The 119,930-nt window shown below is 37.8% G+C and overlaps 3 protein-coding genes across 4 annotated transcripts; 1 reads left to right on the plus strand and 2 right to left on the minus strand.

Moving 5' to 3' along the window:
- Window positions 1-11,941: 11,941 nt before the first annotated feature.
- LOC132108372 (somatostatin-2-like) lies at window positions 11,942-13,387 on the minus strand. The gene is made up of 2 exons (XM_059515076.1): window positions 13,164-13,387; window positions 11,942-12,296 (listed from the first exon to the last, which is right to left on the minus strand). Exons 1-2 carry the CDS (start codon window positions 13,314-13,316, stop codon window positions 12,087-12,089), a joined length of 363 nt encoding a protein of 120 aa, XP_059371059.1. The 5' UTR covers window positions 13,317-13,387; the 3' UTR covers window positions 11,942-12,086.
- Window positions 13,388-18,078: 4,691 nt separating this feature from the next.
- col4a3 (collagen, type IV, alpha 3) lies at window positions 18,079-60,030 on the minus strand. Its single transcript, XM_059514003.1, has 52 exons — window positions 59,912-60,030; window positions 47,935-47,991; window positions 43,846-43,935; window positions 43,523-43,567; window positions 43,389-43,433; window positions 42,788-42,850; window positions 42,639-42,692; window positions 42,195-42,221; window positions 42,005-42,079; window positions 41,796-41,858; window positions 41,675-41,710; window positions 41,550-41,597; window positions 41,312-41,386; window positions 41,134-41,178; window positions 40,967-41,029; window positions 40,473-40,517; window positions 40,258-40,311; window positions 38,610-38,651; window positions 38,325-38,406; window positions 37,625-37,660; window positions 37,361-37,525; window positions 37,014-37,103; window positions 36,634-36,729; window positions 36,076-36,146; window positions 35,731-35,919; window positions 35,440-35,608; window positions 35,195-35,287; window positions 35,001-35,105; window positions 34,756-34,850; window positions 33,245-33,395; window positions 32,962-33,075; window positions 32,603-32,770; window positions 32,360-32,449; window positions 32,119-32,253; window positions 31,848-31,946; window positions 31,690-31,779; window positions 31,454-31,593; window positions 31,201-31,327; window positions 31,013-31,093; window positions 30,774-30,875; window positions 30,643-30,690; window positions 30,372-30,557; window positions 29,947-30,077; window positions 29,294-29,366; window positions 21,650-21,721; window positions 21,214-21,339; window positions 21,031-21,129; window positions 20,506-20,700; window positions 20,212-20,389; window positions 19,958-20,072; window positions 18,828-19,000; window positions 18,079-18,599 (listed from the first exon to the last, which is right to left on the minus strand). The coding sequence occupies exons 1-52, from the start codon at window positions 59,990-59,992 to the stop codon at window positions 18,533-18,535; spliced, it is 4,959 nt and encodes a 1,652-aa protein (XP_059369986.1). The 5' UTR covers window positions 59,993-60,030; the 3' UTR covers window positions 18,079-18,532.
- Window positions 60,031-60,284: 254 nt separating this feature from the next.
- On the plus strand, window positions 60,285-118,537 carry col4a4 (collagen, type IV, alpha 4). Of its 2 annotated transcripts, none has more exons than XM_059514001.1 (48): window positions 60,285-60,420; window positions 63,306-63,464; window positions 71,801-71,846; window positions 82,077-82,148; window positions 98,667-98,801; window positions 98,888-98,932; window positions 99,654-99,770; window positions 99,909-99,977; window positions 100,204-100,239; window positions 100,371-100,433; window positions 100,662-100,697; window positions 100,946-100,987; window positions 101,068-101,148; window positions 101,247-101,291; window positions 101,426-101,488; window positions 101,817-101,861; window positions 101,985-102,038; window positions 102,152-102,212; window positions 102,404-102,508; window positions 103,337-103,429; window positions 104,489-104,551; window positions 105,228-105,317; window positions 106,731-106,891; window positions 106,989-107,061; window positions 107,325-107,431; window positions 108,703-108,886; window positions 109,060-109,128; window positions 109,700-109,807; window positions 110,013-110,231; window positions 110,381-110,542; window positions 110,616-110,783; window positions 111,448-111,591; window positions 111,715-111,822; window positions 111,913-112,094; window positions 112,268-112,331; window positions 112,953-113,027; window positions 113,147-113,254; window positions 113,346-113,453; window positions 113,551-113,622; window positions 113,717-113,845; window positions 114,276-114,383; window positions 114,533-114,688; window positions 114,800-114,907; window positions 115,009-115,146; window positions 115,507-115,623; window positions 115,814-115,993; window positions 116,704-116,990; window positions 117,704-118,537. In XM_059514001.1, exons 2-48 carry the CDS (start codon window positions 63,421-63,423, stop codon window positions 117,962-117,964), a joined length of 5,001 nt encoding a protein of 1,666 aa, XP_059369984.1. In that variant the 5' UTR covers window positions 60,285-60,420; window positions 63,306-63,420; the 3' UTR covers window positions 117,965-118,537. The 2 variants fall into 2 exon arrangements, with proteins under 2 accessions (XP_059369984.1, XP_059369985.1); XM_059514002.1 differs by having other exon boundaries at window positions 71,804-71,846.
- Window positions 118,538-119,930: the final 1,393 nt, after the last annotated feature.

The following is a 119,930-nucleotide window of genomic DNA, read 5'->3' on the forward strand; positions in this document are numbered from 1 at the left end:
TGCAAGAAAAGGCCTTTCTGATTAACCACACAAACCAAAGAATTTTTAATTTGTAGTTTAATAAAACTAATCGCTAATCAGAATTGGTCTTCAAACAGCAGCCAACTGGTTCCCCAGTCACTTTTCTGTTTGATTGTGAGTCATACTTCAGGTTTGGGAATGTTAATTAAAGGTGCTTGCTAAGGGTATTGCTCATATTAGACAACAGTTGGAACACTTAATGCATGTTTTTAACCCCTAACATCAATTATTAAACTTTGGAGTGTAATTTGTCCAGAGACATGAATGAGAACACAAATTAAAAGCATTACTTTCTCTATGTAATAAACCTCGCGACTTTTACCTGCCTGCTGTTGCAACCTGCACTATGGTCATTCTAGGAATAGTTCACCCAAAAATGAAAATTCACTGGAAATGTATTCACCCTCAGGTCAATCATGATATAAATGAGTTTGTTTCTTTGTCAGAACAGATTTGGGGATCACTTCCTCACCAACAAGTCCTTTGCAGTGAATGGGTGCCATCAGAATGAGAGTCCAAACAGCTGAAAAAACATCCCAATAATCCACAAGTAATCCACACCACTCCAGTCCATCAATTAACGTCCTGTGAAGCAAAAAGCTGCATGTTTGTAAGAAACAAATCCATCTTTAAGACGTTTTTAACTTCAAACTATTGTTTTCAGCTGATTCAAGTCATCTATCCATAATATTGCTTTCTCTGTTGAAGTTGTCTTGTCTGAATCTAGAGAGAAATATGCATGGACCAAATACTGTTTACAAGAAAAACCAGTTCTAAATAAATATGTCGGTGGATTTAGATGTTAGAAGACAACAGGAGATGTTCTTTTTCACTAGAGGACACATTATTATGGAATATGGACTTATAGTTTGGCTAGAAGAAACAGTATGAAATTAAAATGCTTTAAATGATGGATTTGTTTCAAACATGCATATTGTTGTTTTTATCAGCTGTTTGGACTCTCATTCTGATGGCACCCATTCACAGCAGTGGATCCCTTGGTGAGCAACTGAAATAATAATAAATCTCTCCACATTTTTTTCTAATGAAGCAAGAAACTCATCTACATCTTGGATGGCCTGAGGGTGAGAAAATTTAAATTTTTGTGTGAACGTTTCCTTTCAAGCAGGTTAAATGAGAGAGAAAATGAGCTGCATGGAGAAAAATGTGCAACAAAACAACTATTGAAAATGTTGTTGTGGAGCCCAGTGGTTAAGCAAGTATTCAACAATGATAAAACAGGTGTAAAATTAGTATCTGAGCCATATCTACTGGCCAAAATACCTTTGAGAGTTAGGGGTCATTTCTTTTCACTTGAGCTATAGTGAGCAACCAGTGACTTTTAATATAATGGTTAAGCTATATATTCACATTCCCAATCATCTCAATTGCAGTCGCTTGGCTAGGAGATCTAGCCAAACATCTTTGCTAATGGGTGCTCCAGAAATAAACAAATAAAAAAAATCTCCAGTAAATACCACATGTCTGATTACAATGAAACCATAAAAAGGCGACATGTTAAAGACTACTTAAAACAACATAGCAAATGCATAGCAACCCAAGCATAATGGTGTTCAATTAAATTGTTTGTAAATTTAATTGGAATTTATGGAGTGCAACTTTCCAGGAACCAGAGAAGTTTGACTGATGAGGTGCTACTAAGGCTCATCTGTTTTACTGGCAAAGTCATTAACCTCTGTCAAACACACACACACACACACAAATACAAAATGAAGTCAGGTGCTTAGTGTCACTCCAAGTGGCCATAGCAATCTGGACACATCTGTCCATCATCTCGAAGAGGCAAACTGGCCAGTCCACAATTACCTTCCCATTCATTTGTCCAGCAGTGGTTGTTAAAATCACATTTTAAAACAAAGTCATGTCGCCTATACATATACCACAAACCCACTGTGCAACACACACATTCTCACATGCTGGAGGTGATGATGAAGTCTTTCATGGCCACCTGGCTTAGGATGATGTGTGTGTGTGAAGAGGAGGAAATGGGATGTGTCAAGGTGGATGTGTGGGGTTTGGGGGTTGGCGGATTGCATGCTCCATTAATTTCAAGTTTAATCACATCTACTTTCCACTCATTTTACCTCCCTCCCTTAACCTTTTTCTTCTTCAATGCCATCCTGTCACCTCCCGTAACTGCTTCTCCACCTTCTTCATTCCTTCCATAAATAAATTTACTCCAGTGTATCATTCATCATATTAATTTATTTGTGGACTAATTTGTTATCATAACGAGAAACTGAAGTAAAAGACAGATACTTAGAAAGAGATCACACATAATGAAATAAATGTATTTATTATATACATGTTTAAATGAATCTCATTAATGATTTATTGTAACTTCATAGCTTAATATATACACACAAAGAGTAAACTATAAAATATAAAACAAAATGTAAAATCTATGTGTGTGTGTATATACATATATATATATATATATATATATATACATATATATATATATATATATGTATATATATATATATATATATATATATATATATATATGAAATCATTGATTAAATAGATTTATTTTAATTATATATATTGAAAATAATTGTAATATTTTTGATTACTCTCTTTCTCACACACACACACACACACATTTTATTACATAAACACATTACAATAGGATTTAGATAAGGATTTTAGATACAGAGAAGGGAAGGTGGAGATAGAGAAGGAGATGCCAACACAGATGCAGATCAGATGAATAAATGCTTTGTTTTGAATTGCATGCTCTAAAAATTTATCCGTCAGGTTTCGGGCTCGTCAGAGACTTGGAGGAATTATTCACCCTGCCCTTTGTCCACCTCGCAGGCTCGTCCTCCTCCGCCGGCATTTTCTCTTTCCTCACTTCCACACACACACATATAAAGCGTGGAAATTTGTGTATGAAAGTGTGAAATGACTTGCAGCCACACGCATACACACACACACATATAAGCTCACAGCAGAATAAGTGAACACAGAACCTGTCATTCTCACAACAAACACATGGAAATTTACCACAAACACACATAAATGCAATTCATTCATCCCTGCAATTAGACTAACAGGTTTTATTATTTTTATTATTTCAAAGAAATTGTGAATGATTATTTCCTGTGCAAAAACTGTTGCGATTCTACAGTGTTGCTATGCAGTATTTAGGCCTATAATAAATAAATCCATTGCTCAAATTTCTAACACTTGGTCTTTATGACTTGGTTCACCCACTCAATATCCGTGCAGTGTTTTCTCTGTTTAATCACACAAGGGGTGAAAATTGATTGTCTATATGTATGTTTATGATAGAAGCAAATCCAAAAGCTTCAATAAAAGTAATGTATACAGAACAGCAAACTAAGCTGATGAAAATAAGCTTCTGGTGTTTACTGAAATGAAATTAAGGCCAGTCTGTTCCACTCCGTTGGTGTGTTCTGTTTGCGCTTGCTATTGGTTGATAAAATCATAAAATTGTTCTTTTTGATTTCTTACTATCCATTCTTATCATCTCTTTCCCCATCGAAAGATTTTTAATAAACTGCCAGCTAATTTTAAGAAATTACCCAAAGATGAGCAAAGTTTAAATGAATCAAGCCTGAGACATGTGAGTTGTTGATTCATTTTTCAAACTGGAAACAATCCCATAAGTCTTTTAATTATGTTAAAGGTCAACTTGCAATTTTAGGCCTTTATCTCCCTCGTTTTTTTCTCACAATTATGCTTGAATAGACTATGAAATGCCCAATAGCAGCATCAACATAATGCAATCCTCCTTATCAACTATACATACAAAATCATGAATACTTACAAATCTGTTGAAATCCTTTAAAAACTGTAACCTTTGTGAGGGTAACTTCACAGGTGAGTTGGTTCGGTGCTCAGACACCCCAGAGCAAAACATTCATTTATTAGTAAATGATAGAAAATCTATATCTGAGAATGAGCTTTTTAATGGCAGTTTTATTAATAAATGAAATCCAGAGAGCCTAACACGAGTAAAATCAATTGCACTCTGTTTAGATTGAGTTAACTCAAATCAATGCTCATTAAGTATGAAATATGAGAAAATCTATGACATGCAGAATCAGAACAGAATGCAAAATTAGGTAAATGCTTGTTAACATAATTGCATTAAACGTTTAACTAATGTCATTTATAACATATCCATTAAAATCCACCTTTGAATTCTATTTGTAAAAACATTAAAGTCTACATACTGTATGTAAAAAGGTTTTCATTTTGGAAACATATATTGTAGATTCCAGTGTCTATGCATAAAAAATGTACGTGCTATAAACCCACACTTTATGTGGGTGAATTTTTAAACTAGGGGAACTTTTGTCTCTCACAGAAATGATATTAAATATAAATGCTTTAAAAATAAAGGAAAGCTTGTTTTTAATGACTATTTAAGAGTGTTGACGTGTTCACAAGCAGATTTAAATAATTTTATAGCAATAGTAAATGTATATATTTTTTTTAAATCAAGAAATATATATATAATATGTGCATAGATATGTGTGTGTGTGTGTGTGTGTGTGTGTGTGTGTGTATACGCACAAACTTTGAAGAATACTTCCTTTGCATGAAATGCTATGCAGACACATTGCATTCTGTCTTTCATTGATAAAGTTAATGCTTTCTGTATAATGTTCTGCATCCAGTATGTAGAGAACATGATTCAACATTCTGGCAGTTCTGTGCATTGTGAGCTTCAAACATCTCCCTATGATACAACATTACTCACTGTATTTGTTATCAGGCTCAAGCAAACATACTCACACAGTCGCAAACAAATGGTACTGCTGTGAAGCGTTCCACCCTGTGTGAGTGTGTAATAGCAGAATAAATGGTATTTAGTGATGGAGCAGTCGGGCAGAGACGAGAGAAAAGAGCACCTGGCAGCGGAATCATTCAGCATTGATATTTAAACACATCCTCGCCGAACCCCGTCTACCCACTCTCACACTGCTAATCAGCTCTTCAACTCAGACGGAGAGAACATACTGTGTGTGTGTGTGTGTGTGTTTGTCAATGTCTTTGAGCAGGTCAAAATGATCTCCTGAGCATCTCGAAATAAATTGCTTTCAAACTTTTCATCTCCATTTCTGTGCATCTTCTTTTATGCAGCTTAAATAACACCAAATCTCTTTCTCCTGTGTCAGGAATACAAAAATGTTACCAGTTTCGGGTGCTTTTCATGCATATGCAGAATTCATGCTAATCAGCAGATATCTCCAAACTACTTTGCTGGTTTAACGAACTGAGCAATTATCCGTTTTTCGTCACATGCACTTCTTAATTGCTTAATTTATTTAGTTCCTTTTGAAGCTGTCGCTACAATCAGACACAGTTTGCCATGATGTCACTTCCTACGGTCACCTCTGTGATTTACATATTTATTTGAATGTGAGTCATACTTGCTTACATATTCCATTCTAAGGGTTCTAGAGTGCTGCAAAGGCATGAAATCTCGCTATGACATCATTCTACGTTCCATTCTATTTTCCTCTTGCAGCCACTAATTTTATCCTTAAAAATTTATTGTTGATAATCGAAATGACATATAATATTTTTTTCTGTGAAAATAATTTCTTCATGCCTTACAATGGGTTGAATTTTAAATCTTCATCCTTAGTATAGACTTGGGCGTCAGAAAAACAAGAGTGCAGCCATCTTTAGAACTTCATCTTTTGCGGTTAATCTACAGTACAGCAGTAGGGCCCAATCCTGCTCCTGGAGGGCCAATGTCCTGCAGACTGTAGCTGCAACACACTTGCCTTGAGTCTGAAAACACTTGAGTCTGAAAACCTTGATGAGTTGGTTCAAGTGTGTTTATTTAGGATTAGAACTAAACTTTGCAGGAAAGTGGCCTTCTAGGAACAGGTTTGGACAGCTCTGATCTATAGAATCACTGTTGAAGAGTAATTAGCTGGTGAAATGGATTTACTTTTTAAAAGTTAAGTTACCATGAGAATTGTAATGTTTAAAGCAGATGTCATAACAAATGTCAGTTAGACTGGGAATATTTTAAAACCAGTGGTTCATTTATAAAATTCGTATGACCCTACCTTCACTTTGTGGAATACAAACGGAAGACAAGGAGTGTGGAAAAGGGGCGGGGATACATTAGGCCTATACTATGAATATGCAAATGTGTTACTGCATCCACCAATCATGCCAACTTTGACTACCTGCTACACTTTCACTTAACTTATGTAGTAAATGCTACCCAATGGCAAATGACAATATTGGATTAATTCAACCATATACCTGTATGCATGTTTCAAGCATTAAGTGACTCTGAAGAAGAAGAGCGAATTACACAGTGTCATTTACAAGTCAATGTATCAGAATGATAATGCATTTTGTGTAGCACTCTCTACAACTTTGCACCCATAATTAACATAATTAGCCTTTGGTCTGTTATGAAGCAGCTATAATAGTGTGTTGCTTACACAAACCATGCTCATGTTCACCATCTTAGACAGCTACCTTCTCAAAATCAACACAGAAATGCTTTGCTAATGATAAAGCCTCAGCCACAGGATTATTTACAGGTTTATGACAGTAGGAAACAGAAACTGGTTCAAACCGCATTTGTTTGTATACTGCGGAGCAAATGCTCAACAATGGTGTTGACTGATGAATTTCCACATGGTTCGCCTTTAAGCATATCAAAAACACCCGACAGACATGTAAACAACATTAAAAACTCATTTTACACCACTGTGGGTATTTAACAGGCATGTCAAAGAAGTTTACTTATATCCAGGGGTTCCATTCCCAAACACTTTTCAAAACAGCATGACCACCATAGATACAGGGAATCAATTCTATATCTCAATACATTCAAATCTTAGCCTTTCTTTGGCTCTCAGTACAGCCACCAGCTGTCCTATCAGTCTGCATCTGTCTGCCTGTAGTATACACACGTCTGACCTTTAAGGAAATTATTCAGACTGTATTTGCAATGGTTTGCAGGCATATCACAGAAAATACAGTATCTGCTGAATGAAGGTCGGGTGATCTGCCTTCTTTACTCACTCTTCCTATATCTCCCTTTCTAAAACAGCCAAATTAGCCATAGGACAGCATGATGATTTAACAACAGAATATTTAAGCAGGGATCATAAAGTCTGCTTCAAGCATCTGTGATTTAATGAGTTTAATTTGTTGGTGTGAAGATGACGAAAAGATCCCAGACACATTATCCCACAGCCTCAGAGCACCAACATAAAATCATACTACATATGACAAATAATATAGCCTTTACTGAGATACTTAAAATTGAAAAGATTACACAAAGCAGTATTAAATGCATAGTTCACACAAACAAACACACAGACAATAGCTGAATATTTACTCACCCTCAGGCCACCCAAGACATATTAATTTGTTTCTTCATCAGAATAGATTTGGAGAAATTTACCATCGCATCACTTGCTTATCAATAAATTGTTTGCAGTAAATGGGTACAGTCAGAATGAAAGTCCAAACAGCTAATAAAAACATCACAATAATCCATAAGAGATCAACATGATACCAATCCATTTATTAACATATTGTTAGTGGAAAAAGTGGAAAAGCTGCATATCTGCAAGAAACAAATCCATCATTAAGGTGTTTTAATTTTTTCTGGCCAAATTACGAGTCCAATAATCCATAACAGTGAAGAAACAAACTCATCATTCCATCTAGAATGGCCTCAGGGTGAGTACATTTTTTCCAAATTTTCATTTTATAGTGAACTATTCCTGAAAATATAGATATCTGCATGTAAAATAGTTCAGTTTTATGTATCAAAAATAACTGTATCAAAAATATGTTATTCTATTTCCATTATGACGCATCATTAATAAGGTACTGGTGGCTCAAAAACAAAGCATTCATTCATAATGTTAGCCTCATCTTTATAAATGTGCCCATTAGCATGATAATATTTCAAAAAAAAAAAAAAAAAAACTTCAGAAAAGTATCAAGATCAGTGTGCGAGAAAACAACAGTTGTCATCACTTAAACATGAGCTCATCACTTGACTATACAGGAGAGCAGCAAAGTAGCTGAGAAAGACATATGACAAAAACATTTGCAAGTACAAAAATAAACTACAACACATCACATCTGGTTAATTTCTTTCTTTGTCAAAAAATATCTCACTGACCCTCAAATTAGCCATTTTTATATACAGAAACACCGCAACACAATAAAGGAGTCCTCCAAAGTGTTTTAATGATGGAGGAAAACATATTGCCGTACAGATGAAGCAGTTAAGTACAGTCCGGCTTGGTTTACCCTATGAGTCACTGAGGAGGTAGAACTTTAAGTGAGTTTAAATGGGGATTTGGAGGCAGAAGTGGACATATTTGTGCTGGCTCATTTCTCTAATGTTCTTTCCCTGCTGATGGTGCAGTGTGCTGGTAATGAAGTTAATTTAATGTCGGTGTAAAATGATTAGGAGGCGACGCTTTTTACTGCCTCATGCTGAACACTTTCTTACTAGAGACAAGACCTCATTAGAACTTTGCTGCGGTAGGAAACTTTCAAATAAGATGCATAATTGAAGTTCTTTCCGGTAATGCCGATAAAACACGCAACAATTAGCTATGATAAAAGGCACGTACCAGTATTTCCTGTTCCGACCGTAGCGTAACTGTACCCTGGCCCTGCCCTTTAAAGAATCTTCAGTGTCATGCCAATAAACTATATTTTATCTGAGTTGAGAATGTGAGTTCGCAGTCTAAGTTGAATGTTATGTCATAAAAGACCGCGTATCGAGCTAGATGTCCCGTGGACTGCAATGCTACACACATATACAGTAAACAAAACATGACTAGAGTTGTTTGATTCTCAAGCATATGACTCTAATGAGCCGGTTCTTTTTAGTGAATCAAAAACATACAACGCAACTTGTGTAGTCCTATTTACGAAATTACTCTTATGAGACTTTAGCTTCTTTTTAGCGAAAGAAAACCATACAGTGCGACCAGTGTAAACTGATTCACAAACAAACCACTTTTTAAATTATTATTATATGTAAAAATTGTAAAAAAAAATAAATAAAACAAAAATGTATAGACAATGCACTTTGGATAAAAGTGTCTGCTAAATGCATAAGTCTGAATCAAGACATATTTTAATATAGCCTCCATATATCTATGGAGCCATCAATAAATACATATGCTATTTATTTATTCAAATTGATTAATTTTAAATCATTCACCTTAAACTATTGATAAAATTGTTGGTCTTTTGAACTATCCCTTCAAATGTTTTGACCTGAGAGAATCAATGCATGAGTTCAGTCATGTATTCCCAGTATTAGTTGCCAGGGTGTGATGTAATAGACCTCTGACCAAGCCACTGTCTGTCATCAGTTCAGTCAGCGTCCATCAGCATCAGAGCACATGAAACCATACACAACGCACACACATGCTAGAGAGATCGTGATAGGTGGCCTAGCAGTGGGAAGAATGTTAAATGAAGTTTAATGGGATGAATGGTATTGAGTGTTTAAGGCCTCAAAGGCTAATGGACCAGCTCAGTGTGTGCAGACAGCATGCTGGTCTTCTCAAAGCACACATAAACACTCAACGCACAGAAGCCGTGCTGTGTGTCTCTCTCTCTCTCTCAAATAGATGAGTGATTTTGATTTGTGTTGTTTGAATAATTCTTTGATGATTGCAGACTAATGATTCTGTTGAGACCCCTCACATGTATGTAATCACACTTACTCACACACATTTATCAAAATATTTATCTAAATAAGAACGTAACAAACTTATATATTTATAACATTTGTTATTATTATTATGAATATCTGTTATTACAACTATCTATCTATTTATCTATCCATCCATCCATCTTACCTATTGACTTAATCAAATTAATCATATTGAAAAATTATATTCTAATCATAAAATATAGTGATTAATAATAATAACGATGATAATAATAATATTATTATTATTAACATCAAATATAATAAAAACATGTTGTAGCATAAAGAATTTCTTTAACTGTCTCTGAAAAGCCGGTATTATTTAAATTGCTTTTGACTTTTGCATCAGCTTAACAGCAGTGCAGCATAACATTGCAACATTTGCAAATATTTGTACTAAACATAAACATAATTAAATATGTCTCCATAAGAAACAACAGTTGGTTGTGGGCAGGCAGTGAGAGCCAATAAAGAGATATGGACCAGCTGACATGATGACTCATTACATTCAATGTGGCATGTCTAATTGGTTTGATTGACAGCTGCAGATACAGTGGCCAGTATATCTCCATCTGACCAGACTCAAATAAAAATAGTTAAGTAACAAAATACCATATATAAGCTGCACTGCAATGAATTGAAATATCTTTGGCTCTGTGCCAGTTTTCCTTCACTTATTTTTGCATGCTGAGGGGATTGTGAAAGACAGTAATGAGTCTTTTGTTCAGAGAGCGTGACACGTCACTGGCTTTGCTAGAGCTGTGTGGACAGAGAAGATACACTCAATTCATGCTTTGGGCCTATTGTCGTCCACATAACAGAGGGATTGTGGGATATTTGTGTTTTGTTTTAGCTGGATGATGGGAATTATGGGGGAATAACATGGAAAATCTTTGTGCGTTTCTATCTGTGCATGAGAGAGATAGGGCTATTATTCCTAATCTTTCCATCCTATCTAGACGAAAATATAATTACCCTTTTATAGCTCTTATAGCTCTTTTAAAAATATATAATTAGAAACTATATACTAATATATATATATATATATATATATATATATATATATATTTTTTTTTTTAAGTGCATTACATCAATAATAATAAATAAGAGGCAGATAAGTTGATCATGGAAATATTAGAGCATATTTGATTTGATGACAAATCATCTGAGCATTGTTAAGATTTCTGGGGTCATTTTCTTTTGCTCTCCATTTAATCAAATTTTTACTAGGAGAAATTAAAGATTTTAGAGAATTATTTTAGATTTTTCTTAAAATAATAATTTAAAAAATCCTTCTGCACTCATGGTTTACAATGGCTCAAACAATAAACTTTAGACAATGTCACACACACATATACACACACACACATATATATATACATATACATATATATATATATATATATATATATGTCTACCCACATACCAAATGGTTATTCTGATGCAAGCTTGTCAGGTAATAAGAATGTAAGAATGATGTGTAGCCTAAACCTCTACACACACACACACATACACAGTGAAAATGTGTGTAGCCTACTTGGTAAACAAAGCAGCAGAGAGCCATTCATAATGCCTGACGAAGTCTCGCTAATCAAACAGTCCAGATGTGCTGAAATATTTGCTGTGCTTTCAGGATCATAATTAAATAACAATTACAACTGACTAACAGCCTTTTCCACCCTGTCTGCGCGGTCGTGCGTGAGCCTCAAGGGATGGAGCTGGAGTCATGGAGCAATGTCTGTTTTCACACCTAATAACACGCTAACGAAGAACACATCAGACTGGAGTGTGTGCATGAGAGAGAGTGCAAATGATGCGTGTGGGTAATTTGTTCTCTTCATAAATGTTCCGTCAGTCATGCGTGCTCTTCTGAAGATGAGGACACGTGGCTTTTAATGGCGGAAAGGTGGACGGGGCATCTACAAACATTCAGAACAGAATCTTTTTTCGTTGCTCTCTCTCCTTTGTCATTCTAAATCATATGGATGTGTCGTGGCTCTCACAATGTTTAAGAGAATGGAATGATCCCTAATGCTTGTTAATTGCCACTAATCACCATTGTGACATCACATAAACAAACACACACATATCAATAATGCTAATGTTTCCTCACAAATGTAGTCCAAAGAATAGATAGCATTCTAAATGTAGGCTATATTATACCATAATATCATTCACAACAAAAAGCTCTTTTATTTTTATTCTTTATTTAGAATTTTATTAACTTACAATCAATCGATTGACTGACATAACCAATTAACTTGTGGTTTGATCACAGCAGTTAGCTTAGCAAGAGATTCAAGAAGGTGTTAATTGGTATTTTCAAGTGAGGGCCTTAGCAGGAAGTGAAGCCTTTCCAGTAGAAGTTTTTGCATCCCGCTTTGCGTTCCCGAGCGGGCAGGTGGTTTGAGCTTTCCACCGACCGTTCTAGCTCCACGCGCAGGTCCTCGTTTTCACCTGCCGTTGAAACGTCAGCCTCGCGCATCTCCATTTCAGGCATAGAAAGCAGGGAAAGGAACTCCTCTACATCTTTCTTAGTCCAGTCCTGAGAGAAATGTTAAGACATAAAAAATGGGATCAATATTTCAGTTAATTCCCCCCCTTTCATTTGGAGAATAATGGTGCACATTCTTTTAGATCAAGGTATACATGAGGTAACCGAGGCTAAGGGAGAAAAAACATTTTGTATTTATAGGATAATGTGTGTTTTGATTAGAACTAAATGCATTCAGTTAATTCAGAGTTCCTGTATAGTAAAAGATAATGCATTTACTTGCCAAGACGTAAATGAGAAAAACAGAGGGTCATTTAGAAATGTGTCTGGGCTACGCGAGTGAGAGAGAGAGAGATGGACTGGAAGTAATGATGTGTTCCTATAGAATTAGATGGGGATTGTAGTAATTTCCCATTTAAATATCTATTAAATGCAAAATGAACTAGAGCATTAAACAAACTTAGCATTTCTGCAACTTGAAACTGAAATATATAGGTTCGGTTGCTTTGTTTAAAGGGAAACTCCACCCAAAAATGTAGTGAAATTCTCATTATTTACTCACCTTTATATCATCCTATTAAATCCTATTGACATAACTACATCTGTAGAACACAAAAATAGAATTTTTTGTCCATACAATTTAAGTCAATGGTGCCCAATGTTTTGGACTCCATTGACTTTGAATTTACGGAAAAAAAACAGTAGAAATATTTATTTTGTGTTCTGCAGAAAAAAAGTCAGTCAGTACCTGTTTGGAGTGATATGAGGGTGAGTAAATGACAAACTATTTATTATTCATTATAGCTGAATGGGAGTTTGCAATGCATGGCAGCCTTGAACATGCAGACAATGGAAAACCAGATGCTAGCTGATAAATACAGGCCCCAGATATCGTGTTAATGTTCGTTTGAGACTCACCTGTGTAGCCTCTCCAATCGCTCTTGCTCTCTGCATAAGTCTGCGATGGCGGAAGTCCAGGTCCGGCTCTAGCTGAGAATTTGCCCTGCGGCCACATAGCATAAGGGACAGACCCAACAGGGCCAAATAACACTGCAGCTCACACAGTCTCATCTCAAACCTCTGTCTTCCGTTCACCGAGTGTCTGGTCGTAGCTGTGGTTCTGGTTCTGATCCCTCGGAAATCCCAAGCGCTCTTTTTAAACTCTCCTTCCACTAGTACGGTTGACTGACAGCTGCCCAGGTTGCTGGGTGAAAGCGGATTGTGATGTCATAAAGCATTTAGATTCTTCTGGGCCCACACTAATGGGAAACACTCTCATTTAGATAACGCAAATGAACGAATTGCGACTTGACAATGGGGGCTACAATAAAAGCATTAGCCTGAATGGATTCGGGTTTATTCAGCTAATCTAAAACAAATACAACAGAGAAATGCCTGGGTGTGCGTCTCCGTCGCTCTGAAGCACACATGCCGTGGCAGAAGCGAAGAATAAAAGCCTTTATAAACTTAATTGATTCTGAATGAAGAGTTTAATGTGTGTTTCTTGAAGTGTTAACTCAAGAAGTACAAGCGTTTGTGCTGTTGGGAACATCTTCCATTCGCACTGTAAGAGATAAATGAATGAATTTAATTATAAGTGAATTCTGAATTACCTTTAAAAGCATTGATGAAAGATATAGTGGCAGCTGTGATATGGATTAGAAAACAAAGCCCAAACATAATAAATCTTTACAGTAGAAGACATTATTATACTAAGACAAGTATCACTTTTGCTCATATGGACCTTAAACCCCTCAAACCATATTTTGAGACCAGAATATAATTTATAGGAATTGGGCTCTTTTAATACCAGCTAGCAAGCAATATGCAGTCTTAAATCTAAAGATTACAAAAGGTTTTCATAGCAATGCCATAGAAGAACTATTAGAAGAATAGAAGAATATGATGGTGGTAGGCCTTTTGGACTTTGGCTAGTGAGTAACCACTTAGCAACCAACCAGAATACCCTAGCAACAGTATGACATTGCCTTGCCAACCATCCCAAAAAAAATAACAATTTTTGGTTTCCCAACATTCTTAAAAATAGGCGCTTCACGATGCCACAGAAGAACCTTTTTGGTCTAAATGATTCCATAAAGAACCTTTAACATCTACAGAACCTTTCTGTTTCACAAAAGGTTCTTTGTGGTGAAAGAAGGTTATTAAGATTATAAAAAAGTAAGAGAGAGATGGTTCTTTTAAGAACCTTTGACTGAATGGTTCTTTGTGGAACCAAAAATGGCATTGCTGTGAAGAACCTTTTAAGCACCTTTATTTCTAAGAGTGAAATATCTTTTCAGTAAACAGTTCTTAAAATAACTTTTTATTTTAGTATGAAGAACATTAAATAATCTAAGGAATCTTTTTTCCACTGTTAATGACCTTTTGTGCAATTGAAAGGTTTTATGGATGTTCTTTATGGAATCAGAGATGCTAATAGAATAACCTTAATTTTTACAGACAGCCTTCCAAAATTGTTAATTTATTTATATTTCTGACTATTTTAAGTGTCTGGTTGTAGCATTTAGTTAAAAAAAGTGCAACTTGGGCTTTTAATTGTGCTGTCACTTTCCTGTAATGTCACATTCAATTTAAGCTTTAAATGATTTAGGTCACCACGTCATAATAATAATAATAATAATAAATTATAAACTAATGTTGTTTATTGAGAATTTTCAAAGCCAAACTTAAAATCACATGACAAACATTTTTGCATTAAGGTATTCAAAGGAGACTCTGGCCTGACATCTTGTGGTCAGCCTTAAGCAGTCATGACTTAGGAAAGGCAAACAAATGATTTAACACCAGATTACATCATTAATATTTATATTTAAAAATATATACAGTGCACATATATATAACTAAACATGGGTATATATTCATTTCATCCAAAAGATTATTTATTCAATTAGTACAATGTTACTACAAATCCAAACACAATATTCTTTATTTATGGCCTGATGGAGTATTTAAGTATAAATTCTCTTCGGTGTAGAAGAGAACTTATAGAAGAGAAGTTAATGGGATCTTATAGCATACATAGACATTTTCAAAAACAATTTTTTTTAAATATACAGATTGTTATTCATATTTATTATTATTATTATTCTGACAAAAACAATTAAAGGGTTTTTCTAATATACAGTTCTTGAGCGATTAAACATTGTAGTCAAAAAAGAGAGCATTTACTTCTATACTAAACATGTGCAACCCTGATTTTAGTTGCAATTATGAAACACATTATTTGTGAGTCATATGGACACATGAATCACATTTTTAGCCAAATCAGCTTTCTGTGATTTATTTCAGAAAAAGACAAGAAATATACACCTGACTGAGTGCAATAAAGCTGTGATAAAGCAGTTTATACAATGATGACAGTTTTCATATTTTCTAGAAGAAGTGTTGTCAAGACTACACTCCTGATTTCTCAATTGATTTAGCATTGACACATTTTTATATGTAATAATTCCTAAGCATTCCTGTTTACAGGTGAAAGCTCCTTAATGCAAGTCTATAATAAGTGTCTGGTAAATTCACATTATTCACATAATGACTAAACATAAACACACGTTGTCTCTCTCTCAACATTTCTCAAGTTTCTTTTCCTTTTTCATAATCTAACAAATAGCACCATTAACTCTGAGTCATTCAGAGTTAAATATGAACAAGCTTAAATATGTTTAGCAAAACCTTAGCACCGAGAAACAGCTTTGTACAAGCAGTTTTGTACACTAAGAAACAAAACTTTGATTCGTTCTTGAATAAAGTCCTAATAGCAAGTAGATCTATAGTAAAGTATTTGCATACTAAAGCGGAAAATACTAGTCTAAATGATAAGCACACCTTGCTTACACTGACAATTGCACACACATCCAAAATACATAATCAGGGAATTACTGAATTTTAATTTATGATATTTAGGGAATTACTTACTTGTTACTCTGAAGACACTATGCTTTTTATCACTATTTGATTATTAAATTAGCAACATTAGCATATCTGTTTATAGAGTGTTACTAAGGAAGACATTAATGTCAAGCGTGTTAGTTAACAATTAATAATGACAAAAATAAACAAAATATTTAAACTTTAATTAATAAACTGTTTTTCAGTAGCATTACTAGAGTGCAGATTAACTATTTTGTTTCTGTTTTAAATACCAAATTAATAATACACAGTTTATGTTTGATATGAGCAATCTAAAATCGAATTACACTCAACAAAATAATAAATGCAAGACTTGTTTTTGGCCCCATTTTTCATGAGCTGAACTCAAAGATCTAAGACTTTTTCTATGTACACAAAAGGCCTATTTCTCTCAAATATTGTTCACAAATCTGTCTAAATCTGTGTTGGTGAGCACTTCTACTTTGCCGAGATAATCCATCCACCTAACAGGTGTGGCATATCAAGATGCTGATTAGACAGCAGGATTATTGCACAGGTGTGCCTTAGGCTGGCCACAATAAAAGGCCACTCTAAAATTCAGCTCATGAAAAATGGGGGCAAAAACAAAAGTGCTGAGTTTATAATTTTGTTCAGTGTATTATTCACCAAGCCTGTTTCTCGATGCTCACTTGAATCTAGCCAGGATTTTCTAATGGCCTACTACTGCTATTCCCACACACAAAAGTCATTCATTATTAACTACAAATGAAAAACAGTTTAGTGATGAGAAGTAGCTCAAATGAAGTCACCCCAAATTCTGTTACGAGTAATTTTGAGAGAAAAACACATTTATAAGTGCTGGAAAAGAAAAGAATGCTGAAGAATCCTTTGAAGTGTAAAACACTGGACTGGTGCCTTGGATTTAGAAAATCCAAAATAAAGAACTTCTGTTAAATGGAATCTATTGTATTATTCTGTTTGCTAAACTACATTTGTCCAAAAGTCTTAAATGCCTGAAAAGTGTTTAAAAAACAAACAAACTGCTTCACCAATAACTGTATCATTGCACTCTTTAAAGGAATAGTTCATCCCAAAATGAAATCTAAAAAAAAAAAAAAATGTACTCACCTTCCACATTCAGGATGTAGATGAGTTTTCTTTTTTATCTGCAGTGAATGGGTGTCGTGAGAATGAGAGTCCAAACTGCTGATAAAAACATCTCAAACTACAAGTAATCCACACAACTCCAGTCCATCAATTAACATTTTGTGTATCTAAAAGATGCGTGTTTATTCTAAACATAAATCATTAAGATGCTTTTAACCTCAAACCATTGTTTCAGCTGAAATATGAGTCCTATATTCATAATATAGCTTTCTACAGTGAAAAATTGGTCTCATCTGAATCAGTATAGAAATATGCACAGATCAAGAACCATTTACAAGCAAAAACATTCCAAAACAGATCTAAACAAATATGTGAGAAGTCAACAGGAGATGGATCCTTTCACTGAAGGAAGTGTTATTGTGGATTATGGGCTTGTATCTTGGCTTTAAAACACATTAATGATGGATATCTCACAAACATGCAGCTTATCATTTCACAAGACATTACTTAATGGACTGGAGTCATGTGGATTATTGTGATGTTTTTATCAGCTGTTTGGACTCTTATTCTGACGGCACCCATTCACTGCAGAGGATCCATTGGTGAGCTAGTGATGTAATGATCAATTACTCCAAATAATTTATAATTAAGACGTATCTTAAGAAGACTCATTGTCTTCTTGCATGTGGATTATCTGAGTTTGTTTTATTAAAGACCATTTTCTTTCTGAATACCAATTTGAACCTTTTTCTTCTTCATCATCTTCTGAACTGGATTGTGACACTTATAGACTAATGGAATCATGTACGGTCCGTGTAACACTGACGAACAAAATGCCGTGAAGCTCAATACGTGTCCTTCTTCTATGTGAAATAATCATAAATACGTTCATACTGTTTGATTATGGCCTCGAAGGTCGTAGTTGGAAACTGTTATCCCCGGCTGGCTCATTTAGCCCTTGCGTCCACTAGACTTCAGACTTGCATATACTGAACAAATAAAACAGGTGGGGCCAATGGGCTGCAGCCCAGTCCAGCCCAATGGTAAGTCCAGCCATGCTTGAGGGTGAGTACATTTTTAGCAGATTTTCATTTGTGAGTGAACTGTTCCTGGACTGGACCACAGCAAACATAATGACAATCCCTCATGGGGGAGAACTATACATCCAGTTGTTTCGGGTGAAGCACTTGAGGGCTGACTTCACAGATCCCACTGACATTACATAAGTCATGAAAAAATGACGAATGGAAGTTCATAGTCTTTTACCAAGGTCACCACTGACTTAAAAACTACTGCTTCATACAGACCCGACAGCGGCTGATGTCTTCCTGTTTTACTGCCTGGGGGGTTGGAGTACTGAGGAATGAGAATAAAAAAAAGATAAAGGTTCCTAATGTTGTTTATTTAATATAAAAGTTATTTTAAATTCAATTCTAGTTTATGAGTAAGTAGTGAATCGTGAAGAATGACTGGAAGAGGAAAAAATCTGATTTTTTGGAAAACGTTTTAGGCTACTTCTATTTTATCTAGACTAAATTGGCAAATTGGATTAAAATACATTTTCAATTTTCAAAATTCTTGTACCTGAACATTCTGCTACCATCAAGTGCTGCAAGCCAGAAGCTGAAGGAATCAGGATAGAAGTTACAGGTGCCACGGCCATGACACTCTATGAATGGAATCTCCCGGAATTCTTCCAGACAGGATCCAGGAGAAATCAGCGGCTGTCCGGAACCTTCTGCACCAGCACCTGTTTGCTAAAGAAAAAAATCAGAAAAAGCACAATTATATACTGTGGTAAGTCCAGCCATGCTGTTCATGCTGTTGTGGGGAAGTAGTGGCCTAATGGTAAGAGAGTTTGACTCCTAAATCTTAGGTTGTGAGTTTGAGTCTTGGGCCGGCAATACCACGACTTAGCTGCCCTTGAGCAAGGCACCGAACCCCCAACTGCTCCCCGGGTGCAGCAGCATAAATGGCAGCCCACTGCTCTGGGTGTGTGTTCATGGTGTGTGTGTGTGGGTGCACATTTAATGGGTTAAATGCAGAGCACGAATTCTGAGTATGGGTCACCATACTTTGCTGTATCTCATGTCACTATGAATGTGAATACATTCTGCGAATTTATACATATGTTACCATTTACATGCTCAGCAAGGCTGCATTTATTTGGTCAAAAATACAATAAAAACAGCAATATTGTGAGATAATATTTACTGTTTTCTATTTATTGTATTTTTATATATAATTTAATCATGTGATGTCATTTCTCCAGACTTCAGTGTTACATGATGCTTCAGAAATTATATTGATATGCCAATTTGCTGTTCATGAAACATTTCTAATTATAATCAAAACTGAAAACAGCTGTGCTGCTTAATATTTTTTTTTTTTTTTTTTTTTTTGTGGAAACGGATTATTTTTATTCTGACCTTGCTGAATAAAAAACAAACAAAATAAAAACAGACCCCAAACCATTTCTGGCGCAATATTACAAAATAAAATGTGATAAAATTTTTGTTAAGAACAAGCTTTCATTTTCATTTTATTACTGAACTTCACCCAACAGCTATACTGCATAGATCATAAGAACTCATAGTGCTAAATTAAAAATAAATAAAAACATGTACTTTCAACAATACACTAATCTATAGATGCCTTTCAAGCTATCAAGATGTCTATATTGACATAGTTTGAAAATAATAGCTGCCTCTTACCATTACAAAGGAATAACCTTTCCATAGTGAAAGCCATCCTCTAGGGCACTCTGGGATTTCTGTAGTCTGGCTGTGAACTGCTATTACATTAGTTGGTGCCTCACATACTGAACACCTTTGAGGAATTGAGAAAAGACTGTTGAACTTTTATTATCTATCCACGGATGTCTTACAGTTTAATACAAACTGACTTGCACCCCCTCCTTAACAAAATTATATAAACACTACTAAGGAGACACATGCTCCACATTTACCTGCTGATATAATCAGCCAACAAACCACCAGATATCAATTCCATGTTGGCAGACTTCGGTGTGTCTGTAGACAGCCAATAGGAGTAATCATTTCGAAAGGCATAGTGACATGTGTTGTTGGGATTGCACACCAGGAAAGGCATGGTAGAGAATACTTGCAAACAGCTTCCCACGGTTCCTACAAACACACAAATACACAGACTGTGAAAATCTGCGCTCATCTAGGTCTATTTACATTATGTGCATCGGTATGGACATGAGTTGTCGCTTGAATGTTCTGTCTGTGTTTCATACCTAGGTCTTGTCCATGTCCGCGTTTATTTCCATTGATGAAGAGAAGCGAATATCCAGGGTACAAAAGCGTTGACCCAGGAGGACAGTCTGGCATAGATGTTTTCTGACTATGCTTGGTAAAAAGGAAACCGTCTTTCATCCCAGGTGGACCTTGTGAACCCTTGGGACCCACTTCGCCTGACAAACCAGGAAAACCTTAGGAGACAAACAAGGTTTGTTTTTCACAAAAAATTTAACTCTTAAAAGATCATTAATGGAGCAAATATGTACGGATATATAATACCTCGGAGTCATTAAACAAATGCATCAAGGTTTCAGAAAAATAGTAAGCAGCACAGCTGTTTTCAACTGTGCTAATAATAAGAAATGTTTTTTGAGCATCAATACAGCAAATAACAGCATAAGAGCATAACAGACTTCTTTACATATCCAAAACCTTTTTATTTTTAATGTTATGGTAGTGTATTATTAGCTATATTTCACATGAAACCTTCTACTGTAGGTGTTTTAAGTTTTAAGACATACCTTTTATTCCTTTTGGGCCAGTGTCTCCCTTTAGTCCAGGTGTCCCATTTTGTCCAACAACTCCATCTGCACCTCTGCTTCCGATTTGACCTTTTTTTCCTAAAAGGTGGGTAATGATGCAAATTTAAGATGAAATCATAAAACTTCAGAGAAAGTTAGAGCATTGTGTTTGTGGAATTGTACCTTTTGGACCTTGTAGCCCTTTAGGTCCTCGTTCTCCTGGTTCTCCTTTTCCCCCGACTTGTCCAGGGAAACCAGGGTCTCCTAGGAGAGTCATGACCTGAGCCACAACATCACACCCTTTAGGCCCTAAATATTCACAAAGAGTAGGAAAATGTTCATATTTGCTCATAAACCAATACGATTAGACACTGGAGGAGGCCATGTTGTGACTACAATGTTTGTCATTTCTCAGTAAAGCTGTGGGTTTTTTTAACCTTTTTTTCACAATATTACTGTATTACTGTTGCTTACACACCTACACTTTTTGGACTTTTTCAGGCCTGTAAGGTTTTGTGATTTCCTCATAAAATAATATACAAGATATGACTGTAACATTTTTAATTGTTATTAAAATCATGATAAAAATGTTATTTAGCCACTGTATATAAAAGCTCACCTTTAGTTCCGTACATTCCTTTACAACCTTTTAGTCCAGGAGGCCCAATTGGACCACATTTTCCTTTTTGGCCTATAATACAAATATAGTAAAACAAATTAAAAATTTGTATTCATCAATAGTCGATCTGTTTCATTAATTGAAGATTTCTTTATTTGTATCAAATTAAAATTTAAAGGAGTATGATACTGCTAAAAAGAACATTATTTGGTGTAATGCAAAGTGTTTATGCGGTTTAAGTTTCAAAAAACACATTATTCCCATATAATGCACATTATTGTTTCTCCTCTATGTCCCACCTTCTGAAACGGTTCGACCGGTTCACTAAAAAGATCTGGTTAAATAGAAAGATTTGTTTACGATCTGGACATCAGACAAGACAAAACCAATAAAACCCATTGCAAACTAGGCATTTGTTGAATCCAGTGGGGAAATAATTACTGATTATAATGATTTATACTTTTTTATGCGTTGTGTTGAGTATCGAGCTGCGTAAACATAAAACGTACTCGGTTACTAAACGTAACCTCGGTTCTCTCTAGAAGAGCGAACGAGTACTGCGTCTTAGCTAAGACGCTACGGGAAAAGTCTCTTTTCACGAAATACTGAAGCAAAAAATTATCCTTAATTTTGTATTTTTGTAAAGCGCATTTGCAGCAGTACACAGCCATAGGCGAGACGGCTCGTTCGCTCATTGGCTTGTTCTGCGGCAACTGCACAGCCTATCGAGCGCGGGCTGATGCAACATCAGACCAATCATTGCCACTTCCCGCCGAAACGGGTGTGGCCCAACCTATAAAAGGAGCTCGAAAAGGCTGACTCACCTGATTTATTTCATCGCCGAAGCGAACCAGAGTGAATCGTGCGCACGGCAGAGAACGCAGTACTCGTTCGCTCTTCTAGAGAGAACCGAGGTTACGTTTAGTAAACGAGTACGTTCTCTTACGAGAGCTCTCTCGTACTGCGTCTTAGCTAAGACGCTACGGGAACCCAATGTAAAACGCCGTGCGCGCAGGGATCACACACCAATAAACCTGAAGCAACGCCCAGGATTTACAGTGCACAGTCACCTGAGGGACTCACAGAGAGTCCAGGACAGAAAAGGGAAAAAGCCCTCCGTCCCATATCTAGCAGCATCCGTAGATGCGGCAATATGACATCACACAGCCGAGGCAAGGCCTGACCAATGTGGCAATGCGGGTCTTACGCAATACTGCCCATATAACAGTCGGCAGCGCATAGCGCTCGTGAACTCAGAATTCCCCTCAGGGCCCTGATTCGCCTATACCGACAGCAGCCTTGCTTGCAAGGCGGGAACCTCCAGGTTATAGAACCTGATAAATGTAGACGGCGAGGCCCAACCTGCCGCCATACATATATCCTGCAAGGAGATCCCAGTAGACCACGCCCACGACGAGGCGATGCCTCTTGTGGAGTGTGCTCTGACGCCCAACGGGCACTGAAGGCCCCCGGAAGCGTAAGCTAACGCTATGGCGTCAACTATCCATCTGGATAGAGTCTGTCTCGAAACAGCCATTCCCTTGGAACGCCCACCGAACGAAACAAATAGCTGCTCCGTCTGCCGAAAGGCAGCAGAGCGAGACACATAAGCTCTTAAAACCCTGACAGGGCAAAGAAGACTCGAGTCTCCATCCTCCCCTGACACCGGCAGGGCAGACAGGGCAATAACCTGAGCCCGAAACGGTGTGTTGAGGGATTTCGGCACATAACCGTGCCTAGGTTTGAGTATGACTCTTGAGTCATTGGGCCCAAACTCCAAGCACGACTGGCTCACCGAGAGCGCGTGCAAATCACCCACACGCTTCCCAGAAGCGAGAGCCAACAAGAATACTGTTTTGAACGACAGATGCTGAAGGCTAATCGATTGGATAGGCTTGAAAAGGGGACCTTTCAAGGCCTCCAAAACCGCCGCGAGGTCCCACATAGGGACTGACGGAGGTCTGGGAGGATTCAGCCTCCTAGCTCCTCTGAGGAACCGGATGACTAAATCATTCCTTCCTATTGACTGACCGGACGCCGTTTCAGAAAACGCCGCGATGGCAGCCACATAAACTTTGAGCGTGGATGGGGCTCTGCCCTTATCCAACAGCTCCTGAAGGAAGGAGAGGACCTCCGTCACCTCACAACTAAGGGGTGAATAACCTCGAGCTGTGCACCAGCTGGAGAACACCGACCACTTCGAGGCATACAGACGTCGTGTCGACGGAGCTCTAGCCTGAGTGATGGTATTTAGCACTCCCACTGCGAGATCAGCGGGTAACCATTGAGTGCCCATACATAGAGGGACCACAACTCCGGTTGAGGGTGCCAAATCGAGCCCCTGGCCTGCGAGAGGAGGTCTCTCGTCAACGGTACCGGCCACGGGGCGACATCTGCTAACTGCATCAAATCTGGGAACCATGGTTGGTTCTTCCAAAGAGGTGCTACAAGCAGTATTGAACATCTCGTTTCTCTCACCCGTTCTATCACCTGCGGAAGGAGGGAGACGGGAGGGAACGCATAAAGCGGGCAGCACGGCCATCTCCGTGACAGCGCGCTTTCGTTCTTGGAAAAGAACGCGGGGCAGTGAGCGTTTTCATGGGACGCAAAGAGGTCCACCTCCGCCATGCCAAATCTCTCCCACAACAGCCGGACTGTTTGCGGGTGTAGAGACCATTCGCCCGTAGGAACATTGCCTCTGGACAGCCTGTCTGGACCCAGATTCTGCAGTCCAGGCACATGCACTGCTCTCAGCGAGCGCACGTTGCGCTGAGCCCAAATCAGGAGGCGTTCCGTCAGCCTGCACAGGTTTCGGGACCCGAGACCGACCTGGCGATTTATGTAGGACACCACGGACATGTTGTCCGAACGGACTATGACGTGGTGATCCTTGATATGGGGACAAAAGCGCGTCAGCGCGTTCTCCACTGCCAGCATTTCCAGGCAGTTGATATGATGGAGCTTTTCCCGTTCTGACCATAGGCCAAAGGACGGTCTGCCTTCGAGCAGCGCTCCCCAACCCGAAGTGGAGGCGTCCGTCGACACCATTTTCACACTCGGGGAAGTCCCCAGGCTTACACCTGATCGGTACCAGCCATTCGCTGTCCAAGGTGCTAGAGCCGCAACACAGCTCTGATCGACCTTGAAATGCAGCCGGCCAGACGCCCACGCTCTGCGCGGCACCCAAGCCTTCAGCCAGAACTGCAGGGGGCGCATGCGGAGCAGGCCCAGCCGCAGAACCGGAGATGCTGAGGCCATGAAACCCAGCATCTTTTGACAGTGTTTGAGCAACACAGTCGCGCCACAGCGGAAAGAACTCGCTGCACACTGAATGCCCATCGCGCGCTGTGGTGACAGCCGCGCCGTCATGGAACACGAGTTCAGAACTATACCCAGAAACAGGATCGTCTGACTGGGGTTCAGCGAACTCTTCACCCAATTGACACTGAGGCCGAGCTTCTCGAGGTGATCGAGTAAAACGGCTCTGTGGTCCATGAGCTCCGCTCATGATCGGGCCAGAACCAGCCAGTCGTCCAAATAATTCAGCACTCGTGTGCTCGAGTCTAAGAGGAGCGAGCGCTGCATCCATGCACCTCGTAAACGTACGAGGAGCTACGGACAAGCCGAATGGCAGGACTGCAAACTGGTATGCCTGGCCCTCGAAGGCGAATCTCAAATATCGCCTGTGGTTTGACGCTATCTGTATTTGAAAATACGCGTCCTTCAGATCTATTGACATGAACCAGTCCCCTCTGCGAATCTGCGCGAGGAGCTTCCTGGTCGTGAACATTTTGAAACTGCGTTTCATCAATGCCTGTTCAGCTGTCTTAGATCCAGTATGGGCCGGAGACCCCCGTCTCTCTTGGGCACCAGAAAGTATCTGCTGTACAGCCCCCCCTCGCTTTGAGACACAGGCTCTACAGCCCCTTTGCTCAACAGTTTTGATATTTCGGCCCGAAGTATGTGTGCTACTTCTGTTTTGACCGTAGTTTCGACGCGCGCTGAAAAGCACGGTGGGCGTCGAGAAAACTGTAGCGAGTAGCCTCTCTTTATAATGCCTAGCACCCAATCCGAAACCCCTGGAAGCACTGACCATGCATCTGCATGAATGGCTAAGGGCTGGATGCGAAACGCGCTCTGTTGACTGGGCAACGGCGGCGCTCGAGTGTGCTGCGCATCTGAGGCGGGGAGCGCGCTGATCACAGCGGGCAGATCGCTCTTCCTCGACCCCGTTCCGGCGCTTAACCGACTGGAGGGAGGCTGAGCGGGTCCCGTGGGACTCGATATATCTGCGAGTAACCGTGGGCTGCATGTGTGCACTTTTACCACTTTCAACTCGCTGTCTGCCTGTGCAGAATGTACGTGCACGGGCCTCGTTTTTACAGAAGCCCCGCGCCGTATGTGACATAGTGTATGTGGGCACTGGGAAGTGGGCACGTTTACTATGCGGCGCGCTCGACCGATCTGTGTCGATCTTATGTGCGCTAGCCCTGTGTACAGGGCTGTGCTTACATGTGGAGATGGGCACTGGGTAGTGGGCATCGTCACTGCATTTATAGCACCATCGGCCGTGGCCGGACGAGCATGCACGGGTTTCGTTTTTACAGAAACCACATGACGCGTGTGACATAGTAATTGTGGGCACTGAGGGGTGGGCACGTTTACTATGCAGTGTGCGCGACCGACTTGAGTCGACATTATGGGCGCAGGCCCTGTGTGCAGGGCTGTGCTTACATGTGGAGATGGGCACTGAGGAGTGGGCATCGTCACTACATTTATAGCACCATCGGCCGTGGCCGGACGAACGTGCACGGGTTTCGTTTTTACAGAAACCACATGACGCGTGTGACATAGTGATTGTGGGCACTGAGGAGTGGGCACGTCTACTATGTAGTGCGCGTGATCGACTTGAGTCGCTTTTATAGGCGCGAGCCCTGTGTGAAGGGCTGTGCTTATATGCGGAGATGGGCACTGAGCAGTGGGCATCGTCACTACATTTATAGCACCATCGGCCGTGGCCGGGACACCAGAAATTACACCTTTTTCGGGAAATATCTGGGTAGCCGTGATAATGGTTTTCGTGTGCAGGCAAGCGGGCAACCGTACAGGCTTGCGCATTGCAAACAACGCTGAAACAGTCACAATCTCTGGAAACTGAAACAGCGGCGCGCTTAGGTGAGAGCCCGGCCGCAGCGGAACTCGTACACCGGCGCTTCGATGAAGCAGCCATCGTGTGTAGTGCCGACGCAGCGTCATGCAGCATGCGTAGATGGCTTTCCCAGGATGGCTTCGGGGCTCCCGGCCTCACCGTAATCCTCTGCCGCGGTCCCCGCGGCGTGGGGCGACGGCCAGTAGAGCGAGAACGGGGGTCTCGAGCTGCGTTGCTGAAGCTGTTGTGATAACGGCTTTTGTGTGCAGGCAAGCGGGCAACTGTGCAGGCTTGCGCATTGCAGAAAACGCTGAGACAGTCACAATTCCTGGAACTGAAACAGCGGCGTGCTTGGGTGAGAGCTCGGCCACAGCGGAACTCGTACACCTGCGCTTCGATGAAGCAGCCATCGTTAGTAGTGCCGACGCAGCGTCACACAGGAGGCTTTAGATGGCAACACCGCTTTTGCCGCCGTCCAGCAGAGGGCGGACAAAGGTGCGTCGCTATCGCCTGTTCCACCGGCGGAAGTGAGTGGTAGTTCCTGTTTTTAGCATCATCAGTGTGGAGAATGCTAGTGAGACAGACGAACGAGTTCGTGCTGAATATGGAGCGTTCCAAGCCTTCGCCACCTCTTCGTGAAGCTCAGGAAGAAATGAGGCGGGCTTTGAGAAGTACGCTCATCCGAAAGGGAAATACCATCCAGCCGGGAACGAGAGGGGGGGGCGCTGGTGCAAACCACTCGCGGCTGAGACTCATCGCGGCCAACACGAGCATTCGCCCCGGCTCCTTCTCGATGTCAGCTCGTCTGCTGGGCTTCTGAGCAGAAGGCGCGAGATCCTCGGAGCTCGCCCAGCCCTCACTGCCCGAAGCTAGCAGAGAGCGTGTGTCCTCTTCCCCCGACGTGGCCCTGAGATCGACTTCCTCGGACGACGCGCCGGCAAACAGCGGGCGCTGCCCACCGGGAAGCGATGCAGGGGGGGCGGTGAAGCAGGGCGAACCGGCGAGCTCGGTTGAGCTGAAGACGGTTCCGGAATCCGCTGGAAGCGATGCTTTTACGGCGCCTCAGCGCAGCGGAGAATGCAGGCTCAGAGAAAAAGGCCAGGCGAGTCCTCATAGTCACCATGGCAACAGCTCGCAGTGGGGGCATCCGCCGTCAGCGAGCGAGCGCTGCATGATCTTTACCCAGGCAGGAGACACAGATGACGTACCGGTCTCCCTCGCTGAGTGGGGCTCTGACGAGCCGCAGGAAGGCATCTTAAAAAAGACGCGAGCTCTTTTACGAGTGTGTGTCGCAGGGCGAACACACACACACACATAAAGAACAGCTTGTATATAACAGGATTGAAAGGATATAGGCGCCGGATAGCGCAGCAGGAACGGCAATGGAAGGCGGCGATGCCAGCAGCTTCAGAATGGCTCGTCCTGCTGATGTGCTTTCTCAGACGGCGCTTGCTTCCTCCGTGATCCAGCGATGCGTGAGCTTCGCTGAAGAGATGAAAAATCAGGTGAGTCAGCCTTTTCGAGCTCCTTTTATAGGTTGGGCCACACCCGTTTCGGCGGGAAGTGGCAAGAAGGGCGCGAAGCGCCCTTATTGGTCTGATGTTGCATCAGCCCGCGCTCGATAGGCTGTGCAGTTGCCGCAGAACAAGCCAATGAGCGAACGAGCCGTCTCGCCTATGGCTGTGTACTGCTGCAAATGCGCTTTACAAAAATACAAAATTAAGGATAATTTTTTGCTTCAGTATTTCGTGAAAAGAGACTTTTCCCGTAGCGTCTTAGCTAAGACGCAGTACGAGAGAGCTCTCGTAAGAGAACCATGTCTGCATTTGTGATCTGAGAAACAACAAACAAGCCTACTCCACACTGCTCAAAACTTGTGTTTGAATCATAACTGGCAAATTATTTAAATATAAATAATGTATTTATAGGTTGTGAGTCAGATGTGCCAGACTGTCTTTGCAACGTTTGAACTGCCCAACTTTATAGAACAGCCTTTGTGCCACAGACGCACTGCAGGCTACTGTTTCAGGAAACAGTCCTCATCCTTCACAGCACACACCTGAATATTTGGGTTGGATTGTTCTGGAACAGTGTTGAAATTCAACTCAAGTGATTTCTAGCCATGTCCTCTTTTGGAAGGCCTTTTAAAAGGAAACACACAACAACTCCAAGACATGGCAGCAGCAGCAACAGCGAGAATATAAGTTATGCCTTCTTTCTTTGCGTGAACATTTGGCCTGCGTTATGCAAATCTTCCCACATAGTGACGTAGACATGTGGGGGGAGGGGGTGTTAGAACGAGCCATTTTAGGTAGATGTGGTTGACATTTTTTATTCTTTATTCTTTTATAAAGAATATCTCTTTGGATTTGAGACTTTAGTCTTTGCAACTTTACAGATCTTCTTTATGCACCAAGAGATTGTAACACTCCAAAGAGAAAGAAAAAATTGTAATCGTATCATATGACCCCTTTAATTTAATTTAGGTATCTTACCAACTGGCCCAGCATTACCCAATGGCCCCATGTCTCCTTTTGGACCCTTGAAACCAGGATCTCCATTCTTACCCTGGAAACAATACAGTTCTCATGACTGGATCTACCAAGCAAAATCCACATTAAAAAAAAAAAAAAAAATCTGTGTGAATCAGTCTTTTTATTCTTAAATTGAACTATTTGAACTATTTTAAATTACTATAATTTTTTTGGAGTAATTTAAAATAAAATTTAAATATTATATGAAAGGCTTTTGAATTTTTTTTTTTTTTTTTTTTTTAAGTAGAAGTACTAAAATTAATAAAACAAAAAAATAACACATAAAGCAACAAATTAAAATTACTACAAATTACTAAATTATCTAAATATAAGAAAATTGCAAAAGCAAATAATTTCTAAGACTTAAATTAAAATGAAACAAAAAACAATAAATAAAATATATAAAATAATAACACTTATTCAAATTTTAAAATCTTGTATCTTATAATAACTATAAATGCTTTTTAGTTTAAAATGATGGTTCCTCAGCAATCATTGTTACAGAATATCTCTTCTTGGTTCTGCAAACTTATCTAAAAACATAAAACTTTGTAAAAGTTTACAGTACAATCTCCAAGTTGAGTGTGCATGTATCTCCTTTTGTGTCCACTTACATGCAACCCTGGAACTCCCCGGTCACCAACACAACCAGGTGATCCCACAAGCCCCTGGGGCCCGATGTTGCCTTTATCTCCCTTTACGCCTGGACCTGGGTCGCCAGCAGGCCCACGTGGTCCTCTGAGTCCTGTGCTCAAAAATACACATAGAAACAGATCAGAAGACATGTGATCAGTAATTAATAGCTGGTTGCTAGATCCCTAATGAAAAGAACAAGTCTGTATGTTTTTTTTCTACATTTCTTTATCGGACAATTTAGAAAAGTAATGGAACACCCCTCCTCAACAAGCTTCCGAATTTGAGGTATCATTCATGTCTGTAGCAAGTATAAAAGGGTAAGGTTTTTTTTTTAAAATGCTGACAAAAAGTGTGAGCAATAGTAATCAGCAAGCACCACTAACAGTAAAAGACAGCTAATCACCTTGTAGGCCAGGTAATCCATTAGGTCCTTGCTCCCCTTTTGGGCCGCTGATACAGGCACCGGGTGGACCTGGAAACCCTGGTGGCCCCATTTTCCCAAGTTGGCCTGGAGGACCAATATCTCCGGCTGGACCACAGGGAGCTGGTGGTCCACATGGCCCTGGGGGCCCAGAACAGCCTTTAGAACCTGAAATTAAACATACACATATACTGTAACAACAGCTAAGTAATTAAGATTTGTGTATTAGAAAGATGGCCTTTCTTGGACATACCTTTCGAACCCTTGATGCCAGGAGGGCCAGGAACTCCAACTGCTGGGCCTAAAAAACAAAATCAAGATTGTTTATTAAGAATAAGAACATCCCTTCATGTGAGCATATGTGTGCTGTGTGTGACATCTTACACCCTCTGTCTCCTTTATCCCCCGCTGGTCCTGGAAAGCCATCCTTGCCTTGGTCTCCACGAAGTCCTGGAGGCCCAGGATCTCCAGCTGTACCAGGAACACCTTAAGAAACAACAGAGAATATCACTGGAAAAACAATGCACTACTGGAGTGAATTCTTATTTATTTACATTATTTACATTTACAACTCTAGAATGGGATTGTTACAGTACATTTATAATTCAAGAATGGGATTGTACCTGGTGGACCACAGGGCCCTTCACATCCACGTGGACCCGAAAACCCATTTAAACCTTCATCACCTGGAGCTCCAGGGAGTCCTGACAATATGACATTGGATAAAAGAATCATGCTTTCATGTACCTGTGAGAAAGTGATGGGATGAAGATAATTTTTTGAGCACTGAATTAATTTCTAAATGAAATACCTGGAACTCCTGGTACTCCAGGTTCACCTCTTTCACCAGAAGCCCCTGATAAACCTGGGGCCCCATTCGTCCCACATATACCCCTGTCACCTCTTTCCCCTCTACGCCCTGGACAGCCTGGCTCACCCTGTTGGAATAAGAGAAATAAAGCAAGAGAGTGGAAGAGTGGCTTAAGGAAAGCAACACACTAGGTTTGAGACGGAGTGATAGTGTCATTTTTTCACCAATAAGAACTGAATTATGGAAATTATACCTTTTGACCAGGTTGTCCTGGAGGCCCTAGCACAGGTGGGCTGGGTTCACCTTTGATCCCCTTTGGTCCAATTGGTCCTTGGACACCAGGAGTCCCAGTCTCCCCACGAACACCAGGTAAACCTTTGAGGCCTTTCACTCCTGCAAAAGGAAGACATCTGCACGTGTGAAATGACTGAAATCTGAAGGATCATGGTGTTGAAACAAGGATAGATTCGTGGGTGTGTATGAACTTGCCTGGAAACCCCATAACTCCTGGATCCCCAAAGCTTCCATCTTGACCTCGAATTCCAGGAAGTCCATTCTGGCCAGCTTCACCAGGAGGGCCTGAAAAAGAGGATGTTTGTAATATGTTCTAATGTGGACAGCAAACCTTTGGATTTCAGAATCTGTACCTGGTGGACCAGGTCTGCCTGGAACTCCATTTTTCCCACATTGTCCATAATTGCCTGGGAGTCCTAATTCCCCTTTAGCGCCAGGTAGACCAAGAAGACCTACAACACATAAAAGATGTTGCATATAATGTCCGCAAAGTTTAGCAGTTCCATCAACTGGGTTGAGATTACAGAAAAGGTATTGAGGAACAGGCAAACTAAGTATATGGACATAACAGCTGACATATTCATGTTGAATATTCAGGTGGAAACCAGGTGTTGAAAGGGTCACCTGGTAGGCCACAGTCACCAGGATCCCCTGGACACATAACTCTTGATTCAAGTCCCCTGGGACCACAATCCCCACGGTCTCCTGGATTCCCGGGTGTTCCTACGTCACCTTCCGCTCCATTCCTACCCATTAAACCTGATGAGAGATAACCATCATCATCATAATATGACCGATTATACCAATATAAAAAATCACCTTAAACAAAAATCATTGCTGGATTTGTATGTGTGTATGTTTGAACCTTTGGGTCCTTGGAATCCCGGTGGTCCAGGATTTCCATCTTCTCCAGGTAGACCAGTCAATCCAGGAATTCCCTCATCTCCCCGCATACCTGAAGGAAAACAAAGGGAACAATAAGCCTTTTTGGAGGAAACCAGCTTAAATTGGTTTCTGTGTTCTACAAAATAGTATCTCAGTTCATTAACTGTTTGACCAGACTGCATGTAAAAATATATATATATATATATATATATATGTCAAGTACCTGGAAAGCCTGGTGAGCCATCCCGACCTTGGAAACCTTTTGATCCCCGGATACCGACCAAACCAGCATCTCCGATTATTCCAGGTATTCCAGTCTCACCTCTTATACCAGGCACACCCTGTCCAGGTGGTCCAGGTTCACCTTGTGGCCCCTTCAGCCCTGGCAGCCCTAAAGCCAACATATGTCACAGTGAACATCATTATGGGTATCTGAATTAATTCTTAGCCCTAAGTAATTAATTTAGCATATAACTCATCCTGCTATGAGCTGACAACCACTCAAAACACCTTAGCAACCACATACCAGCACCATGTTATATTTTTGGTAGCTTTTGCCTAATATATGTGGAATTTACTTACCACTGGGTCCATCTAGCCCTTTAATGCCGAAGGGCCCTTCATCGCCTTTGGCTCCTGGGGTACAGCATCCAGAAACACCAGCCACTCCAGGCAAACCATCAGGACCCCGCACACCTGTGTGTACATTTCTCAGTTGAAAGATGGACTAATAAATAGATGCACAGAGAGAGAAAGGAATAAAAAAGAAACCTATTGTATTTATACTTTTGTTGTGTATATTGCATATTCTATAGGAAAGAATTGTGCTAAAGAAATTAAGTGCATTGGCATGGAATTCACCAACCATTTTCTCCTGGTGGTCCATCCCTTCCTCTTTGACCCTGACATCCTGGTAATCCAGGGGGACCAGAAATTCCTGGTTGCCCAAGGCAGCCTTCATCTCCTGGAAAGCCCCGTCGACCCTTGGGCCCTGGGGAGCCAAATGATATTTCACCCTGCAGGTGGAATTTAAATGTACTTTTAATGAAGCATAACTGTACTCATGCAGCTGTAATATTATTAATTTATGCTAATTTCACTTCTGAAACCATGATTAATAATACTTTGTTGCTAAGCTTCTAATACTTTTTATTTTCCTAAAAAGACCATTTAAAATGCTCTAGATCCACCCCTGCCTAGGTGTGCTATTTGATAGCAAAATTACCTTCGAAAGCCACTTTTCTAGCATTTGTAAAACTACATTTTTCCATCTCAAGAATATATATACATTACATCCTATGCATTGTGTTCATGACCTCAAGGTTAGATTATTGTAATGCTTATTGGACGGTTGCTCTGCGCACTTGATAAACAAACTCCAGTTGGTTTACAATGCAGCAGCTAGAGTTCTTACTAAAACCAAGAAGTATGACCATCTTAGCCCGGTTCTGTCAACACTGCACTGGCTCCTTATTAAACATTGTATAGATTTTAAATCTTGCTAATTACCTATAAATCTTTGAATGGTTTAGCACCTCAGTATTTGAACAAGCTCTTACTGCATTATAGTCCTTCACTTCTGCTACGATCTCAAAACTCTGGAATAATCTACCTAACACTCTTCGTGAGGCAAATACACTCTGTAAAATCCCATCTCTTTAACCTGGTTTACACATAACTCACTAACACATTTCTATTTTTCAAATCCATTAAAGGATTGATAATAGGCTGCATTAAGTAGGTTTTAAAAGAATGGCATCTATGCTAATATTAGTTTGTTTCTTTCTTATTCCGAGGTCACAGTAGCCACCAGATCCAGTCTGTATCCAGATCAGCTGGTCACTGCAGTCACCCGGATCCAGTCCATATCCAGACCAGATGGTGGATCTGCACCTAGAGATGACCTTGATAGGTAAGAGTAGTAAATCAGTAGAGATCAGGACAACTAGATGAGCCCCAGAGACAAATCCCCCCAAAGACCTCATCATCTAGATTGCCACCAGGACAAGGCCATGGGAATCAGATGAGTCCTCTGCTCAATCTGACTATGTTGCAACCTAGAATTAAACTGCTGGCTTCGTCTCGGGGAAGTTAATTTGTACTTTTATTTCCTTTATAATTAGGTCATTTATATCTTTCCTTTATTCTCTTCATTTTTTTTTAATTATTTTGTCCTTGGACCTCTCCAAAGCTAGGGCTCCTTACATTCATTTCACTTTTCTTACAGTAAATATTTTAAAACTGATATTTGCCTTTGGCGATCTGCTGGCTGAGGTCGGAATCCCATCACCACCACTCGTTTGCCACACATCCTATTAAAATGGGCCGTAACAGCTATATAAATAAGTGACTTGACTTGAATATCACCACCCTGACCTTTGGACCTGGATTTCCTGGTGGTCCTGGGGGTCCAGGACGGCCTACACTTCCAATACAAGATGGACCTTGTTTCCCTTTCACACCCTTATCACCTGCAACAGTAAAATAATTTGAAATCATAGGAGTCACCAATCCACGACATTAACATCTAATTTGAAACCAATGAATGCATATTCTGGATTTATCAGAAATAACCTTTTTTTATGAAGGCTTATTGCATTGGTTTACTGTACATTACCCACCTTTGGGACCAGTAAATCCAGGAGCTCCTGGCATTGGTGGTCCGTTCTCTCCTTTTAACCCACTGAATCCTGGTAATCCTTGAGTTCCTGGACAACCATCATTACCTAAAACACATTAAATCAATTGTTATCTATTTTACATCCTGTTCTCAATCCACTTATCATCTGTCAAGACTTTTATCCCCTCTGCCTACCTGGAAGTCCTTGTTGACCAGGTGGACCAGGCAGTCCAGGCTCACCCCGGTTTCCTGGTGTCATGTGTACAGGACCTGGAGAACCTTTCTCACCTGTGGGATGCAACTGTGATATCTGAGCCTGTAATTTCTTCTCCAGTTAGATGAAGTTTAGATTAAGCTTGCTTCCAGCTTTAGACTCAACACTCTATACTTAGTTCCTGGGGTTAAACTATGGTGTAACATCTCATATTTTTCATTCATACCTGGTTCTCCGGGATTTCCTTGCCGGCCAACTGGTCCCATACATCCTTTCTCTCCAGGTGCCCCTGATCGCCCAATACCCATTGACCCTTGGCTGCCCATTGGACCTGGGCACCCAGGTTCCCCACAAATCCCTGGATCTCCTTGGTTGCCCTTAGGGCCTGCAGGACTCTGGAAAATAAGTCAGTTTCAAGTATGTCAGCATCTAAACTTGTGTCTTTAAAGTAGTTTACACAAATGTAAGGTTTTTGAAGTTTTCTTAAAGGTAATGGTTACAAGTTCTAGGTACGAACTGGATATCCTTTTGCTCCTGGTGGTCCTTTGAAGCCAGGGGTGCCCGGCCTGCCATCTTGCCCATTTATCCCCAGTGGTCCTTCTGCACCGCAGTTTCCTTTCTGGCCTTTATCCCCAAGCACATTCCTTATATCTAGGTCTCCTTTGGGCCCTGGAGCCCCTGGAGGCCCTGGAGGACCTAAGTAACCCTGTGCAAACATTTTAATTCTCATCATATTCAACTTTTCTTAAAAATATAAATGAATTTTTTATACCAACTGCATAATTGGTGTGGACAAATTATAGTTTTGGCTGAGTAATGAGGAAGATGAATTGGTAAAGTGGCAGTATTCTGGTAAACTGACCGGAGGACCAGGTGGACCATCTGGACCTTTGAATCCTTGGAATCCTTTATTGCCTGGATATCCTCCAACTCCTGCACAATGAATTTGAATTTGTTGATGTCTGCTATTGAAAATCTAGATCTAGAATGTGTTATAATTAATTATCTAATATGCAATATCAACTTCTACAATAAATTAATAATTTGGGCTGATAACATTAGCATACTATAGGCCCTGAATAATGGTATGTTCCTAATTGTAAAATTCACTGGATGTGTCAAAATAGATCTATAATCTTCTAATGAGTTTTGGAAAATCTGAAAGCAAATTTTATGTTGGTTCTGAAAATAATATCAATATCAATATCGAACTGATATTAGAACACATTGTTTTCATTCGTCACATCTCCTAGCAACAAGGCACATGTTTCTGTGTTAGTTTGTTGTTATCGGAACAACTTTAAAGTCTGGATAATGTGATCCTCTGTGACTGTTTACAAAGTCAGCAAGTGTATGATGCCTAGCATTTTAAAATCTGTTCAGTTGCCAGGTGTCCTGGCCAACCTAATGATGACTTCACCTGGCTCTCCGGGGTCGCCTGAATCTCCATGTTGTCCTGGAGGTCCAGGGTCAGCAACAGAAGCAGCACAAAGACTGCAAACCTCTCCTTGGTCGCCTATATTAAAATGTCGGACAACAGCATTATGTGTGTGTATAGCATGTTTTTTGGTTGTCTGCATCTAGGTAATTTTGACTTTATTTAGGAGGATGACCTGGATTCAGCTATATGGAAACATTTGCGGCATGCTGCCGATTATATTAGAAAATAATTTCTATAGGAAAGGAAATTATAAAAGATGAATCAAAATATTTTTATGGTAATAAATAAAGCTTAACTTGAGCTTAATTTAACCATTAAACCTTGGAGATAGCATATGCCATGACATAGGTGAAACTTACCTGGTTTCCCAGCAACTCCACGCAGACCCTGAGGGCCTGTTATGCCTCCGTAACCCTTGAACCCTTTTTCTCCCAGGCGGGTGTTAACTTCTGTGGATGCAGGAGAGGAGCACAAACAGTCATATCATCCACATAGCTGCTATACTAAGGTGATTTTCTGTGCATTTTCTTATGCTTATCCTACTTGTTTACTGAAATATGCAAAAAAGTTGCTTTTTTTCTAATATCTAGCGAGCTGCCTGACATCATGTGCATCCTTTGCAGATAAGGTATTCCCATAATCCACTCCAACAAGCTTGGTTAATAAAATAAATTAAAGATGGCGGACTTTAACAAAGGAGAGTTACTTGGAATTCCTGGAGGTCCTGGGTCACCAGGGGGTCCTTGTTCCCCTGGTAGGCCATCTTGTCCTTTGAGTCCTATGCTGTTAGGAGCAGGATCTCCTCTTTCCCCTTTCACACCTCTGAATCCTGGGGGACCTGGTTTTCCATTAGGTCCTGGTATGCCTTGCCCTAACATATTTGAGTGAAGAGGGAGTATTTGTTTTTCTCTGTATGTATTTGTGTGCGTGTGCAAAAAAAAAAAGGAATAAACGCAGATACATAATTTACCTGGAGGACCTGTATATCCAGGAATTCCAATGAAACCTTTAGAAAAGAGATATTTTTGGTCATTTACTTTGGTTCAATAAAACAAAAATAATAACTTATTACATACACTACCATTCAAAAAAATAGAATCAGTAAGATTTTAAAACTGGTCTGAAAGAAGTGCTTAACAAGGCTGCATTTATTTGATAAAAATACAGTAAAACAGTAATATTCTGAAAAAATTATTACAATTTAAAGTACCAGTTTTCTATTGTAATATATTTAAAAAATATAATTTATTCCTGTGATGGCAAAGCTGAATTTTCAGCAGCCATTAATCCAGGCTTCAGTGTCACATGATCCTTCAGAAATCATTCTAATATGCAGTTGTGCTGCTTTACATTTTTGTAGAAACATACATTTGTTCAGGATACTTCAATGAATAGAAAGTTCAAAAGAACAGCTTTTACTTGCAATAGTAATCTTTTGTAACATTCTTTTTGTAACATACATGTCTTTCCTCTCCCTATTGATCACATAAATGCATTCTTGCTAAATGCTAGTGTACAACAACTATGTCAACAAAGGCATGGTTTGTGTGTGAATACTGTGTTTACAGCAAAGAGTTTTGTGGCCCTTAACAGAAGAAAGAAAATCATGTTAGCTGTGTTTGTTGGTTGTTCTTTGTGCATGAAAATAGTTCATTAATTTGTTTACTAACCTTCACTGCCTGGTAGACCAGGAAGTCCTGGAGGTCCAGGAAACCCTTTCTGACCTTTGATCGCATTATCTATTACAATGAACTAAAATAAACATTTAATAACACTTCATTAATAATTTACAAAAATATAAATTCCCCATTAAAGCATATATAACCATATTTTTTTATTACTTCAGTGGCTAATGAAATAGAAAAAAAAAGTGTAGCCTTTGGCAACATGATGTGATTGATGTGAGATTAAACATTAGAAGATTGTATGACTTCCATAACTGAATGTATCACTACCTCTCCGGGGACACCAGGGGCACCGGGGTCACCCTTTAGACCCTGAAGACAGCACAAATGAAACAGAGCAATTAATTAAAGAATGATGTATTGAAAGCAATATTAAGAATACGTTTGAAAAAAGCATCCACAAGAGGGTGCTATTCATATGCACTTAAAATAGGTGTGACGAGTGGGGCGGGGCCGAGGGACATGGGAGCGAGGCCGGTGGAGTGATTGGAGATGAGCTACACCTGTTCGACCCACCGGTCTCGAGGCCCACGGAGGAGATGGAAGGATATAAAACTGGAGCGACGACAGTGAAGGACGAGAGAGGACCAGGCCTGGGCTTTTAGTTGTGTTTTGGTTTTTATTTGCGCGCACCAGTCGTCCGTGAGGGGCTGGTGCGCTGTTTTGTGTTTATTTTGCTTTATTAAAATGTTGTTTGATTGTCCGCCGGTTCCCGCCTCCTTCTTCCAGATGATTAGCAAGGTTTAATACATTACAGTGGTGCCGAAGCCCGGGAGAAGGAGGGACGCGCTGCTGAAGATCCCTCGCCGCTGTGGTGAATCCGCGGTGCCAACGAGCTGGCGAGGAGTGTGCCGCCATGGACGCTCGAGGCGGAGGGCTGGAGCAAGTTGCTGGGGACGGGCGAGCTCGCTGCCGACCGCCCGCTATCTGGAGGGGCGGCTGCCGTCCGTGAGGGAGCGGAGGAGTCGGCGCCGTTCGCCAGGTGGCCGGAGCCTGCTGCCATCCGCCGGAACGGGGAGGAGCAGGGAACGGGGGACTCCTGCCGGCTGCCCAAAACCGGAGGAGCCGTCGCCGTCCACCGGGCGGCGGAGGAGTGTCGTGCCATCCGCCGAGGGCCGTCCAGTGCCACCGCCAGGCACCGCGGAGGAGATCACCCAGCTGGTGGAGGGCCGAGCAGCGGTGCGTCTGGGAACCGGATTTTTTTTTTTTTTTTTTCTCCTCTCTCCCCTCTCTCGTCTCTGTCGCTCCTCCTTCCATCTCCTTTTCTCTCGCCTCGCCTGTCCTACCCCCAGGTTCCCGCAGGTCCCCGTGAGGGACCCCCTGAGGCCGGGGGGTACTCCCGAGACTGGGGGAGTACCCCCCGGCCTGCGAGGGGCGATGGGGGTATGTGATGAGTGGGGCGGGGCCGAGGGACATGGGAGCGAGGCCCGTGGAGTGATTGGAGATGAGCTACACCTGTTCGACCCACCGGTCTCGAGGCCCACGGAGGAGATGGAAGGATATAAAACTGGAGCGACGACAGTGAAGGACGAGAGAGGACCAGGCTTGGGATTTTAGTTGTGTTTTGGTTTCATTTTATGCACACCAGTCGTCCGTGAGGGGCTGACGTGCTGTTTTGTGTTTATTTTGTATTAAAATGTTGTTTTGATTGTCCGCCGGTTCCCGCCTCCTTCTTCCCGATTGACTAGGAAGTCTTTTATCATTACAATAGGCAACTATCTTTTTTATGTAAGTTTGGCACTTTGAGGCAAAGTGAGACAGCACTGTACACAGGGCCATTCTTAGTGGGGTGCAGCCCATGCTTGAGGGGGCCCCGCTGCGAATGGACCGAGGGGGGACCCCGCAACTGGCCCCACGCCAGCTCTGACTGTACATAGTATGTAGCACAGGACTGAACAGCAAACAGACAGAGGATTACCTTTCCCCCGGCTATTCCTGTAACTCCTGGATATCCTCTGTCTCCAGGGATTCCCTGAGAGGACAAAACACAGACCGCATTGTCATAACACCTGCAATCCATCTAAATAACCTTTCCCTTTACCTTCATTATTGAACTTAAAGAAAATGATGGTTTAACAACCAAAAACTGGTGTGGTGACCTGTAGGCTTTTTTTTAGTGGGTTTTGTGCTCACCTTAGGGCCTGTCTCTCCTGTCAGCCCATCCTTTCCGGGTTTTCCCTGAAAATCAGTCATGCATTAAAAAAATAAGATAATAATAATATTAAATATAATAATTGTATATAATAGAAATTCACAAACACACACACACACACACACACACACACACACACACACACACGCACACACACATTATATATTCAACACATACATTATATTTATATATAATTATATTACACATATTTTTAGTTTTATATAAAATATTTGTAGGCAATCCTTCCAATAAAGATTCAAGATTAAAAATGAATGAATGAATGAATGAATGGCATCCAAAAAAATGTAACTGTAACCAATGAAAAAATCGCCAAGTTAATAAAATATTTTTAAAATCTTTTTTTATGCCAAACATTTGAACTTAGTGTGAATAGAGTCAAGTTCAAATTGGGAGAACTTGAGTTGCTCTCTCTCTCTCTCTCTCTCTCTCTCTCTCTCTTAATTTAGTTATTTACCGGACCCCCTGGCTGCCCAATTTCCCCTTTCTTCCCCTTAGGACCAGAACGACCACAAGGACCCTGCAGGATACAGCAGTTGGACTTTTGTGAGTGATTGCACATCATTTAAAGCAAATAAACAATTTAAACAAAAAAAACTTTAAAAACTGGGTTTGTCTACTCACAGCTGGGCCAGGACATCCAATGTCTCCAGGATCCCCAGTGTCACCCTGAAACCAAAAATAAGGTGACTTTTCAGAAAACTAATTCATTTGGATTAAGTATACAACAGTATATATTGGGCAAAAACACGTAAAAATGACATATGAAAAATGGATGACTTTTAAGTGAGGGGCATGTTACCTTAGGCTCTTTTGGTCCTGATACAAATAACTTTACGCCTTTTTGTCCTGGTACACCAGGTGGTCCCCTCTCCCCCTACAGCAGAGCCCAGTAATACATTTAAGAGTTCATAAAATCAGATTAAAGAGACCATTATTAAAAACTAAAATGAAATGGATTACCTTGCACATTAATTTTTTGTAGGTCACATACAGGTTTTTTAAGAAAAAGCAAAAGGTCAAATGTTGATAATACTGACCTTTTGACCTTGGGGTCCAGGTATTACCATGCTTCGACCCTCTAGACCCTATATGTTACAAACATTTTTTTAGATTAACACATTACACTGATCTGACATGTTACCATTAGCTAACCAGAACAAACCTTCTCTCCTTGTGGTCCAGGAATGCCGTCTATTCCCTAAAAGCATTAAACAGTTAATTCAAAATGGCAACAACATAATTGAAATGTTAATCATTAATAAAACATAAAAACACTGACATACTGGAAAACCTCTAGGCCCCTCTGGTCCAGGTGGTCCTGGCATCCCTGGCAATCCCGGGTACCCCTGCAGATCCACAACCAATTAGAAAGCTCAGTCAAAAAACGGGCTCAGAATATAACAAAATATGTAATATAAGCCGTAAAGTGCTTGTCCAAATGTTCATTTCAAATTAGCATTTTTTACTTTATTATCATAATTAATTCTCTTACTTTATCTCCATCTCTGCCTGGTAAACCACAATGTCCTTTCACTTGTTGAGAGGGTGGCTGATAATAGCTATCTCCCTAAAAATAACAATTCTTTATCGTCATAACATTATCATTGATGTGAGTGCATTTTTTAAAATATGTAATTAAGCTTATTAACATAAAGGATTCAAGCTGATCAAATAAAAAACACCTTAGGTCCTTGGATTCCTGGCGTTCCCTGAAAACAACAACAAAAAGTTTAACTTGACAGCTTAAATCAGAGTAAGGCTCAAATCCAGACACACACAAAAAGTGTTTTTCATTTCCCACTACACCCACATTTTTAAACTTACCTTAAAGAAAATATGAATATAGAATGACTATGGCATGTTAGTGATCATTTCCTGGCATTTTATGAGAGGTTCATACTACCACGGTCTTTGTTTACCACTTACGTTGAGGTTTCAAAATATGTGATGTGTGATGTTTAGTTTAGATTTGAAGTTTTCATATTGACAGCAATCTGTTTATTGCATATATATATATATATATATATATATATATATATATATATATATATATATATATATATATATATATATATATATATATATATATATATATAAAATTCACTATGTATGTTAACTTAACTCACCGGACACCCAGGAGCTCCCATCGGCCCTGTTAAGCCTGGGGGACCAGGCTCACCCTGAAAGAAGAAAGTCAGTGATGACAGTGATCTTTCATATGGTTAAACAATTAATTACAATTTATACACAAAAAAATAAAATACTTGTTCATTACCTTAGTTCCATTGCATCCTGGGAGACCATGAGGCCCCCTCGGCCCCTCTTTTCCAGGGAACCCCTGAAAGAGGAAAACATGATGTTCTCAAGAGCATCTCTAAATGGGTCTATGTTGGTCAAAGCAGATAATGTTGGTGTCACAAAAATGTGACAACGCCATGCCAAGTATTTAAAAGTAATGAGAACAAATGTATGACATTTACAGTAAGTAGAACTCTGAATTCCTCTTTTAACCATTTTGACTATGATTTGTGTCCAGAAAAAGACATATACACTCTAGTGTTATTTTAGTATAAATGATATACAATTATTGTAAAATATATTTGTATTTTAGTTTTTTTAAATGTTTTTGTCATTTTTATTTTTCTTAAGTGTGTTTATATAGATTTGATAACATTTTGAGTTTTTAGTTTTATTTATTTTAATAATTCAATTTAAACTAAATTAAAATGAGAATTTTTTTTTTTTTTTTTTTTTTGAGAAAATGGTTTTAAGTTTTAGTTTTAGTAATAACCCTGATATACTCCAATGCAAGTTATTAAAAGCAAAATAACTCAAATATTTTCAAAAAATATTCTCTAAAATATGTCAAAACTTACTGGTAGTCCTGGTGGGCCAGAGAATCCTGGTGTCCCAAAAACTCCCTTATTGAGAGAATGAGAATGAAGGACTGGTGTTTAGTTATACTGCAGCTGTCACAGGAAATATATTAACACACTCACACACTCCGTACCCTAGAACCTTTAGGTCCAGGCCTGCCTGGAAATCCAATATTTCCCTGTGTAATAATAAAAAAAATGTTACCAACATTAATCAATGCTCTAATAAAGAGTCTATACAACAAAAATGCTGAAATAATAATGTCCCAAATTCCTCACTTGGAATTTCAAGTGAAGGCAACTGTGGAAAAGAAAGTGTTACTACTGGAGAGGAAATACAGGGAAACTCTATAGTGTTTTTACAAGAGCATGTGTACAATTTAGAATATATTGCATTTTTTATTCTGATATTTCTTTCCAAAATCGTGAGCTTGTAAAGCAGCCATGTGTAACATACATTGTCACCGGGCGGTCCAGGATGACCTTCTTTCCCTCGATGCCCCTGGAATCCTTTTACACCAGGAAAACCAGGTAGCCCCATCTCACCCTGAGAGAAAGACAGATAAAGACAAAAGAGTTAAGAAATGTTGTGTGTATGTTGTTCTATCAGCTACATTGGATTATCAGCAATATTAGTAACTTTAATGATTAAGTTGCAAGAATATTGTGGGTAAATGGTTTGTGTAAAACAGTAAAATGCTATGGTTTTTGCCCTGGATTAATACAGTCTAGACTAGTTACATTTACATGTATTCATTTAGCAGACACTTTTATCCAAAGCGACTTACAGATGAGGACAGTGGAAGCAATCAAAAACAACAAAAAGAGCAATGATATATAAGTGTTATAACAAGTGTCAGTTAGGTTAACACAGTACACCTAGCATGGGCTTTTAAATAATACAATAAAAATAAATAAAATAAAAATAAAAAAAGAAAACAGATAGAATAAAAAAAGAATAGAGCAAGCTAGTGTTAGAGATCTTTTCACACACACACACACACACACACACACACACAATTGCATAATAAATGAAAAGAAAATAGAATACAAAAAGATTAGAAAGGTAGTTAGATTTTTCTAAAGAATAGAATTAGAATAGTGAGTGTTAAAGTTAGAGAGTCAAATAAAGATGGAAGAGATGTGTTTTCAGCCGATTCTTGAAGATGGCTAAGGACTCAGCTGCTCGGATTGAGTTGGGGAGGTCATTCCACCAGGAGGGAACATTTAATTTAAAAGTCCGTAAAAGTGACTTTGTGCATCTTTGGGATGGCACAATCAAGTGACGTTCACTTGCAGAACTCAAGCTTCTAGAGGGCACATAAGTCTGAAGTAACAAATTTAGGTAAATGGGTGCAGAGCCAGTGGTAGTTTTGTAGGCAAACATTAATGCCTTGAATTTTATACGAGCAGCTATTGGAAGCCAGTGCAAATTGATAAACAGAGCTGTGATGTGTATTCTCTTTTGCTCATTAAAAATTAATCTTGCTGCCGCATTCTGAATTAATTGTAAAGGTTTGATAGAATTGGCTGGAAGACCTGCCAAGAGGGCATTGCAATAGTCCAGCCTGGACAGAACAAGAGCTTGAACAATAGTTGATGCTAGTTGATGATCAGTCAACGAGTCAGTCTTTTGTTCGTTATCTGGCTCGGCTCGGTGTTCATCTTCAGTTCTCTCTTCACAGCAGTTCAGTCAGTGTACTGTTTGAGTGCATGCATTACTCCGGGATATTGGTTTGTTTGAACTCAGAGGGAGTGTCAGCCACATTAAAAAAAGTTAACAGCTTAAGTCATTTGTGAATTAATGCTTATTGGAGACGCAAACCGTTTCAAACTATTCAGTTCGATTTGGTGAACTGGTTCAAGAAGATTACATCGAATGATTCATTCGCAAACCAGATATCACTACACTGTTGTGTTTTGAACTTGCTCACAAAAGACACGGAAGAGAAGACAATGATGAATAAAGTCGTAGTTTTTTTTTTTTTTTTTTCTCTCTGCTGGTTGCTGCCCCATCTACCCAATTCTCACTACTGTACTTGCACTCTCAATTGCCAACTGTTGTTCTGTCTGCTCTCTTTGTAAACTGCCTTTATTGTTGTTTGTTTATTTTAAAGTGTCCTTGAGCTCTGGAAAGGCGCTATATAAATAAAACTTATTATTATTATTATTATTAGTTTGTGCTATTTTTGGACCAAAATGTATTTTCAATGCTTCAAAAAATTCTAACTGACCCTCTGATGTCACATGGACTACTTTGATGATGTTTTTCTTACCTTTCTGGACATGGACAGTATACCGTACACACAGTTTCAATTGAGGGACTAAAAGCTCTCGGACTAAATCTAAAATATCTTAAACTGTGTTACGAAGATAAACTGAGGTCTCATGGGTTTGGAACGACATGAGGGTGAGTTATTAATGACATAATTTTGATTATTGGGTGAACTAAACCTTCAATGCTTAATTTTACAAGTAGTGTTTTTTGTGCGTTTTCTAAAAATTAGGAAGGGGTAAATCAAGTAAACCTTGCTTCAGTCCGGTATGCGATCATTTTGAAATATTACTACCAATATAATAATTATTCTTAATTCTTAAGACACAGGTACCGTACCACTAAAGGAGGACATTTTTAAAAACTTACTAAAAGGCATTTTCTTTGATAAAATTATCAACAAAAGTATCACATGACAGAAGGCATGTATAGAATTTTATGCAACTGATTTTTCAGCAAAATTTGTATCATGTTGATAATTTAGAGGTCTTTAATTCTGTGTATGAATTATGATACAGTAGGATCTACATTAAAAATGTGTATGATGGGCCTGGTCTATAAAAAAGAAGGTGGAATATTTTTCAAGATTATTTGCAAATATCCTCATCAACACAGACACCAGAAAACTCTTACAAAGGCAGGTCTGCAGAATAGCTCAATAGACTTTATCTTATTCCCTGTATAACCCTGGCTTTTATTGCAACGAACATACCACGACAGGTATGCCAAACACATGTGTATAGACAGAAGTAGAACACAGACTTTTACACACAGGTGGAAACATACAGAGGAGCAGATGCGTGACTTATGTTGCTGATAAGTGTTCTGTAGCTTTGGGCATCAATAGTTTACCTAGGGATACAGTGATAGTGTGATACGGACACCTGGGTGGCCAATACATCTATCACATCACCTAGAAAAGTCATGAGGCCACCCACCCACTACCACAATATAAGCTTTTTTTCTCTCAATTTTGGACCTGGTGAGCCAATTTTCTGAATTCCTGATGTAATGTCAACCACACAACCAATAACTGATATTTCGTGTTGTGTAACAAGAGAATATACAAAAACACAGAAGTTGTTATTTTTAAATGATGGTGGTTTTGAAAATGTGCTCTTCCTCAGGCCATCAAAGATGTGGATGAGTTTGTTTCTTTATCCAATAGATCTGGAGAAATGTAGGATTACATCACTTGCTCACTCATGGATCCTCTGCAGTGAATGGGTGCCGTCAGAATGAGAGTCTAAACAGCAGCTGATAAAAAACATCACAATAATCCAAAAGTAATCCACATGACTCCAGTCCATCAGTTAAGATCTTGTGAAGTGAAAAGGTGCATGTTTGTTAGAAACAAATCCATTATTAAGACGTTTTTAACTTCAAACTTTCGGCTAAAATACAAATCCGCTATTCAAAAGATTTCTTTCTCCAATGTCATCTAGTCTGCATCAGGAGAAATATTCACAGATTAAGCAACATTTATAAGTGAAGACAGCCCAAAGCAAATAAGTTTTGATGTGAGAGGACAACATAGGATAAAAATTTTCACAGGAGGAAGTGTTATGGATCATAATAGAGCGATGGTTTAAAGTTACAACGCTTTGATGTTTATTACAAAATTAGCTCATTACAAACATGCAACTTTTTTTAGCTTCATAAGACTTTAATTGATGGACTGGAGTGTGGATTACTTGTGAATTATTGTGATGTTTTTGGACTGACGGCACCCATTCACTAAAGAGAATCCATTGGTGAGCAAGTGATGTAATGCTAAATTTCTCCAAATCTGTTCCGATAAAGAAACAAACTCATCTATATTATGGATGGCCTGAGGTTGAGTACATTTTCAGCAGATTAATTTATTATTATAAATGAATTAATTTATTAATTTAGCTATTCCATAAAATTCAAGCTATATATTTCGTCCAGCTCTTATCTGCTAAATGTGAGTATAAAAGTCATGAAGATATTAAGATATTATGAACATGAACATCATGATTTTCTAGCTGCTTTAAAACAACGTGACAAATCTGAAAGCTTCTGCACCAGTAAAGATCACCAGAAGGGGGCAGCAATTTCATTTGATTTAAAACTGAATTTCCATTCATGTCTAACTTTAGGAAGTCTAGATATTTTCACACTTGCTCTGCTGATGTTTTGAACACACTGTAAGGGTAATGGCAGTCACAATTTAAGCAATATATTTGTGACATGACATTGTTATTTGTGTGTTAATATGATTGTATGTATGTTTGCATGTTCCATTACCTTTTGTCCTTTGATTCCTTCACAGCTGCATCCTGATTTCCCACTGCAAACACATCCCTGTAAAGAAAACACAAGTAAAATAACACCATGACTGCATGAATGCATTTACAGATACAGTAGCACCATAAGGCATTCTCATGCTTAATCAATAAGAAAACAAAGTCACCAAAAAGCGACAAATATTGATTAAAAATTCTAGTCCTTTGTTGTTTTGTTTTGCAGCATCTTATCATTAGGATTTCTGAGTTAATTGACTGTGGGCACAAGATTTGCCCAAGCAGGCACCCATAATTTAATGAAATCATCTAATCAAGAAATGCATAAAATCCATGGCTTAAAGGAATGCTAGGAGTTTCACCAGCTCTCCGCATGAACATGCATTGTTACGGATGAACTCCAAAATTAAAAGATATGACAGGGACAAGCATAGTTTCATGGCCTCACGTCTCACTATTTGAAATCAAAGATGCATACAGTTATGTCTTTAGAATAGCAAAGTTATGCTTCCTTGACAACAGCAGAAGTATTCATCACTATTATGTCCAATGAATTGCTTTTTAATAAAACTAACAGACTGAGGGTTTTTATATGGTGGTCATATCTAAATTGCCTTGTAAATGTTTTACATTTATTTTAAAAAATTTACCAATGTCTTGTATAAAATACTATTCAAAAGTTTGGAATTATAAAAAAAAAATTTGTTTTTGATGTTTTTGAAAGTCTCTTATGCTTACCAAGGCTGCATTTATTTGATCAAAAATACAATAAACAGTAACATTTTTTTATTTAAAATAAAAAATTTCTATTCTAATATTTTTTAATGTAATTTATTAATGTGATTGCAAAACATAATTTTAATCTTCAGAGTCACATGATCCCTGAGAAATATTTCTGCTTTGTCAGAAAACAATAGAGAAAAAAAATAGTTATTTCAAACTGTAATAAAATGTCACATTATCACTGTTTTTACTGGTAATGCAGCCTTGGTGAGCATAAAGGACTTCTTTCAAAAACATTTAAAAATCACAATAATTGTATAGTTTTGAACGGTAATGCCTTTATAAGTTATCCCAGACTTTCAATCATACATTTTAAAAATCCATCATAAAAAATGCCAAGAGTTTCATTTTTTCAATGACAGAATTGTCCTGTAATGCATGCATTTCCACTGTTGGACATTTTAGTAGACAAATGTGGTGAGAGTGTGTGAAGAAACTGTTTTTCAGACCAGACTGTCGATTTGATATCAACAAAGGTCAGACAGGGTAAGACAAAACACGTCTACTGATGATCTTAGATTGGTGAGACCATTGTCATTGGGGCAACCCTTGTTTGCTGTAACCGAATCTATCTGTCTAGCATTCTGCATATCATCTATGTGCAGTTCTGATGAATGAGAGAGTCTGTACACAAAAAAAAAGCCATGATCAGATGGGCTATGATAGACAATCTGTTTGGGTTCGGGTTGTTTGGGTTTTACCGTGCATGTAACACTAACAGAAGAGAGACATACACCCACGCTACAACACGCAGACATTAACGTGTCTGGAGGGGGAAAACAATGTAAACAGGGATGTGGGATTTCAATGGATCACTTCAGGAATGTTTAACAATTTGGAATTAATTTCAGTTCAGTTGTACATGTGATGTGCAGTTATATGTGATTTATATATGTTTTGTGTGTATGGATGCATCCATAGGCCCGTATGAACTCATGGGAGAGTGTGTGCGTGTGTATGCGTTATCAGTCATGACAGATCTGTAGTCACTGTTCTGTAAAAACTTCTGAACCAAATGACATTGTACAGATATCATCACAACAGACCAGAATCAGATACAGACCTGCATTTGCCTGAGGAAAGAGAGAGATGGAGATGAAGGTGGACAGGAGACAAAGTGGGAGAACAGAAAGGTTTTTCATCCATTTCTGTTATACTGCTCTTAGGAAAAGTGACATTACTAACAATATACAAATGATGCAATGACATTTCTAAAGCAATCGGTGTAATTTGAGATGCAGTCAGTGGTAATATCGTAGATACAGCGATAACTTTCCACTGCCTTCATCAGGCATGTCTTCGTATGAATAAAAATAAAATAAAAGTTTCAGTATATTTTACGATAAAATACTAATACAGTTTTTCTACTTGAAAATGTCACCATTCAAAATTTCACAAACAAAAAAAGTTTTATATTGTTTTTCAACATTTCATTTATTTTTAAATTAAGTACTATTAATTTGTTTAATTATATGTTTAACCTCCTGGGGTCGACGGTGGTGCTGGTGATGCCAGTTGCAATTTTAATGATAACAGCGAAAAGAACTTAAAATGCTCTGTCATTTTTGATCATACTTATAAGAGTAATACATAATTTAAATATATAAAGGGTCTACATTTATTTGTGTCCACTCACAATATCAAAGAAAACATTGTGCTTTTGTAAAATAAAGAAAATATACAGGGTGCACCTTCAGTCATCTACTATTGTCTCAGTCTCCACGCACATCTCTTTGAAACACGCCACTAAATGAACTGAAACTTATTGAATACTTGACAGAGAGTTATATCTATAGAAAGCTTGACATGTCTTTTAAATTAAGTCTTACTGAAAACAAATATTCTCTGATAAAGTAATCCATATGAAAGCAACGCAATGTCCACACTAATTAAGACTAATTAGAGATAATGTTGTCAGATGGGAAGGACTGGACAGTCCAGTCTTTCTCGTCTGACTGCATTATCTCTAATAAGATCACACTCACAAGCTACTTTCACTTAGAAAAAAACTTCATCTCAACTAATGTTGTTTCTGGAAGAAGGCGATCTGAGAGGAATAAGACAGAATTTACCTCAGAAGAAGACGCAATGAGAGGAATAAGCTTTGTATTTTCCTAAGAAGAAGATGATCCAGCGGAGGACATCATTTACACTAGTAAGTCTTTTTTTATTATTATTAGCATAAGCGTAAGCGGAGGGTAAAACCAACTCCAAGGTAAGGCTAAAAGCAGCCAAATCTATCAATTACTAATAGGGATGCACCGAATATTCGGCCACCGAAAATTTTCGGCCGAAAATGGCCAAAAAGTGCATTTTCGGTTTTCGGCCGAAACACTTTTATTACCGAAACAACACGGCCGAAATGTTATGATGACGCAAACAGAAACCGCGACCTGCACGTGCACCTGCATAGCGCAGACCACGAGCTCCCCGCGTCATTCACTTCACACCAGTGGGTCTTAATAGAGAACATTCTCTCTATTCTTATTCCTTTATTCGCAGCACTAAAGCGTCTCCTAACAAAGAGATTGAGACGGACCACGAAGTGAAAACAAAGAAAAGTACAGTCTTATAGAGTCTGTTAGCACACGTCTCACTGAGATCTTTTCGGATCCTCCGCACTTCATCGCGAATGTGCTTGATCCGCGTTATAAAGACCATTACTTGGACGCGGAAATATGGCAGAGCACACGAGAAATGCTCCAGGCCGCGCTGGATGCGGAGAACCCGCGTGGAGACGGAGAAGCGCCAAGCGCAGGAGACTGAGATCAGAGCGCAAAAAAAAAAAAGACTCGTCTCTGCATATATAATACACACACATATACATATACATGCATAATATCAGATTGTAGCCATATTTCTGCTAGATTTTTTGCTAGATTTCTGCATTAATTTGATAAAAATGTTTATTTATGCCCTGGCCCTATTTAAATACACTCTCTCAAATATTTCTCAAATGTCAGGCAGATGACAAGCTCAACTGCTCAACAGCTAGATGGTTATCTGTCTGAAGTCCCCATCCCCAGAAGTGATAACAGTCTTGCCTACTGGAGAAGTAATGCACTTTCTAGTACTACAGAGAAAAATTTCAAATGCTCTTCACCTAAATGCACTTTTTATGAGAGAACAGTTAATTTTAAAACCTTTCTGCAGGCCAGTAGGCCTGTACATTATTATTTAATATACAGATGAGTGGGATTAAATTTTAGTTTGAATTTTATTTTATACTGTGCATTGTTGCAATGTGCTTAATAAATATTTGCATAATTTGTAATTATGCATTTTTATGTTTTTTTTATAATTTATGTAATTGTAATTATCTTTGAAACTTTAATATTAATTTATGCAATTGCAATGTTTTAATTTTAGTAAAGTTAGTACACGGTCATAGCAATAAATGCAATGGTACTAATAATTGGGATAATTTCTTTCGGTGTTTCGGTTTCGGTTTTCGGCCTTGGTTTTCTCTTTTTCGGTTTTCGGTTTCGGCCAAGAATTTTCATTTCGGTGCATCCCTAATTACTAACATCATAAACCCAAGGTTTCCATGTGTCCTTAAAAAGTATTTAAATGTCTTAAATAACATTTTCCTAATCTAAGGCCTTAAAAAGTCTTAAAATGTCTTAGATTTTATGGGTTTTAAATATTTCTGGTCATATTACCACTAAAATATCTTCAGTCTGACAGACCTAAATGACTGTTTACAATCACTGGACAGAAATTTTCTTCCCTGTGGTAGTTACTGCATCATTAGAGAGATTCGCAGTTTCAGAATAAAGGTCAAACTACCTTGTTAATGTTCACAATAATAATAATAATACTTGCATTGGTTATTTTGTTACTGTGACATGACTTGCACACATTTTACTAGTTAGACTTCTTCCAAACTGTAATTCCTGACTGACTATAGGCTACAGTATGTATAATCAAGTGAAACATTATGAAGGTTCATTCACTGCATCTAAATGTCTCATGATGCCTAACCCTAACCCTAAATGATCTTGATCTTGAGATGTTTCAGTGTATTTATTCAACTCGAGGTAAAAATACATGCTCTAGCATTTTACTTTTGTGGTTACTGTAACATTGCTTGAAAGTTCTGTTGAAATTATCTTTATGTTTAAAAGGATAGTTCACCTAAAATGTAAATTCCATCATCATTTAATCACCCTCAGGTTGTTCCAAACCCGTTTGAGTTTCTTTCTTCTGTTGGACACAAAATAAGATATCTCATCCCCATTTGCTTCCACAGTATTTTTTCCCATACTATGCAAGTCAGTGGGGTCCAGCAACAGTTTGGGTGTCAGAATGATGACAGAATTTTCATTTTTGGGTGAACTCTTTAAAATTCAGTTTTCAAACACCTTTTTCTTTGACCTCACAGTCAAACCCTGCATCCTTCGAGATCTTTGCAAAATCAGTGATACTCCTTGTCTGAATCAGCATTGATCACAGGGATTCAACTGTGATTCTATATTACAAATAAACTGTTTTTGTCTTACTACCATTGCACATTTCTACCCACATGCTGGTGTACCATTTCATCAATATATACACAAAAGGTTCTGGTGGTACCATGCTGACACTGCAGATAAGATATAACATGACACAGACTTTAATACAGACAGAGGCACGAGTAATGAAATATGTGGCCTATTGAGAGATCTAAAGATGATTGAGAAGTCCTGATGCACATGTGCTGGGGGCTTCATGTAGCTTCAAAGGGCCCTGCAGAATGAGTTTATTTGTGCTCGCAGATGCACTGCCTCTATGCAGGTGTGCTCAGGTCCGGTCACGTTCTGACAGGTAAACACAGAGCACACACACCAACATAATCAAAATATTTGTACAAAGCATGTCTCACATTAAAAAGTAATTCGCCAATCATTTGTAAAATCATCAAAAAGTAAAGTCGAAAGTCCCGCCAATATGATTTTATATACATAAATAACAAGGTGAGATGAGACTTGAGACTTGGAAATGGAAAAAATGATAAGAAAAGTGACAAGATGAGAAGAGAGGAGAGTAGCAGAGTTGTGAACATATGAGAAGAGAAGAGAAGAGAAGAGAAGAGAAGAGAAGAGAAGAGAAGAGAAGAGAAGCTTTGAAAAAAATGAAAGAATGGAATGAAAATAAGACTACAAAAAAGGTGTGAAATGTGAGCACAGCCAACTGTTTGTATTAGTTTTAAAATAGTTGAACGAAGCCCAGACTAAGAGCAGTGTAGTGATGAATAGGAAATATTCATAAACACCCTCTTAGTCTCTCAGAACACACAAACAGGCTCAGGCTAACACAGACACTGTGAGTGTTGTCTGTTTATGCAAATGACCTGGCATCTATCTGATACCTGTCTGAAATAATCAAGTTAATGTTCGTCTGGTCGTGAAGGGCCTGTAGTCATCATCATCCAGATGTCTTGTCGTATCAACAGAAAATTAGTTAAACTCATAGGCTGACTGTCAGTAACACTACTGTGTATTTACATGCCCTTGAAAGTTGACTGACAGTAATAACATTTTTTTTTACACTGAACGCAACACAATGGAAACCCATCAGGAAATGCTGTCAGGATGCATACCAGATGAAAAGAGAGACACAAGTCATTGAATGTCTCTTAGTAGACACCCATTCTTCTGGATTTTCCTGATAAAATATGAACGGTATATCTTTCAAAAGCCTGGGGTTATTAAGAATTTTGTTATAAAAAATGAATACCTTTATTCTTTATTGTCTAAATTAATCAAAAGTGACAGCAAAGGCACAAAGTACTTTATTTATGTTTCACAAAAATGCTGTTCTTCTGAATTTACTAATCATCAAAGAACCTTGAAAAAATATATATTTCCACAAAAATATTAAAGCAATAAAATGTTTTAATATTGATAATAAGAAGAAATGTTACTTGAGCAGCAAATTACAGCTTAAACCGACCTGATACAAGCTATCACATAAAAACATGCCTACAAAATATTGGTCTTATATACAATAAGACTTCCACTCTTTCGCACATCCTGTGGCAACGAGTTTCATAAATAAGGAGCTACATCGCTAAAGGCTTGAAACCTCATAGAAGTTGTGTTAATTGGAGGGAGAACAAGAGTGAGTACAGAAGATGATCTTAGAGTACAAGTAGGAGTGTAGATATGAAGAAGGTCAGATAAGTATGAAGGAGCAAGATTATTGAATGCCTTGTAAGTAAACAGTAGTATTTTAAATTCAATATATATTTAACCAGGAGCCAATGCAAGTGTTGTAATATGGGAGTATTACCAAGAGGTAGAAGAAAGAATAAATAAGAGTGGACCCAAAACTGAATCTTGGGGAACCCCAGTTGTAACATACAGTATGAAGGCTTTGATGTAAGCTGCTTCAGTTATAGAAATTGAGAATGACCCATTAGATGAAATTGAAATCAAGTCAGGGCAGTGCCCATGATTCCAATAGACTCCAATCTGTCCAACAAAAAACTATGCGAGATAGTATTAAATGCTATATCAATTAGCATATTAAGTTGCAGTCACAGTCACTGCTGCCTGGCGAAATTTCCCAGGTTATTCCAAAAGGAATCCATGCCATTGAGAGTTTTAATTTAAGGGTGAACTTGTCGCTCTTGTTTACATCAATTAATTTTTCAGACCAACAGACAGTTTAAATTTACTAATGTGGCTGCACTTTTAGAATGATTTCTAAAGGACCATGTGAAACTGAATTAATGGCTGCTGAAAACTCTGCTTTGCATCACAGGAATAAATTACAATTTAAAATGTATTAAACAGAAAACAGTTATTTTAAACTCTAATAATATGTTTACAATATAACTGTTTGTACTGCATTTTTATCAAATAAATGCAGCCTTGGTGAGAATAAGAGACTTCTTTTAAAAACATGAAAATCTGACCCCAAACTTTTGTACGGTATCTGATTGAAATATAGTATGAATATAGAGACTTATGATTGCTAGGTGGTTTCTTATAGACTAAAGTCAAAAGACACCACTTTCCAAGTTTCTTTGGTCTCAGCACAGCTTACTCACTCAATTCTATACTGTAAGATGTCACCTGCTTTATTCTGCTCCATGCAAAATTGTTAGGAAAACTGTCTGATCGACAGCACCTTCCCAACATGCATCAAGCACATTCATTACTGCCACTCTGACTTCCTGCAGCTTGGAATGGCTGAGCTCAGTCAGGCCTCCTGATTGGTCAAACACGCAGAAAAATAAACATGGCAGGGTCCATACTGCATCTGTAAATCCCCCAGTGGGTGACGATGGATCCTACTGGCTTTATATGAATAAAGACTCTAAATCAACAGGCAGGCTGGACAATGAGATGAATCCAGGGACTAAAAGCACACAGTTCATAGTCTGGATATAGGATAAATTTTTAGCAGTGGAGAAGAGACGAGATTCTTGTGTTTCCTGCTGCACTTCTTTCACTCCTCCATGATATCTTCACCCTCAGGGCTGATGCAGAGGTTATTGACTTTATAACATTCCTGGCATTTCCCGGTTTATTCCCTGCATTTCCATCGCACCACAAAAAAACCTCTTGGACTTTCTTTGTCTTACTTTGAACATAAACATTCTGCTAGCTGGAGTTATGTTTTGACAAACTCTCTCCTGCGAGACAACATAATTGACACACAACATGGAAATCCCAAATCATGTGGCCTAAATCTTAAGCAAAACACAGTACAAATAACAGACTTAACTAAAAACGCTTACCTTCACTACATGAATATAATCAAATTCAAAGCTTACTCTTTAAATGTCCCGTATCTGTGGTGAGATGGAGATGGAGGAGACAGGCAGAGGGCGTGAGAGAGAGAAAAAGAGGTGTATAATAGAGCTGGGTCTGGATAAGGGACAGCAAAGACAAGACAGAGCCTGCTTAAACATCTCTGCTTCTAACAACGACAGAGAGATGGTTCACATAGAATAATACTGAATAATACTGAAACATACAGACAAAGAAAGAAATATTAAAACATTAGTGGTCAAAGTCTGTCAAACTAGCTTAACATTAATACCAGAACGAGCAGAATGGACAGAAAAGCAGAGGGAAACTGGGAAATGCAAGGGGACAAATGAAAAAAAAAAGTTTGCAAAATTAAATATGTGACCCTGGACCACAAAACCAGTCTTAAGTCAAAAATTCATAGCATGGGTCAAAATGATTGATTTGTGTTTCTTATTTTTTATGCCAAAAATCATTAGGATATTAAGTAAAGATCATGTTCCATTAAAGAAACACTTAAACTGAACCTGTCTGACAAAGTAAATCATGATTAAAGAACAACACATCATGACACGATATAAAGAAATTCAAGAACAGATGAGAAAAAAAATAGTTGACATGTATCAGTCTGGAAAGGGTTATAAAGCCATTTCTAAGGCTTTTGGATTCCAGCAAACCATGCTCTGAGCTATTATTCACAAATGGAGAAAACTTGGAACATTGGTGAACCTTCCCAGGAGTGGCTGGCCTACCAAAATTACTCCAAGAGCTCAACAACGAGTCATCCAGGAGGTCAATATAGAACCCAGAACAACATCTAAAGAACACAGCAGACTTCTTGCCTCAATTAAGGTCAGTGTTCATGATCCAACAATAAGAAAGAGACTGGGCAAAAATGGCATCCACAGGAGAGTTCCAAGGCAAAAGCCATTGCTGACCAAAAAGACACAAAGGCTTGTCTCACATTTGCCAGATATTATCTTGATTATTCCCAAGACTTTTGGGCAAATACTCTGTGGACTGATGTAGCATTTGGACCAATCAGATACACAATTTTTCATTTGATTTAACAAATCAATTATTCATGAGATTAACAAATGATCACAGACCACATTAAACATACTAGGTGCTGCTCCAGACGCCTGGTTACCATGGCAACCACAACATCTCAGCCAGACCAGATAACTTTTATGACCTAAGAGTATGTGAAGAGAATCTTCCTCCTACTAAATTCTCTCTGAAACATACTGCTATAAAAATTTACTCTTCTCTAATTAATTCATAAAAAAAACCTTTCTTTAAATGAACACACATATACTTCAGGTCATTGTGTATTTTTATAGGCAGGCTATTATTATTCGGCTATCAAATTACCCAGCTATTTCACTTCAGCATCGCAATTTCACACACATACACACACACACACACACACACACACAGACACACACACACACACACATGTGCGCGTGCAAATGAGTTTCCATCCACAGACGTACATCATCTGCAGATATAAGGTATTTCATTGCACTTTAACAAGTAATCTGAATGGCCTATATATGTGCAATATTTTAAACAAGCCTTTACTAACTGAGTTTAATGCCACCGTTATGTTAGAATGGATCTCATTCTTGTTTCTGTGGCAGTGCGTCGAGCTCGTCATGGGGCGCGCGGTCCGGAGCACTGTATGACTGCTGCATCATTTCAATTCAACTTTACTTAAAATATATGAACTTACCTGTTTTGAATACTTTATATTTAACATGTTCGTTTATGTCCAATATTTGTGTTAAACTGTTGGACTTTAAAATAAATCTACTATTGATTTTCACCGTTTGAGCGAAACAAACTTGACAGTTGTTCAGACCACAATCATCAACACCCTCCACAAGGAGGGTAAGCCACAGAAGGTCAATGATGAAAGGGCTGGCTGTTCACAGAGTGCTGTACCAAAATATATTCATAGAAAGTTGACTGGAAGGGAAAAAGTGTAGTAGGAAAAGGTGCACAAGCAACAGGGATGACCACAGCCTTGGGAAGATTGTCAGGAAAAGACGATTCAAGAACTTGGGAGAGCTTCACAAGGAGTGGACTGAAGCTGGAGTCAGAGCATCAAGAGTCACCACACTCAGATGTCTTCAGGAAAAGGGCTACAGCTGTCACATTCCTAGAACCAAGCCACTCTTGAACCAGAAAAAACATCATAAGCATTTCACCTGGGGTAAGGAGAAAAAGAACAGGACTGTTGCTCCATAGTCCTCTTTTCAGATGAAAGTAAATTTAGCATTTAATTTGGGCATCAAAGTCTGGAGGAAGACTGGAGAGGCACAGAATCCAAAATCCAGTGTGAAGTTTCTGAAATCAGTGATGATTTGGGGTGCCGTGATATCTGCTGGTGTTGGTCCATTGTGTTTTATCAAGTCCAAAGTCAATGCAGCCATCTTCCAGGAGATTTTGGAGCACTTTATGCTTCCATCTGCTGACAAGGCTTATGGAGATGCTGATTTCCTTTTGCAGCAGGACTTTAGCACCTGCCCACAGTGCCAAAACCACTTTCAAGTGGTTTGCTGACCATGATATTACTGAGCTTGATTGGCCAGCCAACGCACCTGACCTGAACCTCACAGAGAATCTATGGGGTATTGTGAAGAGGAAGATAAGTAACATCTGACAAACAATATAGAGGAGCTGAAGGCCGGTATCAAAGCAACCTGGGCTTCAATAACGCCTAAGCAGTGTCATAGGCTGATCGACTCAATGCCACTCCGCACTGAAACAGTAATTCATGCAAACGGAGCACCAACCAAGTTTTTATTGCATAATTAAACCTGCTTTGGAGATCTTGAACATTTCTGTTTTGTAATTCTTTCAGAAAATATTCTAATTTTTTGAGATACAGAATTTTGAATTATCCTAAGCTGTCATAGCCATAAGAATAATAATAAAAAAATTATTGAAATATTTCAGTTTGTGTGCAATGAATCTAGACTATAAGAAAGTTTGCTTTTTTGAATTAAATAACAAAAAATAAAGAACTTTTCTATTATATTCTACTTTTCTGAGATACAACCTGCCAAGTGAAACTGATATCACTCAAGTTTATTTGTGACGTTGGAGTTTTGACGTGTCGCCCGTCCGATATGCATCGCAACTGAATGCACTAGAGCAGCTTTCTGTTGTTATGGTAACCATCTCACGTAAACCCACTTTTCTAAGCGCAAGTTTATTTACTTATGCCTGACTAACATATGCGGTTACTGGATGTTGTTTGAAAGCCTATATGCTACAGTTAATACATAATCTCCCACATAATAAAAAAACAAATATGTTTAAGATGTTGTATTTTTCGTAATTCATCACACTCCACATTCTTACACTACTTTTTATTTTATTCGTTAAAATGATTCGTACTTAAAACTAATGCCTCTTTTAGTAGCCACATTCTTTTGTGAAACTCACCGCTTTAGTTTGAGCCGGAGTAACATGTCCCAGCAACATTATTCCGAAAAGTGTCGCTCGCAATATTAGGCAAGAATCCATCTTCTTATCTGCACTGGACGCGCGCACAATCACACCAGTCCAGTCGCCAACTACGTTATGTCAAATCGAACGTTATTCAGGCTTCCTGAAGTTAAGATTTCCAGTCTATCTCTGGTACCACCTGCAGCACTGCGACCATCTCTGAAATAAAACTTTAACTTGCACTTAAGAAACTGATTCAAACTTTTTGGGCTGTCAATGAATCCTCAAGAATATCAAATCGGCGGGGGTTCGAGGAAGTGTTTGTCAGACTCGTCCGTACCTGCGTTGTGGTTGGACAGCCCATTACGTCATGAAACACAGAGCCCCAGCGGCTATCACTCTTCTGAGCGTTTCTGTAAAAGTTTTCGGCGTGCACCTTCTCTATATAGTATTGTAATTTATGTGTTAATGTAAAGACGCGGTGGCAGAGGAAACCACGGGAGCAGGTGAGGAGTTTGATTTCGTTTTCGTTTGCTTGTTGTATTTGGGTGTTTGATTTAAAGGTCCTGCAATGTCGTCGAAATGTTGGCTCGCGGCGTGTTTTTAAAAAGCGCCTCTTCATTTAAGTCGATCAGTCAAAGAGCTTATTGTCAATAGCGTATGGCCAAATGTAATACCATGGATTGCAGCAGCACTTAGAAATTAAATACAGGGTGAAATCACTGTATGTAGCTATACTCTACCTGACCACCACCTTTTTGAGGTGACAGAATTTGTACGGGTGAAAATAGAACAGTTTTGGGGTAATAAAGCAGAAATTGATGTCTGCAACAGTTTGATTTGTGATGTTGATAATGAATTTTAAATGACTGACGATTCTAAGGTTTTAGCTTGTCATCTACTTGTTTGAATGAAAGTATCATGGCTTAGCAGAAATTTGTAACACCACTTTCTAGCCTCCTTCAACTGGTCCCACGAAGATTGCACAAAATGGGACAGCACATAGGCCACAATTGGCACAAACATTGTATGTTTTTGTTGTTCACGTATGTACTATGTATTTGTTTTTCCTAGTTTATTTACTATTATGCTTTAAGATGCATTAGGTTTTTTTGCATTCATTTTTTTTCATACAATTTTGAAATTAAATGCTAAAAAATTAAATGTGAGTGATGCTGGATGGCCTAGTAATTATTTTGAATTAGTAAATTTGATTACCACATTAATTTCAGACACAAAATGTTAAGTTTCCATAGATAGTGGGATGGGAAGTAACAGAAGCACTTTTTGTACTTGACATTATTTACAGTTTAGAGATCAGCTGTAGTTTTCAAAAAAAAAATTATTTGTAGTTGATAAATATGGAAATATTATACAAACCATTACAATAACCGTTTGTTATTAATAATTACATTTATCATCAAATCAGGTCAGAAAGTAGTATGAGAAATGTTATGGCTTGGATGTGCAACTGATAATGGCTGTAAATTCAGCAATGAGTGTGTTAAAGCCCTTATAATTCTAATGATTTTAATGTCATAATATGTCCTGGATATGCACCTGTCTGTCATGCTGTCTAGTTTGCGTGTCCATGTCAGTGAGTTCGCTTTAAAATCTTTGTTATTCTTGGCTTGTGTGCCATGAAAAAGAAGCCATCCGGAAAGATCAACTTTGTCCCAGCTCCATCTATTGTATTGATCTAACTGATCTCTTTCTTTCTCACCCCCTCTTCTCACATCACCACCTCCACCATATTGTCAGTTGCAGGAAATATTATCTATAACATGTATACAGTGCCCTCCACTAATATATTGGCACCCTTGGTAAATACGAGCAAAGGCGGTTGTGAAAATAAATATGCATTGTTTATCTTTTTGATCTTTCATTTAAAAAAAATCACAAAATTCTAACCTATCATTGAAGTAAAACAATTAAAAGTGGGTGAAAACTCTCATTGTGTAATAAATGGTTTCTGTAGTTCATGTTGGCCACAATTATTGGCACCCAATTATTGCAATGTCTTTTTCCCAAGATAACAGCTCTGTGTTTTCTCCTATAATGCCTGAAGAGTTTGGAGAACATGTGATAAAAGATCAGAGACCAATTCCTTCATCCAGAATCTCTCCAGATCCTTCAAATTCACAGCTCCATGTTGGTGCTTTTTCTCTTCAGTTCACCAAATTTTTTATATAGAGTTCAGGCCAGAGGACTGGGGCAGCCATGGAAGAAGCTTCATTTTGTGCTCAGTGACCGATTTTTGTATTAAGTTTGATGTTTGTTTTGGATTATTGTCCTGAAGGATGATCCAAACATGGTCCATTATAAGATTTCTAAAAGAGGCAGTCCAGTTTAGATTTTTTTTTTATCTGCTGGTATTTGACCTCCGGCAGAAAAACAGGGCCACAGCAATAAAGATCCAGCAGTATATTTAATGGGCATGAGGTACTTTTTTCCCTGTTTGTACTAAACCCATCTGGTGGGTTTGCTGCTCAAAAACTCTTTTATTTTAGTTTATTCTGACCATAGAAGCTAGTGCCATTTGAACTTTCAGTCGTGTCTGACAACTGAATATGCTGGATTTGGTTTTTAGGATGAGTGAGGATAATTTTTCTTGATACCCTCCTGAACAACATGTAGTGATTTTTTTTAATCTCTGCAGTTCTCCAGCTGTGATCCTTGGAGAGTCTTTGGCCACTCAAACTTTCATTTTCACCATGTATAAGGAAATATAGCACAACATCCTCTTCCAGGCTGATTTGTAACATCTTTAGTTGATTGGAACTTCGAGTATGGGTCAACATACTTGGCTGTATGTCATGTCCACGTATTTTCAATGCTTTAGCTCTTTTCTTGAAGCTCAACAATCTTGTTCTGCACATCAGAACTATATTCAATGGGTTTTACTCCTTGTGATGGATGATTAAGGGAATTTGGCCTTTGTGCTCCTCATATTTATAATCCAGTGGAAGAGGAAGCCGTGGCTCCTAGTCACCCTGGCTTCTGTCATGCTTCTAGTCACCCTGGTGTTCTAAAAAATTTACATATGATTGGGAATATACTTCAGAGATATTTTACTCATAAGAATTTCTAGGGGTGCCAATAATTATGGCCCACAATCTTCTATTTAATAATGTTAGTTTCCCCCCACTCTTAGTTGTTTTACATCAATGAAAGGTTATAATTATGTGAATTTTTTTGTAATGAAAGATCAAAAAGATAATCAATGCAGAGATTTTTCAAATCCGCCTTTACTAATATTTACTAAGGGTGCCAATAATAGTGGAAGGCACTGTACCTGTCTGCCTTTACCTAACTGTCAGTTACACCATTATTTAACCATATATTTGTACAGTGATTTTCCTATCCATCCATCTCTTGATTTTTCTCTCAGGTGGATGAGCTGTCTGTGGGGACGTCAGGAACCATAGCTACATCACTGACCACACCATTCTGTGTCAGTGGATATACTTATCAACAGGTAGCACATGCCCTGAGTGATAGCTGAGATGACACGCCCCCGCCGGATCAATTCAACCAGCCTCCTTCTCTTGTAAGAATCGCTTTTGTCTTAATACAGCAGTTCTCAATTCCGGTCCTCGCACCCACCAGCTCTGCACATTTTGCATTTCTCTCTGTTAACACAACTGATTCAGATAATCAGCTTGTTAAAAGTGAGCTCCGTGCATGAACTGTGTTCTGATTGACATGGTCCCTACTCCCTGAGCAGGGGAAATCTGTTGAAGTTTACCTCACTTCAGAACATTCATTCAAGCATTTGCGTTGCGCAACGTCTTCAAATACATCTGTAAATAAATGGAATTGGGAACCACTGTCTTAATATTCCAATCATCTTTTGGGATTTATCATAATTCAATTATATCAAACATATCCTAATCAGTGGAGTAGATACCTACATCAGTAACACAATTATGTATTCATCAAAAACATCTTATCTTAAACACTGTCTTTAGGATTTATGTTTGCTGTCACCTGGCATAGGTACAATGTTGCTTTTATAAGGAGGTTACGTAGAAAATTGCATATACCATTCAAAAGGTTTGGATGCATTAAATTGATCAAAAATAACAGTAAATACATTTTTAATGCTATAAAATATGTATATTTTAAATAGTCCTGAACATTTTTTATCACAGTTTCTAGTGTTGGGTTCGAGTCCACCTAAGTCGAGTCCGAGACAAGTCAATGGTCCAAAAAAAGTCCAAAATGGTCAGTCAGACTCAAGTCAGAGTCCTAAACAGCTGAGTCAAGTCCGAGTCCAACGAAACTCTATTATTTATTAGTATCTTAACATTGTTTTAACCTTTGCAACTAGAAAAATGCAATATCCATTTGAATGTAACAAAAGCAAACCTCTTTTGGATATTGGCATTTTGATTTTTGATTAATAATCAGTGTCCTGCTTATTAAGCTCTAGCGGTTAATAAACAGAACTGCTTGCGTCTTGCGGAAGAACATTGTAGCCAGAGCTACTTCTCTCTGTTTATGTCTATGAAGAATCACAAAGGTACCGGGTTACTCCCCCGCGGTACCCCGGAAGCAATGTAAAATAGTCCAAATATAAACACTTATTATAGATGTACCCTAGTGATTCAGGACTGGCTAAAAACACGGTTTGGAAAATGGATTCATGGTGTACTCGCTTATTATAAACATTTTGTAAATCTTGAACACAAAAAAAGTTACGGACTCAGCTCTGATTGGTTGTTTCTTACCGGGAGCGGTCGAATTTCTGCAAATGGCAATAAGACCACTGGGAGGAGCCAGAGGAGCTTGATTTTTTCACAGATTATCTGTCTCATATTCTACTGTCAGGACATAATGACAGGTTTCACAAATATATTCTTACAAAAGTTACCTACTTCAGCTTTAATGGACTCCTAAGTACATAGACTCATTAGACAGGCCATTTTGAATTTTTCTTTTGATGAAAATGAGGCTGTGAAAGTCTGTACAATGGCACACACTGATACACAGCCCTTTACAAAAGCCCTTTATAAACTTTCCGTAAGTCACAGGAAACTCACACCTGTTTTATTTTTGAATGCATTTATAGTTACATTAATTACAATAAATTACATTATGTAAGGAATAATTGATGACGGGACATTGAATTATTAGAAAATAATGCACACCCAAGGTGATTTTGGACCCATTAAAAATATTGCCGGATATATATTAGTAAAATTATTTTTCTTTGAAGCTAGAAACTGGCACTAATACAAAACAAATAAATAAATAATAAACTAATGTACTAAAACATTCTCAAGCTTACTGAAGGCAAGTAAACACCAAGTATTACTTACAAGCTAAATGATAAATAAATATTACTTGAAAAATACAAATTAAATGTTTTTTTTTTAGTTTTTCAGTAGTAAAGGCAGAAACTGACATTTCATGAAGTAATACATTTAAAAATAATCTTCACTGTATACATTAAATATAGATGATTCTTAGTTCATAAGTGATTCAGTCAAGAGCAGTGAGTGATTTTCTCCTTTTCTTTTGTTTGATTAACATTTATGATAATATGTCATATGTCAGCGGCTGTAGATTTATGCTGTTGCTTTAAGATCTGACGCATACATCAAATAATTTGACATCCATATTTCTCCCAACTGTTCAACTTTTCAACTTAAAGGGATAGTTCACCCAAAAATGAAAAATTTTTGTTTATCTGCCTACACCCAGGGCATCCAAGATGTAGGTGACTTTGTTTATTCAGTAGAAAACAAACCTAGATTTTTAGCTCAAACCGTTGCAGACTATCAGTATTATAATGTAAGTGGATTGGAATCACTGCTTAAACATACAATAAAACAATGACAACAACAAAAAAATTTAACTCTACGGCTTGTGACGATACATTGATGTGTAAAGACACAAAACGATCGGTCTGTGAAGAATCTGAACACTATTTATAGTTGTTTTTTTTTACCTCTGATTCACATAATGTCCGAACTTTTAGAACTCTCCTGAGCACATCCTCCTGTGCGCATTCTCAGCAGCAGACGTGTGAAGCATCTTCTTCTTCTTGTATGGCGAATTGCAGGAAAAGGGTCTGGCTGCAGACTTGCACTTGCTCTCTCAGACTTTCAGTCTTAGACACTTGCGCTTCCGCTAGTGACATCACTTGCAGTCTTTTTTGTTGTGTTCTATTTATTGGTTATTTTTTGCTTGAATCTCTCAACATTTTACAACAGTAGCCTGGTGGTGAAGACAAGCTAAAAGAAACTAAATTAATAATTGACTTGCAATCGCCACTTGATCTCTCCGCTACCTGCAACATCACTTGTAATCGACACCAATCATGTGTGTTGCCAATGGAGACAAGATGCTGTGGGGGATATTAAACAATTAAAACTAATTTAGTACTATAACATACAGGGTCCTGCAAGAAAAAGACAAGACCCGCAAATCTGTGGCCACAGAACAGCACAATATGAAGTCTTTCATAAGCGTTTTCCTATATGAAATATGAAAGTGCATTATGAAATGCATTAAGTGATTTTAAAAGGATCAACTCCGTACAGGCATGCAGACGAGCTCAGAATGCAATGCGTTAACGTTAAACATTTTCCTCCTGTAGAAAATCATTATAAATAAAATGCGTAATGTAGCTTAAAGGGGGGGTACAATGGTGTTTTGTGTATTCAGAGTTGTTCACAGTGTTAAAGAGATGCTCATATAAGGACTTCCGTTCTCGTCTACATCATTAGATCCATGATCGAAAAGAACCAGCCGAAACTTGTACCAACCCGGAAGTAAGATTTTCAGCACAGAAATTCAAATCTTGTCCTTTCGGTCATGACCCACAGCTCATGTCCATAGGTGAGAGTAGGAACGTAGATTGACCGGTAAATTCCTGAGCTGTAAGGCAAAGCTCTCCTTCTTCTTCACCACGACATACCGGTATAGCGACCGCATTACTGCAGAAGCTGCACCGATCCATCTGTCAATCTCCCGTTCCATCCTTCCCTCACTCGTGAACAAGACCCCAAGATACCTGAACTCCTCCACTTGAGGCAGGAACTCTCCACCAACCTGAAGTGGGCAATCCACCCTTTTCTGACGGAGAACCATGGCCTCGGACTTGGAGGTGCTGATTCTCATCCCAGCCGCTTCACACTCGGCTGCAAACTGTCCCAGTGCACGCTGAAGGTCCTGGTCTGAGGAGGCCAACACGACAACAACATCCACAAAAATCAGCGACGAAATCGTATGGTCCCCAAACCGGACACTCTCCAGCCCTTGGCTGCGCCTAGAAATTCTGTCCATGAAAATTATGAACAGAACCGGTGACAAAGGGCAGCCCTGCCGGAGTCCAACATGCACCGGGAATTTAATGACTTCAATGTTAATCTGTACCTCACACTGAACTCTGGAACAGCTTCAGAACACTTGAAATATGTTCTTGAAAATGTTTTGGTGCTTTATAATGTTTTTGTGCCTTCCGTGTGGCTCAACAATAACACAGAATAGTATGCGCACAATATCGGATTTGGATCGGTCTCGTCTGTCCGACACCCGATCCGCAGAAAATGCCTGGATCGGAGCTGATACCGTTCCCGAGTATCGGATCAATGCATCCCTATTACACAGACCGATCATTTGTGTCTTTATACATCAATGTATCGTCATGAGCCGCAGGGTTTAATTTTTATTAATTTTTTTATTAAATGTTTTAGCCGTGATTCCCATCCACTTACATTATAATACTGATAGAAATGATTTGAGCTAAAAATCTTGGTTTGTGTTCTACTGAAGAAACAAAGTCCCCTACATCTTGGGTGCCCTGGGGGTGAGCAGATAAAAACCTAATTTTCATTTTTGGGTGTACTATCCCTTTAAGCAGAGAACTCTGTATTCGCACACTGACTGAGCGCACTTTCGTTGTGTGAGCACAGAAATCCATCGGCTTTCAATTACTGGTCAAGACTTAAAAACACATGCAAATACTGGATATCATTTTTGTGATAATGCATTGAGTCAGTGACATTTCTGTCAACTGTCCCTGAACTCGGTTGGACTCAGACATATTTTTCCGAGTCCGAATTGCAAATCAAGTACGAGTAAAAATGCATCCGAGTCTGTGACAAGTCCAAGTCCTTAAATAACTGTACTCGAGACCGAACTATTAATATTAAGCAGCACAACAGTTTTCAGCATTATTAATAATGAGAAATGTTTGTTGCGCAGCAAATAAGCATATTAGAATGATTTCTGATGGATCATGTGACACTGAAAACTGGAGTTATAATTCTGAAAATCCAGCTTTGCCCAGGGGCACTGATGGGATAATTTTTAACTGGGGGGACCAAATTGTCAGCAGCCCAATCTTTTTAGTCCAGAAAAATCACGTCATGTATGTTTATTGACAACAGAACAGCATTTAGTAAGAACCTGGGTCAAAGTAATGGTGACCAGTAGGTTATTATTGTGTGTCAGCCCGCATCTCCCTCGACCTGATTCTGAAGCAGTGGCAGCGACGATTTTTGCTAAACGATGATGATATTTGAAAGCACCAAAATAAACACGCCCATACCCCAACAGGACCTGCTACAGTGGCCAAGAGAGCTCAGTGCGCTGCAAAAAAACCCCAAAAAACCCACATGTAAATAGAAAAAAAACACCTGCAAATTAAGAAAACATCTTCATCAGTATAACAACACTTGCTGCAAATGCTCACAACACCAGCAAATAACGAAATGGGCTGTAAAAGCAGAAAGACGCTGAAAATACAATGCAGACAAATAAAGAAATGCACTAAAAAAACTGATTTTTATTAATTAATAAATACATTTATTAAAGTAAAAATGGTTATGCACAAATTAAAAATTAGCCAATAAAGCATTTTTATAAACAACGGAACTTAAAGTTGTGAACTAAAATATTATTTCAACCATACAGCATGTGAAAAAATAAAATGCATACTTTTCATAACATTTCATTATTGATAGATTTTTATTATTGACATTTTGCATATTTATCCATGTAGCCTACCCCCCTAAAATAGGCTACCACTTTTAATGCTCCGATGCAAAGTAAACCACAATTTCTTTTGAATAATATAATGCATAATTAATATAATATAAATAATACTGCAAACCTTTTAAATGTGTCAAATCTAAAATATGGTTTAATACCATGTAGCTTAGAGAAAATATAAGCACAGGCACAGGCTTGACATTTATCCTGCTTGAATTAATTCTAAGAAATGCACATAATAATAATTAATAATAATTCATTACATTTATATAGCGCTTTTCTAGGCACTCAAAGCGCTTTACATAGTCTGGGGGTATCTCCTCATCCACCACCAGTGTGCAGCATCCACCTGGATGATGCGACGGCAGCCATAGTGCGCCAGAACGCCCACCACACACCAGCTTACTGGTGGAGAGGAGACAGAGTGATGAAGCCAATCAGCAGATATGGGGATTGTTAGGAGGCCATGATGGTCAGAGGCCAATGGGCGAATTTAGCCAGGATGCCGAGGTCACACCTCTACTCTTTTCGAAAGACATCCTGGGATTTTTAATGACCACAGAGAGTCAGGACCTCGGTTTAACGTCTCATCCGAAGGACGGTGCTTGTTGACAGTATAGTGTCCCCATCACTACACTGGAGCGCTAGGACCCACACAGACCACAGGGTGAGCACCCCCTGCTGGCCTCACTAGCACCTCTTCCAGCAGCTACCTAGTTTTCTCAGGAGGTCTCCCATCCAGGTACTGACCAGGCTCAGCCCTGCTTAGCTTCAGTGGGAAACCGGTCTTGGGCTCCAGGGTGATATGGCTGCTGGCCACATAACTTCATAAGTACCAAACTTTCGTCTGTGGATATTAAATATTAAATATATTAAATATTTTAACTACAGTGTATTTCTTTCATTTTCCCTGACTGAAGCCATCAAATCTAACACATCAGTGAGGCAAAACTGACTTCTATTAGCAAAAATGTGCTTTGATGCGCTTGTTTGATAACTTGTGGTTAAAGCGCCACTCAGTGGTCAAAAGCTGCAAATGCACTTTATACCGCCGCCACGGCGGTACGTGCGGTGGTAAAAAGGGCCTTTTGAATGTCTTCTTAGTGTATATGGACGCAACCATGGCAATTGCGGAAAACAAGTAAAGATGACACACAAGCATATTCAAGCAAAAGCCAACACAGATAAGTTGTGTGAAACAAAGCATCAAATCTATATGTTACTTACCTATCAAAAAGAAACCGCACAATGTCTGCGTCTGATTCGAGCCCTTCCCGCTCCTTGTGATCTCTCCACCACTGGAAAGCTGCTTCTTGCCTGATTGTATCCCTTCTTTTTAATGTTTTGTTTCTCTGTCTATAGTAGATCTGGTAATATGCATCCTGTGCACTCAAACTGAGCGCGTGCTCTTCTCTCTTCGCCACTACTTTGGCTAATGTACATAGCAGAAACCCTGATTAAACCTCTGTTTACCGATGCCGCTTTTCATAGAGATAGTGTGGAGGATGGATTGGGTTACTATGAAACGGGGGGGGGGGGGTCATTCCTAGTGTCATCTGTGCGCCTGGCTTTGCCATTACCAAAATAATTTATAGTTTGAAATATGTTAAGTTAGAAAACAGCTTTTTTTGAATTGTAAAAATATTTCACAATACTACCATTTTTACTGTTTTACTGAGACTTCTTTCAAAAATATTAAAGGTGCCATAGAGTGCATTGATACAATATTGAAAATTGTTATCTGATGTTCCCAGGGTGTGTATTTTAAGTTTTATTTCAAAATACCCCACAGATAATTTTTAATAGCTTGTTGAAATTGACACTTTTAGGGTATAAGCCAAAACGTGCAGTTTTTTGTGAAAAGAAAGAAGCTCTATTGGAAAACAAAATATCACGTGTGATGCTAACCTTGTCTGTAGTCTGGATGCTTGCACACAAAGCGTTGGTATCGATCCCTCTTTTAGAGGCAATCTTTGCACAACTCCAGCGCTGAACTGACCCTTGTTTGTGAGGCAGTCCGGTGTAAAATGTTAGTACAAACATATAGGACTTTTCAGTTTTTTTCCTGGACATTTCTTTCGAAATTGAAATTTAACCACCGTGTCCTCAACGGTCAATGGAGAATCCTATATTCATTGGTGCATTGCAACACACAACACTTTTAATGGCTTTTTGGCGCTGACATTGCACCAGCTACAGCAAGAGAACAGTAATGGCGGACCGCTGATTCTCACTCAGGGATGTGTATATGCTAATAGAGCAGGGAGCGTCACAAATGGGTGGGACTTTCACCAACTATGACGTCATAGTAGTGAGAAATTTGGAACTGCTAGTGTGGAGACACTGTTTATGATATATTGAAATTATAATACAATAAGTGGGTGGATTTTTACCATTATAGGCTGGTTGTTTTCACACACTGCGGCCATGCAACTGTATTCAAACACCTTATAAAATATATATACTGATTTTTGCATCCTATGGCACCTCTAAAGAACCCCACACTTTTGAATGTTACTGTATATGTTCCTGAAAGAGTCACCTAAATTATTCATAGGCCCTGTCCCAAATGAAACACTTCATGTGCACTTGCGGTCTTACGGACTTACAATGGCCACTGCGTGCACGTGTCCGTTAAGTCCACGAGACGTTAGAGTGTCCCATTCGTCATGTTTACATCCAGAAGGATGCTCACGAGTGCCCCTTTTGCGGCTGCCATGCGCCCTCGATCCGTACTTCTGCTGCACAGCGGACTTCTACCTCTCATTCAAAGTGGCATTATATCATGAAAAGACCGCAAGGGTTTAAGTTGCCATTTGTGACAGGGCCATTGTGATTACTAATGTCTTACTCAGAATGTCTCATTCATTTATTTTCCAGCAGGAGGCTTTTATTGGCACTTATGACGATACACACAGCTTTGGGGGTGAGTATTATCTTGTATTATGTTCATAAAGTTGTCTTAACGGTTTCAGAATGTTAAGATGAGACTGCTGGTCGAATCTGTAAATGTCTTTTGCCCCTAAATAATTCAGATGGATGTGGTAAAAGCTGTATTTGTATATGCTGGACATTTTATGTTTATTAGAGTATTGCATCATTAGCTTAGCAACATAAAGAGATTAATACTGTCATCATTTACCCATCTTCATGTCTGTTTTTTTTTTTTTGCAGAACACAAAAAAAAGATATGCTGAGAAATGTTTCAGTGTTGTTTGTTTTTTCGCAATGAAAGTCAGTGGTCACTAAAACTGTTTGGATGCCAAAATTGTTTTGTAGAAGAAATAAAATCATAGAAGTTTTGATTTACATGAGGGTCAGTAAATGATGACGTTTCAAGTGAAATATATCTTTAGCAGTCCTGTCACTAGGGGTGAGAAAGGTAGTTACGATTATAAGTCGAGTCAACTGTTTGGGACCGGCACAAAATTTCAAGTACACTTTGCTTATTACACACCAAGGAGAACGCAAACATTTTAAAAGTGAAAAATTACATTCCGCCATGTAAATAGCGAACCTGCCATGGCACGAGCACAACTAGCTTTTAAAGAGGGTGTGAGATGAGACTCTGATTGGTTTATTGCATGTTACGCCCAAAAGACACCCATTACTTATTAAGAAAATAGGGACAACCCATTTAGACCATGTGCCCAGGCGTGCCAACTGTTAAACTATCAAAAGTTGATCTGGACACACCCTGAGTGCACCTGCGCTGTGCTCTTTAGACCATGCGCTTAGATCATTAAAATAGGGCCCCATAAGTCCTTTGACAATTGTGCATTAAAACGCTGCTCAAACGGAAGTTGTCTGAAACTAAGCAGCTTTTTGTTGGCCAACACAGTGAATTTGCATGACCAAAATCTGCATAGGGAACTTTTCACTTTCACTGGAAACTCCCAAACATTTGGATCCTTATTGGAATACAGAGTGCCTAATGATCATGGGAAAAATATAGTTGGAGGAAACAATATATTTCAGTGCTTTTGCATTCTCCCACATAAATAGTGTATTCCTCCAGAAATGTTATGTTCTTTTGCATCACAATTGAGTTCTCTCACAAAATTATTGCATCTTACTGAGAATCTTTGCATTGTCTCCAAAATTCGCTTACAAGAACACTGAAATTTAGTTTTTTTTTTCTCCCACCTCATAATATTATATCCATCACAAAAGTTTTGGGAGTAAATGCGAAGCCTGGGAGGGAAAACGCAAAAGTTTTGCTAGCCAGTTTCTCAGGGGAATGTAGTATTATTATGAATGAGTGCAAAAGTTCTTGGAGAAACAGAGTACTTTTGCAAGACAACACAAAAGCATTGAAATAACTTTCCTCCCGTCTTATTTTATTACAATCACCATGTTCCTTTTGGGGATCTGTATTTGAATGGCAGATTTCAGTTGCAAAATTTACTGAGCAATGTTGATGATCTTTTGGTTTCACTGGCCTTGAACGGCCTTTGAAGTCAAGTGTCATATGATCCAACGGGGCTATGATGGCATAAGGGATCCAGATATCTATGGAAAAGGTTAAAGATCTTTCATCCCCAGCCACCCTTAAAAAAAGGGGGTTGCTGGTGAACAGTGGTAGGATTTCTGATATTTAGATGTTTCACTGGGAGTTATTAGTTAACAGGAATGGATTCTGTTATTGTTTGTATGTGCTTTCCTGCCTGGTTATTGATGTTTGTGTACTAGCTTGTCTTGTCTGTCCATAAGGCCTCTTTCAGGCACCGTCTCTGAGCTGAGCATGGCTGATAGAATGCAAAGGCACAGATGGATACAGAACATTACTTATGAGGGCAGGTGGATGGAGATTGCCATCATGCGTTCACTAGCATTGAACAGAGGAAAATGAAGAGGGAATGAGAGCCAAAAAGATAGATAGTGAGGTATAATCACTGAGAAGATAAGAAAACATCGTCTGCATCGATGCCTGTCCTTGCTTTTACGTAAGAGAAGAGGAATGCAGACATATTTCTAATGTAAACAACTAAATGACTTGTGCAAAATTCTGTCATCATTTATTTGCTTTTGTACTGCATGTTTTTCTTCCATAAAATACAACATTTTTTAAATAAAGTTGGTTTTAGCATTTATTTGCAAATAATACTAATGTTTTTAAGCTTCAAAAAGTATGTGAAAGCACCATAGAAATTCCCTAAATTACCTGAATAATCACTGTTTACTAATAATCTTTTCTTCTGTTGTGCTGCTTAGACCGACCAGGTCATTGAGTGCAAAGAACCATTGATTTTTGAATCAAGCTTCTACATTTAGATTTAGATTTCTACAAGATAGAAAGACATACAAGTTTGGAACGACCTGAGGGTGGGTCAGTAATGACAGAATTTTTAGGAAGTTATGAACTAGCATAAAAGTGAGTGTGTACTGAAGGCACGGATGCAGGTTCCTGCACAGATGATTTTGCCCTTAGGCGTTCTGTCTGATTCCGTGTAAAGGGGGTCAGGGGTAAGTTGTAAACCTGAACCAAAATGACCAGGTGTCACAAAGCAGGTGCTTCCTCACACACACACGAACACACACAGTAAAAGTTATCAGAAACACATACCCGCACATACACATTCACACATCCACATTTAGATGACTGACATGCGTACATTTTCTGACTCGTTGTATGGAGTAACTTTTTAACCTGACAATTTACAGTACCAGTCAAAAGTTTGACACATTTGAGTTTGTTTGACTTGAACTTTCTAAGCTTTTAATCTAAAGGCTTAACAATCTTAGAATTAGAGCAGACAAATAAAAATGGTTTAAATAAGCTGGTTTGTTTTGTTAAACATTTGCGACCTCTAGACCTTTTGTTCCAATTTCCTACTTTGGATGATTTTTGCTGTTATTGCTAAATGTAAAAAACGAGCAGCTGTGTCCAAATGTTCAACTGGTAGTTATGTGGGTTGCAATGCATATGACATCATTAGTTTGTCCTGCCCAATGCATAGGCCAACATTACTAATTTAGCCCAGAGAGTTATGTCTGGTCAACATGCTGTCGGAGGTGCAGAGTAAAGTGGGTGGGCCTGCAGATTGGGGGGGGGGGGTACAGAAAGATTTTACCAAGGCTGTTACCATGTCTTAAACTTTTTGGAGGATATGTGCATATATTTAAAAATATATATTTTTACATGAATAGAAACCACTGTGTGTGAAACTTTGCGTCCATTATTTTTTTAACCATAATGGAAAAAAACGATTGCAATTTATTGAAGTTATTGTAATTTTTAAATGCTACATTGAAAACCAAAATTGAAATTAGAACCGTAAACACAAAATGCTTCCCGAAATAGTAAAATTGACTTCCTTTCAGATTTTTGTTATTTTTTTTGCGCTTTTAACAAACATTTGAAAAATACGCAAATTAATATATAAAAATTTAGATTTTAACAAGTTTTCTTTGGCCACATTAAGTGATGCTTCTCCCGCACGTTCAGTTTAGAACTAGAGCCGTCTTTGGAACAATGCAGAGACTTAACACAAATATTATTAAAAAAAAATTGACATTGCTGAATCATGGGAAATCTGTCATCATGAAATTATATATTGGAATATAATTTTGTCATAACATTGTGTGCTATATGGGTACCTTATTGCAGAGGACCATGTATGGTTGCTCAATTCACATATAGGATACCTTGTGTAGGCTACACATGCCTTGTACATTTGGACACTGTGACGAGTGGGGCAGGGGCCTCGAGACCGGTGGGTCGAACAGGTGTAGTTCATCTCCAATCACTCCCCCGGCCTCGCTCCCATGTCCCTCGGCCCCGCCCCACTCGTCACAGACACATTTTGCCCTGTTCACTGATGGCATACACATAATGCCGCATTTAGGCTATACAGGGCTCTAGACTCATTCTTCCAACCGGTCGCTGTTTTGCACTTTAGCAGTTGGTAGCACTAGTTGTTTTGCTACAACATGCCATTAATCAATGCATGCTGATGAACATTTATCATAATTTATAGTAATATAGTAATAAGTGTTTAACATTCAACACGTTCTTTTTCATCAGTTTATTTGTGATTTTAAATTTTGTGAACGGGAATTCCTCCTTCTGCTGTGTTATAAGCCAGACTTTGAATGCTTTCACTTCGAATTCATGACCTAGAGAAGATAATTGTCTGTTTTGCTTATATAAACTTTTTAACACTAAATCAAAAGATTGATTTGTTGTTGTAGCCTTATTAATTAAAAAGCACAACAACAATAAAACAGTGGGCTATAATGACAAACTAGATAACATTTATTAACAAAAACTAGTAAGATAAGGCATGGCTCCACATATACACCGAAAAATAAATTATAGAATGTTTAGCGAACAGTGAGGAATCAAATAAATAAAAGAAAATAAGGAAAGAAAGCCTCCATGGCGTAACGTGAGGTAAACGGCAAAGATAAAAAGCTTTTTGAAAACTAAAAAAAAAGTTAAACTAAACTGGCTGTCAGTGACGGGACTTGCATGTGTCACAAAAATTTTGAAAATTGCGACCATTTCGAGAAGTGCGAGCACAAATGTTGTCAACACTATCCCTCGCCTTTTATTATAATAAAAAAGCTTTGAGACATAACTCAGCAGCAACGAGGTGTTTCTTGAAGAAACTAAACAGAGACGAACAGATAATTCACACATGCAATTTTTATCCTCTCAAAATGGCCATATTTAACGGAAAAAATCATGTCGTTTGCATCATTGGGTCATCATATAGTGATTAAACATTTCTATGGTAAAACTGTTGACTAATATTAAATAATTTGCAGTTTCCATCTCACCTCGCTCTCTTTCATGTCAAACTGACACTTCACACTGGAATTCGCACTCTGTTTCTGTGAATGGTAAACCCCGCCTACTTTGATTTGATTGGCCAGCTCAATTATTGTGACATTGACGAGCGCTGTTTGCTCGCTGAGCAGGCTGACAATGTAACCTTTAAACATCCTAATTTTTGTCAAACATTTTTGTCATCATAAAAAAACAGAGCAGTGTGTAGTGCATTGGATCAGTCAGTGCTAGAGTTTCAAATATTGGGGGGGCAGATTGGCCATTTTTAATTATTGGGGGGGGGCCTGTAAATCCGTACAATTAGATTTGTGATTTTACAGACCTTGAAAAGTCATGCAGATGGGGAATAATTTTTTTTAAAGATATGAAAGTATCTGTAGTTTGTATATTTATATTTATTTTTATTTTTATTATTATTATTATTATTCTATTTATTATTATATTTTTTGTGGTTTTGCTTGACTCCAAAATACTGTTTAAATGTTTGGCTTTGGTAAGAATTTGCTGATAAATGCAGTTTTTGAAAGTGGCTTTATGGCTTAAATCCTAAGACTACTTGGCATACTTCCTAAGATATTATGCTGATTTTTTTTAAATGGTATTGTTACATTGTTACATACTTTGATGTTGAAGACCAAGACTCAGATCATAACTTGATGCTTTAAGACAAAACCAAACTCCAACTTAACGTCATCAAGTGTAAATAAGCCAGAATCAGGTGTAACTCAATCTCATATACCTTAAGTTTGTGATGGTGATAGGATAATGCACAGTACAGCTAACATGAGGGAAAAAGGAATGGAAAAAGTAGGGAGCAATACAGAAGAAGTGAGGGAATAGGGGAAGCGTGACTTTCAGTCATGCAGCAACCATCGTACCAACTCTCAGTACATCTGATTGACTTGGAGTGAAGCGTGCAGTTATGCACATCAGCCAGTCAGAACGCATGATATCAGTCCCTGAACTGATGTCATCACCAGCACTTAAAACCCCACAGGTCACAACCCTTCTATAACAGCTGCTATTAAATATATGTTGCATATGCATATATGGTATATATTGCCGCGTTTCCACCGAAATTACCCGGAGCATTTGTACCAGGAACTTTTTTTCCCAGGAACTTTTTTCCTCCCAGACCTGTTGCTTTCTTTGTTTCCACCACGGTGTAAAGTACCGGGAAGATTAGGCAAATAGAATGGTGACGTAGGTCTGTGCGCTGATTTTGGACGTGCATCCTCGGTAGTTCAGACTTTGTGCATTCGTCCTGGGAGTGTGATGTCCGCAACGACGCAAGTCCGGTAATTCTGCAAACAGCAGCGTACTTGATAACATCAGTCAGCTCGGCCTTGGCTACTGCAATTTTCCTCTCTGTATATTTATAATAAAACGAATTATGATATCAAATACCACTGCCTGCTTTCGTTTTCATTTAAACATAATAACAACTGCAGAAATGTACTTAGTTCAGGGAAATGTGTGGATATATATACAGCCATTACAGTGAAACAAAATATTTTATAAATTTGCCTTTTTTATTTTCATTTTAAAATATAGATAAATTGAATACAGACCAAAGATAACCTGTTAGATTTACCCAAAACGAATTATATTTTGTTTAACCACTAAAGAGTCATCAAAGCCAGCGACACATATCAGAAGATCTAGCCGAGGAGAGGACCACAAATTTGAGTTTTAAACAACTACATTTTCGCCTGAAATACTTTTAAAATTACATTTCATGACACAATAACAGTAATATTTTGAAAATGATCCGAATAAATGGTGGTTGAACTCAACCAATGCTGCGTGAACTCAACCAATCAGGATGTTTAGCGCCCAAGTCCCGACCCTGAAAGTTCCGGAACTTTGAAAAAGTACTACCTCACCAGCAGGGACTTTCTGAGGGGCATTTTTTTACCTGGAACTTTATTTAGTTCCTGGTTCCTGCAGTGGAAACACACCGAGTACCAGGCCAAAGTCCCTAGTTCCTGGGTAAAGTTCCTGCGGGGGAAACGTGGCTTATGCTACCGTTCAAAATGTTGGGGTCGGTAAAATTTAAAAAACATTAATATTGTGAAGTATTATTCCATTCTTTAGTGTCACATGATCCTTCAGAAATCATTCTAATATATCAGTATTTCAGTACATTGTGTGATTTTTAGGATCACTACTAACTGGCCCTCCTTTTTTGTGGAATAAGATTCAATCCAATCTCTTCTCTCCTTTATACTCAGCATGTTGATTTTGGCACAGTTTAAGAATAAAATTACTTTGTAAAATATTGTTTACCTTTGCACAAGTTCGCATGAGAGCATGAATTTGTGGCATGCTGCATGCATAATCATTGTGTGCCCTTCAGACTTCCATTTGTCTGTGTTGTGAGAGACTGGACCTTTACCCTTTTATATGACATCACTTGTGGTAAATTTTAAAATGTTTTACAATATGTGTCCCCTTGCAAAAATGTGTTCGAGTTGTTTGTTGTTCAGTCTGGTTAAAGTGTGCCGATTTTTCCATGAGCTCTGAATTGAAAATCATCCATAAGGAAATAAGTTAACTGTGACTTAAAATGTATTTATTTTGTTCAAAGCACCTCCCAGTGAATAAAAATAACAAAGTGAAACATTTTGTAGAACAGTGCAAGTTAGAACAGACAGGGATTTAACAAATGTTTAAAGCATAAAAGGGTTGTTTTATTTAAGGACTCAACATCAGCAAAAATATCAATATTGTCTGTAAATTAAATCACCTTCATGGCCATTCGAGATGTAGATGAGTTTGTTTCTTCATCAGAACAGTTTTGGAGAAATTTAGCATTTCATCACTTGCTCACCAATGGATCTCCTTTAGTGAATGGGTGCCGTCACAATGTCCAGACAGCTAATAAAAACAACACAATAGCCTACAAGTTATCCACACAAACACATAAAATCTTATGAAGTGAGAAACTGCATGTTTGTAAGAGACAAATCCATCAAGATGAGTTTTAACTTCAAACTGGCTAATATATAAATCCACAATACTGCTTTCTGCAGTGTAAAAGTTGTCTCATCTGAATCAGGAGAGAAAAATGCAGAGATCAAGCACCGTTTACAAGCAAGAACCATTGAAAACATTTCTAAACAAATGTATCGATAGATTTTGCTTTAAGAGGGCAACAGGGCACAAACTTTTTTCACTGGAGGAAACGTTATTATTGATGTCAATATGATATTTAGTGCAAATTGTCATATGATCAATGTAGTTTACTTCCTGTTTGCATCATGAGATGATGATGGTTGCATCAAAGCTCCGAAACAAATGGCTAATAATACATGTCAACATATATATATATATATATATATATATATATATATATATATATATATATATATATATATGACAAAGATTTTTGATGTACATTATGTTTACGTGTTTAGTATTAAAATCTGAATTCACAATTATTAAGTTTTGTTAAGTGTGGAGTGGACATAGAATGAGTAAGCACATTGATGGCAACAATAGTGAACCGTGGGATAATTTCCTTTCTTTTTGTATACCTATTCAGTGTTTTTATATATACACACACAGACACACACACACACACACACACACACATATATATATACATTCCAGGGGTTACTAACGACACATTGTTTGATATTTTCATGTCTGAGAAAAATTTGGGAATAAATGGTTTAGATACTTAAATCATGTCATTCCAAATTCTTAAGACTTTTGTTCATCTTTGGATCACAAATGAAGATAGTTTTGATAAAATCCGGGAGCTTTCTGACCCTACATAGACCGCAAAGCTACTGACATGTTCGGGGACATAAGGACATAGTTAAAATAGTCAGTTTGACAACAGTAGTTCAGTAGGTTTTAGGAAGTTACAAGAATACATTTTGGTGCAAAGAAAACTAAAATAATTAACTGCTACAAGAAAGAGCTCATGGAAGAGATGCGTTGTTGCATATAGCAAAGGACTGAGCTGTCCATTGCTGTTCGTTGGAAAGATAATTAAACCATAGGGGAACAGTAAGTGTGAAAGTTTGATAAAGTGATTTTGTGCCTTTCTGTGGATCACATGTTCATTAGTCAGTTTAGACACTGCGCATGTGTGCGTGATAAGTGTGCTTTTATGAAAGAATGGCGTCTGATTGCTAGTACAGTTTATCACTCTTTCTCTCGCTTCCTCTCTTTACGTGGTTGACTACCTCCAAACAGACATAACACATCTGACCTAAACTTCCTCTTTCACTTGTACTTAATGTGCTCACATATTTCAGTCTGTGCCTCCTATCTCCTTTTTTGTCTTTGTGTCTCTTTCATTATCTTTGTGTTTACATTCCTGCCATTGTGCTTGTTAGGTCACGTGTATGTCTGTGGATTTCTTATCGTCTGGTCTAGTTTGCTGTACAAACAATGGAAATATATTTTTAAAAACCCTGGAGTAGACGAGACAAGCATTGCATGTACTGATACTTATCAAAAACATGGCAATTTGTCATGTACGATACACGATGTGAAAAAGTTGGCTTATTGTAGTTGGAATAAAATTTCAATTTTGCATTGTATGAAACTTGGATATTCATGATACCACCTCTGGTTGTATAAAATAATTCAGTTTTTTTTTTTTTTTTGTTTTTTTGTTTTTTTTTTAGCAAAGTAGGAAAAAAAATAGAGATGTTTTATCTTATGTTGATTTTTTTAAACATCTTTTTCCTAAAGGAATGGTAAACAATAAATTAATATAAAACATTTAGTAAATTGAATAGTTAAAATTCCAAATATGAAACGAAATAATCGTGAAAGAAATTAATTTGTATATTGAATTTTTTTTCTTCTTTTTTTTATGTATTTCGTGTTGAAAAATGTTGAAAATCTATACATTTTATGTAACCCTGGGCCACGAAACCAGCTATAAGTAGCACGGATATATTTGTAGCAATAGCCAACAATGAACACGGGTCAAAATTATTGATTTTTCTTTTATGGCAAAAATCATTTGGATATTATCATGCATTGCTAAGAGCTTAATTTGGATAATTTTAAATGTGATCTTCTTGACGAGACTTGCACCCTCAGATTCCATATTTTTAAATAGTTGTATCTCAGCCAAATCTTGTCCTATCTTAACAAGCCACACATCAATGGAAAGCTTATTTATCCATTTTATTTACTTATTTATGTTTTTGTGGTCCAGGGTCATATACAGTATACTGTACCTGTGTTAGTCAATATTGACTTTTTAAAAAATGTAAAATATATTGATACAGATAATTAGTGAGTTTCCATCCTGAATGCTTAGTGTTTATGAGCCTACATGTGTATGAATGTGTTTAACTCCATTTCTGAAACTATATTTCTTTGTTTTAGGGAGACAAGACAGAAATGTGCGATGGTCGAGACTGCAGTGTCTGCCAGTGTTTCCCCCCCAAAGGAGAGAGGGTAAGTCCATAACATCATTTTGACTTTGTGGACATTATGGCATCATAGTCACTATGGAATATCATGTCTTCATTTTGGCATCATTCAACACCTGAAAAAATTCAGGTGTTAACTGACTGCACTTCACACTTGTCTAGCTGTTACCAGAATACTGGGTTTTGAGACACGCAGTGTGTTTGTTTGTGTGGCGAAACAAGAAACCTTCCTCTGATACAGGAGCTCTTAATTTTCATTAACTTTAATGTTAATTTCATTAACATTAAGTTTTACTCTAATCTAATTTATTCTGTTTTCTTACAACATTTAGTTCATGTTCACGCTCACACTGGCACACTGACCCAGTTTCATGCCAGTGATACATGCCTGTTCATGTCAGTACCTGAGCAGCTCCATCCAGGTGTTGGCATAATGCAGTTCTTTGCGTGTTCTTAGAAGAGCAAAAAAAAAAAGATTAAATGTGTTAATGAGTATTTCAGAGGCACGAAAGCTTCACTTCGATTAAGCACAGTTTTACAATGGAATGTAACAGGGTGTGTACCTCGTGTGCATCAGGTGTGCACTTTCAGCAGTGTTATTATGCTGTCAGTTTTGCATGTTGTCACCCCCCCATCCTCCCCCTCTGTACAAAAATACAAAGAATTGACTACAAACAACAGCTTCTGATTGGCTGAGGTATTTTCTATTTATTTGTTTTATGTATATTATTAATAGTATTTATATTATTAGTATGTGAATAAATCTATTTATATTCAAATCAATATTTCATGGCATCTTATTGTTTTGGCTCTGACTATCTGTTCTATATATATGTATGTATGTATATATATATATATATATATATATATATATATATATATATATATATATATATATATATATATATATATATATATATATATATATATATATAGTTTATACAGGGCCGTTCTTAGTTAATGCAAAGCCTATGGAACCGGTATGCACCGAATAAGAACACAGATTTCGGTGCCTCTTAAATGCCTGAGCGATTGATTGAAATATTTGTCCTGGTTATCCGAAATGTACACACATGGGCGTCGCTAGGCTTTTTTTTGCAGGGCTATAGCATTTAGCTCCATAAACTGTACACAAATTTGCGATTGCCTCAGAGTCAGTCCCCTTAAATTTCATATGAAAACGGTGGCAGACCGGTCTCCTCTCCGTCTTTCAATGCTCTCTTCAATCTGCAGACCGCGAGCGGACTCAAACAGAGCAGAGGACACAAGATGTGTGTTTATCAATAGATTGTTAGAATATCTGTATCTGTGCCCTTCTTTGTCATAAATACAGTTTACCCAAGGTCACGAGGGAGCAATCGGTTTTCTCATCTACTGTAAAGTTTTCGCTCTGTTCACCGCTCATCACCCCACAGCTGTTTCCTGCAGCGAAATCTAGCCCTTAACACATATGAACGCATACATTAGTTATACTTAAGTATACTTAATTTAATTATACGTACTTTATACTTACACTACAGTGCAAAAGTCTTAGTCTTGGGCAGTCTGTTGTTAGACTGTTTGTGCATTCAACAATATCACTAGATTATTATTAAAATGAATGGAAAAATTAATGTTTGGAAATGTAAACTGATATTTCCTACTGACATACTAAAGCAAAAGATATAAATAACTGGCTTAAAACCTTTAGAGTAAGGGAAGCTTGGGAAATGAAAGCATCCAAGGAGTGTGTGAATGCTATGGATTTATGCTCTTTAATGTTATCCTTTTTAGGCTTTTTTATTTATTTATTTTAATAGTCGTATCGGTTCAGGCACCTTTTAGGCACCGATACCATTTTAAAAGTATCGAAATGGCGCCGGTATCGTATAAAACCCAATCGATACCCAACCCTACCCACAGTGTGTGTGTGTGTGTGTGTGTGTGTGTGTGTTTTACATATGTGTGTTTTACATATGTGTGTACACACACATGTGTGTGTGTTTGTACACACATATGTAAAACACACACTCACACACACACACACACACTTCTTTTTTAAGTAACTTATTTCAAAAAGTGAAACTTTCATATATTTTAGATTCATTACATGTTAGTATATTTAGTATAAATTATTAATATAAATTATCTCCTTTTCTTTGAAACCACAATAATGGGGAAGACTGCTGACTGTGGGATTACATCTCTACCACGATTCAGTGCACCAAAGATCATATTTTGCGTTTTGAGTATTGTAGAGAAAATGTTTGAGCGTACGAAAATCAATTTTGCATTTAAAATAAGTTTTTGGATTTGTGCAGACCTTCTCTTTTGCGCATGCAATGTTTCACTAGCTTGCTTATCTGATGCCCAGCCTCAGTGCTCGCTAAATGCCGACGGCTCAATTGCTTAATACAACCCAGCATTACAGTATGCCATAATTCCAGCCAATCAGAGACGAGACTGCTAAATTCTGATTGGCTGACTTGACAACCAGAATAAAAAAAGCTGAATATTTTCAGTAATATTTACTCCGGTCTTCAGTATCACGTGATCCTTAAGAAATCATTCTAGTATATTGATTTGCAGCTAAAGAAAAAAAAAATATTATTATTATCTGTGCTGAAAACAGTCCTGCTTGAAACCATGGTATAGTTTTTTCATTCTTAAATGAATATAATTTTTTAACATTATAAAAATCTTTACTGTAACTTTTGATTTAATTTAATGTGTCCTTGCTAAATAAAAGGTATTAATTTCTTTAAAAAGAAAAAAGAAAAAAAAATCTTAATGAACAAAAACTTCTATTATACCTGTTTTGGGAAGCACTCCTTACATTTTTATCTTGCAAAGTTGGACAGAAGTATGTAAAGCATGGAAAAAGCCAAAGTGAATGTAATTCATTTTTAAGATAGCACCTGAAGGAAAACAATTAGAAAAGTATGTAAGGTTGTGTGGATTTGTGTGTCTGTGTGGCAGAGAGAGAGTGAATGTGTCCTTGCAGAAGGTTCTTAAGTCAAAATAATAATAGTCTTTAGCACAAGAGCGACAAATTTACGGCAGCCTCGTAAAGCCCAGCGGCCCAATTACAGTTAAGAGCGCAGTTACAAGAGTGTGCACAGCTGCTTACAGCACACACACTAACAGATAAATTCTCTGAATCATCCATGTTGGAAATATTTGTCATAACTGTAATTTTTTTAACAGATCAGACTCTGTTGAAAGGAATTTGAATAGTCTGCGTTTATGCTAATTTGTATACAAACACACACACTCGTTGATAATGAGATAATAAACACTTCAGTTGTTGTAATCAAAGTGTAGTCACTAGGGCTGTGCAATTAATCACATGTAATTGTCAAGGACATCTCATCAGTAAAGCCGGTTCCGTGATTGGTAGTAAATCGCCATCACCTGCTTTCAGATGGATTGGCATAAAAGGGGTCATATGATATGACTTCAGTTTTTCCTTTCTCTTTGGAGTGTTACAAGCTCTTGGTGCTTAAAGAAGATCTGTAAAGTTGCAGAGATTAAAGTCTCAAATCCAAAGAGATATTCTTTATCAAAGTCAACCACGCCTACCTAAAACGGCTCGATGTAGGAAGATTTGCTTAACACCACCCAAATGTTCACAAAAAGAAAGAAGGTATAACTTTCATTCTCGCTGTACTATTGTTGTTGCTGCCGTTGTCATGTTGTGGAGATGCTGTGTGTTTCGTTGTGAAAGCGAAATTACTATGTTTGGCCTTCCCAAAGAGGACACGACTAGAAATCAGTCGTTAAGTAGTATTTACAACACTGTTCCAGAACAGTTCAACCCAAATATTCAGATGTGTGCAGCACATTTTACAGAGGATGAGGACTGTTTCCTGAACCAGTATCCTACAATTCTTCTGTGCACAAAGGCTGTTCTATAAAGTGGGGCAGTTCCAACTTTGCAAGGACAGTCTGGTGCTTCTGATTCACAGTCTGTAAGTACATTTTCATATTTAAAGAATTTGCAACTGATGATTCAAACCCAAGTTTTGAGAAGTGTAGAGTAGCGCTTGTTTGTCGTTTCTCTGATCACAAATGCATATAAGGTTTTATGTTTATGCAGTGTAATACTCAATGCAATGTGTAAAAAGACAAAAAGCTATAAGTCATTATGATCAGTAATTATGTCTCAATTGGATGTAACAAATGCCTTGTTTATAATGGGTTTTATTGGTTTTGTCTCATTAATTTTTTTTTCACTCACAAAATCAATTAGTGTATACTATAGTATATTTCTGCATCATGTAGTATGTATAAGTCAAGTCACCTTTATTTAAATAGCACTTATAACAATACAAATTGTCAAAGCAGCTTTACAGTATGAAATAGGAAAATAGTGTCTAATGCAGAGTTACTCATTGTGCGGCTCGCGAGCCGCATGCGGCTCGTCAAGCTATAGCTGGCGGCTCGTATAGTATCACACTGCCACTTGCCTTCAGAGCATGTGAGGCGGGAGCGAGCGGGGAGCGCGAGCGGGCGGATCTTGGACAGAGCGCAGAGCGGCAATTTCAAAAGGACGGTGGACAAAGCATCGCATTTCCCACTCCAATTTCGCTCTGCTCACACCACGAGTCTGAAGCATGCTCATTCAAGCCTGACCCTGAATCCATTAGTCTTGCACAGTCATCAACAGTAGACTATTTTCAAGCAAAACTCGGCTCAATAATGGAGTTCAAGAAGTAAAATGAGAATTCATACAGGTGTAGCCTATCAATAGAAGTCGCTCAGGAGTAGCCTATAAGGCGCATCAGTCAAAAAATGCGCCATGAAGAAGAAAAAACATATAGGCCTAGCCTCGCACTGGACTATAAGTCGCATTTATTTAGAAATGTATAAAAAAAAATAAAAAATCTTATGGACGGGACAGTTCTCCGTTACGGACGTGAGCGCTCTGACAGCGTCACTAAGACTGCTTTAAAACTTTCACTGAGACCTCAAACAGAAAGCACAAAGCCTGTCTTTAAATTTGATTTCGTTTTGTATTAATTGTATCTTAATTTTAATCAAGGTTTCATCAACCAATTGTCTGGATTTAATAAGAAGTAAATAGAAAATAGATAACCACTATACGAAGGAGTCGGTGTGAACCTGGAGTTTGTCTCATGAATGAACCGAAACTCAGCGTATAGCCTACTTGCCTCACACCCGACACATAGGCTATATATAAAGCTTGAAATGTCTATTTTTAAACAAAACAATTCAAAACGAAAGAAAACGGACTGCTCTCCCTCCCGTATGAAATGTGCATTTCTCTCAGGCGCGTTCACTACTGCGAAGATCACGAGTCAGCATCTTTCTAGCCGACAGACATAAATATTTTTTAAATGTCTTCTGCTATATTTTACATATTCATAATCATTAATTTTGCCGGTTCGTTGTGACAGCTTTTAGGTGCCCTTAAATGTTACATGAATGCATCAGCACTGAAAACATAGAGATTTTTCTTTTGGGGGCATTTTGTTTGTGTTCAGACTTTCTCATTTGCCTGCGCGAGGACGCTGTTATTAATAAAATTGCGAGTAGGCCTACACATTGGATTCACGTTTATTATAATAGGCTATTTAAAAAAATACCCCAGTTTTTATGCCAGTCGTATCATTTTATTTTTGTTGTATTTATCCGCCACACACCTTGAAGGCCGGTCCGTGAAAATATTGTCTGATATTAAACCGGTCCATGGCGCAAAAAAAAGTTGGGGACCACTACAAGTGATATACATGTAGATTATTTTCTTTTTTTGGAGCGAGCGGGGGGGGGGTGATTTGAGTGAGCACATACACTTGTGAGTCAACATTTTCGACCATGAACACTATCAGGAGACAGAGAAACCGACTGACCCATGCTCATCTTGAATGTCTCACTGTGATTGCAACAACAAACTACAAATACAACATGAAGAAAGTCAAGGACATGCATGCCAGCTTTCGCTCAAATGCACATTTGCAAAGGTGACTTAGTATGTTGTCGTAAAAGTGGCTCGCCCTTTGATTTTGCTCTGCCAATGTGGCTCTTGTGAAAAAAATAGTGAGGATCACTGGTCTAATGCAAAAGGACAATAGTTAACACTCAGTTTTCAGTTAAAGGTCATTCTTCATTGAATTCAGTGATGTTATCCTGCTCAGTTCAGTTTAAATTGTATCTGTGCAATCAAGTCAACAATATCGCTGGAAAATTAGTGTCCCCAACTAAGCAAACATAGGCGACAGCGGCAAGGAACCAAAACTCCATCGGTGACAGAATGGAGAAAAAAACCTTGGGAGAAACCAGGCTCAGTCAGGCATCAATTTCATGCTGCGGCAGAGGACTCATCTGGTTCCTGTGGTCTTGTCCCGATGGCCATCTAGGAGACAATATCTTCACTGGGAATCTGTCTCTGGAGCTCATCTAGTTGTCTTGGTCTCCGTTGACATTCAGGGCTGTCGAGATCATCTTATCCACCATCTGGGCTGGAAACGTACTGGATCCAGGTGACTGCAGTGACCCTCTGATCTGGATACAGACTGGATCTGGTGGCTACGGTGACCTCAGAATAAGAAAGAAACAGACTAATTAGGGCTGTGCAATTAATCAAAATTCAGTTTTGATTTTGATTTCAGACTCCAACGATTCGAGATAAAACCATAATTGCGCCCCATTCCACCCCATTTCCAGCGGTGCTCTTTCGTTACTCCATAAAAGCCAAATTTCACGTGCAAACCAGTAAAATCAAGACTTTAGCAAAATTGGATGTACATGATTTAAGTTGATTAGATTCATTTATTGTTTTAAAAGCATTAAAGCATTAAAGTACTTGGTTGCTTGCACTTTCTCGGGAAGATTACGGTGTACTGTATGTGCTCAGAGTGGAACACAACACGGACATCTAAAGTAATCTTTTAGCGTCAAACGGTCGAATACACACAAAAATGTGTCAAAATGTGGTGCTTCTTTATTATTCACGTAAACCCTTATCGGTTATGTAATGAATGTAAAGTGTTGAGAATTAAAACACTTGTGTAACAGTAAATTGGATCCGTGCAGCTCTTAAAGTGACTCTGTGCTTAATATTAATCAAACAAAAGACACATTCAAAATCACTCACAGCTCTTAACTGAAGGACTTTTGTAGCTATAATAAGAAACAAAGGAAGTTTAATTCTTACAGTGAAGACTTTGCTGTTTTATTTAACATTAGGTTATTCAATTTCTTTAGTAGACCGTTTTTGGAAAGTTAGAAGCAAAAACCCTTTGGTATCTTCAGCAGACTTCTTTATTGAGAATGCATTGTGTGGCACTGCAGTCAAGTCTGACTAAGGCAGGCATACATTGTATTTTATAGGCATTCAGTGGGCAGTTGATAAAGATGTTAACACACAGCCTTAGAAGTGACCACTTAAAGAAAGCAATCCCACAGTCCCTTATTTGAGAGTTCTAATAACTCTCACATAATACAAATTTAAACATCCATAACCCCATCTTCCATTCATGTAAGTTTAAATGATTACATGTACATATAACTTCAGTGTTGTGTCCTAGATTTAGATAGGTGTAATAGTTATTTTCAAACTACAACACATAAACAACAAGGGTGGTAACATGTCATATAAACTACATGATGACAGAAAATCATATAGCCTAAGAGTACTAAATTCCCACAAAGCCAGAACAGTCATGGAGTCTTTGGTGTAGTCTGTTTCCTTAGAAATCCATTTCTTGTGCAGTTTTACTCAGATGACTTTGTCTTCATGAAGCTCTTTCACTTTCATGTTTGGTCCAACAATGTTCTTTAACACTCTCAAAACTCCCTCTTTCAGTTCATCTTTGCTGACATGTTGAAACTCTGAATTATTTAAAGCACTTTCAAAACCATTCAGAATTCTGATTCTGTCAAAATCGTTGTTGAGCTGAAAAAAGGATGTGGAATTCAGTCTGGAACGATGTGAGGTGAGAAGCTCTATCTGGTTCATGGCACCAAAACTGTTGGAAACTCAGGAGACCAGGAGACTCTTGGTTATCGTGAGCAATAATCTTTATTGAGAACTTGCTGCGTGGCACTGCAGTCATCAAAAGTCTTTGTATTTTATAGGCGTTCAGTGGGCAGTTTTTAAATGTGTTGACCTAACATGTATCCCCAGAAGTGTCCACTTAAAGAAAACGTCTCAAGGCAATACAGGAAATAAACCCCCACCTGTGAGCTTCATCAAACCTAAAGATAACAGTACCCAAATGGTTTGAACTGCACCTTGCCACAAGGACTAAAGATGTTTAACCATTCACATGTAGTTAACTCTCAGTATGAAGATTAGAAACTTGCAGAACCCCCTTTACCGGAAACTATATTGAATTTAATCAGTAAACAGATGCCATCATGTTCACCTTGAATGCCCAGTACAATGAAGATCACCTTAGTTTGTCATATGATGTTATGTCAGGATGTAGAATCAGCAGATCTTAAAGGTCATGGCCTAATAGTTAGAGAGTCTGACCTGTAACCCAAAGTATGCAAATTCGAATCTTGGGTCTTGCAGGTATTGTAGGTGGGGGAGTGGATGATCATTGCCCTCTCCCACCCTCAATACCACGACTGAGGTAAGACCCTTGAGCAAGGCACAGATCCCCCAACTGCTCCCCGGGCCGCGGGTGTGGTGTTCACATTGGCTGCCCACTTCCTAGAATGATAACCTATAACAAGGGGCCCAGAATGCCTCTGTGTGTGTCCTGTGTTGTATTATGTTGTCTGTCATGTCTTGGTTCTGTGGTTACAAAATGAGGCCAGAAGTCCTCATGCCTCAGGCCACATGTCTTCTAGTCTAGTCTTTGACCTCTGAACTATTAAGGCACAACTTAGCGTCTGTGCGTGTGTGAGTAAAACACTTTCTCTGGCTCTTGTAATCACAGAGTCTGTAGGCTTTGGGCTGCTAACAACTATCACTTTCTCTAATGCAAGGTGAGAGGCTGCGTGTGTGCTTGCATGTGCCTGTAGGTTTTCATTGTGTTTTTAGTATAAATAATAATACTGTCATAAACCCTTTCTTTCAGAGTTCACTGCTGGGACACAGCAAGTTAGGGTCACCATATGTGATCTTTATAAGTCCTGGCCAGGATTTCTAAAATGCCTAAATGTCTTTTGTCTTCAGAATTGTTGAAGGTAATGATTTAAAAAGTAGTTTGACCAATAGCGTGCAGACATTGTACATAACCAACCAATTGGAGCATGTAAGAAGGTAGGATCTACAGAAAATGGTAAAAGCAATGCAAATAAGTATACAAATAATGTATGAGGACTGCAGGGAGCTTGTCAACAAGAAAACAAAGCTAACACCTGGATATTTTAGGCAATATAGAAATCCTGGCCAGGACATCACTCCAGCTAAGTATGTCACGCGCTGTGTGTCACGCGTGTTGGTCTAGCGGAAATCTTAAGATGGAGATTATGGGAGGGTTTTGAGGACATTTGCATGGCTGTCATTAGAACTGTGGAATGTTTGCATGAGTAGGATTATGGGGTCTTGCAAATGCAAGTATTAGCCACATCTCTGGGATTGGGAAACACTGCTCTAGTCCATGTAGCAAGCAGTGTTAATTTAGTAACATTGGTTATACTATTAGATTGTGTTTTAATATTTTAAATATTTTATTTTTATACTTTAATTTAAATTTAAAGTTTTCGAAACTTTTATTATTATTATTATTATTTTTGTTTTTTGTTTTTTCAAAAAACTGATGGAAACTCAGAAGCCAAGACCAGGAGACTCTTGGTTATCTTCAGTAGGAATCTTTATTCCATTTTATAGGCATTCAGTGGGCAGTTTTTAAATGTGTTGACCTAACATGTATACCCAGAAGTGTCCACTTAAAGGAAACATCTCAAGACGATACAGGAAATAAACCCCCAACTGTGAGCTTCATCAAACCTAAAGATAACAGTACCCAAATGGTTTGAACTGCACCTTGCCACAAGGACTAAAGATGTTTAACCATTCACATGTAGTTAACTCTCAGTATGAAGATTAGAGACTTGCAGAACCCCCTTTACCGGAAACTATATTGAATTTAATCAGTAAACAGATGCCATCATGTTCACCTTGAATGCCCAGTACAATGAAGATCACCTTAGTTTGTCATATGATGTTATGTCAGGATGTAGAATCAGCAGATCTTAAACGGATTCTTAAATTTGTAATCCCACACTGAATTCTTTAGACTTGCATAAAAAAAAACTTAAATCACATTTTGTTTTATTTGCATATATTTTGTTGTTCTATTGTATTCTTTTGCTTTTTTTTTATTACTAGCACTCTGTTCCATCTAGGGCTGCACGATATTGGGAAAAAATGACATTGCGATATTTTATTTTTCTGCGATATATATTGCGATATGAAATCGATTAAAAAAAATTCTTACAAACAAAAATGGGGTGAGCACACTTACATTCTCATTTTAAATTATTTAAACATCGACACCATCGTGTCAATTGATTAATATGTGCGACGGAGAGAGAGCAAGACAGTGCTCGTGTTGATTGAAGACGGTGAGCATGCGGCCGGGGCTCTCTCTCTCTCCCTCTGTCTCTCTCTCGCACGCTCGCTCTCTCTCTCTCTCTCTCTCTCTCTCTCTCTGTCTCTCTCGCGCACTCTCTCTCTCTCTCGCTCGCGAGCGCTCTCTCTCGCTCTCTCTCACGCACTCTCTCTCTCTCTCACGCGCTCTCTCTCTCTCTCTCTCTCTCTCTCTCTCTCTCTCTCTCTCTCTCTCGCGCTCTCTCTCTCTCTGCCCTGTCAAAACTTTCACTCTATGATGGTCAAACTGTGCAGGGCCCGGGAGCAGCTGGCCCGTACAGTTAATGAATAACGGATCAACTACGACAGCCTACATCGCACATCCTGCGATGTGACTATCGTGGATTCGTACATCGCGATATCGATGCTTAAACGACACATCGTGCAGCCCTAGTTCCATCTTTTTTTTTTTTTTTTTTTTTTTTTTTTTTTTTTCAGTTTAATTATTTTCAGTCATTTTGAGGACCTTTTTCGTTTTTGTTTTTTAACTAATATTAGTTACTCTAGTATTCTGCTGGGGGTATTGAAAGTTGTGACATTTTGATTGTCTCTAAAATGTAGATGTCATAGCAACCTTATTTACCAAAATATATTTTTTATGTATGTGACCCTGGACCACAAAACCAGTCCTAAGTCACTGGGGAACATTTTTAGCAATAGCCAAAAAAACAAAATGGTATGGGTCATGATTATCAATTTTTCTTTTATGCCAAAAATCATTAGGATATAAAGATCTTGTTCCATGAAGATATTTTGTACATTTCCAACTGTAAATATATCAACACTTCATTTTTTAATTAGTAATATGCATTCCTAAGAATTCATTTGGTCAATTTCAAAGACTATTTTCTCAGTATTTAGATTTTTTTGCACCCTAAGATTCCAGATTTTCAAATAGTTGTGTCCCGGCCAAATATTGTATGATCCTAATAAACCATAGATCAATAGAAAGCTTATTTATTTAGCTTTCAGATTATGTATACATCTCAATTTTCGAGAAAAAAAAATGACACTTAAGACTGGTTTTGTGGTCCAGGGTCACATATATGACTAATTTTAAATATTTCATATAAAGTTTTGACCATATGACCCACTAATAATAGTTTTAAATAATCGTGATTACTATATCAACCAAAATAATCATGATTTATGATAATTTTTTGTCATATTATGTCATATTATTTTGTCATATCATATTATTTTTTGTCGTAATCGAGCAGCACTAAGACTAATATTAGTGTAGATGGCATTCTTATAACAGTAGGTAGTGAAAAGTATGCAAATTCGAATCTTGGGTCTTGCAGGTATTGTAGGTGGGGGAGTGGATGATCATTGCCCTCTCCCACCCTCAATACCACGACTGAGGTAAGACCCTTGAGCAAGGCACCGATCCCCCAACTGCTCCCCGGGCCGCGGGTGTGGTGTTCACATTGGCTGCCCACTTCCTAGAATGATAACCTATAACAAGGGGCCCAGAATGCCTCTGTGTGTGTCCTGTGTTGTATTATGTTGTCTGTCATGTCTTGGTTCTGTGGTTACAAAATGAGGCCAGAAGTCCTCATGCCTCAGGCCACATGTCTTCTAGTCTAGTCTTTGACCTCTGAACTATTAAGGCACAACTCAGCGTGAGTTAAACACTTTCTCTGGCTCTTGTAATCACAGAGTCTGTAGGCTTTGGGCTGCTAACAACTATCACTTTCTCTAATGCAAGGTGAAAGGCTGCGTGTGTGCTTGCATGTGCCTGTAGGTTTTCAGTGTGTTTTTAGTGTAAATAATAATACTATCCATCATAAAGCCTTTCTTTTCTTTCAGAGTTGCTGCTGGGACACAGCAAGTTAGGGTGACCATATGTGATCTTTATAAGTCCTACCGAGGATTTCTAGAGTGCCTTAATGTCTTTTGTCTTTAGAATTGTTGAAGGAAACGATTAAAAAGTAGTTTGACCAATAGTGAACGGAACAGAAACGCTGCCCTGCCTCTTTAATTACTGAGCAGATTGTTTCAATGACGCGCACTCCAAAGACTCGCCGCACTGCATATTCTTTAACTGCCGAACACGTTTTCCACGACTGTAAATACACTCTGGCCTTTGATGAGTGCACGTCGTTGTGTCTGACTGTGCATGTACCGACATTGCACAGCACCTGCTGCCGCTGTGTATCACGTGTTGGTCCAGCAGAAATCTTAAGATGGAGATTATGGGAGGGTTTTGAGGACATTTGCATGGCTGTCATTAGAACTGTGGAATGTTTGCATGAGTAGGATTATGAGGTCTTGCAAACGCAAGTATTAGCCACATCTCTGGGATTGGGAAACACTGCTCTAGTCCATGTAGCAAGCAGTGTTAATTTAGTAACATATATATATATATATATATATATATATATATAGCCCATATATCTTATTATTTATAGTTTTAGAAACTTTTTAATTTAAAGATGCTTTCAGTAAGTTTTTTTTCCACTTTCACCGTATATTCATCTGAACAAGTTACAAGTCTGCCACGTTTGTTCTGACTGAGGAAAAAATAATTAGAATAAATCTCGCTACCAATAATGATTTAATCTTACAATCGGTTAGCTCATATTACATCAAACCATGCTAATTATTGTTATACTTTATTCTCAAATTATTAATGTTAACAACATCAGCATTACCTAAAGTGTGTATTATTGTGTAGATTTCAGTTTCTGTACAATCTAATCTCTAATTGTCATATCATTCGAATTTCATATTAAGGAATTCTGGTAGCACTTTATTTTACAGTCCTGTTCGCCTGCCTAGGAACTCATTATTGATCTACACCCGTTTCCTATCAGTGACACTATAAAGGTTGCACTCATCCACACACACATTGCTGAAACAATACGCCACCTGCAGGATTCTCACATGCGATAGCCAAGTACCTGGGACATCTTCCTTGTTTACAGAAGTGATGTAATGACGCTGCAACATGCTCGAATTTTCTGCAAAAAAACCCTACCCATACCAATCAAATTAGAAAACGTTATTATAAATTAACCGTTGTGAATTGGGCTAAAGTAAGGTGATAGTTTTGATCACTGGCTGGTTATGTACTTGCTCAAATATTGATTTTGGATATTTTTTTTACCAAAACAAGTTACGGAATGCAGCCAATCTAAAGTTCTGTAATGAAACTCTAGATGGTGTAGTCCAATAAGTCAAACTCAGTCTGACCTAATGACATCATTAGCTATGTTTTCATACACCTATTTTTATGCGCATTTTGGAATATTATACATGCAGGATGAAACACAAAGATTAAATTCTAAAATGTGCATAAAAGCTTATGCGCACAATTTAGTAGGATAGACTTTTTATACCATAAGAAAAAACATGTACAAACAATAATCGAAACAAATTTAAAGAATAAATTAACATTTGCACATAAAAAAGTCATGTGACTTTGCATGATAGGATAGGATAACTTGACTAACCAGCAGAACTATCTCATTCCACAGCATCTGAAATGTTTTTCGGTCATTCGGGAATGCTTGAGCAAAGTCTGTAAGTCTGAATAATTGTCTTACATGACTATATTAAAAACAGCAGACATCCACCTCTGAAAGCAGTGACAGCATTTATTATTTTGTCTGCTCCCTGTGAGGAACAAGTAATTTATTATATATGAAAAATTGTTATATTTAGCGGCTTGTCCTATACGTTTCTTAGTGAAATTTAGTGCCAGTTTATCAGGAAGTGACAAATTTGTTCTCTTTGACTCAATGATGGAAACGGTACTTTATTTGCAAATATTTTGTGATTGTTGTGATGAAAAGGCAAATTGTTTTTTAGTTTTTTAGTACAACAACCTGAACAGCTCTATTGATGAGTATTACATGTGAATACATGTCTATATGGTTCAGGAGTCGTGTGTGATGGTTTGGACAGCTGTGTTTTGCTGTGCAAGCCCTAATTGTAAACCAGAGGTGTATGGATGTGTGTGTGTGTTGCTGAGGGAATCTAGTGGGTCTTTACTAATTATCACAGTCACTGCTTTCCCTGAAAGACTGTGAACACCCTTAACACACAATGATCTACCTCTGTCAAAACCACTAAATGCATGCTGCTTAACACACACACACTCATACTATCATACTTTTCACATCACAAAGTCAAGTAGAATATGATGTATGTCTTTTTTGTTTAGTAAGTAAATTTAAAAGTTATATGAAGATAAATTTTGTAGCTTTATAAAGTTCAAAATAACAGCATTTATTTGAACTACACATTTTGTAACATTATAAAAGTCTTTATGGTCACTTTTAAATAATACTTTTAATAAAAGTATTTCTTTTAATTTTACTGAATTTTATTTTGAGCAATAGTGTGCATTTCTGCAAAGTTTTGAGCAAACACGTATACAATTTATTCTGTAGTTTTTTTTACTCATTGACTTGCCCTGTCAGTGCTTGGCTATTGTGTCTGATCAAAGTCAAATCCAATGTCTTACAGGTCATTAAAAACACATTCCTGTGTGTTTGCGTAAATAAAGGATTAAACCCTTTTGGCTTTGTCAGCAAAAGACAGTGACCAGAGTAAGAGAATAAGAGAGAATCGTTCCTGGTATTTTAATTAAAAGTGCTCTAAAACTGAAACTGTCACAAACCAGCTGTGGGAAAAACCTGCAATTAACATGATTCTTTCCTCCCATTTAGGGAGGCTGTTTAGCAGAGTGAACTTGAAGAGAGGATGTGTCCCCGCATGGACTGCATTCAGTCAAACATTTTATGTTTGCCACTGTATTATTTTTTTTTTTTTAAAGGATTTTTGTTGTGTATGTAAACACTACTAAATCCCAGTGTTCCACTGCTGTGTGTGTGTGTGTGTGTTTGTGTGTGTTTCTCTTAGTTCCCGTCAGTGTGTTGTTTCAGTCAGAGCTCTTTTAGGCCAGTCCAGTCACTAATTCACTCATTCACTAATTCTTTCTCATGCAAGTGTATGTAGTTTTTTTTTTTCTTTGCCTCATCCGTTTTTTTTTTATAAATATTTATATTTATAGCACTAATCAGATGTGATACAATCAGTTGTTTTTATATAGTACATGCAATTATATACTGTTACATATAAAAAGTCTTTATACAACACAGTAACTTACCAGAAAGAAAAGAAAGAAAGCACTTAACCTCACTGAAGAATCACTCTCAAACAATTTGAGAGCTAACATCAGTAACCAATCACAGTCAAGCCTAGAGCAGCATCTGGTGACACACAACAGTACTGTGAATGTAAAATGTTCTTGTGGTGATTTTATAAAAGTACAGTACTGTTGAGTTTGGGGTCGGTAAGATTTTGCAGTGGTTTTGAAAGACATCTCTCATGCTCATCAATGCTGCATGACTGTAATATTGTCAAATATTACTTAGAATTTAAAATAAATTAAATTTTTTCCTGTGATGCAAAGTTGAATTTTCAGTTTCCTTTGTGCCAGTCTTTAGTGTCACGTGATCTTTCAGAAATTTTTCATTCTAATATTTTTCATTGTTATATTTCATTGTGCTGCTTAATATTTTTGTGGATACTGTGACACATTTTCTCAAGATTCTGTGAATAGAAAGTTCAAAAGAACTTTCAAAAATATAAATACGTGTGTGTGTGTGTGTGTGTGTGTGTGTGTGTGTGCGTGCGTGCGTCTGTGTGTGTGTGTGCGTGTGCGTGTGCTTGTGCGTGCGTGTGTGTGTGTGACCCATGCTGGCCAAATGAATCAGAATCCGCACAGGATTTTTTTTTATCTACAGACAAAAAAAGTGAAAAATATATGAAAATGAAAACATTTATGCACTAGGCCTGTTTGTTTCTTTCTCTGTTCTGTTGTTTTTTGGGGTTTTTTTTGCATCTGCTTAAAATATTATGTTCATATTTATTAATATGATAATATTGTAGTAATAATCCCTGCCAATCGAAATACTCAGAAAAATTGTACCTAGTATTACTATAATATTATTATATTATTCTGTTGCTATTTTTTTCTAGGGGAATCCTGGTGTGTTAGGTCAGCAGGGCATGCAGGGGCTTCCAGGTTTGCCTGGCCCCCAAGGACTTAATGGCGAAAAGGGTCAACGTGGACTCATAGGCATGCCTGGACTCTCTGGCCCAAAAGGAGACCAAGTACATAGAAATACACACTCACCCACAAACAATTCTTCGAAAACTCAATACAAGAACTTTCATTCTGTTGCATTATTTTGTGCTAGGGCTTTCAAGGAGATCAAGGCTATGCTGGATTAGATGGAGTGCCTGTAAGTGACACTCTGCAGTATGAAATATTCAATGCTCTGTGTGTGTGTGTGTGTGTGTGTGTGTGTGTGTGTGTGTGTGTGTGTATATATATATATATATATATATATATATATATATATATTTCTGTTTGACCCGTGGCCTAGCCTATAAAGCCTCAAATCTATAGTGGCTTCTTAGACAAACTTTATTTAGTTTCTGAGACTTGCCGGTAGCCTACTACTGGACGAGCACGAGGTCTTCCTCTCAGCGCCACCTGCAGACCACACTCCCACTATTTCATAGTCATCCCGTTGTCTGACAACAGAAACGGTAAAAATAAACCCCTGAAAACTGTTTTATTTAGATTTTGGCTGCATCAAAATACAGTATGTGGGCACAGAGAGCAAACAAATGTAATGTACATTTTGCATGTTTGAAGTGAGCTGCCCTGTCGTAAACAGACTTGTGTAAGTAAATTGCTCTGAAAATATTCTATGGAAAACATCTATAACCTATTGAAAAATTGAAAAGTATTAATTTAAAATACATTTAGAACCTATACAAATTAAGTTAAGTGCGATTAATTATGAGTTAACTCTTGACAATCATTCGATTAATCATGTTCAAATATTTGTATATTTTGACAGCCCTAATTATTATATTATATTATATTGTATTATATTACATTACATTACATTACATTACATTACATTACATTATATATTTCCAATAATTATCCAGGGTCATCCAGGGCCTGGTGGTCTTCCAGGGCTTCCAGGGAAGGATGGCTGTAATGGAACCAGAGGGCAGCGTGGGTTGAATGGTGAAACAGGACAGCCTGGCTTCCCGGGACCAATGGTATGAGAGATGTTTTAAGCAATTTGTAATTTATCTTTTTTGTTGACTGGGCTCTTTCAGTGTGTTCACTCCTGCAGTAAATGAAGTCCATGACTCCTTTTTTATATTATTATTATTTATTTTTTTTGCTCGTTTCAGGGACTACCTGGGTTAAAAGGAGCCAAAGGAGACCCTTTTACAAGGATAAGGTTCCTTCCTGGAACACCTGTATGTATAATTCCAAAAAATGAGTTTATGGGTTTATATTTGATTACTACTGACTATATTCTGCATCCCGTCCGGAGGTTGAGCAGCGTTGTGTCATATAAAAGCAAATATAAAAGCTTTTAAGATTTCTTAAACAGTGAAATGCTTTTGTAATTTTATTGTTTTATTTAGAGATGCTTTATAATCATCTTTTTATACTCAACAAATCTGTTTTCCTCATACACAGGGTGTCGATGGACTACGTGGAATACTTGGACCAGAAGTATGTACTAAGTGTAAAAACACCTTATGCAAAAGTCCTTATATAAGCTATAATGTATTACTTAAGTGCAGTTTTATTTATTAGTTAGGTTTGTTTTGTTTGTGTGTGTCTGTGTTTTAATGTTCATAAAGGGGCTAAAAGGGGTCACTGGCCCACAAGGTCCACCAGGACGAATGGGGTCTGATGGATATATGGTGAGAAAAACATTTACTCTTCAAATAGAACCATTTTTTTATTCATCCATACTATTATTATATGTATAATAATAAAATAATGTATGTATTCAGGTTTTTTTTTTTTTTCAAAATTCAAAGGATCAGTAAAATATTTTTGAAAATAATATTATGCTCACCAAAAATAGACTTTTAAAAATTATTTGTATTTAATTTAATGTTTACTGTTTTTGTTTGTTCTAATTATAGGGCTTACAAGGATTACCAGGTCAAAGAGGCCTACCAGTGAGTTTTGCAAGTGCATGCCTATGAAACTGAAGATTCACTGAGAAGTTTCTCTATCTGAAGTTTACAGTTTATTAGCTCAGATTTGAAAATCTGAAACTCTTTGTTTGAGTGCAGCAGCCCTAGACTTCTAGCATCTTTTGTTTAACCTGCACTTCTGCTTGTTCTTCTGTTGCCTGTGCATAATATGAAGCCGTTTTTAATAACTTTTAATATTCTTGAATGATATTTTGTTCGTTTGTCCATAGGGAGACCCAGGAAGATCACTGCCTGGACCAAAAGGAGTTGAGGTAAATAACACACGTGGCAGTACTGGCTTTATTTCATACTTGAATTTGTGTTTAACAACATCATCTTGATTCTCTTATAGGGGGAACAGGGGGAACAGGGTGAACCAGGTCCTTTTGAATATGTGGAGCCCAACCCAGAAGACTATGTAAAAGGCGAAAAGGTCAAATGTCCATATGTGAAACAAGTTTTCAGCTGTTTAGGATGCCATGCAGCTTCCAAGGAGAAAATGATGGTGGAATTTTATAACTTTTTTTGTAGGGGAGGAAAGGTCAGAAAGGAATATGTGGACCACCTGGCCCAAAGGTGAATATTGCTGCATATTTATTTTAATTTATTAGTCCTAATAACTTGTAAACTAACATAGCAAGCCCTGATATGTGACCTGTGTTAGCTGAAGCTCATTAATGTGGTTTTACATTCATTTTTGTGTTTCTCAGGGTTTTGAAGGGCGTCCAGCTGAAAAAGGAGAGAAAGGCATAATTGGTTTACCTGGTAACAGAGTAAGATTATTCACTAGTTTTCATATCAGTTGATCCACTACAAACCAACACCACAACCCAGCTGAACATAACACCTTAAACCAACTGTTATAACACTCGAAAAGAAACAATCATAGAATTCCAAACCAACCATTTACAACATTCCAGAATAAACAATTAAATTATCTGTATTAAGTATTGAATTCCTTTCATTTCACATATTCAGATTATGCAAGTATGAGTTAATTTAAAAAAAGTTAGAAAACGAATTTAATAACCAAAACGCTTTACTTCATCCTTTTACTTTTTCAGTTATACATGTTGTTGTATTTTAATTTTTTTTAATTAGGGCCCACCTGGATATACAGGAAGAATTGGTTTTCCAGGACTTAAGGTACACTTTTTAATCATTCATAATTGACCATTAATAATGATTTGTTTCTTTTGATATGATAGGTTTGTTGAATTATACTGTTTGTCACTTCTGATGTTTTTTTTGTTTTTTTTACATATACAGGGGGCACTAGGGGAAAATGGTCTCCCTGGTCTATATGGCAACCCAGGGTCACAGGTCAGGCACACACTCACTAAACATTGTATGAAAAAAAATGATTTAGTAAGAGTAATCTACTTGCAGTATATTGTCACTTGCTTGCTGACACTGCTGCTGTGAATGTGTAACAGGGCTACCCAGGAGACCCCGGACCTAAAGGAAACCCAAAAAACTATTACAACAATATGATTGGTAATGGAGTTAACATTATCAAACCCAAATACATGTGAAATGTACTGTACTGTCTGTGGTTAGTTACAGTATTTACCATGAAGATTGTTTCGGATGAATTCTTTATATTGAGTGTTTCGGATGAGGTGGATCTGTTTGGAGAGTTTTTATATATCATTGTATTTCTATGTTTTTTTTTATGTGTGCTCTAGGACTACCTGGAGATCGTGGGCTTCCTGGTTTAGCTGGACCTCCTGGGAATAGAGGGTCAATGGGTATACCTGGACCCCCTGGTGATCCAGGAGCATCTATAATAGGTCTGAAATATCTTAAAGGGTTAGTTCACCCAAAAATGAAAATTAGCCTGTGTTTTACTCACCCTCGAGGCATCATAGGTATATATGACTTTCAATTTTAAAAAATTGTCCTGGCTGTTCCAAGTTCTATCATTGCATTCATCAGGTGTTGCCGTTGCATGCCTGTGTTTTTGTAAGAAAAATAAGGGTGTTGATGGCGCAGTCGATAAGACACATGCCTTTCGTGTGAGAGACCCGGGTTTGAATCCACTGTGAAACACCAATGTGTCCCTGAGCGAGACACTTAACCCCTAGTTGCTCCAGAGGCGTGCGACCTCTGACATATATAACAATTGTAAGTCGCTTTGGATAAAATGTAAAAAAAAACGTAATGTAAAAAAATATGTATAAATATATTTATATAGGATGTCAGCGTTGCGTGATTAGTGACGAATGCAGAGAGAGAACAAAACAATGAATTAGAAGCACAAACTGAGGATTTGTAAAGAAACAAGTCCTTAGTTTCTATAAACGTGTGAGGCACGTTTTATTATGGATGTGCGCACTTTATTTGACGACTTGTGGACTGTTCAACTGCAACACATGCTGACTGCAATGATAGAACTTTGAATAGCTGGATAATTTTTTATAGAATTCCGATTGAATTCGTCTAAAAGAAGAAAGTCATATACACCTAGGATGCCTCGAGGGTTAGTAAAACACGGGCTAATTTTCATTTTTGGGTGAAATAAACCTTTGAATTTTTTTTTTTCTGGAATTTAAATTATGTCTTGGTGTATATTTTCCTTTCTTTTCTTGATTATTTTTCTAACACTGCTCTGCTTTTAGGTTCAGTGGGTGAATCTGGTTTGCATGGTCTTAATGGTTTCAAAGGAGATAAAGGTGACCCAGGAAAAATATACGGGTCATACTTAAACTATGGTAATATTTCAGATTTTTTATTTTTGCTTACCAAAATATTTTCAATATACATTTTCCTATACATATTAATGATTAGAGTTATTGTATTGTTTGTGTGACTGAATTGTTAGGGGCATTTGTAAAAAGCTGGAATTTTTTCTTGTTTTGAACTTAAGGTACATTTGCATCACTGTTTTTGGCTTTAAGCGCATATATATATAAAATTATGTAAGTTTCATACTCATTAGTGGGATCTAAGGGACTCAAAAGCTGTAAGTAGTGTATTTATTCATAATCTTATTCAGAGATCTGCTGTCGAATGGAAAATAATATAAAATCTTTAATATCTGAAGTGGGGAAATGTATGTTTGTATGTATGTATGTGTGTGTGTGTATATGTCTATATTGTATTGTATGTGTGTGTATTTGTATATACGTAAGAAATATACACAGTACACACACACCCATTATATGAAGAAAAACTTTTATTTTGGATTCGATAGACAGCACTAATATATATATTAGGGCTGTCAAAATTAACGAGTTAACTAATTTTATTATTTTGCGATTAACGCAGTGCATATTTTCGGTTTGACCCCTTGCCTATCCAATAGTCGGAGAAATGGAGATGCTGACTGTGTTGCCAACTTGGCGAATTTGTGCTAGATTCAGAGAATTTTTTTTTTAAAGCACCTAACGTTACCAATAATACATAACACATATTTGGACAGACCTTATATATATATAATTTTGGTCTTTTATGCTGATTTGCTACTCAAGAAATCAGTTTGTTATAGATTTGTTTTAGGATTCTTTGAAGAATAGAAAGTTCAAAGAGCAGCATTTATTTAAAATACAATTTCTTAACATTAGAAATGTCTTTTCTGAGGCCTTTAATCAACTTCATATGTCCTTTCTTTAAAAAAAAAATAATAATTAAACACAATTAAAAACCTTTCTGAGTCTGACCCCAAAAATGTGTACTGTAGTGTACCGTTTTTTTCTTCACTCCTTCAATTTAAATGTCAAAAACGAGAACGAATAGATCATGGTTTTGTAATATAATATATCTTCCTTTAGGGGAACCTGGAAAACCTGGCCCTCCTGGATCCAAAGGACAGAAAGGAATTCCTGGTAATCCTGGTAAGTGGATGTGGATTTCCCCCCTCAAATTGTTACATTTTCTATTGTCTGTTTTAACCAGCTCTGACAAATTGATGTGATTGAGTCACATCAAAGTATCTGTACATACTTGTATAAAATGCATGTTAGAGGCAAGAAATGAAAACCATTAGTCTTTATAATTAGACATTTGAGAGCATGCGTTTACTTCGTTCCAATAATGCTTTTGTTTACTTTTCATAATTGCCTTTTTTCATTGAGATGTCTTTTGTAATTGGTTTATCTTTTTGTTTAATTTGTTATTAATATTAATAAAACATTTTGCGTGTTTAGTGTAGACACACTAACCTATGTCTCATTTTGTTGACATTATTGATAATGTCGATGTGTGTGCATCATCACTGAAGTTATTTTTAAGTTCTTCAAGCATGTCATCTTTCTTTGTTTGCCTGCTTGCATGTTGTCTTTGTGTGCATGTCCATCCTGTTACGGTGTCAACATTTGTCTCGTCATGTGTGTCGAGTGAACAGTTTGTGGTGAGCATTATGTTTTGACAGTCACATGCTACATGAATTTATCCAACACCTTTATACATGTAACAGAATACCTAGATACCTAAGGCATGCAATTTTAAGAGCTATCATTCTAAAGAAATACAGCTAATACACTGTGATGAGAATTACTCCCTGGGATACAGGTTACTATTGCCTGCCTGGTGAGCGTGGAGATCCCGGGCAGGTTGGAAATAGAGGGCCTCCTGGATTAAAAGGTGTTTGGGGGAGAAAAGGTGAGTTCTCATACATTGACATATAATCTTATATTTATATAAAGATTAATATACATGTGTGAATGTCATTCTATAAGATTCAAAATATAAGTGGTGTCTGCAAATGATGCAGTATTATTATTTCTTTTTACAATTAAATCTTTCAATTCAAGTTTTTAGTATAGCACTTTTCAAGATACAGATCGTAGCAAAGCAGCTTTACAGACAATTCAGTTTTTATAATATATTTAGCAGTTGCTTGTCAGTGGTAACTGTCAAATTGATGTACATATTTAGTGCATCATCTTTTCTCAGGTGTTCAGTCATCTCAGGTCTTTGTAAGGGCTGGATCCAGACTGAAGATTGTGTAATTCCTAGTGTCCCGTGGCAGAAACAGAGAAACAAATAAAGACCTAATTAGTGTAGCTGCTGTTCCAACAAAGCAAAACTATTTGTTCAACCCAAGCTAAGGAATAATAAGGTGCATCTGAACAGATATAACTGCAGTACAGGATTATGAGATGCATTATTTGAATGCTTGGCCAAAGAGATGTGTCTTTAATCTAGATTTAAACAGAGAGAATGTCTTTACACGATGTAGCAACAAACAGGAACTAACCTTAGAACTTTTTATTTTTTCTAAAACTTTGATTAATTTTATTCGTTCAAAGGTTTGGGGTCAGTAAGAATCAAGGTTTTTAAGAATGTTAAGAAATTAATACTGCAATACATTGATCAGAAGTGACAGTATATTTTCTGTTTTTAATAAAGGCTGTTTTTTTTTCAGCAATATATTCTGAAAAAAATTCATTACCGTTTCCACAAAAATAACATTTGATAATAGTAAGAAATATTTCTTGAGCATCAAATCATTAGATTTCTGAAGGATCATGTGACACTGAAAACTAGAGTAATGGCTGCTGAGAAATCAGATCTGGCATCACAGGAATAAATTACATTTTAAAATGAATCAAAATAAAAGAAAAAAAACTATTTTAAATTATTTCAAAAGACTAATAAATATAACACAATACTGAAATAAATTCATCGTAAGAGACGTATTTCAAAACCATTAAAGAATTCTTAGCCAAAACCTTTAAGTCAGTTTAACCAGAAAGAATATATTTTTTGAACAGTACATATTTTGTTGTTAAACGTTACTGTTAATGTTTTGCTTAAAATTTGTGCTTTTTTTGATATTGTGTTATAAAATATTAATCATACACCTTTTTTGATGTGATTAATTGTCCAGATTCTTTTCTGTGGATCTCTTTCTGGTGCTGTCCGTGGTGCTGATTATTTTGGGGTTTTTTTTTGTCCCAGCTGTAAAGTTATGTGTAGTGTGTATCAGTGTCCATTAGGAGGCGGCAAACGGTGCATCTTTTCAAACCAAGTGTAAGCACATGTGCTTATATTCTTTGTGTTTCCTTTCAGGTCCTGATGGGGGATGTGCATGTGACCCCCTTGGTGATCTACCTGGCGATCCTGGCCTCCCAGGCCCTCCGGGTATCACCGGTGATCCAGGGCAAAAGGGGTTCCGGGGTCCTCCTGGTGATATCGGACCCATCGGAGAGATGGGTGGGAGAGGTGCAACTGTACGTAAACCTGGTTGAAATTCATTATGTTTGTATTCAGCTTGTATGTGTAATTAATCTTTTTTTGTGTGTGTGCATGTCTCTTGTTGTTTCTCAGGGTCCCAGAGGCTTCACAGGTGTCAGAGGGCTTAAAGGAGAGAAAGGAGAATTTAGGATGATCAGCACAAAGGGTGAAGTATTTTCGCAGTTAATTTATTTTATTTATTTATTTTTTGTTTAAGACTCACCCAAAATAGTCTAATATCTAAGGATAGGTTCTATATTATAATACAGCATGAACTGATATGATGTTAAATGTCTGATAATGAAACTATAATAAAACTTTTTTGTAAACATTGTCAGAATTCTGATTTAAAGTTTTGTTACTTCTGATTTTTCTTAAAAAATTTATCAAATCTGACTGCAGTTATTAGAACTTTTTGCATTGTTAAAGGGGAGAAAGGTGACACGGGATCTGTTGGAACACTTGGAAAACCAGGGTTTAATGGGAGGAAAGGTGCTGATGGGAAGATGGGTGCCCCTGGAGATCCTGGATCTCTGGTAAGACGTGAACAATTATAAAATTAAATGAAATTTTAAAAAAGTCATATATAGTTGTGCAGTGGTACTGTACATACTACCGTGCATTCAATTGATTTCTGAATAGCATGTAAAACAGAAGACTGGAGTAATGGCTACTGAAGATTCAGCATTACCATCACAGGGATAACATTTTAAAATAGAAAACAGTTATTCTAAATTGTAATAATATTTCACAATATCATATATATATATTATATATATATATAATATTATTACAATTTAAAATACCACAAAGACCACACCGGGTGCTGCTCCTGTCAGCTAAGAACAGGAAACAGAGGCTACGATTCACACAGGCTCACCAAAATCGGACAACAGAAGATTGGAAATATGTTGGCTATTTAGTTGGTGAAAATTGGTCTTAGGTCTCGCTTACATGTCACAAATGCCATAAATAAGTGATACATTAATCCCTCCTAAAAACACTGTAATCCTAGACTTTATTTTAAAAGTCTTATTGCATTTATGACACAATGGTTTGTTTGTATATTGCTTTAGTTGCCTACAGTGTCCTATAATGGCGTCCAGATGGTAACAATTAGAAGGAATAGTTTAGAGCATGTGTTGTATCTCCACTAATAGCCAAAGCATTCCTCCAAACTACCATTTACATCTGATCAATCGATTTTTGCTTAAACTATTATTTTGCTTGCCATCCTTACAGTCCTGTTTAATTTTACTTTATTTACAGATTTGATTCACACAAACAAAAGGAGTTATATTATACCCTAAAACACTTTCAGTTAAACTAATATGAACTCTTTGTAAAACATATTCTCTCAATTTCCGTAGCAAATATAACATCTGATTTGCTTTCTTGTAGATAAAATTTTAGTTTACAATCAATCAAAGTTCCCAAAATATAAAAACCTTCACAATTTCCACTGGTTGATCACCTAACATAATTTCTGTAAGGGTTTTATCAGTAGAAGACTTGCTTTACCCCATTTCTCTAATTTCAAAACATGCCCTTCATATTCATAATCAACACAATTCTCCCATAACAGTGCAACCAATGCATATCATGCAATCTTCTGCAAATTTATACAGTTTATAATCTGTACTCTGCATTTGCATCTCATTGTATAGACAGAAAATAGGGGAGACAAAACACATCCTTGAGGTGCTCCTGTATTTATATATTGTACATATCTAATTAAACCCAGAGAGAATGATTTATTTGTATAGTAATTTACAATCATTAATTAATTTCTTTTTTTCTTTACCAGGGAGATAGTGTTATTGGTCCGCTGGGTGACAGAGGGTGTCCAGGAACTGCTGGTGTAAAAGGCCACATGGGTCCACCTGGTCCTCCTGGCCCGAATATGATGGGGTCAGTTGGGCAACGGGGGGAACCAGGGGAAGCAGGACCTCAAGGGCAGATGGGACCCCCTGGTTCTAAAGGTGTTCAAGGTAAGTAAGGCTATCAGCAAGCTGAGTAAGGTTTTTTTTATTTTATTTTTTTTATACTATAATTACAATTTGTCGAAAACATGGCAAATGGAAGATGTTAAAATATGTTAATGATATCAAATGTTTGAGGTCAATTTCTGGGGGCTTTTTTATTTTTATTTTTTTTTGGATAGGTGATACCCTGCCCTGTGCTCCTGCCATACCTGGACCCCCCGGTTCTAAAGGAATGCCAGGTTGTAAAGGTAAATATATATTGAAATAATTTCTAAATGAAAGAATGAGAGTTCTCTCAGTTTGGTTGAAAAATGAAATGATACAACTGAAGGAATAAGAGTATTGTAGAGGAATAAGAGGAACTGAGTATTGTAAAAGTGTATTTACTGTTAAAGCTGCAGTCCGTAACTTTTTTTTTTTTGGTTAAAAATTATCCAAAATCAATATTTGAGCAAGTACGTAACCAGTACTTTAATGATGATTCCTTTGACAGATTAGAACGTAGTTTAGACAGAAAAGAGAAAATTAGAGAAATAACTGTAAATCTGCAAATAATTTTATTTTAATTTATCTAAATTTCAAATGTGTTCTACTTATCAAGAAAAAACATGGAATAATTAGTCAGACCTAGTTTTGTAGGAAAATGTGTATTGAGTTAATGAAGCCTGTTTTGGACTCTTAAAATTCTTTAAAAAGCGTTTCTCTTAAACTGCAAATATATGATTTGAAAGGGACCCAGTTCTTAAAGTTGAAATATCGTAGCACTGATGACTGTTATCAGATACAGTATATGACCAAAACCTTCATGTTTTCTTTCAGGTGAGATAGGTAAGCTTGGAAATCCAGGATGCATAGGACAAATTGGACCAGATGGTCCCAAGGGAGAGATTGGAGACCCTGGCAATAGTGGGTTAGCAGGACTTCAAGGTAGTAATTTAAGGTTTTGGTGTATTTAAAAACATTTCTGTTCAACTTTATGAATGTTTCTTAATCTTTGGATAAACCCTTGTTGATTCTATTCAACATGCATTTATCAATTATTCTATATCAACATGATATATCAACTCGAATAGAGCTTGTCAAGTTGGAAAAGTATTGCAAAAATCTAATATCCCTGCAATCTCGTCCGTAGGTCCAGTTGGATTATTAGGAGATCCAGGTGACACTGGCCCAGATGGAATCAGTTCTAGTGGCTCACCAGGCACACCTGGTAATCGTGGACCCCAGGGTCTGAAAGGGTCTTTAGGAAACTCTATTATAGGGGCCCCAGGACCGAAGGGGCCAAGTGGGATTCAGGGATATCAGGGTCCTAAAGGTGTCCCTGGACCTCCTGGATCAAATGGATTGCAAGGTACTACATTGAGACATCAAGGCTTGAATAATATCTTGCAAACAGCAATACGATTTAAAGAAAATAGCTTTTACTGGTTATTAAATAAAGGTTTTTGGATCTGAAAATATCCTACAAAGTCCAACAATATTAACTGACTTTTTCTGCAGGTCCATCTGGAGTTCATGGACTTCCTGGTAGAAAAGGGGAAAAAGGAAAGGATGGTACACCAGGAGCACCTGGTTACCCAGGTGGGGGACCAGAGCGGTGTGACAAAGGAAAAGCTGGTCCACCTGGCAAACCAGGACCACCAGGCTTCACTGGACTGAGAGGTGAGTAGAGATCACTGTATGAACAGAAGCTTGTTGAGATTGTTCTCATAATAATGTCACTTTTCTGTGTCAGGCTGCCCTGGTGAGAAAGGACCACCTGGGGTGGTGGGATTTCAAGGCATTGGTGTCAAAGGACTATGTGGCAAGCCTGGTATTCCAGGCTGTCAGGGACGTGCAGGCCTTCAGGGACCTTCAGGACTCAAAGGGGACAATGGAAACCCTGGAGGCCCTGGAGCAAAGGGTAAAGAGTGTGACATGTGACATTTAAAACAAATCACTAACTGTGGTCTGCAACATTTTGATTAACTGGTACATATTTTTACAGTTATGATGGAACTTAACAGTGTATACACTACCATTTTGAAAGAAGTCTGTCATGCTCATTGCTCACCAAGGTCACTTTTATATAATACAAAATAGAGTAATACTGTAAAAAAAAAAATCACTTAATAATGTAATTTATTCCTGTAAAGAAATGTTAGATTTTTAGCAGCCATGACTACAGTCTTCAGTGTCACATGATCTTTCAGAAATCATTCTAATATACAGATTTTCAGGTCAAGAAATATTTTGTAGTATTATCAGTTGAAAAAGTTGAAAACTCTTGCTGAATATGGGGCTGGGAGAGGGGATTTGTTAATGAATAGAAAGTTGATGTGTTCTTGATGAATAAAAGCATTCATTTGTTAATACTAATACATTATTATTAATAAAAAAATACATTAAATGCCATTATTATGGTGTTAATATTAATAGTTAAAAAAAAAGATTAGCTTCAACACTGAAATGTATTTTTTTAAGTGTGTTATATCAAATTTCCATTTAAATATATGCTATATAGATATTTAGAGAGTAATACAAAAAGGCTGTCAGATTCTAAGATGTCATGTGGTATTGCAACTCAGGTTTGCCTGGATTTCCTGGCCAAGATGGCTATCCTGGCAACATAGGGAAGACCGGCCCTTTGGGGGCTCCTGGACCGAAAGGCTTTAGAGGTCTCAATGGATATCCAGGTTTCCCAGGGTTCAACGGAACCAAGGGCCAGAAAGGTACTTTAAAACACTGTGATATACCATACTGTCATGATTTTTCTTTTTTCATCAGGTCTAATGTAATGATGGCAGCTAAATGTATCAAATACATGTTCTTACATGTTCCTTCGTGTTTTACAGGATGCAGTGGGCCTCCAGGACCTCTGGGAGAGATGATTCCAGTGCCAGTGAAGGGCCAACTAGGGCCACCTGGACCTAATGGGGAGAATGGGGTCATTGGAGAAAGGGGTAAATCTGTAACGAATACTCAAATCCTGTATTGGTTTTTAACCTTTAAAAAAAAAAAACTTCACATCGCATCATGTGATGTACTTCCAGGTAATAAGGGTGAGCCAGGGCCGCCTGGACAACCAGGGTATCCCGGACGTAATGGACATTCAGGGTATGAAAGTGGCCAGCGTGGACCACCAGGCTTTCCGGGGTTGTCCGGCGAGTCTGGTGTCCAAGGGCAACGTGGGCCAAGGGGAATTGTAGGAGCCCCTGGGTATAATGGTGATCCGGTGAGTGGAAGTTCTTGTTTGAATATGAATCTTATTTAATTCTTGACAAATTATTTAAATTGTGTTATTGGTTTGATTGTCCTGACAGATATATATTTTACATAAACAGGACTAATGAAAAATGAACTGTGGCTATATGTAAATCATAGGCATTAATGCTTGTTTCTTTGTAGGGTGATTCTGGAATGTCTGGTCTGGCAGGAACCCCTGGTTTCCCTGGGTTTGATGGTCCTAAAGGTAAAATGCATACTCAAACCAACATAACCCTTCAAAATTTTGGAATTAAGTTTTTTTTTTTTTGTATTGTTTTTGAAATATTTTTTTAAGCTCATCATGGCTGCATTTATTTGATCAAAAATACAAGAAAAAAACTAACATTGTTAAATATTATATATACAAATATATTTTAATGTCATTTATTTATTTGATGGCAAAGCTGAATTTCCAGCATCATTACTCCAGTTTTTAGTGTCACGTGATCCTTCAGAAATCAATCGAATATGCTCAGGAAACATTTTTTATTATTAATGTTGAAAACAGTTCTGCTTTATATTTTTTGTGTAAACTGTGCAAAACTTCCAGGATTCTTTGATGAATAGAAAGTTTCATAGAATCAAATTAATTTGAAATCTTAACTTACAAGCAATAAGTGGTACTTGTCACTTTTGATCAATTTGATGCATCCTTGTTAAATAAAAGTACCAGTTTCTTTAAAAAAAAAAAAAAAAAAAAAAAAAAGTCATTCTGACTCCAAACCCTTGTAAGGTGTATGTGTACATTTTCAAACCTATAACCCATACAACGACTACGCAATCAAGTTATATTAATTTCAAAACCTTCTTGTACTTTCTTGTATAGGTGACAAAGGTGAATCTATTTTTTGGCCAGGACCAGCAGGTGAGATAGGGCCATGTGGAGAAAGAGGAGTGTCAGGTAATGTTCACCCTACTGTCCTGTTTCGTTCTTGTACTGTAACATGTATTGCTATCGTACAGAAATGCATTAAAAAAAAAATGATAGAGCTGTAAAAACATTCTCATTCTCCCCAATAGCTCCCCCTGGTGAAAAAGGAGACTGGGGTGACCCTGGCCCACCCGGGCCTAGGGGAAGCTGTGGTCCACCTGGACCACCTGGGAACAATGGTCTGACTGGACGTCCAGGTAAAATAGTTCAGGCTCTTAATTAGCAGATACACACATCTTTGAATGCACATCTTCTTAAATCCATATTAATGCGCCTTCTGCTATTCAGGAGTGGTTGGGCCCCCAGGTCCATGTGGAAGACATGGTCCAGAAGGTCCTCCGGGGCCTCCAGGTAAACTGGGCCCTAAAGGAAACCCAGGATCCGCTGGCCTTGGAGGTTAGACTGCTTATGCTCTGTACAAACAAACTGCCACTAATTTTAAAACTAGGACAATAATGTATGTTTTAAACTAATATTTGTTTTCCTCTTTCAGGACCTCCGGGGCCCCCAGGGCTCCATGGACTTGACGGCCTGAAGGGGGACAAGGGTGAAATGGGATATCGAGGTGAGATATCGAGGTTGTTTGTGCTGTCAGAAGTTTTGAAATTGCCAGATTAAAAACATCCCTTTCATTCCCTCTCTCTTTTGTTGTCCTTCAGGAGAGGATTTAAGCGGTGACAGGGGCAATATAGGACCATATGGAGACAAGGGCACTCCAGGAGACCCAGGGTTACAAGGTCCATCACAAACAGGTGTCCGAGGTCCAAAAGGACAGTGTGGGGGCCAAGGTACATAACTCATAACTCTATTCAACCTATTCATAACCTCTCATAGAGACAGTTTGTTAATAATTGTACAGGAGGATTCCCTTAAAGTTTCAACAGTATGTTATTTTTAAGAAGCTTCCTTTATTCAGCAAAGATACATTAAATTGATAAAAGTCTAGCCATTTTCAAATAGTATAATAATATTAATGCCATTACTGTATTTTTAATCAAATAAATGTAGCATTGTTAAGCATAACATTCAAAAATGTGTACCAACCAAAGGTTTTTTAATGCACTTTTGTTTATAGATTACTGTTGGCTAATTTTAATATTTTAACTAAGCAGAATTGTAAAAAAAAATATCAGGCAGCATAATCACACTTTTCATGATCTACTTTAATCCACACTGTCATTGTTTTCTCTTTTTATATATATATATATTTATATATAGGAGACCCTGGTCAAATGGGTCCTGTAGGCTTTCGTGGTGAAGAATGTAAGATTCCTAAACCTGGACCCAGTGGAGAACGGGGATACGCTGGGCCAGATGGACCTTCAGGTGTGTGTGGTCATTTGGAAGCACTAATGATGCACACAAATAGAATTTGTGGTACAAGTTGGATAGCACTGCTACAACTCATGAACATTACAGCTTGTCTTCCTATGTAAGCTATGTGTCTATGCATTGAATTATGTATTATGTTCCAGGGCTCAAGGGAGAGACAGGAGAGGCAGGCAGTGTGTTCACAGTGTGTGGTGATTTTGGTGAACCAGGTTTTCCTGGGTCACCAGGGTATAAAGGAGAAAAAGGAATCCATGGGCCCAGTGGCCTCCCAGGGTCTGACGGCCTAGAAGGTCCAAAAGGTAAAAGAAATAGCCTTCATTAAAAGTTTAGCATATGAATCCAAAATATGATGGGTCCACTTTACGTTCGCCATTTGTCATTCAGTTTGTTTTATTATTATCTTTCCACAGGTGAAAGTGGACAAAGTGGACTTATGGGCCTTCCGGGACCCTCTGGCCCCATAGGAGATTGTGGACCCCCTGGATTTTGGGGCGCCAAAGGAGACAAAGGGGTCCCAGGTCATTAGAGCCTTCAGATCCTCAAACTCACCGTCTTATGAATCAGTAAATGTATGATTTATGCCCTCACTTTCAATTTCTTTCTCCCTTTGTATTTGTAGGGCCAAAAGGAGAGCCTGGGGCTGTCAAACTTCCTACTTCTCGTCCCCCTTCTCCTGGACCTAAGGGTGCTCTTGGTGCACCTGGCCTGGTTGGGGATGTTGGTGATCATGGACCTAATGGCTCTGGGGGTCTGAAAGGTACAAATCAATTTAACAGCAGGGTGTTTGCTTTTTTAAGATCATGAAACATCTCCAATTCTTACCAGAGTTGTTATTGTTAACTAAATCCAAAATAATTTTTTGAGCATAAAAAAAAAATATATATATATATATATATATAAACATTATATTAAAACCTTATATAAAATAGAAATATACTGAAAAGCACTGTAAAAATGATGAACAAAGATTATTGAAGTACTTCTTACGAAAAATATGATTTCATTCTTTCAACTTGTGTTACTTGTTGGTTGTCAAAATCTTGAGGTGTGAACATGCAGAAGTGCATATGAGGGTAAATGTTTGTGTTTGGAATGAACACTGCCATTTTTTGCTCAGGTATAAAGGGACAAAAAGGAGATATTGGATTCCGTGGACCTGCTGGGACAGAAGGACCAGTTGGAGAACTTGGAAGCCCTGGAGTGTCCGGCGACAAAGGAGAAAGGGGCAGTCGGGGTATGTTTGTGTGTATCCTTAACAACTTGCAGTACTTATTTAACCAACTGAGCCTGACACTGATATATCCTTTTTTTCCCCTGCCATCATTCATCCAGTACATTTGCATTCATTCATTTAGCAGATATTTTATCCAGAGTGATTCACATTAACCCAACCATTTGTCCATACATTTCTTTTTCTATCCCAGGATCTCCAGGACCAGATGGTGATCAGGGTCCCCCTGGACCGTCATCTGCCGGCTTTCTTTTGGTGAAGCACAGCCAGTCTGAGGAAGTGCCCACTTGTCCTGAGGGCTTAAGAGCGTTATGGAATGGCTACAGCCTGCTGTATCTGGAGGGTCAAGAGAGAGCACACACACAAGACCTGGGTATGTTCAGACTCAAAAGCACTTATGATTCCGTAAAATGCAGCTAACTTGGTTTTTGAGCAGATTATATAACAACCAGTGTTATTTTAGTATCATTGAAATACTATAGTTTTTTTTTAATCCTTTTAATTTTTTTATTTTTATTATTATTATTCTTTTATGGGGGGGTTAAAGTTTTAGTAATTTTGTTGTGTGCTTTTCTCTATTTTATTTAAATGTTTTATTTAAAAAGTATTTTTATTATATTTTCTATTATATTTTATAATACATTTTTATTGTATTTCAGTTTTAATTTTAGTGCATCAAGTTAAACTAAATGAAAATGTGAAAATATGCTTTAGCAGCTAGCAGAAGTTTTAAATTTTTATATTTCATTTCATTTTTAAATTAATCTGTATTGTATTATAAATAACAACCATGTTTTTGAGATACTATAATTTTTATATATATATTTTAAATTAATAATTTGTATTTTCTGTTGTAATTTTAATTGTATTTATTCTCTTGGAATTCTTATGAGTTTTATTAAGATGTCTATATAGTTTTTATTCATTTGTATTTCTCTTTAAATTTTAATGCTACTTTTGCAACTAGCTGAAATAAAATTATTTATATTTCTTTCAGTTAACGTTAAGAGTTTCAGTGGAAAGTTTTAGTTAATTCTAATAACAGTGATAACAAGGTTTAAACTTATTTTTGTGTTTTCACAGGCCAGGCAGGTTCATGTCTGCGTATGTTCAGCACCATGCCATTCTCCTGCTGTAATATGAACAAGTGTGATTATGCCAGTCGCAATGACAAATCCTATTGGCTCTCTACAACTGCCTCAATTCCCATGAATTCCATTCTGAGGGGAATGGAAATTAAAGAACACATCAGCAGATGTGTGGTGTGTGAGGCGTCATCACCAACCATTACATTACACAGTCAAAATGAAACTAAACCAATCTGTCCATCTGATTGGAGCACACTATGGTCTGGATATTCATTCCTCATGGTAAGGGAAACCAAGTATGACTGTGTTCCAAGCCCCAGTAAGCTGCCTATAAGAATTATTTTTGAGATGTTTTAGATTTAGATGTTTCTTACTGCAAAGGCCTTAAAGTACACATTAAATCAAAATTGACTATATATAAAATTGCCATTTATTATTATTTATTTCAGTTTTTAATTTATTTTAGTGCATTGTTAAATTAAAAAAAAAAAATTGAAATTTTTATTTGGCTAGCTTTTAACGAGTGAAATCAACTAGTGGACATTTTGTATTTAATTTAATTTTAGTTCATTTTTATTTCAAGTAATGAAAAGGCTTTTTTGAGATAAATTGAGACTTTTTTTAATATTTTGATATTAAATGTTTCTCATTTGATTTCAAAATGTTTTACAAGAAATCAATACTTTAAAATACATTCAATTGATTCATAATTTTACATTTTACAGAAAGTGTTCTACTTCTAATGTTCTTTTGAACTTTTTAATTGAATAATAATCCTAAAGTCTGAAAACTAAATTCAGCTTTGCATCACAGAAATAAATTACATCTGTTAATATATTAAAATAGAAAACAGTTATTTAAAATTGTAAAAATATTTCACAATATTGCAGTTTTTACTGTATTTTTGATCAAATGAATGCAACCTTGGTGATCGAAAGGGACTTCTCTTTACATTTTGAACAAATCACATGATGCATCTTCATTTTTTGTTCCAGCATACAGGATCAGGGGACGAGGGAGGTGGACAATCTCTGTCATCAACAGGAAGCTGTTTGTCGAACTTCCGCAGCCAGCCGTTCGTGGAGTGCCAAGGTTCGTATGGCACATGCCAGTATTCCCCCACCTTCTTCAGTTACTGGCTGACTAGAGAGAACATGCACCACAAGGTTCCCCATGGTACTGTGATCAACGGACAGAACCAGCGCAACAGCATCAGCTCATGCAGCGTCTGCATGAAGACGACGCCGTTTTCTTAAAAAAAAAAAAACACTGCACTGACAATGCACACCAATAGGTCACCGCAATGGAAGTGATTGAGATGCTTTTGGTCACTTTTTTTGGAGAAGAGAAAAAGGACACAATTTGTGATTATTTTTGTTGAACTACAGGCTGTGATCTTTTTACTTCAGTGGATTCGTTCCCACATAGCTCAGTCTAACATGACTTTCTTCGTCTTCTCGTTTGTATTACATTTTGGTGCTAGCAAAAAGACCATTTGCACAAATACCTATATACCAATGTTCCTTTTCTCCTTAGTATCAGCAAAGCATTTCATTTGCACACATCAAAATATTAACGCAATATTGCATTGGTATTACAATCATTAGTATTTAACCAGAACGTATACTGAATACTGAACCTTGAGAACAAAACTCCCATGATCCAGTGAAATAAAAATAGGAATGCTGGTAGAGGCAGATAGCTAAATTGCTATTGCTGTGACAGGTAGGTATGGGTTTTTTTTCTGTATAGAAATTAACAAATGACTGTTTTTTCCAAAGTTTTCTATGCTTTGATTTTAAACCAAGCATTGTGCAGAAATAAGATCCAGTCACTAGAAATCACAGATTTCACAACTGGTTCACTGCACTGTTAGCAATAGACTTTTTTCCCCTGCCAAATATTACCGAAGTTTTGCTAATGTGATAACATCTTTACTGTTTATTGCTCTTTAACTGAGTTAAGGAAACCAATACATTATTTTATAGCTGTTGATTTGTAAAATGATTGGGAAGATTTAATCATTTGAGAGACACATCTCAAGTGGCATTAAACTCATGTTAGCAGTATGACCCTTATGAAAATGAACTGTGGTTTAACTACAAATAACCCCCCCCCCCCCCCCCCCCAAGATGCGAAATACATAGAGCCATGTAAGATTCGTGACATAATCGATGTGAAATGTCCAGTGAGTAAAAGATTGTTCCATTTTTATACCCCGGAACAGATGAACGTACATGTGGTACGTTTATATATGATGCTGGTTTTGTACGCGTCACTGCAGTTCTGACTTGAAATGTCTTTTGAGTGGCACCGTGACATTTTAAAATAACGATGTGAGATCAGGTAGCTAACAACAAATTAACCATGGTTTTTGTGGTTAATCTGTGGTTATACAAATAGAAATAAATCTGGAGGGGAAAAAAAGTCACAGTTAATTTACGTAAGGGAAATATTAGCCTTGCTAATGCTATACTCTGCTGGATGAACTACAACAACTAACTCGCGAGCTGTTTTTAGTCAACAAGCTGAGGGAACTAAAATTCAATTTGTCTGCAGATTCTACAACATTTTAGTGTTGGCTTGGGTTATAGGATATGTATGTCCATGTGGTAAAAACTAGCATTAGCAGGTCAATATGGAGGTAAATGTAGGAGGATATAAGACTTCACTCAGTAGTTAGATGTTATATGTAGGGGTTCAATCCTCAACTGGCTGGCAGGAGCAGGTGGCTGGTGGCATCTGCCAGTCAGGTCACTGGCAGCTGCCAGTAGTAAGTCAACGATACTATTTTTTCAGAACCAATTCAAACTCTGTTTGAACTTTTGTGTGTTCACCTGATCATCAGTTTTGTGTGTTAAACACAATCTACTAAATATAGACAACTTAATTTTAATGAAGAATAACAAATGAAAAAATGTATAATCCTAATCGGTGACATGATAAACTAGTTAGTGGATAATTCAGCTGCAAAAATTATTCTAGAAAAATCAAGAGTGCACAATAATTATAAAAATATTAAACTAAACATTTAGTGAAGCAACATTTATTTTGTGGGCAACAATAAAATAATCTTGTAAATCTGGTCAAATATATATATATATACACACAGTACAGACCAAAAGTTTGGAAACATTACTGTTTTTTTGAAAGAAGTTTCTTCTGCTCATCAAGCCTGCATTTATTTGATCAAAAATACAGAAAAAAATGTAATATTGTGAT

Source organism: Carassius carassius, chromosome 28 (assembly GCF_963082965.1).
Source record: "Carassius carassius chromosome 28, fCarCar2.1, whole genome shotgun sequence".
NCBI lineage: Eukaryota > Metazoa > Chordata > Actinopteri > Cypriniformes > Cyprinidae > Carassius > Carassius carassius.

Coding starts and splice junctions, on each gene's coding strand:
- LOC132108372 (XM_059515076.1), bottom strand. CDS start 13,316: ATGAGACTGTGTGAGCTGCAGTGTTATTTGGCCCTGTTGGGTCTGTCC. Junction 12,297..13,163: donor CGATTGGAGAGGCTACACAG/GTGAGTCTCAAA, acceptor CATTTCTCTCAG/GACTGGACTAAGAAAGATGT.
- col4a4 (XM_059514001.1), top strand. CDS start 63,421: ATGACACGCCCCCGCCGGATCAATTCAACCAGCCTCCTTCTCTT. Junction 103,430..104,488: donor CGGGTCATACTTAAACTATG/GTAATATTTCAG, acceptor ATCTTCCTTTAG/GGGAACCTGGAAAACCTGGC. Junction 113,454..113,550: donor AGGATCCGCTGGCCTTGGAG/GTTAGACTGCTT, acceptor TTCCTCTTTCAG/GACCTCCGGGGCCCCCAGGG.
- col4a3 (XM_059514003.1), bottom strand. CDS start 59,992: ATGGATTCTTGCCTAATATTGCGAGCGACACTTTTCGGAATAATGTTG. Junction 42,693..42,787: donor CAGGATGCAATGGAACTAAG/GTAATGAACAAG, acceptor TTCTTCTTTCAG/GGTGAGCCTGGTCCCCCAGG. Junction 32,771..32,961: donor AGGGCTAGATGGACCCAGTG/GTAAGTAAATTC, acceptor TGTTGGCTTTAG/GGCTGCCAGGGCTGAAGGGG.